At 42.0% G+C, this 144,179-nt stretch overlaps 1 protein-coding gene across 3 annotated transcripts; it reads right to left on the bottom strand.

The window, feature by feature from the left end:
- Positions 1 to 26,751: 26,751 nt before the first annotated feature.
- Positions 26,752 to 117,202, bottom strand: ADGRL4 (adhesion G protein-coupled receptor L4). 3 transcript variants are annotated; one of them, XM_082228086.1, is made up of 17 exons: positions 117,004 to 117,202; positions 116,491 to 116,738; positions 114,720 to 114,884; positions 74,341 to 74,493; positions 67,241 to 67,396; positions 65,499 to 65,572; positions 64,688 to 64,867; positions 64,396 to 64,579; positions 62,403 to 62,519; positions 61,069 to 61,262; positions 56,971 to 57,147; positions 54,248 to 54,451; positions 50,548 to 50,768; positions 48,940 to 49,006; positions 30,689 to 30,780; positions 28,071 to 28,239; positions 26,752 to 27,253 (listed from the first exon to the last, which is right to left on the bottom strand). In XM_082228086.1, exons 2-17 carry the CDS (start codon positions 116,615 to 116,617, stop codon positions 27,191 to 27,193), a joined length of 2,343 nt encoding a protein of 780 aa, XP_082084212.1. In that variant the 5' UTR covers positions 116,618 to 116,738; positions 117,004 to 117,202; the 3' UTR covers positions 26,752 to 27,190. The 3 variants fall into 3 exon arrangements, with proteins under 3 accessions (XP_082084212.1, XP_082084213.1, XP_082084214.1); XM_082228087.1 differs by having other exon boundaries at positions 117,024 to 117,202; XM_082228088.1 differs by having other exon boundaries at positions 65,499 to 65,569; positions 116,491 to 117,202.
- Positions 117,203 to 144,179: the final 26,977 nt, after the last annotated feature.

Here is a 144,179-nt window from a genome sequence, read left to right as displayed (position 1 = left end):
AAAGCATTCAGTTAATAAATTAAAATGCATTGTATTCCACAATGCATTTTAATTTGCACTTCATGCCCAATCCTGTATCAGGCCACAGGGTGTGCTTGCAGTCTGGTGAAGAAGCCCCAGCCTCCACCTTGCTTGTAGGTGAATGGGCACCCTCAAGCACAGCATGCGGTATGTGGCAACATGAGGAGTGGAGCAGCTGAGGGCACATGGGCACAAGCTGTTCCCACCCTTTCTCCTCTTTTCAGTGGTTGCATTGGAGAGAGATAATGTAGGGAGATATTCTGTCTTGCAGCCAAGGACAGCTGTTAGCAGCACAGAGGAGGGAGGGCTGTTTTGATAATATTTCAACAGGCACGCAGGAACTATCACATACGCTGGAATCATTATTGGGTGAAGTATGCAAAGCAATAGCCCCATTCACATCTTAATCACATGTAGGGCACTTTTGAAGTAAAATGGGCTTCCCAAGATTGTGATTCCAGCATGCAATGAGAGGTCAGGAAACAGTCAAAGTCAGGTTAGATGGGTCTGTAATTCAGTGGTAGCAAGGCATGTTATATGTGATTAAGGTAGGAGAATTGGCACAGGGTTCAGTAATGAGAGCAGAGAAGAAGATGTTGTCTATCATGCTACACAGTGCTCATCGGATGTCAACAGTTGCAGGAATCAGAGAAGGTGAATGAAGCATTAAAGGAGCCTGGCAAGTCCCAGAATGGGCAAGCAGGGGCTACTAGGTTTCACGATTTAATGCCAGGAAAGATGTGCATCTTTCTAACATTTTGCTTGGTAACAGCAACAAACAACAACAGCAGGCCCATGTTAGGAAACCAATTAACACCAGGAATAATTTTATAGCTCTGCTCCCTCCCCTGTCCTTTCCACATTAATTGGGAATTCTCCCGCTACAGTAGGCATTAACCTCATTACGGAACAGGTAATCATGAAGAGAGGTTTCTCTAGAGGGCTGTGCTCATGATCAAGAAGGATGGAGCTCTTACTTTCCATCTAAACCTGATTTTATTCAATTTCACAAAAATCTGGCGGTGAGTAATGAAGGAATCATTTTCTATGAGGAGCTATGTGAGAGCTTCATAGTTCTTTACATTCAACAGTACACGAGTGAGCCTTTGGGGCACCTTAAAAAAAAAAGTTTCGAAACACTTGATTTCATTTAGTCTGAATTCAAAGAGTTTAAGCAGAGAAATTGCCTTTACACACATAAAAATGAAGGGTTTTTAAAAGGATCTTTTAGCTAGATGACAGCAAACGTGCATTTTCTAATACCACAGGGGTTCTTTTAATAAGTCGCCGAAAAGTTCCATTTGATGAGGTGAGCCTAGGATTTTCCCCTCTTTCAGACTTATTATAGCCAAGGAGGTGCTAACCTAACACAATGGACAAGGGTGTGTGATTGCAATTCAATAGAGCAGGCTGAGTTAGTACAATGCTAGGAAACGGGGGTACTTAATGCAAGGAGTGAAAGCGACGGTGTCGGTAAAACAAGAAGTGTGCTTTAAAATAAGTGACACCTGGAGCTGCTAGTGAGTAGACACTTAACACAGCTTCACTACAAACTAAAGGCAAAATAGGCTTAACTTTGATAACCAAACACACTAAAATCACAAATGCAATAATGCTAAAATAAATCATAGCAATATTTTGGAGTCTTGTAGCAAAGCAGAAAATTAACAGAGGGTTAATGTACTGTATGTCAAATGCCTCTTCCTTGAATTAGAACATGGATGGAAAACCTCAGATGCAGGGACCAAAGTTGCCCATGCAGGATTCTCTATCTGCTGTGTGGTTCTTTCCCCAGGCTACAGGCCTTGCAAGCCCTGATTTGCACCCAAGCGCTTTGGTCTGCCTGGAATGTGCTCTGGAATTCTGATCATGCTTCTTGCCTGTCTGGATGCAGAGAAGAGTGTGTGAGCTTGCGAAGAAGCTGTGCAAGGGTAACATTTGCATTCACTGCTTTGCCCACTTTTGCCAGTTTCGCCACCTCTGCCTCACCATTGCAGAGTCTCCAACTGCCCCCAAATGGCAGGCCCATCACAAAAGCACTTATACCACTTATGTCATGCAGAAGTGCAAGGGAAGGCAGAGATGGCAGTGGCCTGGCCGCTCACAGTGGTGCAACGGGAAATGCAAGGTGGAGAAGAGGATAGGGCACCAGCTCCTCACTCACGCAGGCACACAAAGGCCCTTCACTGACCATAGAGACTACATTGCTGGTGTGGAATTGCAGCCTTGTAAACATCTGGTGTGGGTGCTTCCTCTGCTGCCGAAGGCTGGCTGATGGACGCTTCATGATTTTGCCATTTATCATCCAAGGCTCCCACATATAACCAAGCCATTTGGTGGCAGAGTATTGTTACATGCTCCTCTTGGTAACAGCCATTGGGGGAGCTCAGCCAGCCCCACCCTTTTCCCCATATTCAATCAACAGTGCGTGTATATAGGGGGCGCAAGCGGGTACTGATGTAGAATAGAATGTCCCCATTTCATCTGAAGAATGTTGGAGGGTATGTCACTGGAATGTGGCCCTCAGAAAGTTTCCCAGAAGGGAATGTGGCCCTTGGGATGAAAAAGTTTTCCACACCTAAACTAGGAAGTCTTAGCTTGGTTAGATATCACCTCCAGTCTGTTAGATGCATGGACATTTGTGTGTTACGGCCTTTGTAATGGGGCATAGAAATAGTCTGCGAAAGGGTGGGTAGCACATATGAGGCCTGTGGATAGAGAAGAATGCCACAGTGTAAGGCATGGACAAATTGAAGTAAAATTAGAGCCATCCTGCTGGCTCTCTTACTGATATTGCATGCTTGGGCTTTCACAGCCAATGACATCTTTGCACTGCATATGGATGACTGTAGAGAAGGCCTTATGCATGAGACGTCAGAGGCAGGTCTGGGCTGAGAATACAGCACAGAGACTTGGTAGCTTCGGTTGTACAGATGCCACATGTCTATTCCAGGGAAGAGACAAATCTGAAACTTACTGTAACTCCACCCTTCTGCAGCACATATTGTTTGGTAGCTTGAAGCAAAATGAGAATGTGCCCTGCTAAAGCATTTAGTTTAATGCAGAGTTGCAGTGGAAGGCATGTGGGCTTTCAGTGAGAAATTTGCTCGGCGTTTGGTCAGAGTCTCTTGTTGCTTTGTTGTTGAACAACTGCTGCTTTGGTTTTGCTGTTTTTTATACGGCCTTGCATATTGTTGGGTTTTATTGTGTTTTTATTGCACCCAACCCTGATCTTGCTTGTTGAAGAAGCTCGGTATAAAAGTATTCACATTTGTAATAATGTAAACTGCCCTGTTATTCTTAGTGGAAGGGCCGTCTAGAAATCAGTCTATCAAACCAACCAACCAACCAACCAACCAACCAACCAACCAACATCTTTCTAGCTATTTCTGGAGCCCATGGGAAAAGTCCATGGCATATTGGGAGATCATTCGCCTTGCATTCAGAAGGTCCCAGATTCAATCTCCAGCAATCTCTGGGTTGGGCTGGGAGCAGGGCTATAGCTAGCAGGTGGTGAGGTGAGCCCCTGCCAGGGATGCCGATGAGGGGGAGGGCCACAAAATCAGCTTTAAAATAGGTCCATAAATATCTCTATAAATAAAAATATTGATTATTGCCTCATAAGAAAATGTTTTAAATAGAGGGTGAATTGAATGGGTGGAGGGCAGGGGTTGGAGGAGAGACAGAAAGAAGAACTAATTTGTCCATTGGTAGGGGGCACAATCTGGCAGGTTCTGCCAGGGGTGCAAGATCACCCAGCTATGGCTCTGGCTGGGAGAGAACCAATGGCTTGGCAGTTTCCTTTATAAAGTAACACAGAAACTCTATGCTAGAAAAGCATGGTATTCATGCTGAAACCTAGAAAGGCTGGCATGTTATTGAGAGACTGAGAAAATGTATTTCTATTTCCCACAAGGTGTCCTGTGGTTACAGGTTCTTGCCATAACATTCAAAACCTGCACTGTGTCAATTTCTGCAGGTAATTCAGGTGAACTAAATTCTGGACATTTTTGCTGACCTGGTTTATGCCGTCCTGCTTAATACATAGCAATGTCCCTTTTGCCAGTCCACATGACAGCCTCCAATGTTCTGCATGAACCCTTGATCTAAGGCAAGTAAAACTGTTGGAAAATGACAAGAAATAAGGCAAGAGGGAAAGGTGGAGGAGAAAGTGAGACGTGTTAAGTGCTAAATTTCACATAGCACTGGGCAAAGTGCACTGCTGAGGGAAAGTAGTGCTTGTTTCTGTTGTACCTGCTGGAATGATATGGTTTGGAAAGAATGGTGTCATTGAGAATACATCTGATAGTCAGGGATGCATCCTGATTTCATTTTAGCATTCACATTGCAAGCTTTTCCTATACCTAGTTAACACCTTTCTGTATCTGTTTAAGTGCACTAAATACAAAACCAAATGTTCCAAAACATCTGCTTGCCAATAATCGTAAAAACAGTTAAGGCTGCCAGTTGATTAAAAAATGCTATAGTTAAATTGACCATTCTACCTTTTTTTTAATGTACCACTTTCCCTTGCTCATCTTTGTGTATGGAGGTCAGCCTCACCAGTGAGTACATGGAAAGAAACAGAGGGATGGGCTGATGATGTAGGAATTCTGTAAAACCCATTATCAGCGAGGCTAGTACCACGTATGCAAGAAAACAACCTGACCACAAAGCTGGTAAAAACCAGTTTAGGAGGAACCCCTAAACAACTCCAGAGAAGATACAAGAAGCACTCTGTATGTATGGTAAAAATGAGCTGAATGAAGTTGCGTTGAAAGGACTGTGATTCAATGAGAGACAGCAGAGCAATGGGATGGCAGAAGGTGGCTGAAAAAAGGATAAAACAGCCAAGACGATGCATTTTGCCTATATAGATTTGCATTTGAATGGAAAGCTTTTACAGACTCTCTGGGCTCTGCCCTGTTACTGAATGAAATCTGACCAATTGGGAGCTTGATGTGATGTGAGAAAGGTTGTAATTCCGCTGGATCACGAAGCATCCTGGCATTCACTCCCATAGATGTTCTAGGATGATGGACTGTAGCTCTCTGCTGCTATCTCCTTGCAATTTTTGTTGAAAGGATTCTGCCAAAGGAAGCAAACAGTTCCTATTACACAGTAGTTTTGAAGTTTTTTTTGCAAGGTCTTTTGCATTAGCAGAAGGGTGAATTTTAATGTTATACAACAGAAGAATCCAGTGCAGCAGTTGCACTGGTGGAAACTTGTTGCAGTAAAATTATCCGAAACCTGCTTATGCATTCTCTTGCACAGCAATGTCACACTGGCTCAAAACAGTTCACCAGTGGAGCAAGTGTACCATTAAATGACTTCAGCATAGGATACAATCCAGTGCTTTATGCAGTAGTTATGAGCAATACACTTGATTATTTTCCCAATGTAAAGTGTGTCCCAAGCACACATGTCTGAGACTGAAATGGCTCTTGCTGTTATTACCCACAGTCAGAGCAATTTTTAAGCAGGTGATTGCTTGATGGAGAATTAACATCATTTTAAATAATGCATGAATGGTGAATCCTTAGCATCAACATGATCACTGACATGATCACCAATAACTCCATTTGCCTCCTGGAGGGCTGCTCATACTCCATCCGTCAATTATTTTCCTGGACTGGAACAAGTGCACATACAATTTTGTATTATGCTCTCTGCTGCTCTTTTGACTTCAGGCAGGAGAGCCTATGGAAATTACAAACCTCATAACATTTCCCATTGTGCTGTACTGTATGAAATCTTCAAACTACAATTTTGCTATAAAAAGAAACCAGCCTGACAGAGAGCGGTACACACAGTGAGATGCCACCACTTCTTTAAGAAGATCTTTGTCCCATGAGCTGTCCCAAATTGAGAGAACAATGTGTATGTGTCATGCTTGACATACTGAAGACTGGTTACTGGATAGATTGACAGATAATAAAAAGAGGTGAAGAAGCTATATACTTTGGCTTCAACCCAGTTGCTTTCTTCATTCATGGAAGGCTCTTTGCTCTAGAGGAGGCTTCTGTAATCAGGGGGAGGAAAGAGAGGTTTGTGCAAATTTCCCCCCCTCTCTTCACCTCCGAAACTGTTCCAAGGGATCCTCCATCCCTCTGGAGCAATGGGGTTTTTTTGGGGGGGGGGAGTGCAAGGGGCTACATAGGAATGGGGGGGGGAAATAAGGGGAACTGCCTTCCTCTCTCCTATTTGGGAAAGCTTCCACTGGATCATCTAAGTAGCCTGTCAGAGCTGATATATACAGTACAGTGGTACCTCTGGTTGCGAACAGGATCCGTTCTGGAAGCCCGTTCACAACATGAATAGAACGCAACCTGCAGCGGCGTATCTGCACATGCACGGGTCATGATTTGCCACTTCTGCGCATGTATGTGACATCATTTTGCGCATGTGTGAGTGGCAAAACCCGGAAGTAACCCTTTCCGGTACTTCTAGGTCACTGTGGGACGCAACCTGAAAAAACGTATCATGAAGCAAACGTAACATGAGGTATGACTGCACCTCAGCAAAAGAGATGGCCTCTTTTGCCTGCAGCTTCCCAAAAGACACACAGTGCACGAGTCTTGAAAGGGAGATGGACGAACTGTAGCAAGAGGCCATGGTATGGTGCTTCCTCAGGTCTCCTTTATAAGCACTTTGGGCTGATCTTAGAGCAAACTGTTTTAGACCACGTGGCAAAACCCTCCTCCTTCTCTGTTCCTACTTCAAGTGGATTTAGTGCTGGAACACCAACATCAGCCATTCCTCAGGCTATGTGCTATTTGGGATGAACATTTGACACCACATACCTTGTATTTTCCCCTTCATGGATCACTGCCTTGTCATGGCGAAGGGGCTTGAATATCTCCAAGAAGCTATGAGCTATGCCATGCAGGACCACCCAAGACGGACAGGTCATAGCCGAGAGTTTAGACTAAATGTGATCCACCTGGAGAAGGAACTGGCAAACCACTCCAAGTATTCTGCCAAGAAAACTCCATGGACATATAAAAGGAGAAGCTTTGAGAAGAAAGTGACAGTTTCCAAGGCATGCTCTGGTTCATGGGGTCACGGAGAGTCGAACATGACTAAGACGAATAAACAACAACAACCTTGAATTTTGGGGAGCAGTAAATAGAAAATACAATATAACAGGTTCTTAATAGCTGGGCAGTTGTATACAAGAGATCCAAAACATAAGCTGAATAAGAACCCTTCTGTTGTTATAATAATGCACTTAAAAATTAAGAGGACAATGCAATATCCTATCCCTGCCAGCAACCATTCTATTACTAAATTGAACTAATTTCATGACCAAAATGCAAGTATAGTAGATATTTTTCGATTTCAGTGCAACCAAAATGGTTAAAATTCTGTTTCTGGTTATTTTAAATGTGCAGCTGTTATTCCTGGTCTGCAGTTATATCTTCACCTCATATTCCCCTTGAACAGCTTTGCACGGAGATAAAAGTAAATGATTTGAATAGGATGCAAAAGAGTAAACAAACCTTTACCCTGCAATTGTTCTGGGCACCATGAAAGAACAAATAATTCTGACAGGGAGACAGAGAACAGGTCAAAGTGGTCTGATGAAAGTTTGCTTAAAAGCAGAGTTTGCCAACATACCATTTTATTTTATTTTAAAGAAATTCAGGGTGACCCAACAGCATTTACAGGTACAAAGCTAAAGCAATCACTGACTTCATTCGCAGACATAATTCCTGGTTTCTCCAGTACAGGTGTCACTTTGCTGAAAGAAGTACTTTCCTTGCATTTTAGAGCAGGTGGACAGAATTCTGTTTACTTCTGCAGCGCATGGCATTTATGGCTGCGCCTTAAAATGTCATCTAAATTCCCTTGAAGTGTCATTGTAATTCCCTGGAACTCCCCTTTATTCCTTTTGTTATGGCAATATTTATATCCCACCTTTCCATAAAGTGCTCAGAACAATTCGCAACAGCCATATAACATAAAACCATATAACCATTAAAAAACACAATTTTCAAAGAAAAGGACTAAAGAGCAGTCAAGAGCAGCCAAATATTAACTCATTGGCTGCCCAAACCAGTCCCAAATCATTTCATAAAAAAAACCACATGAACAGAAATCAGCAATGAAGTAGTCACACCAAATTCTTTGGAGAGAGCATTCCACAGCCTAAGGCTCAGAATCTTTTCCACCCCCAGAATCTGCCTCTGTGCCCCAGAAAGGGATTACAGGGGATTGTTTGGGAATCCCAAAAAGCCCAACTGTTTCCCCCAACCAATTTTTTTGTTATTCTGTTGTTTCTTTCATGCCTGATATCAGAAGGGGGAGAGGTGGAGGAACACCTCTGTACGTGCATGCATACAGCTAAACAGAAAACAGTGAACTATTCTTCCCTAAGGTTTGAATTTAGTGTTTCCTTTTTCCATGACAAAGCTCTTTGTGTGTATGCGTGTTACCATAATAAACACTGATTTCTCTTTGTCATTCTCTCACACATTATGTTACCAGTATTCTAAATGAATATCAAGAAGAAAAATTGTGCTCATGTGTCCTCCCCGTCCTACGCTTGTATTCTCCTAATTCAGGCAAATCCAAATCAGCCATTGTTAACTGTATCCATGAAGGGACTATGGCACAGGACTCATCCCCTCCATCTTGAACATTCCTACAATTGTGTGGGATTCTCCATCATGGAGAGACTGAAGAAATGTTCAACTGAATGTACAGTTGCCCTTCAGGTCTTCTCAAGCAATACAAAAAGGTCAAAGGTAGAGAGGCAGCCCCTCCACAGATATAATTAACTAATGCCTGTGTAGGGATATATTTTTATATTACAACTGAACCAGAAAATTGTGGTCTGAACATGCACTCCACACAGGGTGGAAAACCATGGTTGGAAGCTGGCAAACTACAAGTCCATTCCTGATCCTCCATGCTGTGGTTTCAAAGATCAGAAATGTTGTGTCTGAATTTACTGAAAGCTGGCTTTTTATTTCTCCACACTGATGGATTCCGGGCCTTCTTTTCCCCAAGAGGCACCACTTAAAATAATGCTTTTGTTGAGATATTATTTGATGGAAGGTGCTTAGCTCAGATTCTAAGCTTCTTCTTTTATTGACCTCAGGGGATGCTTTATATGAGAGTCTTTTCTAGAACTCAAGTGTGTTTATTTTCTACTGAAACAGCTGCATTCCCTTTCTGGGCCAGCTTTTCCTTTAAAGCTATGTCAGCTCAATGGCTCCTAAGGCTGGTATGTAAGTGTTTATGACAAAGCACCTTTAATGAAGGTGCAGTCTCCCAAACACATTAATATGACTGCTCAGAAGTAGGCCCCATTGAGTTCAACGGGGCTTACTTCCAAGTACATAGGTATAGGGTAGTTCCTAACACATTCTGAAGCATATACTGGATTCTCTGTCTCGTGTTTGTCTCATAATTCTAATTTGGGTGTATACTTCTTCACCCAGTACACAGTTAAATTGTGGAGCTTGCTCCTGCAGTAGGCAGTGAGGGCCACCAGTTTGGATAGCTCTAACAGACATTTATTTATTTATTTGACAGATTCATGGGGGACAAGGCTATCAATGGCTACTAGTCATGATGGCTGTGTTCTGCCTCCACTGTCAGCTGCATTATGCCTCTGAATACCAGTTGCTGGGAATCACAGGTGGGCAGAGTGCTTTTGAACCCATGTCCAACCCAGTGTGGTGTAGTGGTTAAGAGTGGTAGACTCATAATCTGGTGAACCGGGTTCGCGTCTCCGCTCCTCCACATGCAGCTGCTGGGTGACCTTGGGCCAGTCACACTTCTTTGAAGTCTCTCAGCCCCACTCACCTCACAGAGTGTTTGTTGTGGGGGAGGAAGGGAAAGGAGAATGTTAGCCACTTTGAGACTCCTTCGGGTAGTGATAAAGCGGGATATCAAATCCAAACTCCTCCCCTCCCCCTCCTCCTCCTCCTCCTCCTCCTCTTCTTCTTCTTCTTCTTCTTCTTCTTCTTCTTCTTCTTCTACATGCAGGCTCCCCAAAGGCACCTTGTAGAACATTGCAACAATTGGATTACCTTTTCTGGAGAAAGTCAGCAAGGGGCACTTGCCCCTCTTATATTCACAGATTCTTTTCTAACATTTTTTGCTTCTCTCTCTCCAGCTGGGTCTGAGACTGCAAGAAATACAGCAATGAGGAAAAGCGGCATTGAGGAAGCATTTACAGAGCAGAATTGTTGGGTGCTGGATGGGATAAGAATAGAAATGAGGGAGAAATTTATATCAATTTGCATTTAAAAACAGACATACAGAATTCATGCTTCCTAAAACAGTAAGTACAGGAACTGAAATGCAGCCACCCTTCAAAACTTACACTTTTCTGAATTTTGCAATGCAGTTCTCCAGCCAAGAGTTGTGTACAAAAATGCATATACTAAAATAAAGTGGGCATAAAGGCACATATATTAGTGAAAAGTGTGTGTGTGTTGTGTGTGTGTATAAGCTTTCTGCTAGGGGGAAATTGCTTACAAAAGCGTACAGTATATATTAGACAAAATCCCATTCTATAGATTTAGGAAAAACAACAATTTGTCTTCTCAGGGTCATTTCAAATTTTTGTTATTGTGTTATGAAAGCAGCTATAAAAGACCATTGGTCTTCTCGTATTTAAAGGCAAGACCACCTCCCTGAAAACTGGGGGACAATATTTGGTCCATGTTTGGTTTAGAACTCTTCACCTACAGCCGCTTCTGCTGTTTAGGTTGCTTCACAAGGATTATCCAGCAGATGGCAGTAAAATGATATGGCATGACATCTCGAATGTCACAAGGCTGCAAAGATGGGGAAAAGGTGTACTTGCAAACAAAGGCTCCTTCACTATATGTATTTTAAAGATCTTTCGGTAACTATCTTGAGCTGGCCTTCCTATTCGAAAGAAAAGAAATGCAACAGAGATGGGGAAAGAAGAGAGAAGGTGTGTCATAGGGATGTGTTGAGGTGAGAATAAATGTATGCTTTCTGAAAAGAGTCCTTTGTTATGTCTGGGTGAATGTGATATAAAAGAAAATCTGCATGGAACCAGAAATAAAATAGTATATTTATTAATATCCTCAGGGCAAGAGAATCTCTCTTCCTGAAACAAGGGGAGGAAGGAATTATACACATACTCCATGGCCTATTAGTGTTAATGCAAATTATATGTGCAAATCCCTGAATCTCATGAGATAACTCCTGCCACAGAGGCAAGACAACAAATTCTTCCCAGCGCAAACTCACTTAAACTAATCAGACGAAGAGATCCATTCTTTTCATGAAAAGATTGCCACATGAAGGGCTATGTGAGTGAGGCAGGCCTTCTAAGGATTACATCTGTAGCTGATTTTCTTGATACTTTATGAAGGGGAGAGGAGAATCTGCTTTGCTAACTGCCTGAGGCAGGAAAGTTTTACAGAAAAGTAGAAAGATGAAAATAGACTGAGCTATACAAACATCTGCGTAGCTGACAAGCCTCTTTTGAAGGGAAATAAAAATACCAGTCATGTGACCCAAAATCTCCCTCTGGTCTCCCCCTCTCCATGAATTCACTTCTCTGATGAGAAACCGGAGGGAGTTCTTCCATGAAAAGTGATATCCTTCCTCTTCTTAAATATTCTGGTTGATTCTTGGTCAGATGTTGTAGATTTAATCCCTGGACAACCCTTATTTGCAGGGCTGTGATTGTTAATTACTTAAGTCAGAGTCAGTGCAAGACATTAGGTTACTTAGACAGGCCAAGCAGCTACCATTTCTTCTTCCAACCCTCTTCCTACCACTACCACCTCATCCACTGTCTCCTTCCTCCTTAACTCCCCCCCATTTACTCAATCTCCCCCCCCCCCGCTACTGCCATCTCTGCACTTTGCACATTGCTAGCTTTGCTCAGAAAAAGGGTCTTTGCTCAGAGCAAGGCACTATGGGTGAGGTCACCCTGGGAGCAATGACTTTGCTCCACCTCAAACTACAGCTTAAAAAACACTTTGAACATTCATAGCAATTTCAAAGTTTTAAGGTGATTGCGCTATAAAGTTGTGGTTTACAGATGCAGTGCGGCAGATACTGACTGGGCAACCTCACAATGCCTTTCTCGGCAATGCCAGGAATGTCCGCATCACAGCAGTGAGGGTGCATGGGTGGGCAGGCAAGAAGGGAAGAGTAGCAGCAGTGGGTGGGTAGGAGGGAGGGAACAGACGAGTTGCAGACAAGCAGCAGATAAGTGGCAGGCAGGCGGGTCAGTTGGCTGGCTATATGGCCACAACTTTGTTGATTACAGGTGTCAGGTGGTTTGACACAGACATCTGGTGTGTATCACAATATCAGCCACTCCTGGTTGAGTGTTAAAAAGGCTTGACCAAGGTTAAGAGTCAGCCTATGCGTCACATCTGGCTGACTCACCAAGATCACTGAGGGGGTATTTCCTAAGGCCCATGCACCCCTCAGCTGGATATTTGGACATGAAGCATCCATCCAGGCTTCCTTATTAGGATACGCCATGACAGCAGAGCAGGGTGGCCACACACCCTGCCTGTGTGGCCGAAGAAGAAAAGAGTTTGGATTTGATATTCTGCTTTATCACTACCTGAAGGAGTCTCAAAGCGGCTAACATTCTCCTTTCCCTTCCTCCCCCACAACAAACACTCTGTGAGGTGAGTGGGGCTGAGAGACTCCAAAGAAGTGTTACTAGCCCAAGGTCACCCAGCAGCTGCAGGTGGAGGAGCAGGGAAGCGAACCAGGTTCACCAGATTATGAGTCTACCACTCTTAACCACTACACCACACTGGCCCACCTCAATGCCTTTTCTGCCAAAAAGTTGTGACGATTGCTAAGAGGCAAGCAAAACTCTCAGACAGGAAAATTCCTCCCTGGTCATTCCTCCTAAGTATCAGGTGGCCCATAATCCTGAAATTGAGGGTGGAGCATCCAGTGTAGACTGATGACTGGGCCCTGGCATGGCCGTCTTTATATGGCCAGGGAGCAGGGCAGAGAGAAAAGGTTACCTCTGAGGTCTGCTCCCAAGTCCTGCCATATCACATGCCCACGATTGGCCAAAGGGCCATGCTGGTGTGACTTCTGCAATTGGCACAGCAAGTGGAAGTGCCTTTTCTCACCATGCCAAAGTCCAGCCCCCACCATGGCCATGTCAGAGCCACAACAGCTGCATGTGGCATGGTGCAAAGGGGCATTCTGGTAAGTGGGTGGCTAGCTGCAGTGAGTGATGGTTGAGATGATTGACTCATTCCAACTCATGAAGGGGCCAGCCTGGACAGTTGCAGGTACCCATTGGTTGCTAACAGATGGAAATGAAGTAGCAACCAAGTTAGTTTTGTTCTTCTTATTAGACTTCTTTATGCCTCTTTGTTACTGATCTGTATCTCGTGGCTTCACATCATAAGCAATTCCTCAAGTACTGCATTGCTTTGGCTCTTCCCCCCAAACAACTACCCGCCCCCACTATTCTTCTTGAAGCAGGAACTGAGTCCTGAATCCTAAACACACTTACCTGGAAGTAAGTGCCTTTGAATTCAATGAGATCTACGATTGACTATACATACATAGGATATTTCCCCCTTTTCTGAAGTCCAGATGAAACTTTGAAACAGAATACATTTCTCTTCTTCTTTAAAACACAGTGAAAAGCTGCTGCAGCGTTGCTACAATAATTTGTTTTGCCAAGGGGAACAAGGAATTTGTTGACAGTGGTTGGCAGAAGCTGAAAGCTGGATTCAACAACACAAATGCAACAATTTTATTATTAGAAAATCGTCTTCAGATTGGAAGGCCATTCTATTATATTCTTGTTGGCAGCAACAAGAATACCTTGCTAATTTGACTTGCAGATTTGCCTTGATAGTTCATTGCATTGCAATTTATTTATTTTAAAATGTGTATTCTGCTTTTCATTTAAAGTAAGTCCAGGCACAGATTGGAAGAAAATCCTAAAGCAATAAACAAAACAAAACCAAAAGGAGGGGGGGCAACCCATTCCATTTCCTATTCTATTCATGCTTACTCAAAAAATAAGCCAGTTACCTGGATTCAAACCTTTGACTAGGCTATCTTCCCCCAGTGCAGCAGTCTGCCCACTGCCCTGTCAATTGCATATCACTTTGAGTAGTGATCAAATGGTTGCAGCTGTTGGTATGCAATTACCAGAAATGCAGGTTATTATGCATATAAAAATGTATTTTTTTTAAGGCTGTGTTTTTCAAAAACCTGAGATGGATGAAACAGGCTAATGAATGGACACATGTGAAAGTGGCATGGACCAGAAGTGATCTGTTCATCCATATGTCCTGCACAAGCTACAACAGGAGCTCCCAAATTTATTTAACCAGGGTGCTTACAAAACCAGAGCTAATGTTAGAATAGTGGGGTGCATCTGAACATAAATCAGGTTCAGAAGTGTACCACCACCCATTTGGGATGGATCCAAGCAGTGCTCTTTTTCTAGAAAAAAAGAGGGGCTGGAACTCCCCATTAACACCTCCCTTGTTCTTTTACAATGGCAATGGTGCCCACCCGAGAGGTGCCAGAACTGTGTTCTGATGAGTTCTGGCTGAAAAAAAGCCCTGGATCCAAGTATATATGGGAAGCATGTTGAACTAGTGTCAAAGAAGAATAGTTAGGTAGCCTAGATAATAGGTTTGCTTCTCTTTGTTTTATTATAAGACTACCTGATAGAGCTCTGGACTGCCTGCCTGCTCTCAAATTGTTCCTGTCTAACCCTCCATTGTATCTTATATGACCCAACATCCACCACTTCCATTTCATGTTTCAGTTGACTGTGATCTGATGATAAAGGCACTGGGGAACCAGACAGTGTAAATCTGACGATAAGATAGTGAGGCTGATGCTAGAAAATTGCCACCGATTGACATAAGACAAAAGAGGGGGAGAAACATCAGGAAGCAAAGAACTTTTGAACTCATTTAAACAAATATGTAATAGAGACATATCTTTCTTACAAGAATAGATTTTGCTAGTGCCAAGCCAAAACATCTAAAAGCTAATAACTAAACAGAGGCACCCAGCACTCGTCTGCTGTGAGAATTGATCTTTGAAGCACAACGCCCCTGCCTTTCCCAAAACAATAGACAGGCAGTGTCCTTTCAACTACTGTGGATAAAGACCTGCATCCAGTTTTCTTTTATTGCTCCCGTGGTGCACTCAGAGAGGAGGATCCCATTGTGTCTGTATGCTGGGTTATTGCTACACCAGGCTAATTCAACATAACAATCATGTCCCTATACGCTTCTTCTTTCTTCTTCTTTGGAGATCACTTGCAGCCAAGTAAGATTGTCTTCCATAAATGTGGTTTTAACAGTGAGTCCGTAAGTGACTGTGGAGGCCAATTCTGGATCCATACGTCCTTCCACAGCGGGGCCTCCCGATGGGAGTTGATCATGATAAGAGTTTGCCAAGTGTGCCTTCCTCTTAGCACGTTTTTCCCTTTCATCCTGAGTTTGAGTGTCTGCAAAGTCCATGACACCTTTGGTAAAGGCTGTTCTCCAATTGGAACGCTCGAAGGCCAGTGTTTCCCTGTTGTCAGGGTTTATATTACATTTTTAAAGATTTGCCTTGAGAGAGTCTTTAAAACTGTTTTGTACTTGCCATTTCTATGAGGCTGGGGTTTGGTGTGTCACCTCTTTAGCCAACAGAAAGTGATGGAGAAGGAGGAAGACCACCAGAGAGTTCCTCTAGAGTGAAATGGTGTCTCTTTGGGATCCTAGTTGGTAATGTGACAATCGCCTCTTTTACACTCAAATTGGGTTTAAAATTTAAAGACAAAGTAAAAACCTTATCTCTTTAGCCATCAGGATCCAGATAAATGAGAGTAAGTTACCTGAAATGTCCAGTAATCCTACCTCTTCCTGAGATAGCAACGAAGGGTAAAAATTAACATTCAGCTGAAGCAACACTCCTGGGGAATTTCTAGGCAGGAAAGAGCCTTAAGGCATGATTTCTCAATTTAGAAGGTGATTTTTCCAGAGGAGCACAGGACATTAGGGAGCAAGTTGTGGAGAACAATAGACCTGCCAGGGGTTATTGCTTGAGACGAGATCTGCCTTGAGGTAATGGCAGAGCTGCCTCTCCTCCGCCATTTATTACTGGAATGAAACCTCATTCAGCTGATGCAGGCTACCCTTGTCAAAATTAATCAGAATTCACTTGATTTCATAATAGCGTTCTGAAAACTCAATCATTATTCATCTACCTTTCGGTTTCTTTTGTCTTTGTCACTTTTTGGTGTTTTGACACTTGTGGAAAACATTCCCTTCTAGCAAAGCACTCAGTCACCTATCATCCTTGTGCTCCCTTATGCACTCCTAGTCTAGACTTGGACCCTGCGTGGTGTAGGATTGTGTCATCCATATGCAGGTTGTAGTGACTGCAGTAGTGATCAGTGTGGCAGAATGGGGTGGAGTGGGCTTGTTCACTTGGCTTCCCAATGCAGAGGTCATGGCAAGGCAAGGGGGAGCAAGGCAAGACAGTGGGGAGGTTGGCATGGTGTAGCTGCAGCGCCAGAAGCAACCCAATGCTCCTACCACTGTGATGACACCACACCAACTTCCTTGTAACCTTGTTCCTACCCTCTTGGTTACTAGCAGCCTCCATGTTGGGAAGCCAGGTAAGCAGCACTGCCCCCACCCCCCGCTACAACTGTGTGGCTGTATCTGTTGGATGGTTCTTATGTATACCCTCACTGGAGTACCACGACTGAGTGCACAGTAAATCACAATATTATCCTCTGTTGTGCCTGTGTGGCAGAGAGGGAAGATTTGGGAGAGGTGCAACCAGGGGGGGGGGTCTCCATTGATTTATTTGGAAATATTTTAACATACACTCAGTGGTGTGGCGTGGTGTGGCGGGGCAACAGGGCGGTTGCCCCAGGCACAAAATTTGTTAGGGGCACAAAATTTCAACACCTGGTGTTGCCTCAATACAGCTGCACGTGTCAGTCACCAGGCTCCGTTGTAAATAGCTTCTCCACGCAAACTAGGAAGTGACTGCACCAGACAATGGAATGAATTTTCATTTCTTATCTCTGCAGCTATAATGCCCTGGGTGATGCAGACACCTAAAGCAGTTGAATGTGCATGCGTATTCCATCTGTTTCCCTCCCTCAGAGCTGCCCCAGATGCTGGCAACCCTTACTATGCCACTGCATACACCCACCTGTTTACCATTATGCTGCTATTAGGGGTGGGGCTGACTTCTGAGTAAACTTTCCTCAGCCCTGCCAGTGGTAGACTCCTGTCAGTGCAAAGGTATTGCTACATCAATATTTCCTTTTTGCTGGCTTAGTGTCATGGTCCACTGAAGCCAGAAGGTATATGAAAGATCCTATCCCACCCAAAGATTTTATGATTCAATCATTATGCTTATAATATTTTAGTAAGCCATGATTTTAAAAGCAGAAGCTCGGTGAAGGAAAAGATACGTTACTTGAAATAAAATCCTTCATTTACAGAGGTTCTGATGCAAAGGCTCCCTTCTAGTTAGCTTTATCATCAGCTCTAATAGGACACTTGTCTCCAGAGACTATGGTTACCGTGGTTCCAGATGGCCTTCAGAATTCTCCGAAGATTTGCTGCCGTGATAAATGACAGATGTGGGAGCTGTAATTTGGCTTTTAGGTCCAATAACGTTAGTCATGGTGAAATCCCAGTAAACTAAATTGCTAGTTATCATGAGACAGCGGTAAAGAATTACAAAGTCTTTCTTTTAATACTGAAAAAAGGAACCTCAACAGAATGAAGGAAACCAAATTACCCTTTCCTATAACTTCCTCTGCTTTTAAATCTACTTCAAACTGTTTATAAGAATTTTGCAACAAAATTGACGATCGAGGCAATGCCACAAAACAGATTTGGCAAATGAGGAAAAAATATTATTATGTTATGAGTTTTAAAAACTGGAAAGCAAAAACACCATGACTATATTGTTCTTTATGGAGTTTCATTTTGCATATAGAATTGTGAAGAAATAGCAAGGTGGTTATCAGTTTGGTCGCTATTTCCCCTCGAAAAATTGACAACATAAAGTTTGTCGCTCTCTGTTTTGCATTTAAATTTGAACTGGTGCAGATTGAAATAGTACTAAATACATTATATGAGTGGGTGGTTATCAGGAGCTGCACCTCTACAGCTTTCCCTTAGCTTTATGGCGCAACCGAGGCCCAGATTAAAGCTAGGAGGGCCTGAGCTAGGAGAATTTGGGTAGCCCAAACTTAATACATCTGATCATGAGAAACAAAACCTTGTTCTCTTCTTTACTGTTACTGACCAACTGGGCCTAGATAGTATAACCTGCCTGTTAAAAAAAACCAACAAATTGCAAGAGGCCAAAAACCCCCTCCCCCAAGATTATGAGGCCATGGACTGCAGTTTGCTCAGCCCATATGTAAATCTGGCACTCTCCTAATCCACCCAAATCCCTTGGTGGTGGTGTCTTGTGTTGGCTTGCAACAATAACATCCGAAAACCACAGATCATTTTTGTTATGCCAACTCCAATACCCAAACAACTGGCATGGCAGATAATAGGATCAAGTCTTAAAAATCATGCTAGTTTCTCCACTACAAAGTCACTAGCCATACAGTAGTGAATCCATCTGATATTTATGTCTCAAAGGATGGCATCTCAGACCAACATATTGTTGACAATATTCACAAAGCAGTGGCAAAGGGAATGGGGTCAAAGGTCTCAACTAGAAGATGTGTTGAAGATCTAATTAGTCCAAAGCTTTGCAAAGATGGTGGCTTTGAAGACAGCTTGCTGGAATCTAGGCTCATAGACTTTCCCCATTATTGCAAAACATTTTCATGCTGTGTCTACAAGGCAATTGTGTCCGATTCAGTAGCTTCTAATACCCTCATCTCTCTTGGAAGTGTTGCATACAAATCATCTATTAAAAGGGTAGAATATGTGATATCACTGGAGTTTCTTTTAAACTCCAGTCCTATGCCTTTTCAATTTTGCTTAGCTTCAGGGGAGATATCCCTTCAAACTGCAATCATGTAATGCATCTCTCATTTCCCCAATAATTCATAAATCTGCTTTCCTCCACTAGCACCAGTGCTTTTCTTTTTGTGTTGTCATGTGCAAATAAAGACCATGTGTTTCTAAATGAGATAATTCTGCAGTCTTTGATTTTGGATATAATTCCAGATCCCAGCCCCCTCACCAAGACACTAAGGTAGGTGTGTGTGTGTGTGTGTGTGTGTGTGTGTGTGTGTGTAGGAATTAAAGCTAGTTAGAATGTGACTAAATGAGCCCTTGATTGAGGGAGACATAGTGTTAATATGTTGTATGGAGAAGTGGGACTGTATCCTCTGGCTTTGCTCCTGACCTTGTTCCCATGGCTGGAAAGCTCATCTGCAATGCATGAACTTTGATTGCACAGAGAGAGCCTATGCTTATGCAGTCTTTGAGATCAGCTAGGCAGCCATTGCCTAAGCAAAGTAGCCATCCCTCTTTTCCTTGCACCGATTTGGGTAATGTTCTCTTTTCCACAATACTTTACAGCACAGTCTTAAGCATATCTACTCACAAGTAATTCCTATTGAATTCAGTGAGACTGAGAGGTAAGCAGGGTTAGGTAAAGGGACGCCTGACCATTTGGTCCAGTTGCGGACGACTCTGGGGTTGCGGCGTTCATCTCGCTTTATTGGCCAAGGGAGTGGGCATACGGCTTCCAGGTCATGTGAACCAGAGCAGTGCACAGAAACACCGTTTAGCTTCCTGCCAGAGTAGTACCTATTTATCTACTTGCACTTTGATGTGCTTTCGAACTGCTAGGTTGGCTGGAGCAGGGACCAAGCAACGGGAGCTCACCCCATTGCGGGGATTTGAACCGCCAACCTTCTGATCAGCAAGCCCTAGGCTCTGTGGTTTAGACCACAGCACCGCCTGCGTCCCAAGCAGGGTTAGGATAGCAGAATTTGGGACTCAGCAGTATCCCTAACCTACACTCCCCTACCTGCACTGTAATGTTCAGGAAAGGAGCTACAGTAGTGCCCCGCAAGACGAATGCCTTGCAAAATGAAAAACTTGCTAGACAAAAGGGTTTTTCGGTTTTTGCATTGCTTCGCTAGACGAATTTCCCTATGGGCTTGCTTCGCAAGACGAAAACGTCTTGCAAGTTTGTTCACTTTTTTCTTAAAGCCGCTTGAAGAGGCGCAGTTGCGACGGACCGTGCTTCGCAAGACGAAAAACATCGCAAGACGAAAAGACTCGCGGAACGAATTAATTTCGTCTTGCGAGGCACCACTGTATACCCATGGAGAAGCACCTAGAACAGGGGTTGTCAACCTGGTCCCTACTGCCCACTAGTGGGCATTTCAGGATTCTAGGTGGGCGGTAGGAGGTTCTAGGGCACAAGCTGAATCCTCCTTCCATCGAGCACTGGTGGGCGGTAAGGAAATTTTACCATCAAGAAAGATGTATTAGTGGACGGTAGGTATAAAAAGGTTGACTACCCCTGACTTAGAGTCTAACCATGACTTTTCCTGTGGCCAACAATGTGCCATGCCTTTCTTCTTGGGAAGTGGGACAAAGGGGGCATCGCACAGCATCTGTGGAGGGAAAGGTCAACATTACGTTTTCAAAGCACGATACGACCCAGCAATTCCTGTTAGGTTAGCTTCTTTCTGTGACTTGGAAAATTCAAGTTGCATTGCACTATTAAACTTTGCATCATGGAATTAGCATGCATTTAAACCTCTGTGAATGTTAACAACAGTGTTTAGGGACAGCGGGAGTAGAGAACAGAAGGCAGGGGAAGGAACGGGGATCCATGCAGAGCAAAGGTCCTACACTCTGGCTAAGGGATATTTTCTAGTTTAAAAGCATTTTGCACAGCCTGCCCATGTGGAAGCTAGAAGCTGGTCTTTGAAAAAAAAAAAAAATTTAATTCAGATCATCAGGATTCCATGAGGGATGGCTACCAGAATCTGTGTTGGCATCCTCACTTTAAATTTTGTGATGTGATTGCAAATAAACCTGTGCTTAGCCAAAACCTTTCATCCAATTTCCTAAAAAGTTGTATTCACCCATGAAAGAGGCTTCTATTTTCAACCTCTTTTGAATGATGCTTTAGAATTTCTTTGGACTGAACTTAAGGTATCATTACCAAGTGGCTGTGGATTGGATGAGTGCTTTTCTTACATTGATCCAAAACTTTGCAGCCTCACCAGCTGCTTGGACCTCTTGATTTCAAAAATGCCTCATTTATTGCCTCATCAGACATTTTACCCTGCTATTTAATTGAAGTGTTGGAAGAAAGGGGGTTGGGGACTATTGAGCACCTGAGAGCAGAGCTCCCATTGATTTTGTTTTTAAGGGTAGCTCTTCCTTTTGCCGTAAAAAAATATTTCTGCACTCACTTCTTTAAAAGTAAATGGGCTTCACAAAACATCATAGGAATACAGTCTTACCTTGGGTTGAAGTAGCTTTGGGTTGAGCATTTTCAAGTTACGCTCCACAGTGACCCGGAAGTAACGCTCGCACATGCGCAGATGCTCAAAATGACATCACGTGTATGCGCGGAAGCGGCGAATCATAACCTGTGCACATGCAGACGTGAGTTGTGTTAGCTTCAGGATGCGAGCGGGGCTCCAGAATGGATCCCATTCGCACCCAGAAGTACCACTGTATTACGAAAGGTAGGATATGAATGAATGAATGAAGTATATTTGTCTCTTGAAGAGTAGACATTTAGGGTTTTTAGTATTAGGTATGTTTCATGCATTTTCATTTTTTAAAAAAACACTGGCTATTGAATCATTACTAATAATTTATATTTTCAATCTCTCCCCCAATTTTAGTGCCCAAGGATGGTATTAAGCTTTACTCATTCAAATTAGACCCATTCAAATTAATGCATAGGACCTCAATAGGGCCATTAATTTCAACAGGTCTTTTCTGAGTTAAGCTTGGTTGAATACCACCACAGTACTATATTTCTAGAAAAAGAGGTGCCAGAATCCACCACAAACACCTCCCTTGTTCTCTTATAATGGCATTGGCACCTGCCTGAGAGGTGCCGGAACTGAGTTCTGGTGAATTCTGGCTGGAAAAAAAAGCTTTGTATATTGTACTGTACCCAAAAGCAACCAAGGCAAAACCTGATTTGGCTAATATCAGGAACCCTTGCAGAAAATTTCATTTTACAGGTCTACCTTAGGCTAAGGTTACCAGATGTCCCCGTTTCCCGGGGACAGTCCCGGGTTTTTCAGATCAGTCCCCATACAAAATCCATTGAAGTTGAAAAGTGTCCCTGGATTTATTGAAAAAATCTAGTAACCTTACCTTAGGCCCAGTGCATAAGAAAAGTGAAAAGACCTCCCTTTTGGAAGGAGAGGATCTGGAAGGATCATGTGTGGATGGAAGGAAGTGAAGACCAAAGGAGTTGCATTCTTCTCCAAATTAAAGCAAAGATGAAAAAGAATTTTGTGGCCACTGGGCCCGGCTTGCACTTTAGGTGTGCATTGAAAGTGACATGGGCCATATTTTCATGCCGGGAAAAATCAGTGTTGGCGACATCCCTAATTGATTTCAACAGCTCTTGCCGACTTGGAGGTGCACCTGTTTCCCCCTCGTGCATATTTCTTATTACTCGAAAGCTACGTGAAACATTTCCTTCTCCTAAGAATTATCACTGGATTAGAAGCAGAATGGAGCATACTCTTCTCGAAAGAGATAGCATTGTATTTCACTAGAAAATTGAGTGTGTAACTTTACCACGGCTAAATTGTTTTGTACAAGGTGGATTAGGTGAAGTCTGCTACAGTAAGTGACTAAATAAGACCAGCGTGGCTTATATCCTTTTGGCAGAGAAACATGAAGAAAGCCGAATGTTGCGAACAACTTTATTATGCTGGCATCTGACACTTTAGCCAAGGCTAAATGGAGTGTCAATGTACTGAACATGTTATGCTTCCCCTTCTATTCATTTTGTTTATAAATAGCTTTTCCAGACAGGCCCAGGCTGTGGCTATGTCTTGACTTAACGTAGATCTAATCTAAAAGTCTAGCAGTTGACAGGTTGGTTAACATTTTATCTCCCCCAGATGTGTGCATTTGCAGCTCTTCGTATTTCTTATATGGTATATTCAGGACCTTGTGCAATGCATACATCAGGTGGGACAAGTTCGCATAGGCCACATATATATATTAATTAGGATAGCTGAGAATTAATTAACCACACAGGAACTTTCTGTACAGAACAGGCCATGCCTTCTCAAAGTTCTGTAGGGATTTGGGGCAAGATGTCTACAGTGGTGAGCCTTCCTGAAGCGTGCCAACACTTTGCGACCCCTGTGCATTTTCTTTCTTTCATCCTGCTTGCTCAGGCAAGTCCAAACAGTAGATGAGGCAAGCGGAAGCAGTTCCTCCTTCTCATTACTGTCAATGCTGTCAGGGAATGAAAGCAAAGAGGATAGCACTAGCATTGGATACAACCCACTGATGACTAAGCTAAGTGCCCAAACCAACAGCAACAACAAAAGACAAGCCAAATATCCCATCTCTCCCCAATTTTCACAAGGGATTTCCCTTTGTCCCCAAAATGGTTAAATAACCCCAACTCAGCTGGTGTTATTGGCTCAGAACTGAACCTCTAATCTTTGGGAAATGAACATGTGAGAAGCGGTTGTTATCCTACCTGCCAGACCCTCCATTGTCCTCAGTATGTTGATCCAAGTCTTTACAAGGAGCCTACGTGCATACAAGCTGAAAGCGTATACAGTACTGCAGACTTTGTGTAGCAGGCTGGGCAGAGGTACAGTGGTACCTCGGGTTACATACGCTTCAGGTTACATACGCTTCAGGTTACAGACTCCGCTAACCCAGAAATATTACCTCGGGTTAAGAACTTTGCTTCAGGATGAGAGCAGAAATCGTGCTCCAGCGGCGCAGCAGCAGTGGGAGGCCCCATTAGCTAAAGTGGTGCTTCAGGTTAAGAACAGTTTCAGGTTAAGAACAGACCTCCATAACAAATTAAGTTCTTAACCCGAGGCACCACTGTACAGCGGTTGACTCCCACCCACTCCTTCTGGATTGTTTTGGTTTCTTGCTTAACTGTGTAACAGAATCCCAGGCCCTTGAATATTTCTTTCTGCGGCTTTGAAACCATGAAATCTAGAAGGGATCTCAACCCTTCATCAAGTTAGCAAATTAGCATGTTATATAAAAATAACATACCCTTACATAGAAGGAGGGCCCTGTCAAGGAAGGGCTCTGGACACCTGAAGAGCTCCCCATGCTTTGCCAGGGATGGTGGTGTAGTTTGGGGCTGTGGGAAGGACCATTGTGTGAGGTGCAGTGAAGAAAAAATGCTAAGGTAAAGGTACCCCTGTCTGAAGGCCAGTTGTGTCCGACTCTAGGGTTGTGCGCTCATCTCACTCTAGAGGCTGGGAGCCGGCGCCATCCGAGGACACTTCCGGGTCACGTGGCCAGCGTGACGAAGCTGCATGGAAACACCGTTTACCTTCCCGCTATAAAGCGGTACCTATTTATCTACTTGCACTTAAGGGTGCTTTCGAACTGCTAGGTGGGCAGGAGCTGGGACTGAACGACTGGAGCTCACCCCGCCGTGGGGATTCGAACCGCCGACCATACGATCGGCAAGTCCTAGGCACTGCGGTTTTACCCACAGCGCCACCCGTGTCCCTGAAAAAACGATACATGTGTTTAAAAGAAGATATGGTTCTTGGAATTGGAAAGTAGGAGTGATTACTACAAGGTGAGTAAATAATTAGTATGTCCAGAGGTGTTTGGGGTTTTTTTAAAGCAAAAAACTAAACTAAACAAAACAAAACAAAAAAACATTTGACATTAGTATTACAATATAAATATAATCCTCTGGTTGCCAAGTGGTTTGACTGCTAGAATGGCCACAATGGGAAACGGTTGTTCAGCAGAAAATGGAAGAGTCAAGAAAAAACAGCATTCAGTGTTTAAGGTGCGGTTCTCATTGAGATAGAAAACCTGTGATTAGACTGCACAACTTCACACTGTAGGTGGGGACTGTATGTTGCTCATTAATAATAATCATAAAAATACTGCAACTGTAGGTTTTGCAAAAAAGAGTTCCAGCCTAATTTCCTCACTACATGCTCCCTTTCTATGTGTGGTTTTGTTTGTTTGTTTTTATATTCAGGAGCATTCAATTATGCAATTTTCAGAAGCTGTCCCAGTTTCTGATTTGATCCCAGAATGTCCTGCTTTTCCTTAGGATGTCCTTATTTTCATCGAAGAAATGTTGGATGGGACCCCAAGTCCTCTGAAAGCAGCCCTGTATAGGGAAGGTTTTTTTTAAAAAATGTTTTATACATGTTGGAAGCCGCCCAGAGTGGCTGGGACCACCCAGTCAAATGGGTGTGGTATAAATAGTAAAATTATTATTAATATGGAACAGGATGTCCCTATTTTCATCAGAGAAATGTTGGGGGTATGTTCTTCATATCAGACAGTGGTAACAGGGCGTCTGTTCTGCAACACTACGCTTGCTGCTTGAAATTTCCAGCGTTTTGTTTACGGCAAACATAATTAAATCCTAGTCACCTACATAACTGCAGAGTCTTTGAAAGTCAGTTCCAAATACAGGATGGAATGGTGGACGGGGAGGGGGCAAATGACTTTTAGTAGAGCTAAGTTTTCTTTTCTGAACACTGATCTGTTATCATTATCATCATCAACATTATTAGCAGCCGCTCTGGTATTGCAGCACTCTTATTGACAGATTTAATAGAAGGGATTCATTTCACTGAATAGCGGAGAGTTTAATACTTAAATCTAAGCATTTATGTTCACCTGCCATTTGAATGGTCCTGTAAATTTAGGTTTTTTTTTAACCAAACCCTCTTGGAGGAACCGTGCGCTTCTGAAGGACTCTCTATCTGTAGATCTCAAATAAGTTTTGACTCCTTGAAATCAGTCTATCAGTGATTAAATTGGACATGAAGAGCTCTTATTGGAATCAAATTTGATTGTTTTATGCAAGATACTTTGCTCAGACACAGGAAATTGTGTTACACTGAGTCAGACCATTGGTCCATCAACTTCAGTATTGTCTACACAAACTAGCAGTTATGCTCCAGCATTTCAGAGAAGAAGCCCATCTGTCTCGAGAGTTGATGGAATGTGATTCCGGGACTGAAGGCAAGCAGCTGTGTTAGCAGGACGTAAACCTGGCAGGCAGGGGTTCCCAGACATCAAGACCCCTTCTCAGCCTCGCTGATGTAGTCCAAAGGAAAGCAGAGCAATACATTTGGCACCAGCTTGGCTGCAGGAGTTGCCAGAAGGAGGTTACAAGATTCCATCCAACCATCTTAGGGATTCCTTGGCCTTTTCTTCTACTTAAGATGTTCTGCAAGGCAGTGGAGGTTAAGGATAAGAGTTTTCCTTATCTTAGATGGGCTACATTCACAGGTTGATGAGACCATCTGCCCCACACCTCAGCTTAAGTACAATGTTAATGTGGCATACTACGGGGTACGTATGGATTGTGACTAGCATCTTGTGTACTCAGCTTCAAACAGCAGTGGTGGGAGAGCACTGGAACTGGAATAAATAGGAATGTGTGTACCGCCTTCATGATGCAAGCCCCTTAATTGTTTCCATGTAAATGAGGCATTGATGCACACACAGAACCACACAATTACATCTACAGAAAGAGAGAGAAACCTTATTTTTAATCTAGCTGTTTTCAACAGTGGACACTGAGTTTTGATAAAAGTAAAATCTTTTTATTAACACTCTAATGGAATTTACTCTCTTTAAACAGCAATAAGCTAAATTATTTTCATTTCCAAGTCAGCAGGTATGACATTAATAGCAAAGCCACTCTCAGAAACAGCTTTGCACACTGGGTTTGCTCCCTTCTGAGCTACAACCATTAGCCCTGAAGAGTCCTGAGCTCCTTTAGAAGCCTTATTTGTTACACAATAAACCAGTCTGTCTTGTATAGATATGCTGTTTGTACACAATATAGTGTGCCTGAATGCACATTTAAGTACAATATCTATACTGGAGAGAAAGTAATTGATTTAAGAGAGATGACAGCTCAGTAGCTCATTTCATACTTTCACAATATAGCAATTTTTCTAAAGCCTCTCGTTTTCTCCTTTCTTCCACGGTGCTGCTCATCTTAGTTTTCCATCAATTTACCTTAAGCATCCAAAACAGCAAGGGACGTTTCTGAACAACCTAGAGTATTCATCCTGGATCTGAAATGAAAAGATGGAATGAACACAGTGGCTTATTAACAGGTAAATATATGTATTTTAAGCATCTTCCAGAGAGTGTGGCTTATTCTGTTATAAAGGTTTTTACATAATTTGGCCTCAGAGAGGATTAGGGACGATGCCGAAGGGGTTTTCAGAATGCAGACTGCAGGATCTTACATAAAGGCTTCAATCCAGAATCGGATGACTATAGTTAGTAAACCTCTTTAATTATTTCATAGGATTATTGCTGTACAATCTAAAATGCATTGCTTCTTAAATAGTAGATCTGTGAGACATAAATCAGATTTCAGAGACTTAGGACATGATTGTGAATTATGTATGTGCACGAATTATTTTATTCATCTACGGCTGCAATCCTTAATACACTTACTTGTTAAGTGTGGCCCATTTAAATAAATGGGACTGCCCAGTTAATATGGATAGGACAGTAATGTAAATCTTCTAGCTTCTCTGCCTCTGACAATCTATTACCCTTTTCTCTCTGTTGATGCTTCTCAGACACAGAGCACACCATGCTGCCTTCTGCTAAGGGGCAGCACAATCCCCGAGCTGGGGTAAAAAAGGGGGTCAGCTGAATCACCTTCCCTTTAAATACCCTACCTGGTGAGCTTTCCCATGCATGTACCTTTTGGGATGACTCCTGTGCGAGAGCAATCTCTGAGGTTAAAGGGCGGGGGGCAGAAAACTTCTGAGAGGGATGTTTAAAAAGGAGGGGTCTTTTCAGTTTACAAATTTCAAGGGAGGCTTTGGCACAGGTGTGCCACATGAAGCATTTCTAGGTAGAAGAAGTACTCACTTTTCTTGACAAAACACAAAGAAATATGAAGATGAATAGTCCTTGAAATGCATTGAAGATTGTAAAAAGGTATGCAGTGACCACTGATCCCTGGATGACATGAAGCACGCCAAAGATCCATGTCGCCCCAAGGAGGAAGAGGAGGGAAAGAGCCCCCCGTGCACAAGATCTAGGTAGAAGCAAGAGAGTTAGAATTTTCTCTTTCCTTCCCTCCCTTCCCCACCATATGCAGAAAATGATTTTTGCAGTTGAAAAATCCCTGAATGCTGCATGGCAGTTACATGGTTCCTCCTTTAGGGTGTGCTGCGGTGCTGTTGCCAAAATGATATTCTCTTGCTCTCATAACGAAAGGGGAAAAAAACAACAGCAACAAAAATCGCAGAAGAAAGAGTAAAAAGTGGATGATTTTTTAAAAACACTGCCTGTCTTAATCTTCAAATCTGTTTTCTCTGGTGTATTGCAGAGCCATATGATTTGATTTTAAATCTACTGTTAGTGTAATTCCCCAAGGTAAAACATATGTCTGTTATGAAGTATACCCCCTAAGAAACCTTGGAAAAAATGTATAGTATGCTCTTAGGTCAGCACATGTGCATGACATCAAAGGGATCTTTTGGCTGTTTCTCAGTTTCAGCCTTGGAGATAGTGCTGGCTGTAAAACCAGACTTTCTCTTTATATTAAAAGGATTTCGCTTTTACAATGCAAGGGAACTTTAAATTGTGGCAGGGTCAGAATACTGATGTTCTAATAGCATACAAATCAATTGCCTCTGATTCCCCCACCCTCTTTTTTTGTTAACACACTGTAGTCTAAGTACACCCAACCCTGCTCATGGACTCTGACAAATTACACCATGTTGTCTCACAAATGAGCTCCTTGATTAGTTTTTCTTTTTCATTTTCAGTCCAGCAGTTGCTGGCCTTCCTTTCCACAAGAAAGCCTTTTCTCTCCCCCCTCCTCTTTTTCTTCTTTTTCTTTTTTGGTGCTGCTTCCAGAAAAATGAATAATTTTTTGACTTCATTAGAAGCAGTGCACTGTGTGAAGCTGATAGGGCGAGGAACAGGAGAAAAGTGATCAATCAAACAATTGCTAAATCCTAACTATAAATCTAACGCAGCAAGTTGAAACTGCAGGAGTGTTTCTAAGCAACAAAAACAGTAAGTTGTTTTCAGTGGTCCCTATAGCACACACACACACACACACACACACACACACACTCCAGCCTTGCCAGCACAAACGGTTTTCAAGGTCTCTATAAATCAGTTTTAAAGAAAATGAGTTGATCGGGAAATCATAGCAGCACACAAAATAATAATTAAACAATCCCGAGAGACAGAGGCAGGTTTGTTGAACCCTCCCCCTATTTCCCTCTCCTCCACCAACAGAGTGCATCACCCAGAAAGCAAGGAGATGGAAGAGAAGTGTTTTTTTCAACCCCATTGATTTGAATGGGAGAGTGAAACAAATTCTGAGATCTCCCTTAGTGGAAAAAAATGGGCATCCTGACTACAATCCTATACTCACTTACTGGGGAGTAAGTCTCTGTGAACTCAGTAGAACTTATTTCTGTGTTGGCATGCATAGGATTGCACTGTAAGTTGGGACTATGCCTGGAGTTTGGCTTAGGAGTTTCCCCCCAGCAAAATGTATTGGGGAAAAAGGACATATGGCAACAAGTATAAAGCCTAAAAACTTAATTTGGGGGATAACTTTGCCCTTCAAAAAAAAGCTCAACAACTTTGCCCCCCCCACAAAGGCATCCGTTGGTCAGGGTTGTGGCAATGATGGTCAGGGTTTTGGCTGCTTTGGGGTGACAGGTTGTGTGGGAATCAGCCGCGGCAGCGGTGAGCGGTTGCTGGCAGCCCTGAGGGGGAAGTTCTGCCTGCTTCCCTGCCATGCATATGTGAGGAGGTGTCTTCTCCAGGCACCGAAGAAGTGCCGAGAGCAGTGGTGGTGGGGCAATGGATCACATTGTATGGAAAGGTGAGTTGTGGTGCAGGGTGGCTGAGTAGCCCATCATCCTGTGCCCGGGAGACATCGATCACCCCTGCCAAACCACCCTGCGGAGGCAGCTATGGCCCTGCCCTGCCACAACTGCCGCTCACCCCACCATATGGCAATCCTAATTCATTAACAAGATTTCTATTTCCATTTGAAGCACAGTTTTAAGACCCAGATTCTTAAAACTGCAGAATTTAGAGTCCCCGGAACCTTACCAATCCATCCTTACTGCCAACTATTTTAATAGGGTGCCATCCAACTAAATAGTTTAGCTGGTGCAAGGACTTTAAGCAGCAGGTATTCCTCACCCTCTCCTTTCCCTGTACACACTGTGCACGCCCTGTGAATTCCCAGAAAAGATTTAGGTGTTGTGGGGGTAGAGGAGAAGGTGGGGAAGTTCCGCTACATATCCTGTTGAGTTTTGTGGGGCTTACTCACAGGTAAATGGACACACAAGTACAGTCATAGGCTTTTGTCAGCAAGAAAAAAAGCCTTAATGCAGTGTAAAGTACACTTTCCTTCAGGAGTGATGTTAATATAGAATTACATCAGTGGGTAGCTGTTTTCAAATCAACTGGTTTTAGTTGTTTTAAAAAGAGTCAAAGTTGAAATTTACCTTATATTTTCATAGCAGCTAACTTCTGGCTTTAGCATGGCTGTTTGTCGAAATACTTTATAGATAATGACACCAAAAGCAATCAAATTAACCTGGAAATATATACATATATGTATTCAGTTTAACAAGATGAATGTTGGAATTATATCTGTATTTCATATTTAAAGCAAACAAATCAAACCCCTTCTTTCTGTTGAAAGGAAAGAGCCATTCTGATCCTTTTAATAGAACAAAGAGTACTACAGTAACCTAGGTCAAAGACGAATGTAACTCTATATCCTTTCAAGTGTATAATTAACAGCAGTCTGCAAATGTTTATTGAATTTATTGGCAAATCTCTTTAGGTTCTGGATCAGAATTCTCCCCCAAAGTAGATGTATGAAATATGTATTCTTGGTTAGGCATTATACAGATATTTCATTTGAAAATACAAACCCATTGTTTCCTACTAAGTAACATTAGCAACATCACGGGTGCGTTGAAATCTTTGGGTGTAAAAGATACAAGTGAAAAGTTTTGAATTTCAAAGGTACTTTTGGTAAAAAGGATAACATACTAGGGACTTGGTATTAAGCTTTGCATTTGTTTGACTAAGAAAAAGACAGAAAAATATGGAAACGAGGCATGGAACAAATAACAGTATACCATAAATTAGAAAACCAACCACATACGAGACAACCACAAACAATACTACTGAGCAGTGATGGCTTTGTCTTGGAAATAATCTGAGCTACCACCACAAAAATGAGCAATAGTGTGCTTTATCTCTGGGTCAAAGCCCTCTTTCCCCTAGCCACCCAGTCCTTTGATTCCCCAGTCCTCCTGTCCCATTTTCTGCTAGTGGCAACAGTAGCAGCATATAGTAAGCCCACAACTTACACCTTCCCTTGTCCGGTGCAATATAGAGAGGGCACACCAGGAAAAATGGTGCTGATGGCCCTCAGGTGCAGTACATTTCCCCAAAGCTTCCAGGACCTTTTCTTCTTCTCCAGGCTCTGGAGAAGGTAGGGAGAGACCATACCTTCTTCTCTCTTCCTGTGACTGGAATGTCATTATTGCTGCTGATGCCATTGCTGGCAACTCAGACTTGTAGGTAGAGTCTAAACCAAAGGGAGACAAAGGGTGTTGTGGAACAGGTGGGAAAGGGGGGGGGGGTAAACCAGGAATTCTTCCATGGCTTGGATTTTTAATTAAGCCAGAAGAATTCAGGGCCTGCAATGCTCACATCTTCTTTGACGTGAATGCTGTGAGCCATGAAAAATGTACCTGCGAACCTCACTGATGTTTGTTGAGTGCATATATCACATGGAATAAGAAAAGAAAAGGTCCAAATGTATACAGTACGCAGCATAATGTGATATAGTATCCGATATAATATCTTATACCAATATATCTTAGAGATCAGGTGCTTTTCACTTTGAAAGAAAGCAGCTCTCCCACATAGGAAGTGCTCCTTAGAAAGTAGCAGGGAAGCACTAGGTTAGGTACCTGTGAGGTTTGTTCAATAAAGTTATGCTAGTGTTTGAAGTAAGTGGAAGTGTCTGATCAGCTATTCACAAGCAGCAGTTATTCACCAAAAATATCCATGAGTAACAGCAGATCAATATTAAAAGAATTATATTGCAGAGTCCACCTGCACCTCTATCAATAACAACAGCACATTCCTTGGACAAAGTTTGCCTGAAGAAAGCTTCTGAAGTAGTCTTTGGTGCTTTATAAAAGCTGTACAATACTCCACAAAGTAAAATAGGGACACGTGGATATGTATAATTCTCTCTAGTTGAAGAATCAGTGCCTGAGTATCCCCCGTCCAGTATTTCTATGGTCCTTTGTATGCTATGGTCCTTTGTATGCTTAAAAAGCAGAGACATCACCTTGCCAACAAAGGTCCGTATAGTTAAAGCCATGGTTTTCCCGGTAGTGATGTTATGGAAGTGAGAGCTGGACCATAAAGAAGGCTAAGAATTGATGCTTTTGAATTATGGTGCTGGAGGAGACTCTCGAGAGTCCCATGGCCTGCAAGAAGATCAAACGCATCCATTCTTAAGGAAATTAGCCCTGAGTGCTCACTGGAAGGACAGATCCTGAAGCTGAGGCTCTAATACTTTGGCCACCTCATGAGAAGAGAAGACTTCCTGGGAAAGATGGAGGGCACAAGGAGAAGGGGACGACAGAGGATGAGATGGTTGGATGTTCTCGAAGCTACCAGCATGAGTTTGACCAAACTGTGGGAGGCAGTGGAAGACAGGAGTGCCTGGCATGTTCTGGTCCATGGGTCATGAAGAGTCGGACATGACTAAACATGTCCTAAACTAAATGTGCTACTATGTGCAGAAAGAGGTAAGTGGTCCACCAAGACCCTAAACAACAACAAATTGTATGCACAGGGCTTCACCCCCCTGCCTTGTTTATGTGAAAGATCCTACACCAGGTGTTCCCAGGCTATGGTCCATGGACAATCAGTGGCCATTGACTTTCCTTCAGGTGGTCTCTGACATATCTGTGAAGGACACTTAATATTTTAATTTTATAGAGTTCTATGGTATTCATATTGTAATGCAATTAAATATGATATAACAAATAATAGACACAATAAAAACTACATCTGAAAATCACACAGCATCTAGCCTAGTGTATTTCAAGTGCTACTATATGCAGTAAGAGGTAAGTGGTCCACCAAGACCCTAAGCAAATGGTTGAGGGAGGGGAAGTTGGGGAAACTATGGCCTGCACAATCTAAATGGTATGCAAATAGACTTTGTTTGCTTGATTTGTTTACTTATTCAGGGGCCCACAAGTGTACAGGCAAAGCCCACACAAGTAGAGTTTGTACGTGCCCACAAACTTGTTCACACCTTATTTCCCCAGCATGCATGGAATTGGTTCCTCAGATAAAGAAATCCATCTGGCATAACTGAAGGGCAAGCCAAAAGCTTTTACTTGAGAACTGTCAGCTTTAATGGGAGGTGCTGCTGGTGAAAATGGTGGTGAATAATATCTATTGATATTAACCAGTTGGGACACCTTTTTATCGATAAAACTATTCAATTAGTTTTAAATGTGTTGTTTTCATTTGTTGATGTTGTACACTACATTGAATGCTTTTATAGTGGGAAAGTGGAATAAATATCTTTCCATGAAGTAAGTAACCCCGAGAAAAAAATGTTTTTGAACCACAATAATTAACATAAAACAGGAACTGTTGTAGGCACATGCATCTCCAAGCCTTACCTAGCTGTTTCCTGACTTCCTACCCCACCCTGATTCTCCTTTCCGATGAAAAGCATCATTTGAGTTTAGTCCTACCTGCTTTTTCATTCACCCAACACCACAAACCTCAGTTTACACAATGACCCTAAAGTGGGTTTGTACCAGACCAAAAGTGCAGGTAGGTGGACACACAGAGAGAGCCTGCTGTGGAGCAATGCCTGAGGACTCCTGCTGTTGTGGGCCATTGCTGGTGTCCTACCCCTTCCCCTCATCTTTCCCCTTGGATTTGTGAAATTCTAAAAATATACTGAATGAGCCACATTTCAGCTGGCTAGCTTTTTGCATTCTGTCTGTGAATTCTTGATTGCAATTGTGCCAGTTGGTTCTTATGGATTTGCCTCTGCTGACTGAGTAATATTAATGAAACATCCACTTGTTTCCTCATCTATATGCTTCAAGAGGAGGGGAAAAAAACCCCACTCATATTTAAAACAGCAATTGGAAGCCCAGTGTAGGATCCGTGATGGGAAGCCTAGATGGGAGACTTTGGTGGGGTGGACAATTAAGAATTTGTCTTAACCACAGTCTGGGTTTGATCACACGCACCCCTGTAAAGGCATTATTTTAGAAATACATATGCTTTCTGAACAGAAAATCCTGCATGTAGGTGACCCAGGGCTATGTGTGCCAGCCCTGCCTCCAACATCTCTCTGTGTGCAGACTGTACAATCTCTCTATTCCATACCTTCCTGTGTTGAGCAAGGAAGATCTGATGGGAGCATCTACCTGCATTTTTGGGTTGTATCCACAGTGTAGGGAGGCTAGTTTAGCAGAGCTCATGCTTGTATGGTGATTTCTACTCACCTTCAAATGGATGTGGATAGAATCCCCTTCAGACCTTCTATGTTCAACATCAAAAGGTCTGGGACTAAGTGGGCAGCCATAAGGATGTTTGGAACAGTGACCCCCAACATGGACTGATGTTTCCAATTCAGGCATAATGCCAAAAGAGGGGGCAAAACAGCTCTGTGATGTATTATCATACTTAACAGTTCACAATCCCTTGTGCTTAGTAATAACTACTAGGTAGTTAGTGAGGAAACAGTTAACTACCTGAGATAGTCCATCTTTTCAGGGGCCACATAAAAGACCTGAAGAAAGTCTTGGGGGTGGGGGGCAGGGAAGAAGAGAAGTCCAGGCCAGGAAGTTTATGTCATGCATTTAACACATTTAAAATATTAACTTTGTTAAATACATGTTTGCTAATGTACAATAGATGTGGAGGTCAATATGAATGTGGCAGATAGAAAAATGGGGCTAAGGCCTTTCCCATGCATACTGCATTCCTAACACCAAACCCCGAAGATGCTGTTTGGAGGGAATCTGCTATTAGCACCAATATTTAAAATTCTGATATACATAATACTTCTGAAACCAGCAGTTCTTGAAGTTAATTATACAATTAATTTGACCTTTATAATAATTACACACAGGCTTTTATATAATATACATATTCTGGTGAATAACAGAGGAAATAATTCACTTTATCTCTAGCTGGCATAATGTGAGTTTGGAATGCTCTTATTAAAAGTGGGGCAAAATGCAGTCGGAACACAAAAGGGTAATACTTGGAGGATGCCAGAAGTTTTAGGAAACTAGATAGCTAATGTAAGTGGCATCAGCCTAATCATCTAGTCCACACAATGCTCTCATACTCTTTGACATCAAGGTGGCATCTAAGAGGCAAACTAGGAATTTAATTTCAACTTCATGCGTCTCTGTCCTAATTATGGGTTGGTTTTGGAGTGTAGTTCTGCTCATGGAATGGTCATTCCAGGTTCCCACTCATGGAAGAGAAGAGGTGAATTTCACTGATTCCCTATTTACCCATCACCATGCATCCTCCCATCTACTTTTTAGTGTAAGGATCCCTCCAGCATAGTGTGAAAAGTAGTGCGAGAGGTTACCAGAGGAAATGGGAATCCAGAAAATTGCTTCCCGACTCATGGGTAGGAGCTTCCACAGATGGAAGGGCGCCATTGGATCTAACCCAATGTGCCTCCTGTTGTATGTTTAATTCTTCTTTTCTCCATTTGGCTAAACATACCTGTCATCATCTCCCTTAATTTCCATGCCCTATCCCTCTCTTTCTGTCTTCTGCCATGCATCTTTCTTTGCTTCCCTCTGTTTTGAAAATGTGATTATGTCATTTTAAGTGCTTTCTCAAGATATGTTCCTGTAACAATGGATGCTATCTCTCCGTAGATTTGGAGACATTATTGTAATGCTCACATCCCCCCCCCCCATATTTTGTGCCACACCAAAGTCCTGGTGCTTGAGATACACTATTTATCAAAGTTTCTAAGCTTGTATGGAATTTACAGATGTCCTTTGAAAGTTCTTAAGTGTTTAAGTAACAGTTTTGAATATATTCTTAGAAAGGTGGGTCCCCTTCCCGCCTGTTTTTATTTTGTGGTCTTACACCATCTGCTGTAAGTGGGTGAGTAGTTGAAGTGTACTAGAGGGAGAATTAAACTATCGTCTGAGTTTTAAATACACCAAGAACACTCATAAAAGTAAGAAGTTTCTGGACAAGAGCCAGCTATAATTCCTATTGCTTGACACAAAGGAAAAGCCTTGGACTCCCTGTACGATTAAATAAACAAATACATGTCTTCTCATATACAAAAGAATGTAGCTTTCAACCCAGAACCACCCGCATGACTCTGGCCCTAATGGTGTAATTTTCTGCTTGTGAGAGATTATGTGCTGTTCATGATTAGTACTGTTTAACATTAATGGCTACTAGTATTTGTTTTCTTTTTCATTGGGTGAAATGACATGTCGGGTCCAAATAATGCTGTTAATAATAGGATGATGTTAATAGCGGGAGGTTCAAAGATGCGACCCATGAGGCACAATCCACTGCAAAGATCTCCTTCACAAGTCCCATTGAAACCAATGCGTATTCCTCAAGAACACATTAAATGACAGGTGGAAGATGTGCAAGAGCATGGTCAAATGTGCCCTGCTGTCATTTCGATGTCCTGTATAATAGCTCTCATTACCTCTTTACATCAGTATCTGTGGTAACAAATGTCTAAAATGAGCTGCTGTAAAAAGATAGGCTATGCAGGAGACTGAAATCTGCAATTTTTGCATTCTTACATCAACATGAAAAGGCTTATGCTTTTTCCTCAACAGTAATGTGAATGCAAAATCTAAATGGGCAGCAATGAAATTAGCCCAATTTTTTATGTTTAGGTAGCACAACACTCCACTACATCCCCCCAAATGCACTTCCCCTCCAAAACCACCCCCCTTTGAGTTGGGAGAAAGGATTCAATGAATCTATCACATAAAAATGGTTGGACGAGTCAGATATGTGTGGGTCTCAAAATCAAGTGCAAAACTCTCCACTGCATTTTCTAAAATGGGAAAAACTCAAAACAAAACTATATTGGAAAAAAGGTCACAGAATCAGAGAATCATAGAGCTGGAAGGGACCCAAAGAGTCATCTAGTCCAACTGCCTGCAGTGCAAGAATCTTTTTGCACAACATAGGGATTAAACCCATGACCCTGAGATTAGTAGAGCCTCATGCTCTACAAACTGAGGTCATATGAATCCATCATATGATTAAAAAAAAACAAACAGCAAGGAGAGAGGTAAGAAGAGAGAAGGGTTATGTCATGATAAAGGCTGTGAACACATGACCAGTTTAAAGTGCAACAAGTTTGTCCTTTTTCTCTGTTCCCATGGAAGTTGGTTTGGGGGCAAACACATCAAAATGCAGTGCTTCATAGGAAATGACAAAATAGATGTGGACTGTGGCTAGTGTCACGTGTACACTGCTTCCCAAACCAGTGGTGGGAGCACATTGGATGCAGATTAAATGGGAGTATGTGCATAGCCAAAGAATTAAGGGGAGGGGGTATGGCTGAATATTGTTTAGTAGCTCAACGGGCAATGCTGTGTGATCCTTTTGGGTTAACAAGCTGAGAAGCTTGTCTTGCACAGATATCCATGAGAGACAAGGACACTTATTAAAGTAGGGCTAATCTCAAACAGCAGGGAAACCCATTTTCAGTGTTCAACTGTGAGAATGCTTCCTGGAAAGAGATTCAGAAAGAAAAGGCTTCTGGGCTTTTGAGGGAATGCAGACATAATACGTTAGCCTACAAATCCGCCCCACTTCCCAGTGGGGAGGAGTTACGGTGGACCACGTGGCCATCCACTCCCTTCCAGGAGCAGGAGACGAAGTCCCACATCATCCAGAGATTCCCGGCCACAACATTCACCAGGCAGCCAATCTGCTGGCGGGGGGGGGGCGGGGGCGGCGGGGATGGGCCCCATTTAAGCTGAGGTGTGAACCAGAGAGCTTCCTCTTGGCTTGCTTCCTCGATTGTTAGGCACTGGTTGATCTTATGATGGGCGAGGGCAGGTGTAGCCATCACCTGCCCCTCCAAGCTTAAGGGTATTCCATTAAAGGAATCCGGGGGTGTGGATCTTGTCCAAAGCCCGGGGTAGGGCTAGGGCCATGCCATGACCCCGTTGGGAAACCAGGGGGAGCTCGAGATGGTTTGCATCGACAGGGCTCCCCCTACTGGTGGTTGAACCTTACTGGACTCCCTATGTGATGGGCAGGAGTCAGATATAGTCGGGTCAATTCCAATGTCTATGCCAATCCCGGTCACATTCTGTAACCAATGAAACTGTGGCCTAAATTTACCCAATAACATTAACCTAATATCCATGTTCTTGTGTCTTATTCACCAACAAGGGGGTGGTCTCAGGGTCTCAGCACACAACATTTTTTCTTTCTACTAGCTGTCGTAGAGAGAGATGGACTGGTAGCATTACAGGAACAGTGAATGGACTGAATCGAGATTCTCAAGTTATGAGAACGTGAATCTGGATTATTTCCAGGTACAAAGGATATTGGATCATTCTTGTGGTCCCCAGCTACAGCCAAGCCTGTTGTGGGGTAGCGATTTGTATTTGTTCCTGAAACCATTTCAAACTGCTTGATCCCAAAGGTATCTGACAAGGCATAGCTGCCCATACTGTAGCTTATTTATATTCTTAGCAATATCTGATTCCACAGCTTTCTGTGTAAACAACAAAAAAGTAAAACATCTTTTAAATGAAAAGCTATTGAACACTACAGTATACAAAGAAACCCGCCAATGTACTAACACTATTGTGCCTGTTTACAGATGGAAAAAAACAGCAAGTATGAATCATTGTAATTCTAAGTTCCTTCAGAGAGAATTACAAGACCATATGATATCCTAGCGTGTTAGATTTTGCATTAGGATCCATGACTGAGTTGTAAGACATCCAGACAGCTCCATATTGAGCACACATCTGAGGAATACAAGTTATTTCATCTTCTGTTGGCAGTTTGCTTAAACAGCTGGCTTTGAATGTGTTTCTTGCCTTATGCTGGCATACAGGAAGAAGAGCTGAATTTTGATTTGCCTAGCCATAGACTCTGTTCAGAATTATCCAAAGAAAGGCCACGAGCATCTAATAGTTTTCTAGAGCAATTTTTGGTGTACATATATATGATTGCTTCACTTAGATTTTGTCACCTCAGCTTCAAAGGAAAGTAATTTATCCTGCCTATTCATAGTAAGTTATGGGAAATCTGATGGTGTTGGCAGGAGGAGGGTGAAGCATGTTAAATTGCTGTGAGGAGAGTAATTAAATCCACCAGCTGTAATTTTGTGGTAATGGGTGGCATTTAGCAGAGGAAGACAAATTTTGATGATGGAACCTCAATTTGAAGAATGAGGGAGAAGAAAGGATAGTGTTAGAATAGGCATAATACACTGTCTTGGCTGACTGGTAGTTAAGGATGGCTGAATCAGTCAATTCTGCTTTCTCTCATATTCTCATATTCTCAGTTGAGCATTCCACATTTCCACATCAGTTTCAAATATTTTGAACAAGTTCTCATGAAAATTCGGCAGCATTTTTACTGTGAATTTCTCCTGATAGACATCTTTTAATACACATACTATTGCAAAGCAATATTGCTCTATATAATGCAGTTCTGAATGCTATTTTCACAAACATATGCCTTTCTGTGCAGATTTTATCCTTATATATGCATTTTTTGTATACATTATTTTGCCGGACAACTGTATTGAAAAATTCAGAGAAGTGTGAATTTGAAAAGATGACTGGGTTTTGGTTTACACATTGTTTCAAAAATAGCTTCATCTATAAATGTAGATCAGATTTCTCCCCTGTCCCAATCTGGTGGGCATTGCACTAGGTGAAATGTGGTTTTTAGCAGATAGGCAATGCCCTATATAGTATGACATGGAAATTACAAATGAACTAAGACGGAAGCACTACAATGTTCTGCCTTAGTGGGTTTGTTACGGTTCTTGTGCAGTAACTTTTAAACAATAAAAGAGTTACTGTTAATCTTCTGCAGTCTCTGGCATTCATTAAATTAGGCAGGGATAGTGGAAGCATATACTTACTAATGTTTTTGATCCCCTTCCTTTGTTTTCTCATTCAGCCTGCGTAATAATTGTGAATGTTTGTGATAGAAAATAGTTGTTATTTTTACCTGCCCATAGTCTTTAAGATGGGATATAATTACACTGAAACAAATCAATGGCAGCTTTCTAAAGATATGACTGGGAACAGGATGGGAAACATGACGTGTTCTGCTTTAAGTTACTAACAACCCAACAGAAGCTCATTCAACGAAAGGCAGGTGCATGACATTGCTTTATAGTTTATTTCCTTTAGCAATGACAAAAGGCTTCCAGTTTCTCTCCATTAACCATCACTTTGAGCAGCAGTGAAACTGCAATCAGTAGTGCTGTAATGTCCTAAAAAGACCCAATGGGAATGATGCTATGTCATGATGTAACATTGTTCCCTTGGCCATTGTTGGGAAGAACAATGAGATATTTAAATTCCGACATGACTCACCAAGAACACCATCCTATTCATACCAGAAGTCCACCGGCAAAGTCACTTGGAAGAATGTGTGTAAATTGCATTGGGCCATTCTGTGGGTCATTTCAGTGCCGTGAAGCTGCTGGCTGAAACTCTGACAGTACTTCAACTGGTGGGAAACACTTTGTTTGGTTATGGGAAAGAAACTGGAGAATCTCCTGCTGCCTCTTCTCAAAATGGGTAAGTCTCATTTGCCTCCTCCTAAATTGCCTCACAAAATGGCTTTTCTCCCTGCACACTTTCAAATGCATCTTTACAATACAAATTTCGCAAGGGGAAAACATAGCTTGGAGGATGCAAGGCAGGACTTGGAGCAGGACTATCTTCACACAATGCACAACTTCTCCATTTTTAATTGCCTGCTCTGAAACTGCTTTTTAAAAAGAAAGAAAAAAAAGGGGAAAAATTATATCATGGTTCTAATATGTGCATTTGCACATAATGCACCGTTAACCCAGAAGAAAGCCTTCACTTGTTAAAATGCTAGTCATTGGGATGATAGGTCTTCACAATGTTTTTCACAGAGCAGGAGAATGCCCTGATGTTGTCTTATGAGTACATTTATTAGTCCTTGATATTATGTAAAACAATTCTAGAGTTAGCATAACCAACCATAATTTTTAATTGAGTACTAAGGGTTTTAAAACACACAAAAATCTGTTAATGCATATGCAACAGATCTGTGTTGACTTGGAGTCATAGTCACAGTGGAACCCATCCAATCAATTAATCATAGATTGGGGTGTCCCCCCCCCCCATTCTTCTTCTTCACATAGTAAGAAGAGTGCTTGCTCTTACAAGGTGCTATTGTTCCTGCTGTTTTTCCTTGTGCAGTCCCAACGATTTCAGAAAGGCTACTGTGGGTGGCATGTTTGCAACTGGAGATGTAGGCAGCAATCTCAAATGACTGGTTTGAGGACCTGCAGAAGATGGTGAAGCCACCCCCTGCCCCAGTATGCAATTAGATGTTGCCCAACATTTGCTTGAATTAGCCTGTGATTTTATATTCATTTAACTGGAAGTAAGCCCCACTGAACTCAGTAAGACTTCTGATAGGCATAGGATGTGAGTGGATTATGTATGAATGTAAATATCCCATCGAGACCAAAGGAATTACTTCGACGTCCATTGTTAGGCCAAGTCTTAATTGCTCCTGTCAGTGAGGCAAGCTATAATTTTTTTTGCATCTTTATGCCCTATACGTTTTGCAAATGTTATTATTATTACTACAATTTATACAGATCTTAATTGGCAAAAGCATTCTAATTTTACTCGGCTCCATTCTTACTTTTCCGTAATGCGCAACAACACACTTTTGTACCTGCATGAAAAAATATGAAGCTGAACAGTGCAGAAAGGGGGGGGGAGCATTATAAAAATAATTAAGGTTAAACTGCTTGGGGGCAAGTGCAATCAAAACAATCCTTTACAAACTGTACTTTAGCTGAACAATTCAAAAAGCAACTATTCTGAATATAAGCAAATTCAAAGGGAGGCGATCCCCTTTTGTAACCCCCCCCCCCGACTTCTGATAGAAGACTACTGAAAACTGTCTGGTATCAAAGCATCTCATGGATTAGACCTTCTGCGGCTCTCTGTTTCTACAAAAGAAGAGACAACCCAGGAAAGGGAAAGCTAATTCTAAAGATTTTGACACACTGCTTCTGAGTCTGTTGAGTGCTTCACATTCAAAACTTCAAAAATGAAGCTCCCAAATCATATCTTTTCTACTTTCTCAGGCTCTTGCTCAATAATTGATGAAACCATCTATATGCTGATGTCAAATCTTAGAAAAACGGGGATGGTGGTGGTGGGGAGAGAGATGTCTCCTGCTGCTCTTTTAGTTATATACTTGCTTTAAAAAAATATCATATTAGATATGGCTCCTTCAAAAACGTCTGATGTTCAGGAGCAGCTGCATAGGCATCATTCTCCCCAATGACCCTTATTATCAATGTTAGAATTAACAAGCTTGAATTCTGATGTGCAATCTGGCATGAATGAGGACAGATTTCTGTCTTCTGGCTAACGGATGGGTGAAAATGCTGCTTCGGTGCTGTTCAGTCAGGATGGCAGGGAGTTAAGCTGATAACAATGCAACAGCTTAAGCCGGAAAACGAAAATGTATGCCATATTAATTGCCTGAAATTGCACACAAGCTGGCAGTCAAACAATGAAAGGTATGTCTTGCTGTCTGATTTCTCTCATTATCATCTCCCTGATGAATACACCTGCCCAAATGCTTTAGTTATTTCCTCTAGTTTGACACAGCACTGGAAAATATTTAAGAACAACAACAAGAAGAAATACTGGGAGGGGGAAAGAAAAGAGGGGAGAAGAGATTAAAGGTTCTGTGAAGGGTATGCCTATTTTTTTTTTAAAAAAAAATTATTGTAGAAAAACTGGACACAGATACCAGTAATAAATCCCACTGAACTCAATGGGACTTGCTTTTGAGTAAGACATGCATGTGCTTCAGGGGTCAAAACAGACATGACATTAATTGCATGATTGCAAGTTTAAATAGTTGGCATTCAGCATCAACACTGTGTGCAGGGGAAAGTTTTATGTTTAACCCTTTCCCCTATGTATGGTCCTGATGAAATCCGGTCATCCCACAGTGGAAATTATTTAAGAAACCCACAAATGGGGCATTTTGGGGGGCAGAACTGGATCAGCACCCTTTGCCGCTGTTGCATGATGTCTATGGGCCTGATCCAGGCCTCTTCACCATACCAGCCTTGAAGTCTGTTCAACTTCAAGTGTATTTGTCCCTGCCCCCACTTTCTGCACTGGCGGCGAAAATGGTGATGTCTCTCAAGCCCTGTTGTTACTGGAAAAGGTTTGGGTTAACCCCTAAATAAATATAATAATTATTTCACCCTATCATTTTATAGCACATCTTGTCCATGGATCATAATTATTCTTGCCTACTTATGCTGGCAGCTTTTCTTTATTTCCCAATCTCCTGCACCACCTTCGTTACTCTCTTTTAAAATTAGATAATTGCAAACCCTCCCCCCCATCCTACATGACTTGTGTGCATTGATCTAATCTGAAACACAGCCTTAGATATATTGGTTGCAGTGCTGGAAAGGCTGTTAAGAGAAACAAGTTGGGGGAATTATCTTTAGCTTGCAGCTTGTTTTATGCAGGTTTAAAATACTCCTTTCCCCCTGTAGTTCAATCTATCAAATGTCTGACCCAGTTCTTTTCATGTATACTTACCCAGAGAATAACAATAAAAAAATGCTTGATATGATCAATGAGGCTAATGGCATGCACTTCAGAATTCTAATGGCAGATTGGTATTAATGAGTATGTACGTTAGAGGGGAAAAGGTGTTGTTCATATGCTCAGAGAAGAACAAGTGCTTTTAGAGAAATGCCTAGGTGAACTAGGCTTTTCTATGAAGACATGTCAGATTTGCCTCAAAAGAAGTATCTGAAGTACCCAATGCAATCTACAGTCATGCACTCATTAAGTTATATGCAGCCTTCAAATAATATCACAGCATAGTCTAGCTCACTAAACTCCCCTAACACAGTCCTTTGCAATAGCAAAAAATATGTGTTTAAAATATACGCCTTCTATCCACAGGACTAGTTCTGTCTGCCCAAGAGAACTTTGGACTTGTGTTTCTTCAACGCTTCTCTTTTGCAATGAAAAGATAGTTCAAAAACAGTTGGGTTTTGGCATGGTAAAAAGGTAAAGGGACCATTAGGTCCAGTCGCAAACGACTCTGGGGTTGCGACGCTCATCTCACTTTACTGGCCGAGGGAGCCGGCGTACAGCTTCCAGGTCATGTGGCCAGCCTGACTAAGCCACTTCTGGCAAACCAGAGCAGCGCACGGAAACGTTGTTTCCCTTCCCACCGGAGTGGTACCTAATTATCTACTTGCACTTTGACGTGCTTTCGAACTGCTAGGTTGGCAGGAGCAGGGACCGAGCAAAGGGAGCTCAGTCCGTCGTGGGGATTCAAACTGCCGACCTTCTGATCAGCAAGCCCTAGGCTCTGTGGCTCAGCCTCTAAATGGAGTAAGACAAAAAGTCCCACTAGGCCCATGTCTATTGTCCAAGCCCTTTGGTGCACCCCAATGAGTTCTTTGGATCTTGGCTGTTTTCATGTTTCTAAGAAAGCAGTAAAGCTGTGGCATATTTGTGTGTGCTTTACTTGAGAGCTGAAGTCCAGAAAAGCCTGCTTTGAAAAGGCTATGAAATTGTTGCCATCTACCCGAAACAAAATAATTTCCCCCCCTTCCAGTAGCACTTTAGAGACCAACTAAGTTTGTTCTGGGTATAAGCTTTCGTGTGCATGCATACTTCTTCAGATACACTGAAACAGAAGTCACCAGACCCTTATATATAGTGAGAGAAGAAGAAGAAGAAGAGTTTGGATTTGATATCCCACTTTATCGCTACCTGAAGGAGTCTCAAAGCGGCTAACATTCTCCTTTCCTTTCCTCCCCCACAACAAACACTCTGTGAGGTGAGTGGGGCTGAGAGACTCCAAAGAAGTGTGACTAGCCCAAGGTCACCCAGCAGCTGCATGTGGAGGAGTAGAGACGAAAACCCAGTTCACCAGATTACGAGTCTATCGCTCTTAACCACTACACCACACTGAGTGGGGAGGGTTATTACTCAGAAGGGTGGTGGGAACAGGTGATTGGCTGATAGGTGTGGTAAACCTGTTGACGACTGTTAACGACTGCAATTGGTCTTACAGGGGAAAGCCAGGGGTAAGATGGCTAAAATAGCTTTATCATGTATAATGAGATAAGAATCCAATGTCCCTATTCAGACCAGGTCTCTCCATGGTTTTAAGTTTGGTAAGGTAAAGGTAAAGGTACCCCTGCCCGTACGGGCCAGTCTTGACAGACTCTGGGGTTGTGCGCCCATCTCACTCAAGAGGCCGGGGGCCAGCGCTGGCTGGAGACACTTCCGGGTCACGTGGCCAGCGTGACATCGCTGCTCTGGCGAGCCAGAGCCGCACACGGAAACGCCGTTTACCTTCCCGCTAGTAAGCGGTCCCTATTTATCTACTTGCCCCCGAGGGTGTTTTCGAACTGCTAGGTTGGCAGGCGCTGGGACCAAACAACGGGAGCGCACCCCGCCGCGGGGATTCGAACCGCCGAACTTTCGATCGGCAAGCCCTAGGCGCCGAAGCTTTTACCCACAGCGCCACCCGCGTCCCTTACGTTTGGTAATAAGTTGCATTTCAGCAACTTCTCTTTCCAGTCTATCAACCCATTAGTGCTTGAAAGCCACAACCATGTACAGCTTCATTCTGGCGGTTTCAGTTATTCTTCTAATTCCTGCTCCATAAAACAACACAGTGCCCTATTTCTGAAAACTCCTGCCATCTTGTTCAAAATAGCTTCTTCACTCCATCCAGGCAAAAAATAAAAATAAAAATGGAATGCAGCTTACTGAAACAGAACACTGCAAATATTTATGTTAACAAAATTTGTAATGTTGCCATACGGAATCTATATGCAGGGGTTACCCATAGCTCAATGCCTCTCAATGAATGACAGCTGCCATTATATTTTGGATTGCGTTTCACTTCCTCAACCTGAAATTCTTGTTTGCAATTGGGTACTAAGCCATATTTACTTGTAAATATTTCAAGATGTTTTGATTGTCAGGTTAACATCATTGCTGATGTGTTCAGGAATGTGTGCATGAACTCCGGGCATCTGGGCATGTGTGGGGACTTATGGGTCCCTGGATCAGGAAAAATCAGTTTATCCTTGGGCCACAAATTCCTATAATCTGAAAGAACTTGTATGTACGTTGGTCCTAATGGTGTTCAGCACATTGGTTCACCAAAGTTTCTGTTAGTGGAATAAGGATTTGAATCTTCTTTCCTGATGAAGACCCCACCACAATCCACTCTGAAAGGTTGAAGGAACACATAGGAACAGAGTAGCTGAAGTATGGAGAGGAGATCAGTTAAAAAAAACCTTCCCTTTCCACTAATGGAAGCCTTTGTCAGAAGCCTTCTGTCTGTGTAAGGGATGACATTGGATACAAGAGATGGGTGTGTGAGTTATTTTGCTTGCCTTTTCATGAGAAACTACTTAATTCATACTTCTTGAACCAATACACAAACTGAAACACATATATCTTTGAAAATTCACACTTTTCTAAACTTTGCAGTGCAGTTATCCAACCGTATGTACAAAAATGCATATACTGTGGAAAATATGTGCTTCGACATGCATATATTTGTGAAAATGACAGATTATATTATATGCATTATATTAGGGGGAATTGCTGGGGGAGATATCAGTGATAGTCAAAAACTACACAACATTGTGTTTATTAGGAGAAATTCACACTGAATTGTTGACGGATTTTTAATGAGGGATTTTTATTTATTTTAAAAGTGCAACTTGTGGGTAAATTCAATCATGCTTATGATTATTTATTAGTTGCTTTCCTCACAAAATGCTCAAAGCATCTTACTAAAACAATATTACAGTAAGAAGCAAGTATAGCAACCAACCATGAAAACCTCACAATGCAACTGTACGGATAAAAGACAGGTCTTACAGACCCCACCTCACAAAGCAGGCTACAAATACCTGAAATTCTTCAAATTAAGGCCCCAAAACCAAGGTTAAAAGGAGAAGTTTTTAAAATTGGAAAAATGAGAAAGTGAGAGAAACTGAAACTGAAAGATCCCTATTAGAAACAGCCCTCTATCTATCTATCTATCTATCTATCTATCTATTATCTATCTATCATCTATCTATCTATCTATCTATCTATCTATCTATCTATCTATCTATCTATCATCTATCTATCTATCTATATCTATCTATCTCTATCTATCTATCTATCTATCTATCTATCTATGTATCATCTATCTATCTCTATCATCTATCTATCTATCTATCTATCTATCATCTATCTATCTATCTATCTACCTACCTACCTACCTCCCTCCCTCCCTATCATCTATTTATCTATCTATCATCTATCTATCTACCTACCTATCTACCTATCTATCTATCTATCATCTATCTATCATCTATCTATCTATCTATATCTATCTATCTATCTATCTATCTATCTATCTATCTATCTATCTATCATCTATCTATCATCTATCTATCTATCTATCATCTATCTATCAAACTGCTTTATAGATTGATAGTTGCAGTATTGTGTGCTACTTTAATCACATTTTATTAACAAATAAATAAGGACCAGAAGCTACAGCTTAATTGCCTACTCACAGCATCTGCTCTATCGCTTTGCCTTCTAACATTTCTTACTTGATCTCAATCCATTTTTACATGTGTAACTTAGCGGCACTTTGAAAATATCTTCATGCACTCAAGCGTGTTGTTGTTTTAAAACACACACCATGTTTTTGCTGCTGTTGTTTATAATGGGACACCAAAAGTTTCAGAAAGATCAAACCTGAAAACATTTCCAGTAGGAATTAAAAAGGCTCCTTTTTCCCAGAAGAAATAGAGGCTATCAATTCTTGACTTGCCTGCCCATGTGAAATAGTGGGTTTTTGTCTCTGATGTCGCAATTTTGTTTAAAATAGCCTTGATGATGGCAGGGTACACGCGAATGATAAAATCATAAAGATGACAGCCTAATCTTCAAAGATGACCGATCACAGATAAAAGATTAAGTAACTCAGCATTTGAAATACCAGATTATCTGTCTCCTGGCATAGTGTCTGTGTATCCCTCCTGCTGAGTTCTGCAGAGATATCACTGACATGTAAAGATGCTACATCTTACATACCAGAATTGCTACAGAGAATGCCGTTCCCTCAGGCCGTCAGGTTGAAAGAAACAGGCCCTCAAATGAAATATTAGTTAATCAAACATATGTCTGTGAGACAGGCAAAGTACTTGGGCGCGTAAAAGATAAGCATATTTTAGCGTGGCTATTTAAAAACAGCTAAAATAGTTCATTTTACCATATAATTAGCACTCACAGGTGGGACAGTGATGGGTTAGTGATTATTATACACCTTTTATTATCAATTTTATGTACCCCAATAATAAAAAAGCCATACTTACAAGAATGATTAGACATGCTGGTCCTATAAAACTCCATATAAAGTTGTTCTTTGTGCTGAGCCAACATCTGAAAAGTAAACAGTGCATAATGTTTGCAAATTTGCTTACAGATGAATCACGCCTGTCTTTGGAATCGGGTGTTTCTGAAGACTGGAAATGACTGCTAGTTGTGATGACTATATATTACCTCCAGTATCAGAATCAGTATGCTTCTGGGTACCAGTTGCTGGAGAACATGAATGGAAGTGTGTCATTGAGTTCATGGCCTGCTTGGGGCAGGGCCGGATTTAGGTTTGATGAGGCCCTAAGCTACTGAAGGTAATGGGGCCCTTTATATGTTCAGCTGTCCTTTGTCAACAACAAATTGCAACTGTTTTTGTGTGTGTTGAATATATGCTATAAGGTAATTTATGGACCTAATAGGTATGTAGGTTTTATTTTATTTGTTTTTTATCTTATATTTTGGAAATGTATATGCATTTTTTCCCCTTTAAGTTTTTTAGGGGGCCCCAAGAGAGTGGGGCCCTAAGCTATAGCTTGTTTAGCTTATATGTAAATCCGGCACTGTTTGTGGGCTTCCCATAAGTATCGGGTTGCTCTCTGAGGGAACTAAATGCTGGCTTAGATAGGCTTTGAGTCTACCGGGCTCATTTTGTGTTCTTATGTTATGGCCACTAGATATGTGGTATTCCTCATTGTGGGAAGCCTATTGCTGAGGGAAGCCACAAGCCTGATTGTCTGAATTACCAGACTAGTGACCCTGCATGATATGTTTTTTCACCCAACATATCATGTTAAACCCGAAATAGTAGTCATCATAAAATAATGTTGTACACCACCCCAAACTCTGAGTGTTGCGAGATTCTTTTATCAATGCTGGGAAACCATTTTGTTGTGGTTTCAACAGAAGGAAAAAAGGACCATTCATTTCACGGAAGGGAGCAGTTCTGTACAGACATGATATGCCCACCTCCTTATAGATATGGCAGCTTGGGTTGCACATCTGAGCTACCACAAGCATAAAAACCCATCTGGATCAGGGCATATGCCTTTGCGTCTAGAACTTAACAGTGAAAATTTCCATAAGTATCACGGTATGTATTCCCTGCAACCCAAGAAGCAGATGTGTGCAATCAAGTGTCTATGCATTCATACCCTGGTGGGTATGGCTTTCATGCCCAAACGTGCATCTGTCTGGGGCTAGATTCCTTCATCTAGTACTCAGAACTGCCTCAGAATATCCAGAGACTGGATTGATAGCAGTGTGCACAGCACTGACAAAATGGTAGGGGTGGTGAACATTAGCTTCAATAATCTGTTTGAGGGAAGAGGAGATTGCATACACCTTTCATAGTTGCAGAGAGGTCACGCATCTCTTTCTGAAAAATAACCACCATAGTCGTCAAAGCTGGCTGGGCCAACCGTTCCTTCGATGGGTAGTCGCAGTCCAATATAATGTACACAGGAGTGTGCAGGCAACTCACTGTTATGTGAACATAGTTTCCTGTCAGAAACATGCTTAGGCGATCACATCTCAGTGGGCTGACGCAGGAAGAAGTCATGTCAGAACTATCTATAACTAAAGTCAATATGTAAACAATGAATTACACATCAGTTCTTTCGTAGTATTTCGATCCCAGTGCGGCAGAAATGCCAACCACCACTGCTGGGCTCACGTAGCCAAAGATATAGAAATTCTTGTGTAAGAATCCTTTATTGTAGATTACTCCAACAACTATAAGGTACAGGTGAATGCCTTCGATACACATCCACGCGAAGGCAGCTAAGAGGAAGTAATGGAGTAATCCAGCAGTGATTGAACAGAATAGCTAGAAGGGAAAACAGAAAAAAGCATAAGTGAATAACATAAAAGACTCCATATCTTGCAATGCAGGTTAAAAATGTTGTCATAGTACAGTACCAGCAAAACCTCTTCCACTGGAAATTTGTCTCGATAGGAAAATGGCCCCGGCCCTGTCATTACTTTTCTGTAAGTACACAGGAAACCACCAAACCCATTTCATTTTAAAACTCAGACCTCATTCTCATTTCTTTTTGCCTGTGTGCCTACAATCACATGAAATACACAAACCGATGAAGCAGATGATATATATTTTCCACAGAATGTGTTCAACCTTATATATACCCCCTGCTCCACATGGGCATGTATACAAGCAGCCCCTTTTTACACTGAAACAAGTCCAGGACAACCCCTGTCGAAGTAACCCTCTACCATCACCATCGATCCCCGGCATTGAATGTGTTGGCCTAGTGTGGGGCTCCGAGGAGAGCTTGGCTGTCTGGCAGGTGTACCGGCCACCTAGCGCACCAGCAGCCACCCTGTAAGGCCTATTGGAGGCGGTGGCCGGCTGGGCCTTGGAGTTCCCTAACCTATTGGTATTGGGGGACTTTAACATCCATGCTGATGCCACTCCCTCCTCATAGGCTCTGGACCTGGTGTCTTCCATGGCGACACTAGGGCTCTCCCAGTTTGTTTCGGGCCCCACACATCAAGCAGGCCACACGCTGGATTTGATCTTTGGCGTAGGTATAGATGTGATCATGTCTCCTTCGATGAAGGTGCCATGGTCTGATCACTACGCTCTGAAAGCCAGGATTGACCCCCACCCTGCTTAGGTGGCGAGCCGATTTGGGCTCGCCCGCAGAGGCTGATGGACCCTGATAGATTCCGCCAAGCCTTGCGGGACCTTGCTCCCCCTGGCGACTCATTGACTGATCTTGTTGAGGGCTGGAATACCCAGCTCCTGGCAGCCATCGATGAGATCACACCTAAGCGCCCTCTGCGACCCCGCAGAAACCGGGTTCCCTGGTTTACCGAGGAGCTCTGGAAAATGAAGTGGGACCTCAGACGGCTAGAGCGAGTATGGCGGGGTGCCCGTGACGGAGCCTCAAGAACATCTTATAGGGCTTTTATGAAAACCTATGAGATGGCGGTGAAGGCTGCTAAGAAGTCATACTTCTCGGCCTCCATTGCATCCGCTAGCTCTCGCCCAGCACAATTATTTAGTATAATTAGGTCTTTAACGTCCCTTGAGGGACAGCCAAATTTAAACAACAATTTGACACACAGCTGTGAGGCATTTGCGAGCTTTTTTGCGGAGAAGGTCTTGTTGCTCCGCCATGACCTCCCTGCCAATTTGGATACAATAAAGGAACTGGAGGCCCCTCGACTGTCCTCGGGTCCAGTATTGGACCACTTCGACCGGATATCCCCAGCCGATGTGGACAGACTCCTCCGAGCTGGAAAGCCCACCACCTGTCCTCTCGACCCGTGCCCATCTTGGCTGATTAGAGCGTGTCCAGACAAGGTGCGGGCCCTCCTGGGGGATGTCATCAATTTGTCCCTTGGCACGGGGACATTCCCAGGGGAACTGAAGGAGCCAGTGGTGCGCCTGCTCTTAAAGAAAACATCATTAGATTCTTTAGATCTATCCAATTACCGCCCGGTTTCGAATCTTCCATTCCTGGGTAAGGTGATTGAGAGAGCGGTTGCTGAACAGCTTGGTGGGTTTCTGGATGAAACATCGGCTCTGGATCCATTCCAGTCTGGCTTCCGCGCTGGTCATGGGACCGAGACGGCTCTGGTCGCCCTAACAGATGATCTTCGTAGACAGCTGGATCGAGGTGGGTCGGGGCTGCTGATTCTTCTAGATCTGTCAGCAGCTTTCAACATGGTCGATCGTGAACTTCTGGACCACCGCCTTGCCGACGTGGGGATCCAGGGCACAGTCCTTCAATGGCTGTGCTTGTTTCTCTCTGGCCGGGGACAGAGGGCGGCACTTGGGGGGGAATTGTCATCGCGCCACTCCTTGGTGTGTGGAGTACCTCAGGGTGCAATACTCTCCCCAATGCTTTTCAACATCTTTATGCGCCCCCTTGCCCAGCTTGTTCGGAGTTTTGGGCTGGGTTGCCATCAGTATGCCGATGACACCCAACTCTATCTGCTGATGGATGGCCATCCTGACTCGGCCCCAGACACACTGACCAGATGTTTGGAAGCTGTGGCTGGATGGTTACGTGGGAGCCGGTTGAAGCTAAATCCTTCGAAGACAGAGGTCCTGTGGCTGGGACGGGGCGATGTGGGATTGGGGGGGCAACTCCCATCTCTTGTGGGGGCGTAATTAGTGCCAGCACTGTCCGTTAAGAGTTTGGGTGTAATCTTCGACACCTCCCTTTCCATGGAGGCGCAGATTGCAGCTATAACAAAGGCGGCATTTTTCCATCTCTGCCAAGCTAAGCAGTTGGCTCCTTACCTCTCTCGCCCTGACCTAGCCACTGTGATCCATGCGACGGTCACCTCCAGACTAGATTATTGTAACTCGCTCTACGTGGGGCTGCCCTTGAGACTGACCCAGAAACTCCAGCGGTTGCAGAATGCTGCAGCGAGACTCCTTACGAGGTCTTCGCTGCGAGATCACATTCACCCGGTGCTATACCAGCTGCACTGGCTCCCGGTGGAGTACAGGATCAGGTTTAAGGTGCTGGTTTTAACCTTTAAAGCCCTATATGGCCTAGGACCCTCGTACCTACGGGGCCGCCTCTCCTGGTATGTCCCACAGAAGAACTTACGGTCTGCAAATAAAAACATATTGAAGGTCCCAGGCCACAGAGAAGTTAGGCTGGCCTCAACTAGAGCCAGGGCTTTTTCGGCTGTGGCTCCGATCTGGTGGAACACTCTGTCACAAGAGACCAGGGCCCTGAAATCTTTCCGCAGGGCCTGCAAGACAGAGCTGTTCCACCAGGCCTTTGGCCAGGGCACAGCCTGACTCCCCCCCTTGGCAATCTTCGCGGAGCTCTGGCCCAATGGTTGCCAGTGGCTTGAATTAATTGATTTTATAATGAATGATTTTATAGTGTTGTTTATGCTGTACTTTTGTACTGTTTTATTGTTGTTAGCCGCCCTGAGCCCGGCTTCGACTGGGGAGGGCGGGATATAAATAAAATTTAACATAACATAACATAAATTGGCATTAACACCTTCTGATATTATTGGAACATGGTCAATTTAAACTCAGTTAAAAATCTGCTTCCATTTTGTCTTAGTTAAGGCTCCCATTCTCAGAGTGGACCACTGGCAGAAGACCCTTCCTTCTCTTCAATGAGGCTTACACTTTCTGAATGGGATTCCCTGGAATCCTTAAATGAGTGTTTTATAGCCACAGCTATTTGTGGGTAAAACATTCACGGGGAAACTGGAAAATGCTACTTGCACCTCTGAAAAAGGCACTTTAGAGCACACATTTGCTTTCCTACCCAACATGAAATGGCATGGGGAAAGGTCACATACCTTATTATTGTTCATGTTAATTCCAACAAGAAAAATTAGCTCAGCCAGAAAAAGGCTGCAACAGAGATTTTTGTGAATTGTTGTCCTTGTACTTTGAATTTCACTGAAGAACCAGAAAGTGAAAATGCACATGGAGAGGCAGATCAAGGAGATAATTATTCCAAGCTGAGTAATTCTTGTGAGAATATAATAATTCTTGTCATCCTGGGAGGGGGAAATAATAATATAACATATTGGAGAGAATGGCTAAAGAATAGCTTCTTTAAAACCTCATTTGATACTGGAGTTCTGATTCTATTTCATTTCCCCCCTCCATACTCCTTGTTAAAATACCCAGCCAAGTCATTGGTTGAAATGCTTTACACATTTTTAAATTGATTTTATTAAGGTACTAGTTGGTACAAGGAAGTGTGCAAGGAAAAATCATAGAACTTGGACGATAGGACTTATCTCCTCCTCTGCCTGCGCCTTCTAAATTTGCTCTGGAGGATTGGGGGAAACCCCAGAACAGGTTTGGGGGAGTGCAGTGGGGGTGCAGGCTATCTGTTATCTGGTTTTGCATTGGTATGCCTGGATAAATATAGATATCAATTTCTTCAGGGACTGTAGAGATCATCAGATTGAATTGGCAATTATCTGTCACCAAAAGCCATAGAGCCCAGCATATTTCTTTTCCAAGTAGCTGTCATTAATTTAACTGCCCATTAATACCTTATGACAGAATAATGTAATGGATATCATTTGAAGTGCTTTGAAAATTATCCCACTCAAAGAGATGGAGCATAAACCTGGGGTTTTTTTAATTTTATTTTTAGAAAATGAAAACAATTCACTCTTGACTTGTCTTGTAACTTGTGCCTCACTTGCTTTCAGATTAATATTTTAAACCCAAATTAAGTAAACACCCCGCAGATGCAAAACACACTCTTGTATTTGAGGACTCCTCATGAGCTGCGAAGGAGTCTAAGTATAACTCGAGGGAGGGAGCTTTTTATTTTTGGACAGAGGATTTAGCCGACTTGAGAGTATTAGCACAAACACATTGCATTGACACATGCTGGGCTCTTCATGCTGACAGATTCTGCTTCTTAGTTGCTAAAAGCAACTTACAATTTCAGTTCAAATGTGAGGGGTTTTTTGGGGAAGTGTTTTGACACTCTCTCTCTTTTTCTCTGTGATCACTCAGCCTGTATTTAGAATCCATGTCCATTTTATTGCGATCTTCCTTTAATCTGATCCTCAGCTATGTACTTCTTTTTAAATTTCTTACTGAGAATATTTCAACTGAACAAAATAAAATAGAAATAAAAAAGTGAATAAAAAATCTAAAAGGAGGGGAGAAGGTATGTTATATCACTATATATGCAAATGACTACAATTCCATATATGCTTGTCTAATATTAATGTTATTATACACAGCAGTTGTTTTTGTTGAATGCTAAGTGCTACATATTGGAAATGGGTACACATGGCCATCGCAATAAAGTATTTCCACTTTTTTGTATCATTCTACATTTGCTTTTTCTTTAAATAAAAAGCACTATGGTTTTGAAAAGTCTGAAGTTCTGTTTGTTCATACATTTCTTTTTAGTCAGGTTTACTTCTGAGAAAAATTGGCCTATTGCATATTTTGTGGTCATATCCGCATCTTACATAGTTTATGCCACTTTAACCAACCTAGCTTCCCTGAAACAAGCCTTGGAACTGTAGATTGTTAAAGGTGCTGAGTATTATTAGGAGGCCCCTATTCCCCTCACAATTCCCAGGGTTTCCTGGGAAGATTGATTGTTAAAGTGTTCTGGGAATGGTACCTCTATGAGGGGAATAGGGGTCGCCTAAAAACTCTCAACACCTTTAACAAGCGACAGTGCCTGGGAATCATGGGGGAAACTGTGACTGTTAGTGGCATAAATAGTACTTTTACAGCTGCTCAGTAACCGTGAATGGTCTCTCTGCCCCGTTTTCTGCTTGTAAAATGAAGATAGTAGTGACTTAAGTCTCGAGGTTATTGATAAGCATGAATAATATATGGATAATAAATATTATGGGAGTTGAAAAATGCTCAGTGGCAGTTAAAAACAAATAATAAACGGGGGGAGAGTAGAGTAGTTAGCACCCATATAAGAGATAGCATGTGCATTACATTGTTATAGGGATGTGGGTGGTGCTGTGGGTTAAACCACAGACCTAGGGCTTGCCGATCAGAAGGCTGGTGGTTCGAATCCCCGCAATGGCGTGAGCTCCTGTTGCTCGGCCCCTGCTTCTGCCAACCTAGCAGTTCGAAAGCACAAAGTGCAAGTAGATAAATAGGTACTGCTCCGGCAGGAAGGTAAACGGCGTTTCCGTGCGCTTCTCTGGTTTGCCAGAAGCGGCTTAGTCATGCTGGCCACATGACCCGGAAGCTGTATGCTGACTCCCTCGGCCAGTAAAGTGAGATGAGCACCGCAACCCCAGAGTCGTCCGCGACTGGACCTAATGATCAGGGGTCCCTTTACCTTTACATTGTTATAATGGAATATTCACAGCGTAAAGTTCAGGGACACCCTAACCATGAAAATATCTACTGCTGCTAAAGAATTATCCCGTTGTGTATTTGCTCGGTGAGAATAAAGTGATAGACCAAGTGAGGAAGGAAGTAACAATTTAACGGCAAAGACCAATTGGTTCTACACACAAACTATTTAAAGAAATTAATAAACACTATATTTAAAAAGAGCACTTACAACTTCAGAATTGTTTGAGGACATCAAAACAGCAAAAGGGGTAAGATGATTGCATCTGCATGTGGTATGGGTGCTATTGAAATGTGCTCGTTCACATCCTTCTGTAGACCAGTTTCCTTCCATTGTGTCTTCTGAATAATTCCAAAATGCACACTTAACATCTTTTTTGTCTACAGTCTGGAACAGAAGGAAAAATTTTAATGGATGGCAAGAGGCACAAAGCCACTCAACTAGAAGTATCTGCTACATTAGCAGAGGCAATTCATCACAATGCCTTTATTCCACAAAACCCAGAATCTGAACTGTTCATAATTCAGGTTCAGGAGAAACACAGGAATAAAAACAAAGAAAATCAGAACAGAAAGATGAAACAAGATAGGTAAAAGAAGGTAGACTAAAGAGAGGAAGGAAAACTACATCTGCTTTCTCCTTCTTTTCAAACATTATTCCTGAGTTTTAGAAATCAACAGTCCAAATAATGGATTAAAAAATGTCTGTACAATTAACATGTTTGCTCCTGTCCATTTCTAGTGGCCTTATTTTGACCAGGACTTGCTAATTCTTCTCTTTCCAGAGAGTGTATATGACTGTACTACAGGCCTTGACTTTTTGCACCACCTGACCTTCTAGTCTTTGAAATGGGTTTGTGAGAGGAGAGGTCATTGTTTTGTTGTTTTTGTTTTAACTACTTGCATGTCAAAGCCCCCCCCCCAGGAGAATAAAGACACTAGGACATAGAATTTTGGGTTAATGTTAATGGGCAAAATTTAGGCCACAACTTTATTGGAATGTGAGCCATATTGGTATAGGCATTGGCACCAACAGACTATATCTGATTTCCTGCCCGCCTTGCAGGAAGTCTGTAGGGGTAAACCACCAGTAGGGGGAGCCCGCTGATGTGGATCGACTCGAGCATCCCCTGGGTTCCCGATGGGGCCGTGGCATGGCCCTAGCCCCTCCGCAGACTTCGGATGAGATCCAGACACCTGGGTTCCTTTAACAGAATACCCTTGAGCATGGAGGGGCAGGTGATGGCCGTACCTCCCCCCCCCCATATAGCTATTCCAATGCCTAACTGCCACATGAGCCCAAAGCTCGCTGCCAATATCCTCACACCTGCAACCAAACTCCTATTCCTTTGATAATATCAGCCAACCAGGCGTCATTTCCGCCACTGGAAAGATGAATGCCATCTGCCCAATAGAGGGCCTCATTGTTATAGACAATTCCTGGGTGGCAAATCACATGGCAACCCAGTGCCAACAACTTCCATGTTACAGCATGATCCAAGAGTTTCCTGGCCTTGTTAGTGGAAGCTGGGCAGCGACTGTCGTGCCAAATGTGTCTCTCTATGAGTTGTGACCATAAAATAGCCATTTTGGGGAAGGTTATTGACAAGTCCTCAAAGTCCTTTTTAATGCTTAGTCTCAAGTTGAAGCCCTTCCTGGAGGGCAAGTCGTTCTCGCCCAGCTGCACCACCAGTGCTGAAGGCGGCAGCCCTGGCCTTCACCATCAGCAAAAATTCTTCCCAGGGGTGATTCAGCGATGTGCCGGGGTTTAAATTGCCCCAGCCATGCCCCCTGACCTGCGCAATCGGCCGCTCACTGCCTGGCATGGCCAGGCCCTCTCAGCTTAACGTGAGACACAGTCCCGCCCCAACGCTGAGGTGGGGGTGGGCCTGGTGGCGAGACTGCAAACCGCCCCCACTCAGAAGTGGAAGCGGTTTACTTGTGTTTTTACTTAATATTTTTATCCTGTAAACTGCCTTGAGATCTTGCGATGAAGGGCGGTCTATAACTAATAATAATAATAATAATAATAATAATAATAATAATGCCCCATCTTTCTTGTTTTAGGCCCCATCTGCACCATACGTTAAAATCAGCATCATGCCACTTTAACAATCATAGCTGTAGTTCATTAAGGGAGTGGAGAGTTGGCAGGAGGCCGTTAATTACCTCGCAGAACAACAATTCCCAGAGTTGCTGGGAAGAGGGATTGATTGTTAAACCACTTTGGGAATTGTAGCTCTTTGAGAGGCCTTAGAACTCTCAGCATCTTTAACCAACTATTATAAGGTCAGCCTGGATAGCTCAGTTGGTTAGAGCATGGTACTGAAAGGGGCAAGGTTGCACGTTTGATTCCTGTATGCGACAGCTGTGTATTCCTGTATTCCAGGGATTTGGACTAAGTGATTCTCAGAGTCCCTTTTCCTATTCTACTGTTCTATTATTCTAGGATTCTTCAGGGAAAGTCATGACTGTTTAAAGTGCTATGATACTGCTTGCCTAGTCTGGACTTTCATTGTCCATATTATTGCCCTTATCCTCCTGCAAAACAACATCAAAACCAAAAACCTTTCCTCGGCTTACCTGCTAAAGGTGCATACTGAATCATACCCATTTAATATTCTACTTTTTATTTATTTATTATATTTGGATCTTGACTGCCTTCCCCCAAAAATCATGATGACTTCTTCACAAAAGCCCTGGGAGGTAGACAAGGTCAATACATCGTTACTTCGCCAAGAATACTGAGTGGGATTTATGGATGAGTCAGGATTTAATCACAGGATTTAATGCCATTCTACTTCCTATCAACTTCTGTCTATCATACACTATGTAACATCATGTCTTTTAGCACAGGAGGAAAGAAAGTAATTATATTAATTTCTCTAAATTTTCAGTGAAACTGTTCTTTTTCTGCCCCCCCCCCCCCATTAAAAGACTTTTGAGTCACCTTTCAGGTCCAGTGCCCTCCCAAGAAGAGATACAAGATAGTTAATGAATTACAACCACAATAAAAATAGCAATATAGTACAAGAAACAGCAAATTATGCTCCTGAAAATGATAAGTAACTTCATCATAGAGTGGCTGGGGAAACCCAGCCGGATGGGCGGGGTATATATAATAAAATTAAATAATAATAATAATAATAATAATAATAATAATAATAATAATAATAGAATTGCAGATTTGGAAGGACAATCTGCCATACAGGTATTGAAGTTGCACTCTTGGCATTATCAGTACCAGGCTCTATCCAGGCTTAGCACAGCAGCTAATGAAAAGCAGACTGAAATTAAAGATTTTAAGATTGTTTCTTTTAGAAATTTCTGGTGGTGGGACTATAAATACCTCCTGAGGGAGGATATTCCACAGATGTGAGGCTGCTTCTGAAAGGCCACATCTTTTGAATCTAGCAACCTCTGATCATCAGGCTAGAGAGCAGAGCCCCAGAAGCTTCAAGCTCAAGCATAGAATTGTAGAGTTGGAAGGGACCGTGAGGGCCATTTGGTTGACCCCTGCAGTAAAGGAATCTCTTGCCCAACTTGGGGCTCGAACCCACAACCCTAAGATTAAGAGTCTCATGCTCCACCATCCAAGTTATCCCAATATCCCATTCTCATATTGATGTAGGTAGCCCTTTGGAAAACCTGATTACAAACCATCTAGGGTCATAAATAACACTTCAAATAGGACCCGCAAACAATAGGCAGCCAGTGTGACTGGTACACAATACAGTAGGTGGGATGTGAATCTGATTCTTTGTCCCCCTCAGGCATTCATACTGCCACATGCTGTACCAGCTGAAGTTTCCAAATAGCCTTTAATGGCAGCCCACACACAGCAGATTACAGCAATCTACTGCTGATTGCCCACCATGTCACCTGTTTGTGCGATGCAGCACCAGCACCATTAACTTCAGTGCCCTGCTAAATTTTGCTCATCTGCTTTTGCCTCTCTAGGCAAACGTGGCAAATGCAACAGATGCACAGCTTGTAAATGGAGGATGTTGAGAGGTGAGGAGGAGATTCGTATGACACTAACCAATTATTGACAATTGTGTAGTAGAACCAACATGCAGTTATTAGTCTTGTCAATTCCTATCAACACTTTGCAGCGCTAACACACTCCCTCCCTGGCACTTGCTGAGCGGAAATCAGAATTGTAATTTCCCCTCTAATCATATTATATGCACATATCAGCAAATGACATAGGTGTGAGTGAACAACCAAATGAAAACAGAGTAGCTCCTTGTTACAACATAATTGTAGGCTTACTTTTAATCAGGTGCTCATTAGAAAGAAAACCTACCTGTGCATGTTTTAAAGTCAATGTTATTTTCTCTACTGGGTACAGCATAGGTGGCGTGGAGTGAATTGCGACAGCTATAACTGATGACCCTACTGTCTCTCCATGCTCTGAATTTTCCTCCAGTGAGAAGTTCTGCGATGATGAGAAGAGAGAGCCAATATTGCTGTACCGCAGAAACACAACTGCAACGGTGCCTATCAATCAAACAAACTGTGCTTAGTGGGTTGTAGCTTGTTTCCTAACAACCCTGAAGATAATAAGGAAATGACAAATAATAGATATCTGTATTTATTTTGCATGAAATATGCATAACATATTTTTTTTTTGCCACACAGTTATTGAAAAGGTTAAGAGACAGTGAAGAATGTCTGCCTCTCAAGACAATATAACCCACCAGTATTAAAAATGAGTGTTTGTGATGCAAAATTAAGCGGATGGGTCCAAACTTTCCCTATTGTGACTAGAAGGGCTCCTTCGATTCAGAGAAGGCATTGAAGTCCAGCAGAGGCTCCTGCTGAAATGAGGAGGAATATTTTGTTGTTGCTGTTGGCAATTTCCTCCATTGCTCCTGCAGCTCCCAGTGCCACCTCCCACACTGTTCTCCCCCCCAAACTTCCAGAGCAGATATTCAGGGGGAACAGGAAGCTGCAGGGAGGAGGAAACTAGCAAAACCTGCCCCTCCTTTCCTCTGATGTCATAGAATCGTTGAGTTGGAAGTGACCATGAGGAACATCTATTCCAACCTTCTTCAATGCAGGAATCTTTTCGTCCAATGTAAGGCTTGAACCCACAACCATTAGATTGAGAGTCTCATGCTCTACTGACTGAGCTACCATGTTTCTGCCTTTGAGAAGAAATCTGCTCATGTGAACTCTGGATCCAACCCAGTGCCAGTGAAAATCTGTTCTGAAGTGTTTGGGAGAAGTTTGCCGTCTAGAAAAAAAAGTGGCTTGGGAGATGGTGGGAGAAGGAGGAAATGAGTGGAAATCACCTCCCCACTTTTCCCAGCAGGGAACACCTGCTGGGCCTTGGCTCCTTCTGTGTACAGGTCCATTCATGGAAGTTAACTGGATCTATTCCAGAGGTTTGTTTCGTTGTTGCTTTGCAATTATGCTTTGAATATTTTCAAGAGCAGGTATTTGATCCTTGCCAAGGGTGCATTTCTAGTGAAATACCTTTGAGAAATAATTGAAATTGCCTCATTGGGATTGGCTATCCCAAACCCTCCTGAAGGATTTACTTTCCTGAATTTTGCATAGGAGGAGGCTTCTGGAAAACCCTACTGAACTTCACTTCTATAGCCTTATTCCTTGAGTCACATTTCTCTCCCTAACCTTTAGAAGTAGTTGCTTCCTTTTTCTTTGCAGAGACCTTTATAATCTCTCCTCCCAACTGCACATGCTGGTGAATGTGCTCCATGCGCTGTATATCAAAGGCAAGAACTTTGAAAGCTGCAAAAGAAAAGAAGAAAGGGGAAAAACTCCTTTGGAACTCACAATTACATCCCAGCCTACTAAACCTCACACTTCTGCAATTAGGTTTACACTCAGCTGAACATTTATTACAGATGTCAGCACAAAGTCCAGCCAGGTAATTTAAGAGTGAAGACGCATGCACACATACGCACACACGCACCATTGTGTGGTTCATATTTGTTCGGGAGTACGTTAATTCTAGTAGGCACAAATCTTTTATTTCCATTTTTGTACCTTTCCTTGGAAAAATGCAGCCCCTAATTTGCTTTGCGTTCAATGCATTTCCTAAAGAATAATGGGAACTACTTTCAAAGGAACAACCTTTTTATTAAGAATGCATTTCTGAAATGGAATATCAATTGCCATCTTTAAAAGCATAGTACCATTGAACAGTTTTTATTTTATAATATTTGGAGGTAGAAATGGATATTTTATTATTACTACACAAAGATGCACTGTGCTTTAATGATGTCTGTTGCTGAAACCAAAGAAAGCAATCTAATATGAACCACCCTGGACAAAGAAAATGACATTAGAGGGCATAGAGTCCTTTTTGTTGCTTTGCTCTGATCAATGTAGTGCTTCAGTCACCCATAAGGCAGCATAAAGGTCAATCAGACAGTTAAAAGCAAAGCAAAACAAGCATTTGACTAATGGGGTGGAATTACTTGGCTGGACTGTCTGCTACTTATAGCACAGAAAGCACACACACTTGTGATCTGAAGTTTCCAGCAAACTAAATATCAGCAAATGTTTGGTCCTCTTGCCAAGGGTGTCCAGCACAGCTGGCTTATATACATCACGGGTCGGCCAGGCATGAAAGCAGACAATGCCTGGCCAACCATAAGGGTCTCTGATTGGACTGGCCCATTTAAACTTCAGGTTTGGGTAGGCAATCAGTGACCGGCCAACCAGAGAAATTCCCAGGTAGGCAGCTGGCAACATGAACTCTGACCGCCCAGGGATGGCAGCTAGGACGGGGGGGGGGCGTTTCAAAACCCTCACCCACCTGGGAAAAGGTGTGTAGCCATTTCAGAGCCTAAAAAGTAATTCCTGTTAGGGTTGCCTGCAGCTTATGCACTTCTATGTTGAAGTGTTGCAGTTTTATGATGAAGTTTTGAGATGAAGAGCTGGGTGATGTATGCTAATAGGACGCAGGTGGCACAGTAGTCTAAACCACTGAGCTTCTTGGGCTTGCTGATCGCATGATCGGCAATTCGAATCCACACAATGGGGTGAGCTCCCGTTGCTCTATTCCAGCTCCCATCAACCTAACAGTTCGAAAGCATACCAGCGTGGGTAGATAAATAGGCTTCATGGTGTCCCATTGCACCAGAAGCGGTTTAGTCATGCTGGCCACATGACCTGAAGAGCTGTCTGTGGACAAACACCGGCTCCCTCAGCCTGAAAGTGGAGATGAGCACCACACCTCATAGTCAAATTCGACTGGGCTTAGCCATCCAGGGGTCCTTAACCTTAATCTGTATGCTATTAGACTGAGTTCTGCAATGGCATGGCACAGCTGTGGTTACTACTCACTAACTAGCATGAGCCACTGCAAACTCTCTGTCTCAGTTTTGTGTCTGATGCTGACCTATCTCATATGAGTTCCTGTGATGCCATGGATGCAGCTCCTGGAAGACACATGCAGAAGGCACAGTGAAGAGACCCTTTAGATTTCCAAACACAGAGAGAGCTGGGCAGAAGAGTAGTGTGAAGACAGATGTCTTAATTGAGACTCTACAACAACAGCCTCTGCAAGGCATTCACACAACATTGCTTTCAATATCAACAGTCTGTCCTGGAAGGAAAATGGGAACAGTTTTCAAATCATTTGCTCCCTTTTGCATACCTAAATCACTGGCATTAACCTCCACTTCTGTTGTCTTTTGAAAGCTCTGTGACATGAGTGCCGTGGTTTCTTCTGCAGCATGCAGCAGTTTAGTGAGGCTTCTTCTTCTGTTAACTTCCGGGATAGCTTCCCACGCTGCAGTTTTATCCTTCTGAACGAAATTGTTCACAGTATTAATGAATTCCTGTTAGATTAATAGTAAAAAAGTACTTTAGGTTATGTACTATATCTTATAACTGCTCCCCACCCTGCAAAAATGGATCAAATCTGCTGCACGGCTCGATTCACTTACATTAAGAGTTAGATTATAGAGCATTTCATTGTCAGAAATCGTGTTATTCACGATGGTTAGCAAGGGAGAAGATACAGATAATGCTTCTATGTAGGAAATCACATCCACAGGTGAAATTTGCCCTACAGTGTTTTGATTGATTTCTTGTAATACAGCCAGGGGTTCTTTTATTTTTCTAATCTGAAAGAAAGTTGAAATCATTAGGCATGACATTCCTAACATTTACAGTTAAATTCATATACATTCATATTCATTTATCAACATTAGTTAACAAGATGAGCCGACATGAGAGAGTGAATAGAATATTGGATGTCGACTTGGAAGGCTCAAGTCTCAATCTATTCATGGCTTACTGCAGGGGTAGGAAATCTCTGATCCTCCTGTTGTCATTGGATTCCAGCTCCTAGCAGACCCAATCAGTATGGCCAAGGAATGATGAGAGCTGTAGTTGAATAATATCTGGAAGCACACAGGTTCCCCAGACCTGGCTCACTGGGTAGCCTTGTGTAGGTACCCATCTTTCCATATTGACTGTACCATATAGGGTAGCTGTAAAAATAAATCTGGAAAACCCAGTGTACAAGCAGGTGTGTCTAATATAGGCTGTTCTAGATACAGGACTGGTCCAAGACATTTTGGCACCTGAGACGAATGACAAAATGGTGCCTCTCTCCACCAGAAAAGAAGAGGTAAGTGAAGAGCTGCCATCTTCTTAAGATTGTAGTACCAGAAATATTATCAGTATCATTTCAGGACAGAGGGAAAGTAAAAATAAGATTTGACAATAGATAAATATGCTAGTCTTACTTACTTTGGCTAAGGTTCTGTTAATATTTTCAGCTATGCAGTCATAGTTTAGTTCACACTTTGGCGCTGGGATTGCTGCTGAAATCAAAAGGGAATATTAAGGTCTTGGCATACAGTCATTTCAGTCTGGCTGATAACTAAAGCTCCAGACTTCCCCATTCGGTCTGTTTTAAAAGCCAGAGATACTTTTTTTTTTTTGTTAAATTTGGTTGGATTTGCATGCGGCATTGTGAATGGCTCGACATATATTCATTCATAGCTAACTGTGAGGTGCAGGATTGAACATGGGGTAATCTCTTTGGGGAGAGATATGTACCAAACCACATATGCTCAGCATGTATACAAAATTGAATTGGACACAAAATAGACGAATATCACCCACTCCTATTTTAAATGCATTTACAAAGCCATGGATAGCAGCTACCTTCTCAGAAGTTGCATTTCTCCTCCTTTCACACACAGGGCAGAATGCCCTTTCTAAGCTGCTGCTACTGCTGTGACTTTTACGAACTTTTTGTTTTTATTTTTAAGAATGCTCTTATATATTCAGGAATGTTTTATGAAAGTTAAGATTTATGTAGCTATAATAATAGATGGGCTCCTGCCAACCTAGCAGTTCGAAAGCACATCAAAAGTGCAAGTAGATAAATAGGTACTGCTCTGGCGGGAAGGTAAACGGCGTTTCTGTGTGCTGCTCTGGTTCTCCAGAAGCAGCTTAGTCATGCTGGCCGCATGACCCGGAAGCTGTACGCCGGCTCCCTCAGCCAATAAAGCGAGATGAGCGCCGCAACCCAGAGTTGGTCACGACTGGACCTAATGGTCATGGGTCCCTTTACCTTTAATAATAGATGGGAGCTCATCTGATTAATCATGAAGCTTCTTTAAAAAATCAGTGACGTGCCTGGCTTTGTTCTTTCTCTTTTGTGGTTTTGTAAATTTGATTGTATGGTGTCTTGAACCTTTTAGGGATAGATGTTGAATGGTCAAAACCGACAAGTGTGGCTACCCTATGAGGTAACAGCACTGTAACTCCATGCTATCCATGCTGTGGCATCACAACATTCTGCATTTCTCTGCCCCAATCAGTGGCAGCCAATTTTGTGGAGTGAGGGTGAGGAAAACATGGTATATCATGGTGATGCCACAGCATGAGGTAAGCAATACTGCATGTTATGGCAGGTGCAGTTAAATGTGTGATGGCCACATACTCACTGTAATGCATTGATACTTGTCAATGCATTTTTAAATTTTTATTTTAAAAGCCACTTGTATTTAAACTGACTTGGACGAAAAATTCAATCTGAACCAAAAAGACACGTGCATGAAAGCATTAAGCAAAGGTGATTTCATTGTACCAAGTTAGCATTCCTGTTTACATGTTTTGCCCAATCTTTACTCAAGTGTAGCACAACTCTGGAATATCTCTAAGGCTCTATTGATAATAGCAAAGCTACAGTCATATAGTGTATTTGACCCCTTAACGGTTAATGGACTTTGGTTGGTAAGTAATAGACGAAAATCAGTTCTGTATTTTATAATATATGACAGGCTACTTCTATTTTTCAGCAAACACACCTATCAGTCTTTTCTCCCTCTTTTAAAAAGCACAATAATAATGCAGGTATTCACATCTTGCCACTTTTTTATATCCAGCTGATTAATCTAACTGAAGATAAAGAGTTACCGGTGGGCCTCTCAGAAGATATAGTTTTATAATAACACATAAAGCTCTATAATATCATTTACCTTGGCAGGAAGTGCCATCATTTGGCTTAAACTGTAATTTTCCTGTGGATGGTTGATAACCTTCCTTACAGGAGCAGTTATATCCTCCATACACATTTTCACATTTCGCATGATCTCCACAGGCAGCAGTTACTGGTTCAGCGCACTCATCTATATCTGCAAATATTGTGAGAAATTGAATTTTAAAAAAGGTTTTACATACTAACACCTTGCCGCTTTGTTGGTAGTAGCCTGATGTGCTGCAAGCAATTACATATTGAAATTTCACATCTACATCTTTTTTTTTAAAAAAAAGCAGCAGCAGCAGAAAGCTAAGCTATTGATCAAATGGAACAGAAACACGTGTGGCAATTAGGCAATTATAGTGCCTTGTAGGATAAAAGTCAAGGGAATGAGAGCAGGGCTAAATCTCAAAAAATGGAGATATTAGTGTGGCTCAAGTGAGACTGAAAAGTAGACCCACATATATAATGTATACATATAAGCTATACATATACATACATAATGTATACATATAAGCTAAACAAGCTATAGCTTAGGGCCCCACTCTCTTGGGCCCCCCCAAAAAAATTAAAGGACAAAAAAAACTGGATGTAAAATTCCAAAATATAAGATAAAAAAACAAAATAAACACAGTGTTTTGTGTTGTGTAGGCCCCTATGATGTAAGAAATGGGCCCCGCCTGCTAGCCTGCTCCCTAAGATATCACTGGTTTGCTCATGCCTACATTCTGCTATTTATAATTATTAGTAGTTTGCATCATATATTTACACCTATTATTATTTCATGTTATAGCAAATTTCTAGAGACTAGATTATGAGTCTTTGTAAACTGTGTTTCTAAAGGAACTTTTGTTATTGCCAAATGCCAATGTGTTTGCATTACAGTGGTACCTCTGGTTGCGAACGGCATCTGTTCCAGAGGCCCGTTCACAACCTGAAAAGAACACAACCCGCGTCTGTGTACATTCGGGTTACGATTCGCCGCTTCTGCACATGCGAGTGACATCATTTTGTGCTCAGGCGTGAACGGTGAAACCCGGAAGTAACCCTTTCCGGTACTTCTGGGTCACCGCGGGACACAACCTGAAAATGCTCAGCCTGAAGCAAACGTAACATGAGGTATGACTGTATTAAGTTTGTTATGAATAAAAATTCATTTTAAGTTAGAGCTTAATAATTATTTCACTGTTAATATACTTCTTCTTAATTGTATTTCAGTCCAGCAATTACTTTGATAAAATACATACTTTGTTATGTGCAAATGGCTTTAGATACCTATTAGGTCCATAAATTACCATATAGCATATATTCAACACAAAAAACAGCAACAATTTGTTGTTGACAAAGGACAGCTGGACGCATAAAGGGCACCATTACCTTCAGTAGCTTAGGGCCTCATCAAACTTAAATCCAGCCCTGGACCTACCTGGACCTGACAGGAAATCTTGGCCCCTAATCTGCGAGAACTAGCTGTGGTTTCCCTGTGTGACAGAAATGCACTATGCTGATGTTAGGGGGTGTGTGTGTACTTTTGTATGTTTTATTTATTGCAGTGGTGTAGCGTGGTATGCTGGTGCACAGGGAACACTGAATGATCCCAGCCTCGCAAAGTGGCTCAGGGCTGGCAGGGCGGCGTGAGAAGGATTCAAAGCTCTTCAATCCCAGCCTTGCCCTCACTTGAAATCCTGATCTCCAGCCAGCACTCTTTACCTATCCCAGGATAGGGGGCACAATATAAAGCTCAATGTCTTTCCATTTATCATGCTGCATGGAATATCATTGCTAAAATTTCCCACAGGCAGCATCACCCTTTCCTCTCTTGACATGATAAAAGAATAGGCTCCACGTAACCTCTGCATAGTAGGAAACTGTAAACAAGACTAGTTTGATAAGCAGGATAATGCAGAACACACTGCTACAACATAGATTCACTTGTCAAAAAATGCAAGTGTCAAGTACAAGGAAACCGTGGCAAAACATCCCTTTTCATAATGGTTGAATAGATCAGTCGGAGATCAGTTTATTATTACAAGGGTTTTTCTCTTCATGTCAGCTGCAAAAAAAAAAAAAAAAAAAGGGGAGCTGGATTCCTAAATACAAATAAATGGCTTTCTACCAAGGGACAGACAAACTTGGAACAGCCCGCAATGCCTTTTAAGCTGAGTGACAAAATAATATACTGCATATCGATCAGGTTTAGAAGTGCACTTATAAATAGAGTATTAAAAATTAATGCATAAATTAATACGAACAGCACTTTCTCCCCAAATGCGATAAACACTGTGCAAAGATAGTTATACATAATTCAGCGTAGTTCAAAATTATAAGCACAAAAGGAAGAAGTTAATCACCACCATAAATCATTTATTATAAGTTCCTTCCCCACCCCAACATATAATTCGTAATTTTAATAAACTCAAGGTGTAGTTCAAGAACTGCTTACACAAGGACTGGCCAGTTGAGGCCAATCAGAAAATGCATCGGATTGTCTTTGGAAATCTAAGGCGAGCTTCAAGGATGCCCAAGCATGCTGGCCATCTCCCAAAATGCCCATCATCCAGCAGGGGGAGCACTGTCATGAACCTCCTGGATCTACCCTTTGTCTTCACCATTGGATCCTGTTTGTTTATCTGCTCCTCACTCCAGCCCATACGATATAGGGGAGAAAAGGAAGGGCAGTAGATCCCATGCCCTGCTTGCTCTGTCTGACAAGCAACCAGAAAGTGATAGCCAGAGGATGAGGAGGAGCAGCAGCAGCTGATAACTGGGGCGGTGATGAGATAAAGCTACTGTGGCAGGCCAGGGATATTGCAGTTAGCCCAGTGCTGTTTAAGGTGAAATAGAAAGTTGCCAGGTTGCACAATAATCTCTTCTCTCTCAACCCGGTGGCTACCACTGACAGCTCTGATCATCTTTTGCAGGGTGGAAGTGGAGAAGATGGGTTTTAAGCAAGCATGCTCACATTTCCACACCCTTAACCAATTAAATGCTGCCATGCCTGATGGTCAAAGATTACAAGATCAATGTAGGATCTGAAACGGCAACCTTAAACAGAGTAATCCCCATTGAACACAATGGGATTAACGATACACAGGATTGTGCTGCCAGTGTCCATTTTGTCTGCCACTGATATTATGCTACTTCTCAAAAGCGAGATGGGCGCCACAACCCCATAGTCGCCTTTGATTGGACTTAACCATCCAGGGGTCCTTTACCTTTTACCTTTACTTCTCAAAACTGCTATTTTTTTGTTGAGTCCAGAGATATATTCTTGTTAAATGTGTTTGTGGGAAGGGGAATTATTGGGTTGTTTTTGTTTGTTTTATTATGTATTTTGTATTCTCATTTTGTATTTCATGTTTTGAACTGCCCTGGGAATTTTGGCCGACAACAACAACCGCTCCTCACATCAAATGGGGGGGGGGCTCTTTTTGGGTGGTCGCACACAGCCCCTCCTGATCCTACGTGAACCATGGAAATACTGCCTGGCTTTGCCCCCCCCCCCAAGCTGGATACCTGGAGGTTCCCATCTAACCTCAGACAGTTAACCAATCCCAGCTGGGGAGGCGTTGTCAGGGGAGCTGGTCTGCCCTACTCACACAATAGAGGGTGGAACTTACCCAGGAGTCCTCAATTGACTCCAGAGCTTCTCCCACCCTGCCCTCCCTCAGTTATGCTTTCTTTTGCAGGTTAACCTCTTCTTCACAGGTGTGTGAGCGCTGCTACATCATTGGTCGCTGTTAAAGGACTGGGAAGGAATTTCCCTGTAGCCTTCCCCGTAGCAAAACTTCACAACTTTGGCGGTTTCAGGCCTTGGGCGGAATCCTTTAGTCTATCTTCCCTAAATGGGGGGGGGCATGAAGCGGTGACCCATGCCCCCTCCACAGTGGCGATCCCAGGGTTCCCCGTTAAAGGGGTTGTTTTGAGGGGAGTCATGGGCCATACACCAATAGGTTGTCAGTTCTCTCCCCTGTGTTGCAGCGAAATGGGGGGTGCACACTCTGCTTAAACATACATTTTCCAGAGCCAGCCCAATCCCTACACTTTAGGATAACCCTGATGTTCCCCAGATCCCCGACTGGGCACTGGGAGGGATAAACACCCAATGCCTAAGCCAAGATCTCCCTACATCTGAATCTTTTAATAAAGTTGTGGCCAATTTCAATCCCATAGCACATGAGTCATTATTTCATCCAGGTGTCACCTGGGGTTGGGGGGGTCTCCACTTGTCCACACAACAACAACAACAACAACTAATAACAACAACAATAATAATGACCACTTTCTCTGTGTGATCTCCTATCAAGCCATGAATCCCATTTATGGACAACAGGGTCTCACATTCTCAAAATCAAGAACAAAATACTTATGGCATTGGGGTCAACAGTGTTAATAAAAAAGAGTTTCACAGAAGTATGAAGCAATCTTTAAAAAAAAAAAAGGTAAACAGTCACCTCCATAGGCATTTATCTTATATTGGGTGTACATTGAGAAGAATTAATTAACCAGTACGAGAAAGTGTGAGAGATGTATCTCAAACAAGCTGCAATCAACACAGGCATAATATACTTGCCAAGAGAATGTGGATTTATTGATGTTTTCCCTAGTCCCAGAGGGGGCAGCCCAGCATCATGAGAAAAAATGCCAGAAGAAGAAAAAAACAACACAATATATATAGTTCTTCCAGAAAAGAGGAATCCATTGGGTCTATAAAAAGGTTAACGTATACATTTTTCTAGTAGATTTTTATTCAATATATATCCTAAATATATTCTGTTTCAGATATGTAAATTCCAAAGAGTACGTAACATATTGTAGAAGGGTAGACTACAGTATATTATGTTTATTTTACTTGTTAACTGTGGTTTGAGCTTGATAGGATATTGAATAGACAAATGGGGTTCATGGCAAGCTTTTCCATTTACTATAATTTAAGGTAGCAGATATCCATGTCTGTAATGAATAAGAGCACAGAGCTGTTCCTGATACAGTAGTGAGTGGGGAGTTCTTTGAAACACCATAGCCATAGCTCAGTGTTAAGCACTTGCTTTGCATGCACTACTGTGGGTTCCAGGTTCACTCCTCAGCCTCCCAAGGTAAGGCTTGGAGAGAACCTCACCCCAAACCCTGGAGAGCCACACCCAGTCAGTGTAGACAATCCTGATATGCATGGACCAATTGTTTGACTTGGTATAAGGCAGCTCCTCATATTCCTGTTTCAATGCACTTCTCCTGGGCTCCTGGATCCTTCAGCTAGTGAGAAGATGAATATGAAGACGTATGAAGTTAACTTGGTGAACATAGTTCTTCTGAGAAGCTTGGACTGGGAGGACCATTTCCAAAGGCTCATCTCTCAGGAATGGGCCTTGCTGCTACACCCACTGCTATGTCTGAATCCCGGGTATGGGGCAATGTAAGCGATATTACCCTGCAACCTTATCAGATACCCGAACACTACTTTTTCCTTCTCTTTGCTAGAGCTCCAATTCCAGCAGGACAGGGTATGTCAATGATGGGTGACTATGAAACCTCCATTTAACTTCCTCAGAACATCAGCTATGGGGTTGGCCTCCCCTTTCCCCAATTCATGGTAGGAAATGTGAGGTTGAAATCCTTCTATTAAAAAAAAATAAATTTTAATAACCGGCCAATCAAATCAAATTAAATCACTTCACATAAATTCCAAATTACAAAGCCGAATTTTAAATTTTGTTGGGGGGGCCCATATTTCAAGATCCGAAGGGGGATTCTGATCATCTTCTTGCTACTGCATTAATGTCCAAATCAGACCAAATCAGTCCAAACAGGGTTCATAATTCTATCCAGTCTTATCTTGCTGTTTCCACATCACATCTTGTTCATATATTTTCTCTTTTTTCTTTATGATCTCTTTTGATAGTCTCCTTAAGCCGATAAACACCAATATTACTCCTGTGTGAATTTTTCCGTTCTTCCAATCCTCAAATCGAGATGGTTTCCATATATCATCGCCTTCATAGATAACATCGCTCTTTCCATCATTTATCTCGCAAAACTGTCGCTCTTAAGTCCCTCTGAGGAGTTTCACACACAATATAAAAGCAGCTCTATTTCTCTATTTCTCCTCCCAGACTCAAGACCTCCGACAGAACTTCCCAATATGGCGACGGCATTTTTAACTGCGTCATTCCAAAGCTCTTATACATTCCATGCTCTTCTTAAAACATGCTTTGGTTCGAAAGTTTATCTCCACACAGCCTTAAATCCATAGCTTAAGTCCTTAAAACGACATTTCTGACTCGTGAGGGGAGGGGATTCTTGTTTAATCACATAAGGAAAGAAAGGAAAGTTTTTCCCTCCTCCCCCATCAGTCATTCGCCATACCGTATCTTGGTGTATCTTCTCATGATTTATTCTTGTCTTGTTTTATCAGAGATCTCTTCTGTTAGCAGTCTTTACTCCCCCTCCTTCCTTGAAATATGTGCATTCCTTCATCCAAATTGTTTCTTTTGAAGTTCTTGCAGCTAGTGGTGCGGATCAGGGACGGTGTCCGGGAGTGCCGGAATCCCACAGGAGGGCTTTGTGCCTAGTGCCCCCATCCCCACAAATTCGGGGGTGGTATAGGGCACAGCAGGCAAGGGCAGTCCCCCCCCACCATCCGGGGGGGGGGGTTTGGAGGCTAATTACTCCCATCAGAGCCTCCAAATTACCTCGTGTGGGTCAGCCACCTCGTAATGTCAGCCATCTTCCGATGCGCCCCCTAGTGGCCCCCAGAGGTTGAAATCCTTCTTATTACTTATCCAGTCAAGTGGATAGTAGACAAAAAAGGATAAGGCAGAAAAAACTATTTATGGAACTATTATGCTTGAAATGTCCTGTGTTCTTTGTGGGATGACTGAAAAAGGTTAGCTGAGGCTAACTGAATCATGTTTATGGGAGGATATAAGAATTTACAAGTTTATGATTCAGAAGCTGAATGAAAATAGAGTGGAATATTTAAGTAGAAGTTTCATGACTGGCAACAAGAGACTCAAGCTCTACAGTTCCATACAATTTTTGGTGGTTTATATTGAACCAGAGAAAACACGCAACAAAAGAAGCATAATCCTGGTATCTTACCTACACAAGAAGTCCCATCATTGGTCACAAAGGTGGTATTACGATTACTTGACCGGAATCCAGGTACGCACATGCAGTAGTAACTTCCTACTGTATTTGTGCAGTTGGCATTTTCTCCACAAAGTTGTGTGACATTTGTACATTCATTGTCATCTGCAAAGAAACAAAAGCAAATCATTCCCAAGCTCTATATTCAAATCTCTCTCCCCTTCTGCAGAATTCCAGGAAATTATATCTGTCTTCTGTCTTCTACTAATGGAAATGCTTGAAGAAAGGATGAATCCATTTCCAAACAACAGATTCAATATTTATCCAGACTAGAATCCTTCAATAAACATTGATTTGCTTGTGAGTTTATGACAAATACTCATTACTTGTAATTTTTTATTACAGCTGCTCTATAGCCATCAGTGAGAATGGAGAACCCACACAGTGGCTTTTTAAGAAAGAATCATAGAATTGTATAGTTGGAAGGGATCCTGAGGGTCATCTAGTCCAACCTCCTGCAACCCAACGCAATGCAGGAATCACAACTAGCTCATACATGGCTATCCAACCTCTGCTCAAAAACCTCCAAGGAACAAGTCCCCCACCTTCTTTTAAAAATAAAATAGAATTGAAATGTTCACATTTGCAGAGGTCTCTAAATCCTAAGCTATATAATTTGAACCCACATTATGTCAATATATATAATTTTCCTCCCTTTTCCATATTCAGATCTTTGCATTGCAATCCTACACGTCTCCAAAGAAGTAAGCCCTGTTGTGTTCAGGGGAACTTAGTCTCACTGACACGCGTATGGGACTGCAACCTTCATTTGCTTGCCATTACTCATTGGGTTTTTTGTGGGGGGTTTTGGTAAATGATTCATTGGTTTTTATAACAGGTTTTAAGAAAATAATGTAGTTCACATTTCTTTTGATGGAATAATTGAATTATCAGGAAAATTATAAATTCAAAATCTGGAAATCTCTGAACGTGTTCAGAGAGCAGGACTATGCAAGGTACAGAAAGCAGGTATTTGCTAGTTGAGTATGGTGAGATACCCCTTCATGGATCACTGCCTTGTCGTGGCAAAGGGGCTTAAATAACTCCAAGAAGCTATGAGTTATGCCGTGCAGGGCCACCCGAGATGGACAGGTCATAGCCGAGGGTTTAGGCTAAATGTGATTCACCTGGAGAAGGAACTGGCAAACCACTCCAGTATTTTGCTGAGAAAACTCCATGGACATAAAAAAAGGAGAAGCTTTGAGAAGAAAGTGACAGTTTCCAAGGCATGCTCTGGTTCATGGGGTCACGGAGAGTTGAACATGACTAAGACGACTAAACAACAACATGGTGAGATAGCAAGAGGACAATGAATGAAAGTATATAGCTTTTTTGTAGGAACATACATATGTTTCTAGCAATTGGTGGCTGGACCTTATTGGTGCATGTTTAGCTATTTAGTGTACGCATTTCCCAACGGGCTGCTCCAGATGAGTTACACCCCCTTAGCCCCTCACTAAAGAGTTTGTATATTTCAGCAATCTGCTGATATTCTTATTGGCCTTGTTTGCCTTCATTTGTGTACCTCAGATTGCAATCAAAGAACATGGTGGGAGTTTTGGGGTACCATAAGTTTTTTTTTGGCAGGGGGGAAGCACACCTTTGAATATTAGTCCAGAAACTTAAAGTGTTGCCCAAGGGACAATTAATCAACAACATTCATAGCAGCTTGCTTATTCAAGGCTGCTTGCATATACAGAAGCATTGAAGTGCCTACAGAACATGCATGCCGGGTTTTCCCCATTTACTGTCATGTTACAGACAGTTTCTGTCAGCCTATTCAAGCAAGGAACCATTCCTGGCACTGTGCTGACTGAAGGGAGAAGCATTCAGTCACTCACTGAATGTGAGAGGTTTATCAAACAGTAGAAGATAGAATCTTAATCGTTCTTTATGTGAAGGACAATTGACATTTTGTTTAAGAAAACGATGGGCTTCAATTCTTAAGTGAATGAGCAAGAACACTGCAAATGTGAGCCTTTATTTCATTTCAAGAATACATGGCTGCTTTCAACCCTCTGCTTATTATTGTATCCACCTCCTCCAAACCCTCTCCTCTGCTAAGATTCAAGTATAAAAGTTGCAACATGCTTTCCCCCCACCTTCAACTTCAGATATAAGTGGCACAGTGTAGAAAACATGCTTTTATTACAACCCTCAAGGGGTGCAAGGAAAACTCCCAAGTGGTATAAATTGTCTCGTATGGTGTTCACTATTAAAAACTTTTACAGTTTTGGCTAATTAACTTTATCATGGTGTTGGCATTACTCCCTCAACTAGATGCTTGTAAAGATTTTACTGGAGACTCATATACAGTGGTCACACTCCTGTTCACAAATTCGTTTTAGACCAGTGCTGCCATTTCCCTCCATTTTCTAAAAGGAAACAAGCTCCTTTTATTGTTTCCTTACAAGGCTGGCTTGTGTTTAGTCACTGGGCCTGACTGACTAAATTCCTGTGGAATTAAGTTGCACTCAATGACCATCTGCAGGAATGACGGACTTAAATGGACATGCTCTAAGAGGCGCCTTCTTATTTAATACTAGGAAGCCAATGAAGTTGCGCCAGCAATATTACTCTTGATTTATTTCAGCGTCAGCCTCAGGCCCTGTGTAAATAGGGTAGAAAAGGATTTCTGTAATCAAGTGCCTGGAAAAAGTTAAAGCAGTTCCCCCCTTAAAACTATGCTTTATCATGATCTCTTCCTTTTAGTTTAATTTACATTCACATTTGTATAGTGCTCAAAGTGCTTCATATATATTGAACCTGTAAGGTGGATTAGTATTATTATGCCCATTTTCTATATACTCTAATGCAGTATCATTTCTACTAAACTATTCTGGTGTTAATAACAAACATTGTCAAGCTGCCATTTATTTCAACTCTACCACCCCTTGAAATGGCAGCAATTTTAGGTTGAGCAAAATGTAGTCCTCTGCTGCTTTGTCAATCATAGTAAGCTCTCTGCCCCCTCCTCAAAATATTAGAATTCACCCACCTTCCCCCCAGTCTCCAAATATCCATTTATTTTCACAGGAAATAAGTGGGTCTATAAAAATGGCGTGTGTGGAAATTTTTAGTTTGGTTTACATTTTGATATATACCTCTGCTATTTGCACTTCCTGAAATAATACATAACCCTAAATGTAGGTATCCTTGAAATCCACACTTATCCAAATTTTGTGAGGCAGCTGTCTAGAAGAAGAAGAGTTTGGATTTGATATCCCGCCTTTCACTCCCTTTTAAGGAGTCTCAAAGCGGCTAACATTCTCCTTTCCCTTCCTCCCCCACAACAAACACTCTGTGAGGTGAGTGGGGCTGAGAGACTTCAGAGAAGTGTGACTGGCCCAAGGTCACCCAGCAGCTGCAGGTGGAGGAGCGGAGACGCGAACCCGGTTCCCCAGATTACGAGACTACCGCTCTTAACCACTACACCACACTGGCTCTCTAACCAATAATGCGTACAAAAATGAGTAAATTGGTAAAAGTGTGCATTAATAATAATAAGGGCATAAATTAGTGAAATTATCATACACAGTTGCATTACGTTAGGAGAAATTGCTTGCCAAAAAATGACTGTCACATTTGCATGTCTAAAGCATTGATTGAATTGACATAGAAACAACTAGTAGCTAGTGATGTTCAGAAGGAGCTGGTAGACCTTTTCCCTCTCATCTGGAGGGCCATCCCACAGGTAGGAGAATAGACTAGGCTTTGCCTACTCTTATTTGGATATTACTGGTTATTGTAAGCAACTCTGGGAATTATTTAAGGCTAAAGACTGGGGCAAAATGCTAATCCTAACCCTAAAAATTATTCTTTAATGAAATCATTTATTTTTCTGCCAGATGTACATTATGCAAAAGAAAAACTTATTGTCACATATGGTATGTGTACATAGGATTAAACCTCTATGGAATCAAGGTATGACACTTTTCAGTGTAGTTAGATGGCAAACAATTGTACTCTTGTGCTTGTTAAGTGTCTCTTGTTTCTTTACAAACAAGAAGAAGGATAGGGTGAGAAACAGAAGATGTAGAGGCCACAAGCAAGTTTCCCTGGCCTAGAAATAGCTGTGACAGCAGGAAAGCCTTCTTAAGTAAGGCAAAACACTTTAGGTACTAAGTACTTATACAACTATACTGTTTAAGTGTGCATTGTTTCTTTTTCGAAGGAGGAGAATGGGAAGCTCTCATGCACTGCCCATGTGAGTACCACTCATGTGACTTCCTAGGCACTGCCTCTAGGCTTAGCATCCACCAGCCATGTGTGAATGGTTGTACTGAAGTCAGGAGGAGTGGGTTGTAGCCACTGAAGTAATCCCATTTGAACAAGGACTTCTGCTTGTGCAATGAAACTGCCTGTTCCTCTACTTTCCTCTCTAAATATACCCTGGCTTTTCCTCCAATCTAGAGAAAATGTGGGGTGCATGAGAGGACAGAGAGGAAATGTTTCATTGTGCAAGCAGAAGTCATTCCGTGAATGGGATGTGTAAGCATATATATTTTTAACATTACCCTTATAACCATTGTTGTTATTGGCATAAGGAAATCTTTCTAAGCCAAATTTATTTTTTTAAAAAGGATGAAAAAATTATATAAGGACAGTGAATATCTATCCTAAAATAGTCCTCTTCACTTCGTACAATATATTCAAAACATATTAATCAACAACATGCTTCTTAATAAATCAAAGTCTTGAAACGCATAACACAAATCAATTCTGGGACCCAAGGGCTTAAATTTATTCTTCCATTTTTTTATCATAATTTACAATGCTATTGAATGCTGCATGGTTTGAGGGAAGCAGCAAACTGCAGGGTTTATAGATCGGGAATTTTGGAACCTTTGTAAACAAGTTTGTTTTTCTCATCTTGGCCAGAGTAGATATTCTTGAAAGCAATCAGGCATTCATTCTGTGGTTGCATTACTACCTGGGTTAATTATGCCCAACCAAAGAACCACTGGCAAAGATACCTTGCAAGCATTGCAAAACAACGTTTGGGGAATGCACTGGAAATTTGTGAAAGGTCCAGATATAACTGAAATGCTGTTGTTATTACTATTATTTTAAATAGGGGGAAAAAGAAAACTTTACTGGACAAGCAATGATCGGTAAATATTGACTTGCTAGTGAAAAAAGCTATGTTCAAATCAGTTCTACATTTTTGTTCTTTCAGGAGTTCTGTGCTGCTCAGATGCCTTGCCTGAGACACATGAAAAGGCATGAACACATTGATTGGCTCCCTCCATTCAAAGGGATGGTAAAGTCATTACAGTCAAATGCCATTGGGCTTAAGGCGTCAATGGGACTAATGGAATTCAGATACAATTTTAACAGTGTACAGCAAATTATTAACATCGTATTTTTATTTGATGGCAATGGTGTATTGTTTGCATCCTCCTTGTTCCCATTAAATGTCTCAATGCCAGGAAATCATGAATCATCCATATGGATTAATACAAATACAGTTTTCTACATGATGTCAGAAGTTATCAAGGAATGGCTTGGGCACTTGCTACCTATCATGGATAGAGCTTTTTCATCATTTGAAGAACTCCCTATTAAATAATGTGTTTGCCATCATATGGCATATCACTGAATATCTATTTTTCATTCACTTAATATACAGGTTAAGTGAATGAAAAATAGATATTCAGCGGTATGCCATATGATGACAAACACATTATTTAATAGGGAGTTCTTCAAATGATGAAAAAGTAGACTAAAAGCCTAAATCTGTGCCAAGGCAGTCAAGTCCATTGGTTTCGTCATGGTTAGTGCACAGGTTGCCCTTAAGGGCGACATATGTATAGATTTATAAGAATTATTCTTCTAAATGTGTGTGGAAGCCAACAAAATTGATTGAGTGGCCATGAGTGGTTAAACAAAAGCCAAAATGTCAAGGGCAAGTGTTTAAACGGTGCAATAATCTGATGGTTTGATCCAAAGGGTTAAATGATCATAAGATGAGTTATGCATACCCTAGAGATGTTTGAAAAAGTCAATATTTGTGAATTCCAATATGGCCCAAAGTTATCTGTGCACTCTGGACTAACGTGCTGATTGCAACTATATAGCATTGCTCAGTGGAACTCTGCCTTCCTCTCCTCTCTCCTGCAGCCCCTTACATATATTCAACACCTACTTCATAGATTTGGGAAACCTTCCAGAGCAGAGTTTGGGGGCATGCATAAAGAGGATAAGGGGAAGTCATTTTATGCAAGCAGAACGCTACTCATGTAGCATTGGCTACAAACCATAGTTATGCATTAGGTTTTGCAGTTCCAAATGTTGCAGAGCAATCCTCAACTCAAACTCCGCCTCCAGCATTTTTGAAAGAGAATAAAATTTACAGTGCAATTCTATAAATATCCACTCACTTCTGAGTGGATATTGAGTAATGAGTAAGTCCCCTTGATTTCGTTGGTGTTGGGAAGCCAGGTAAGCAATGCTGCCCTGCCAGACTCTACTGGCTTTCCCCCCACATGTGAGTGCCATTCCATGAGCTCCCCACATGGGTGGGGCAAATCTTGCCACTGATAAAGGCAGCGTTGTTGTTGTTTATGTTGTTAGTAGTACACACTGAGATTCTGTGGCTACTTACTAAAAATGAGTACAAGTTAACATAGTGGGACTTACAGCTACACAAATATGCTAAGAAATCCTAGCTACATGAATCTAAAAATAGATTAATTTGCGTAATATTGTAAACCTATTTCTTGTATTCTAGCCGAAATTGTTTAAAACAAATTGTTGGCTTTGTACCCTTAATGATAATTGAAAATGAATGTGCTCATGGTCAGTATTCTACACAGAGCAGGTATTTTGTATGTACTTACTTACATAGTAAGTTTTAAGATGTATAGTAAAACATGATCTAACCCGGCTGAGATAAGAGGAAATATTTTCATGGAAGTCATTTTTTCATTAAAACAGTCTGTCTCAGCTATTATTCTGAGTGGTCAGCAATACAATCAAGGACATAGCCTTGGTTACTCTTAGCTCTACAAGAGATGACTTGAGTCTTCTTTCTCACCAGTGTTCCTTGCTCAGTCGCCAGACCCACCTCTTTTGCAATTCCTACTCTCATGCCATCACGGCACTGGCCTGTTGTTGCCACTGCCATCCTGGGAAGGATAGGGATACATGGTCCATAACTGCTGTTGAGGAGGTATGGGGATGAGGATGGACTGCTGGCTTCTAGTCACCCACAACACAGCCTGTATCTACTGTTAGGCTGCTGCTGAGACGGCCCAATCTTTCATTTGTCACCCCTTACGGCCAAGTTATCAGCTAACAGGTAATAAACATTACACTCATTTTACTGAATGCCCACATTCACTTAACTGGAGCTTCTACTGGAGTAGTTCTTGATAGACTCTGTCCAAAGTTTCTATAGTCAGTTTTCCTCCACTACCACAAGAGAGACGGTTCAGGCAAAAGGATGAAATTCAGCCTGATTCCGTCCAGAATAAACCTGGACACCAGGTCCCCTGTGGCCAAAACCTGTCGGGGGCGAATTTGACAGCTTCAGGCTGGAGGCCACTGAGGGGCCATCACAGCATGAAACTGGACAGCCCTGCCTCGGAAGTAAGCAGAGCCAAGGCAGCTGGGGAATACATTGATTCATTGCATCCTGCTGTTCTCCTCTGACAGCGGCTCTCTGCTGGCATAGCCTCTGGGGAAAACTGGAGCTGCCTTTACGTACTGTAACCCCCAAAGGGAAGCAGTGGTTGAAGTGGCTCACTTAACCCCTCCAAAGCAAGGAAATGAAGGCTTCCTGTAAAACAAATCCCAGCGACATTCACCCTGCTGTGCTCAGCTTGTGTAGAGGTCTCAGCACAGTAGGCAGTCTGACATATATTACCCCTTGTGCTGCTGTGCTGAGTCTCCAGTTATACAGAAGACAAAACAAGTTCATGGCCGCAGTGCCCGGATTAATCCTCACCTTGCCTTTCTTTCAGGTGGTGCCTTGGATAAAAGTTTTAAATCTATATGGATAAGAGTGAGGTTAACTCTTTAAAAAAAAAGTAGAAGACCAGAATAATCATTTGTATCAGGACATGAATATTCACATGAATATGGACATGTTTACTCAAATTGTGAAGCATGGGAACATTGTATTGAAAATTCACTTGGAAATAAATTCCTTGTTGCTCACAGAATCCTTTTATATTTGAAAAGGATCCTTTAACACATCAAATACCTGGAGAGGAAAAATCAGACTGTTATGAGCTTAACCATACACAAAATCACTGCGGTTAGTCTGAACTATGCTTTACTTGAGCAATCCAATTTCAAAGCATGGTTTAGGAACTTGTTTTAACAAACCAAAGTTAAAATCAACCACAGCTCCCTTTTTGATGGCAACATTACTGCTGATTTACTTTTGGTGTGGGAACTGGGCATGGAGGCTATGAGGTGGAGGCTGCATAGGTGTACTGGTGGACACACATTTATATTGCGTCAGCCCATGCGTTTGCGCAGCACTGACCTTGCCACTGCCTCTCCCCACACCGTCCAAGGAAGCAGCACCTATGCTCTCTGCCAGCTGCTCCTATAAAGACATTTCCAATTTTGATTGGAAAGAAGATACATGCTGATACATAATTTGCCCAGTTCCCTCCTGTCTCATGGATTCATGCCTATAATTTCTCATTATCTAACTTGATTAATCTAGCTCCTCATCTTCTTTATTTTTGAGTTTTCCTTGATATCTGGCCGACTGAATACTTTACTCGCAGCTGAGCTGAGCTTTAATGTGTTTTGCTCTTTTTATGTTGTACAAATGAAAGATTACAAATGAAAGATTTTCTTCTGATGATACTTCCTAAGCAAGGCTGAATTGTTCTTTGTGGCTAACCAAATTGTTTCCCTCCTTAGAAATACTTAGAAATGATTGAGATATCATGCTATTTCTTTTGTGAAGCCTGATCTTAAAATTTAGAAATGGGGTTTTGGGGAATGGGTTACTGGTTGGGGTGTGAAAACTGAAATTGCATGCCCAGCCACAGAGTCCACCACCCAGCACACCCAACCGCTAAAGGGGGTGAAATAACTGGACAATGCAACTGACTGGGGTTTAAAATGGCCAAAACTTTATTGATTTCAGATGTAGGAAGCCTTGGCATAGGATTTGGGCATGGTTAAAGCAGCAAACAACTTAAATGAAGGTTGGGGAAAGGGTGGGTGATGCTCCCGGCTGACTGGATGAGGAGGGCAGGGTAGGCTTTATTGTTGGCAAGTGGACCTGAATGAAACCTGCCTCCCTCAGGTCCATTCACCAAGCCACACCTCCAGAGGCCATTGCAAATTAGCGCATTTGAATCGGCGAGTTTGGCGGGAACCCTTGAGCCTCTGCAGTGGCCAAGGGGTGTGTGATATGCACAGGTAATGACATGCAAGTGTGAATGAGCTAGTCAAGATCTCAAACATCAATGATAACAGTTTCACATAGCAAGCCCAATTCTTTTCCTGGGGAGTCAGTTCACAAGTTCATCTTCCCGTGACCAACTGTTGACGAATCAAGGATCAAGCTCCAAAGTTTGTCTAAGTCTCACAGAGTGCCGAGTGCCTTTGCTACTAACAACTCCTCATTCATTTCAGTCATACGTCTAAGAGTAATTTGAAGTATGTGTCGATTACAGAATCCATTTCATGGATTCAGGATAAAGCAGAAGCATTTTCTGTACGCTACAAGAAGTGACGGCTCTCCCCCAGAAAAAAACATGTTGCGCAAGACCTCACAATGGGATGTCACATTTGAGATGTTCCCCTACCAAATGTTCCCAACTCAGGAAGCCACAATAATCATGAAATCAACATTGTTCTGAGCCCTAACCAGTCAGAGAAACAAAGAAACAAATCATTGGAGGAATACAAACGTTAATGCGGCTGACATTTAAAATAGCTGATAAGCTTATCCAGTGGTATTTAATACAATGAATATATAATTAGAAAATATAATAACTTAAGGGAGGCATTTCTTTATACTCTTTATCTTTCATTCATTTTTCTTAAGTAATAATTTTTTTGAGGGGTGGGGGAGAACTTAAGGGGGCTTGTGTTTAGCAAAATGGGTTTAGACATCCAGCTGGGGAGCCTTATATGGAGGGCTTATGTGCATTCAGCTTATTATAAGTAAGGAAGCCTCTCTCTCTTCAGATAGAGGTCTTTCCTCAACATGTGCATATCACATGTGACACTGTATGTGAAATTGGAGGTGGGGCCAGCAGGAAAGGGCTTGCATCCCCTCCACACACTGAACCCTCTAACTGTATGAGAATTACGGGCATATTGCCCCCTGCCCCCCTGCAGCACGCAAACCGTACACATTTTAGAGGCCTCTACAAGTCTAAGGGTAAAGGTCTGAAGTGAGAAGCCCCCTCTATTCATGCGGGCTCCCAACGTGATATTAGAACCTGGTACTATCACAATAACTACATGTGAAATTTTCACACATCTAGAGAATACAGTAAATTCTCTTAATCATTTGCCTGCCTGTGCATAAGAGGCATGGTTATGTTACTTGGTTAAGTCTCTAGAAAACTGTTTCAGGGAGACTTTTCTATATGATCCCCATAGAAATCCCATTTACACTGCTACATATTGCACACAGCTGTTCCTGCTCTGCAGTTACCAATAAAAAGGACTCGGAGAGCCCCAGAGAACGCAGCAAAGAAAGGCACATAAAAGGCTACAAAGAAAGCACAATTTAATTGTTTCATAGGACATATTTTTCCAGATTTAATAGGAAAAATACAGATATTTGTCTGAACTGAAATTCTGTCAGTAAATATAGGAAATGTACTTGTTGCACTTTGCTCACAAGCCCTCCATTTTTTGTGCAGTTCTGCAAAACATCAGAAACAGAATAACAATCCTCTTGATATAGGCCAGCCATGGCTGCATGGATTCCTTCTGCATCTGTGAAGCAACTCTTGCGCTGCTTCTAACAACCCTTCAGCTGGTCTTTGGTTGGCTATTGGCTTGCTTGCTAAGACTCATTCAGAACAGATCATTTCCTAGACACGGCAGTGTAAATTCTTGTAGATGGATCAAGTTGTCTTTGGACTTAAAATCTCAGAACATCATCACTAAAGCAAATGTATAACCATTTTGACTAGTATCTATTGGTCAGATTTAAACAGGCGACATATATTTTAGATTAACACATTTTAAAGATGTTATTTGACACATATTTTTAAATACAGTGTCACCTACATTTCTTTTCCCTTTACCACCTCATTATTTGATATAGAGCAGCAGCAAAAGATTTCTAGTTATTATGTGAAATGTAGAGTGGGTTCTCATGAATTAATCTCTTGACCCAGAAGAGCAGATCAAAAAGCTCCATGCTCTGCTGTGATATGGTAAAACTTACTTTCTACCTTCAGGAAAGCAGGACAATCCAAAGGCCAAAGCTATACTTAGTTGTAGGCCTTATTCATAACCCACAAGATAATCATTCTTCTTCTGTACATTTCTCCTACGCGCCGTTCAAAGCCTACTGCGACTGGAGCCTTCGTCATTGTGCACTTTCGCATTTAAATCTCTTCCTCTGTGAAAGGGTACTGACAGTATTCCAGGTTTCTCATCTGTATTTCAGACACTACTTAGATCAAAGCAAGGAAAAGGTCAACGCATGAACCCTAGAATTAAGTTGTTTACGCTCCCACATGCGACACACAGGAGCTACAGAGCAAGGACACCCAAGGCAGCGTAAACAAATCGAATACCTTTTCCTTCATTGTTCCCTGAAAAGTACTGTTCTCGGTTCCTAATCAGACTGTTGCAGTATATTTTCCAGCCAAAAAGATTCTTTCAAATTCTTTTGTCCATCAATCACAACAGAGAAGTGCTAGTTGCAAGATAATTGCAAGTTGCCAGACCCACCAAGGGCATCCTCAAGTTCCCAGCTTCTTTGCCTAGACAGTGGCTGGCCATGACAAGCATTTTATTAGCAGATGTGTTGTTGTCCTCATCAGATAAAATTATATTGTGTCCCCCCCCCCCACTTTGCTTTTACAGCTCTGGGCTTTTCTGTTACTGGACCAGAACTATCAACAACGTAATTGGGAATGGATGCAGGAACAGTTTATGTGGTTTGCAGGCAATGACAACCAGTGTAATAATCATACTTTTATTTGAGAAAAATGGCACATGGTTTATGTTGCAGTTTCTTCCTGTCAAGACATAATTGTAGAGTCATTTTGTTTGTCTGTGTTCCTTTCCCAAGGGTGGGGTGGGGTGGAGGAAGTAGATAAAGAGAGGGAGAGAGAAGGAGGGAGAGAGTTCCTTCAGAGAAAACATTTAATTGAGAAACGCAAGCCACTTTTTAAAAACCCAATTCTAAAAACCAATCCAGTTTTTATATATATATAAAAATGCAGTTGCAGAGATAGGCAACAACTAGCTTCTACATTCATTGTTCTTCACAATGAATTATTCACCTTTCACAAGTATGTATCTTATTTCCACATGCCTGGCTAGATCGTATAAAAACTGAAAGCTAATAAAGAAAACCATTTCTGCGGTATGAAACAACTAGTGTAATAATAATAGTATGAAAGCCCATTTAATTTTCCATTGAAATTCTGTTCTGACATGGTGGATACCTCCTGAATTCCAAAACAGTCAATTTATTACTGTTCTATCTGTATCTTACTACAATATCACCTTGGAAATAAATTGATAAGCTCAGCACTTTTTTTGTTTAATCTCATGCTTGCAAACACTGGCTGGGGATGTATTGTCATACAAGCTTCCATGTCAGTATCATGGAGGAATCACATTTAGAAATGGGTTACGATTCTTTCGGTGGAGTGTGGAATGGACTGACAAGAATTCAGGTGATGTCAAAGCATCCATGTCACTCACCCTGAACTAATATTAATAGGGATTTGTTTGCTTTGTGCAACGGATAAGGAATCTCTGAAAGCCAGGCCAACAGCACCTATGCAGAGGTCACAATAAGTTCTAAAGATCCATAGCAGGGAATTTCTTCCTCTTTTGCACAAATATGCTAATTTTCTACACGTGCAATGATTAGGAGCAGCCGCCTTATACTAAATTGGTTGGTATTTGTCTGTCTCAGGAGATGATGGAAGAGTGAGCCTTCAGGGGTTAAGTCAAACTGTAGGAGAGTTACAGTGCCTGCTGTGGCTGTAGACACCAATATGGGAGAGGCGTATTTTGTTGCAGCTGGGGCAGAAGAAGGCATCCGTTGTGCAGATGCAGGTTTACCACATTATTTTCCCCTCTAAATTATCTAGTCCAGATTACAGTGACTTTGCAAGGTATCAGTCAAAGGCCTTTCCTTCATCTGGTACATGAGATTCCAAGGGAACTAACCAAGGCTCCAGCAATGTGTTCTACTGCTGAGCTACACCATTTTCCAATGGGCTGATCTCTCTTTGTGTACATAGTATTCTTCTTACTCATAGGAAAGAATATGGATCTGTCCACAAGCAGTGCTAAAGACCAATTTAAATGTTATCGATACCACATTAAGATCACAAGTGGAGCTCACTGTGGTGTGGATGACACTCATCATGGACCCAAATGTGTGTGATCTTTTCTCCACACTATTGCTGTTGGTTGTTAGGGATAGATACACACTTCTGTCAGGAAGAGACTAATATATTGGAATGATTCATGAAGTGAAAAGCTTTTGTTTTCTTTCAGGTAATTCTGGTTAAAGTCAAGATGACGAGACATTGCAGTATATATGGTTAAACCCTCCTGTACCACTATCGCCTGCGGTGTGGATGAGGAATAAAATGTTTGAAAGCTACCACATGGAAAAAAAGCAACTCAATCCATTCCTGCCTGTGGAAAGCTAGCATATCAGGAAGAACTGTTTTCACATAGTTTTTTACCCTGACATACTAGCTTGTCAGATGCAGGAAGTGAGCAACGCGTATTTTTATCTGCATTCTGAAATCCAGATGAACTGAACTGACTGCATGATTGCATTCCCAAGAGCACAATTGCATTAGTTTTCCATGCTCCCATTTTGAAGTTTGAGGGCTAGGTGGAGAAAATAACATGACGTCCCTCTATGAGCGGGGATTATGTGGTACTTTGGGACATAGTATAACTCACTAAAACAATGCAGAGGATCTTGATGTGTTAAGTCATATTTCCCCAAGGAATATGGCCTCAAACAATGGGGAAATCAGGAGTCTGTCACTAAGAAAAGATAAATCTGAACAACACAAACATAGTGAACACAAAAGTCTATGTAGGAGATGTTTACAGTTACTAATTGTACAATTACTGAGAAATCTCTTGCTGATAATATAAACAGATGATCTTAATTAATTGAACAGCTTAATTCCAGTGGGTGGAAGTGACAACATCAACACTTTTGATTATCTGCTTCCCATAGGAAACATTGTCTTCTTTTTCTTTTTAAAAATGTAAGGCATCTATCGCTAGAAGAAACAGGGTCCTCCTGTGTGAGCTCATGTTTTGTTCCAGGACCTAGAACAGGATTTATATAACGTGATCAAATTGCCCTTTCACGTCAACCATATTTTTCGACATCACTGTTTCCACAGGCACTTCTATGCAAAGTAAAACCTGTTGCTGCTGCCTCTCTTATGGTGCATGTAATCCAGAAACTAAAGCTAGAAACTAAAGAAAAGAGAGCATTCAGGATGAGGAAGGGGGAGGAAAGTTAAGATAGTGTATTTTCAACATGTTTCCTTAAAAAAAAAAGGGGGGGGGGGAGAAAAATTGGTTGACATGCTGAAGTTAGTACTGAGCAAGCCAATGTTTGGATTCCAATTCTGCATGGTATCTCCTGTAGTTAAACCACTCCAAACACACACATTTATCCCCCGCAAGAAAGTTTGAGGCCTGCTAGAAACATGCTCATAAGCCCCTAGGACATTGCAAGAGTTGCTACCATTGTTTATCAGAAAAGGTTCCTGTGTACCTAAAAGTTACATACAGGTAGTTGCATGAAATGTGACAAGTTCAACTTGGCCATCTCTGGATATCTATGCTGCATTCAAATGTGTGTGTGTGTGTGTGTGCAACTTCACAAAATGTAGACCTGATTCAGGAGAAGGGGAAGGAGTATTAGACAATGACAAATGTAGTGGTATGAACGGTTGTCAGAAGTGGACACAAATAAAGTATGATTACTTGCTAAGCTTGCCATTGCTTCCCATTCTCATGCGGTTTTATGACCAGTCTACAGAGATTGACCTTTTTTTACACAACTGCAATTTTCTGCTTAAAGTCCTCCAAATATTGTATCTGTAAACCACTCCCTAATTCACATAATGTGGATTCAGAATGTGCTGAAGTGGGTCATTGAATGTGTCACTCAGTTGTTAGTTCTCAATTCAACACAAAGTTGATCATACCGTTGTATTAAGTAAACTTGAGATTGCTCTTAATCTCTCTCGATCTCTCTCTTCTTGAAGCCCCCCCCCCCCACAAAGGCTTAGAGCAACAAAAGAACTCCAGAAAAATGTCACCAAGCAAACTACATCATGTCAGAGATTCCACCCATCACTGACAGCCTGGATCTTAAAAGCCCTCTCCAACGATAGATCTCACAACACTTCCTAAAGTTGATTTTACTTTTATTCAGGTCAATCTTCAATCAAGACAGTTCCATAACAGAGAAGAAGCAAGCCAATAAATTTCAAGATCCCTCCACAATGAAAGACAGAGTCAGGAATAAATACGCTCATTGATGACCTGGGAAGAGACCAGCTTTCTCCAAGATGGTTCCCTCCAGGTGTTTTGGACTTCAATTCCTATTAGCCCCAGCCAATGGCTGGGGAATTTGTAGTCAAAAACGTCCGGAGGGCACCAGCTTGGAGAAGGCTGAAACAGACTAATTTGTCCATTCGGAACACAATGTAAGAAGTGCAAACACTTAAAATATTTCCTGCCTCTCTCAGCTCCCTGTTTCCTGGAACATTTTCTCATGCTAAGCAGTAATTTCTTTATTCTCACGTAACAAACATTACAGTTAGCCTGGAGTGCTGCTGAAAAATGGCTCCCCTCTGATAAATGACCTCTGCCTCAGCCTAAACTTATAGAACTGCATCCCATGTGGGATCTCAGCTATTTCAAGGCCCCTGATAACAACAGCCACTAGAGGCTCAAAACACGATTGCAGGAATCCAAATGCTAAGTAGTTGTACACATGGTGATCAGCATGTGAGGCCATTTCAATGCTTGTTGTGTGCGCTGCAGCGTTTTCAGAAAAAAGTTGCCTTTTGAGCTCTTGACTCTATTTTCTTCTATTTCTTTGTCAGAGAAACAGGTTGCACAATATGCAGAAGGATGAGTTTGCAAGGAAAATACGTTTTGCTTCATAAAGCTCTTTCAGTGCATCCACTTCCAGTGAATAGATTGCCCTTTGCCCACTGCCCTGACTTTCAGATTTTTAGAATACATGGCAATGCTACTGAATCTGAAGGAAATGCAAATAGCAGTCTTCTGTGGCAGAGACCCAAATCTCCCCTGTGTTGTTGTCATTTGGGGCCCTTCCAGGCTGTCATGATTTTCTGGTGGTACTGAATCACATACCAGCAAATCCAGGCTATACAATTATAGCTGTTTCGGAGATATCTGGCAACAAACCCATTCTTGGGCAAGGTGATTGAGCGAGTGGTTGCTGAACAACTCCAGGCACGCCTGGAAGAAGCGGACTCATCATGGGACTGAAACTGCCTTGGTCATACTGGTTGATGATCTCTGGCGGGCTAGGGACAAAGGTGAGAGCTGTTTCCTAGTTCTGCTGGATCTCTCAGCGGCGTTTGATACCATCAACCATAACATCCTTCTGGACCATCTTGAGGGGCTGGGAGCTGGGGCCACTGTCATACAGTGGTTCCGCTCCTTCCTCCTGGGTCGTGTTCAGAAAGTGGTGGTGGGGGATGAGTGTTCAGACCCCTGGGCTCTCACTTGTGGGGTGCCTCAGGGTTCTGTCCTCTCCCCCATGCTTTTCAACATTTACATGCAGCCACTGGGAGAGATCATCAGGAGCTGGGTATTCATCAGTATGCAGATGATACCCAGCTCTACCTCTCTTTTAAATCAGAACCAGTGAAGGTGGTGAAGGTCCTGTGTGAGTGCCTGGAGGCGGTTGAAGGATGGATGGCGGCTAACAGATTGAGGTTGAATCCTGACAAGACAGAAGTACTGTTTTTGGGGGACAGGAGGCGGGCAGGTGTGGAGGATTCCCTGGTCCTGAATGGGGTAACTGTGCCCCTGAAGGACCAGGTGCGCAGCCTGGGAGTCATTTTGGACTCACAGCTGTCCATGGAGGCACAGGTCAAATCTGTGTCCAGGGCAGCTGTTTACCAGCTCCATCTGGTATGTAGGCTGAGACCCTATCTGCCTGCGGACTGTCTCGCCAGAGTGGTGCATGCTCTGGTTATCTCCCGCTTGGACTACTGCAATGCACTCTAAGTGGGGCTACCTTTAAAGGTGACCCGGAAACTACAACTAATCCAGAATGTGGCAGCTAGACTGGTGACGGCCGCCGAGACCATATAACACCGGTCTTGAAAGACCTACATTGGCTCCCAGTACGTTTCCGAGCATAATTCAAAGTGTTGGTGCTGACCTTTAAAGCCCTAAACAGCCTTGGTCCACTATACCTGAAGGAGCCTCTCCACCCCCATCGTTCTGCCCGGACGCTGAGGTCCAGCACTGAGGGCCTTCTGGCGGTTCCCTCATTGCGAGAAGCAAAGCTACAGGGAACCAGGCAGAAGGCCTTCTCGGTAGTGGCGCCCGCCCTGTGGAACACCCTCCCACGAGATGTCAAAGCAATAAACAACTACCTGGCATTCAGAAGAAATCTTAAGGCAGCCCTGTTCAGGGAAGTTTTTAACTTGTGATATTTTAGTGCATTTTTTGTTTCTATGGAAGCCACCCAGAGTGGCTGGGGAGGCCCAGCCAGATGGGTGGGCTATAAATAATAAATTATTATTATTATTATTATTATTATTATTATTATTATTATTATTATTATTATTATTCTTCCCCCCAAAGATTGGACTATATAAGGAAAGTGTCGATAAAATGCACCAGAAGGTGTGGAATAATTCTTGCTTTGATGCAATGTCAGCAAAATATTTGCAAACAAATCAAAATGAATGTCTAGAAGCATGCTTAGTAAAATCAAATAAAATCCTGTTGTCTTCTTAAAATGACTGCAAGTAATCTAAGGCCCCATCTGCACTAGACATTTAAAGCCACATCATGCCACTGTAAACAGTCATGTCTCCCCCCCCCCAAAAAAAAAGAATAGGGGAACTGTAGTTTGTTGGGTGTGCTGGGAGTTGTTATAAGATCCTTATTGCCCTCAGAGAGCTACAATTCCCAGAGCTCCCTAGGAAGAGGAATTGGTTGTTAAACCACTCTGGGAATTGCAGCTCTGTGGGGGTGGAAATTTACTTCTTAAGAAAGACAGCTAAAAATTCAGAAAGGCTGCTGAAATATCTCTGAGGAGCCAAAGGCCCCTAAGGGAGTTGCTGTGAATACAGTCCTATTCTGAAGATGAGTATACGCAAGAAATTCAGGACGACTATCACAGCTACTATATGCCAGCCCCAGACAAGTTGTCCCCATGATTGAGGGGGCCCGGCACATGTTGTGTGTGTGTGTGTGTGTCATATTGTCCGGAGGAGGTCAAGTACTCTGGAGGAGCTGGCCACCAAAGCTGTGCCACAACTCAGCTCTTGGCCTCCTTCACCCCCTCAACATTGAGGGGACTGGCCCCTTTCCAACAAATATGGATGGGCCAAAGACACCTTGACCCCCTAGAGTTGGCACACATGGCCCTAGACACCTACTTTACACAGCAGTTATGCACATGAATGATTCACTCGAGGATACTGAAAAGGCCCATAATGACACACACATATAAAGGAGTACTTTCCTGAACACACATTGATCACTCCTTTTAAATTTAAGATCACAGTATCATTCTAAAGAGAGGGATATGTCCAACTTTTTCAAAAGTGTGCCTATGATTGGCCTAGGAATCAGAGGATAGTTTCTTAAGGCTAGAATAAAAGAAAGTGGTCTTGGGTATGAAGCAATAAATCCCCCTCAAAGTGCACAGTTTATCGTATTTTTGCAATTTAGCTGAATGGACAATGAATTTAATAAAGTTTATTCTTTAGCTACTATGGATAATATATATCCTTTTCTCTTAATAATCAAATTGCATTAAGGTAGAGGCTATTTACCAGATACGGATTGTAACTGAACAACAGGGAGACTATTTTAAAATAAGTACTAAAAAAAAAAAAAAGTAACACCACCAAAACAGTATAGATGAATAATACTGGAATGATGATATTTAGAACAATGTTTTGGATTCTCTTTACTGCTTCCATTTTAATAGCAAGTTTCATGTATATTTTAACCACCAAAGAAATGAACCTCTGCAGCAAAGGCAGACATAGAAACTGTTTAAGCACTGTGCTGCTCAAAATAAGAAAAAGCTCCATGGGTATTGCAACCAATAAAACCAGCCATAATGCTTTTCTTCTCCCTTCACTGATGTTAAACACTGCAATAAGATAATGTCCTTACGATTTCCTAAATCTCCTCAATAAGGAGGATATTACCTACTTATTTAATTATTGAATCTCCTGTGACAGAGGAAGCTTTACTAGTAGCAGATCTAAGTCTACTGAATTATTTTCCCTTTCTCATTAAAGTGCTTTTGCTTAATAATAGCTGTAAGACCCACTTGGCAATAGAAAAGCAATGGCAAATACTGGCAGAAAGTTGGGATTGATAAGGGGCAGGTGTTATGTGGTATTTATTTAGCACCAGAACTACACAATTTGTGGTCTAGTATTAGTTTGAGATTTTGTGCAGTCCTTGGATCACAAGACACCCTTACTGGACCCCTCCCCTGAGTACAGCCATCTCCTTTCTACTGGACACTGCACTTTCATGTGGTCTCCCTCTGAGTCAAGCCCACACCATTGCCAAGAAGTAGAAGGTAAGGCAAGTGGGTGGCTCCTGCCTGCTGCCTGCTGCTTCTCATTTGAGATTTTCCCCTACAATCAAGCAGTATACGCCTCACACCATGCCAAAAAACATGGGGCACCTTTGTCTGGCAGTGCTGAGGCCCATATTTGGGGACAGCAAAATACCGGGGAAGGTTATATGTGGGGGCACTGGTGGAGCCAATCCACCAGCAGCACACCTCCCTCCATGCTGCTCCACCCCTCATGGAAAACCACTGCCAGGAAGCTATGGTTGTGGTTCCACTCCACCAGATCAGCGTCTTCTAGTTTGGCTCACCTAAAGGTGGGGAGATGTAGAGAAAGAAACAGCGCAGAAGCAGACCCAGAAGGCTCTTGGGGGAGGTCATTAGTGGTCCATTGATGGAATGTGAGCTTTGGCAGATACACCAAGCCCAAGATAGTTCTCCAGGCATGTAAAATATCTCGGTAGAGTCTCTGGTTTGTGGAGGGCAGGGCTGCTAAACCTGTGGGCAGGGCAGCTGTCATGCACTTCATGGACCAATCTACATGACTGATAAGCTTTGTTTGCCTTGGTCTGATTTATAGATTTATTTACATTTCTGCCACTTTATTCCCAAAGGCAGGTCAGAATACATGCCAAAAGAGGACATAATCTCTTCTGCACGCACACTTGGAATGACAATATGAATCTGCCAGGGCAATGTAAGCACAAGGCATGCTTGCATGAGCCAACTACCTGTTTATACAATAGGATGTACTCGATGTTCAGCTAATGAGACTTTCCTTTACGCTATGCAGCTGTATAAATAGTGTCAGTTTACATGTTCCACCCCCTTCATATCTATTTCCTAGACTGGGCACACAGAGACCCCCCAGTCAGGATATGGCTTTTGTAACCCTTTTGTAGTCCTATGCTAAACATCTATCATGCTACGAAGACTGAACTCTTTGTAAAAATATTGCACAATTGTTTGGCTCTGCTTTGAAAAAGCTGGGGTGGAGTTCACTGTGGGAGGCCAGTTCTTACTACCGGCAAACTTATCATAATAAGAAATCAGGTCAATTAAAACTATTTCACAATTACTGCCCAAAATCTCTCCAAGCTCAACTTGATGTCCACTTTAGAAAGAAATAGATCTGAGCTTCCTTTTCACTTAACAGCTACTGCCTGGGTTCCTGCCTCCGACTACTCTAGATGGAAAGTCATATTAACTTTGAAAAGTGTTCCTGTGAATAGACTTTCAAGTCAATACACATTTGAAGCTATTTGTTTTCCTATTTTCACTGTGGTTGTTATGGAAATAAGATTCTTTCTGCATGCACTATGAACTGCTTATGCAATAAGACTGCAGAACCGATATCACGTATTTGACTAAATTTTATATTAAACATTTATACCACATTGCTCCTGCCTCTGCAATAAGGATAAATATCTGAGCATGACTCTAGCAAACATGTAATGAACATCTGCACTGTAAGATGGATCACAATGAAATTTCCCTCATCTGAATGTCTCCCCAGTTGTTAGGATTCTGAATGATCTGAAATTATTTTTTGAAGTTGTTTCCCATGCATTAGCAGGTTTTGTTCAGGTCTTTTGCGCATGCAAGCTTTGTGGCAGTTTTTGGTTATGTCTTTTTCTCCCTTGCTTGTGGTTGATGTGCAGAAGCCCATCTGGGCCTCGGTTAACGCACTGCAGAAAGAGGAATACTGATGTAATCATTCCATCACATTGAAGATTTCTTTTGTGCACTGGTTTGCAATCAGGGTGCATTGGTAGTTGTGCACATTGGTATAATAAGTAACAGGAAAAGGATGCGAACTGAAAACTATGAGAGGCTGTTCATGTGCAAGCACTGAAATTTATTTTAAGAAATTGTCCAAGATATACCAGAAAGAGGAAACGCTGAATGTAGGGCATCTAATATTTGTGGAAAGTGGGTTATAAGATGTTTTTGGTTTTGTTTTATTACCGGTATGTATTTTGTTTTCACATTTTTGTATTTTCATGTTGTGAACGTCAGATGAAGGGCAGGATATAAATGTAGTAAATAATAATAAATGAAATCAATCTAGAATGAATCTATGGAAAAATAATGGAATTGAAAGAGGGAAGGGTATATCTGCTCGTACCTAGACTGTAGCTTTCTGTATCCCAAGTTCAGTACTAAATAAAAATGTCCCTGGAAAGTACATTTGGCATGATGAATATACAGTGGTACCTCAGGTTAAGTACTTAATTTGTTCCGTAGGTCCATACTTAATCTGAAACTGTTCTTAACCTGAAGCACCACTTTAGCTAATGGGGCCTCCTGTTACTGCCACGCTGCCGGAGCCCGATTTCTGTTCTCATCCCAAAGCAAAGTTCTTAACCTGAAGCACTATTTCTGGGTTAGCAGAGTCTTTAACCTGAAGCGTATGTAACCTGAAGCGTATGTAACCTGAGGTGCCACTGTAAAGCTAAATATGCATAGCCAGTGTTGATCACTCAGTTATTCCCATCAGAATAATGGAGAGATGGATACCAATTTCAATTCAAGACCTCTTTCGTGAGATGTGTGAGGATTGTCCTAGAATAATGAGATCATTAGTTGTCTATGGTGACATTATATGCATTGCCTCTCTAGCTTTTCTTCACGTAGATACTTAAAGGATCACTTCAGCATGTCATCCTACAAACACCAAAGACTGCATCTGAATGAACCTTGACAGCAAGGAAACAACATCACTATTAGTTAAATTTTATTTGTTAAGAATATTTGTATCCTATCTTTCCAGTGGAATGATGTTCAAGGCTGCTGGCAATAAAAATAAAAATCATCAGTGTGACAAAATTTTTAAAAATACACAATAATCCATTTTTTTTAAAAAAAAATATACCAGCAATATCACTCACCAAACAAATAAACAGCCCTAAAAATGCAGACAAAACTCTAAGCAGAAGAACACAAAACCTGCAAGCCAAGCTGGCCAAGCTAGTCAAAACAGAAGAGTTTTTTTGAAGGATGGCTGTGTTTTGGTTCACATATTGTTCCAGAATGTCTGAATTGGATAGGTTCAGCTTTAAATGTACACTGAATCTCTAGTCATGGTCCAGATGTTACCATAGCCAAAGTGTCCAGTGCTTAGCAGTAAAGAAATCGGGACCTTTGACATAACATAGGAAGCTGTCTAATGCTGGGGTCAGGCCATTCGTCCATCTATCTCAATATTGTCTATACTGACTTGTAGTAGCACTACAGATTTCAGACAGGGCTTTCTCTCAGCTCTATCTGGATATTTCGGCGGGTTGATACTGGAACCTGTGTTCATAGCAGATGTTCTACCACTGAGACGCAGCTCTCCCTCCAAAGCTGCAAAACACTGCACATTAAAAAGTACCATGAATATCATTAGTAATAGAAGTGAATTGAAGGAGCTATAGGTAATCAGAGGTTACATTACCTAGGCTATATTATTCTGTTTTGGTGAACTCCTTTTTGAATAGATCAATGTCAGCACAATTGTCCTTTTTGTATGAGTGTTATGTGCCAGGGCCAGTGGAATAGCAAAGCATCTGTTCTTCCACTTAAGTGTCCAGGATGTGATTTCAGAAATAATCTTCCCCTTGCTACTTTTTTGAGCGAGCAACAATGTGACCTTGCTGTCTGAGTCATTCCTCTTCCCTTCTCTGAGCAAAGCTGGTATGAGACACATTTTCTTTCCAAAGAAATCTAGGCTCTTTGCAAGAAACATATATTAAATAAAGATATATGCTAGTCACTGCTGAAGCTTATGTCCACTCTCAAAATAACTTGTTTAGATGGCTGGCCATGTGAACAGCCTTCATTATGAATAAAGCATCAAAACCGCTGCATAGCCACTCGAGCTATTCTTTCAAATTGCAGCACCCATTACATGGCTGCCTTTAAAATAAGCAAAGATTGGATTCAACTGTTTGGGAGAAAATAGCCATTTATTGTGGTGTGTGTTTTGGGGGCAAGTTTCATTTTCCTTCTTGCAAAAACAAGATCTTTGTGTCTAGGTAACAAATGTGCAACATTAAATCATAACAAAAAGAATTGAGTTCTCACTTTGGCTTGTACAAAAATGTTCTGTACATGTGGATTTAAGCTTGAGTTTCATTGTTTTTAACAGGCTGTTCAAAGACTGACCGTATGTATCTTGCAATGGATATAGTTCTGTAGAGAAGGCTAAAGTCCTGATGCAATCAATGAGTGGATGGGGCTTGGGATAGCGTGCTCCATCCTTGACCTCCATGAACTACTTGTGTACAAATTTTTGTGTGTGTGCAAGCTGTGTGTATGCTGTCTTTATGTGATCTATGCCCTACACCAAATGCAGACAACATTACACCCACTCCAACCATAAAAAGAAAAGAACCCATTAATCATCTCTGCAGTGGTGAAACGACACACATGGAGGAGGCAAAGGTGTTTTTAAAACCATATAATTAATTAAAACCGTGCGTAAATCAAACAAGCCACTGTTTGCATCTCTTTCCAGAAGTCTGCAGGGATCTACAGTGGCTATCAAAAAGAGTCACTAAAGTACTCAAAAAAATGAGAGGATCAAACAAGTTACAGCCAATTATTCTCTTGCTATTGCCATACAGCGGGGGTGGGGGTAAAATGTGACCAAACTGAAAGCAGCATGGCCACAATAAACCTTATTCATGACAGTTAGTCTTCCCGAGGAGGAAACTATAGCCAGGATAAACCGAATTTAAGGACAGAGCTAAGCCAGGGTGGATGAGGACAGATGAGATGGAGGACAGGTGATAGACCTGCTGCCCTTTCACAATGAAAAGATGAGGTAGTTTTTAGACCCTTTTAACTCAATGGTGGCATGACTCAATCCATTAAGAAATATAAAGCATTCTGGATGCAGTAGAGGGTTGTGTATTTTCGTTAATATCAATATAAGGAAATCTGTACTGAACCTATTGAAAATAAATACAGCCCTGAGTTTCTGTTCTTCTATGTTTATCGTAAGTGATGACATGAATACTCCAAACTCTTACATAGGCTATCATGCAACTGAAGTAATTCCCATAAGATCCCACTTTTCAACAACGAAGGCAGATTATTAAGTTTCCTCATCCTCCAAGCAAAACAAAACCAGCAATTTCCTTCCCACACTATGAGAAGAGTTCAAGGTGAAAGAACAAATTTGTTCCAAACATCTATTGTTTCCTTTGACCTTCCAATATACATAGAAGCCATTATTGCAGCTACCATTGCCACAGAATCAGTTTGCATTAGACACTGTCTACTCCACAAGTTTTGTACTGTCTTTTCAAACCGTAGGCTATAATTCTCCAAAGTTCTGATAGGTGGCATGTTCAAGCTGTGGTGGGATATGGCTAGAGGACGTGGCAGAGAAAGGGGTTTGGAAATGAGCTTTTGGAAGAAGAATCTATGCATAAACGCAAATCAAGCCCCATCTCAAAACAAGAAAAAGGAGTGCCATTAAGTGGATTAGTTAGGAAAAGTTTTGGGCAAACTCCAATTACCTCATTTATAGGCTGTGCTTTTTTTTGGGGGGGGGGGAAATGGTGTGCTGGTACACATACCTTGATAAATGTAATGTGGAGCCAGCACAAAATGACTGCCATGAGCATCAAAGAAAGAGGTGGTGGTACTATGTACAGTAGCCCAATAACACTGCGTTAGATAATTGTTTAAAGCATAAGAACCTAGTGCATCCAAGTTTGAAAAATGCCTTCAGGTGGTATAGTGTGGAATACAGCTAGCTAAGAAATTTACCGTATTTTTTGCTCTATAAGACTCACTTTTCCCCTCCTAAAAAGTAAGGGGAAATGTGTGTGCGTCTTATGGAGCGAATTCAGGCTGTGCAGCTATCCCAGAAGCCAGAACAGCAGGAGGGATTGCTTCTTTCACAGCGCAGTGATCCCTCTTGCTGTTCTGGCTTCTGAGATTCAGAATATTTTTTTTCTTGTTTTCCTCCTCCAAAAACTAGGTGCGTCTTGTGGTCTGGTGCGTCTTATAGCGCACAAAATACGGTATATTCTCCTTTTGAAACTGGCAGTCATATTTCAAAATCAAAAGTTGCTTTATGACAAAGAAGTGGCACCTTCAAGAATATGTTTCAGAGTGGGACAGTGCTCCTGTTCAGGGTTCCAGACAAGCACACACTTTTCTGAGAATACTCAATTCCATTCCTTGTGCCCCTCAGTTTTCCCCTTTCTGTGCCTGACAAACAGTTAGCAATCTGTACCCACTCAGCATTCTTAGTCATCATTAGGATTTGGGTTTTTTTTTAAATGCGCCCCCCATATTTTTTTCCCTCCTCAATTTTTATTTTATTTATTTTGCATTTCCATCAGGGTTCCCCTGAGCATGCTGATGCCTTCTCTTTGTCTGTGGATGGTTAGGCTTGCCATACATCAGGAAAATTCCTGACATGCCCTGGTTTTCAGGTGTAAAAATGGCATCGGGGTGAATTTTAACATTTTGGCTGCAGCAGGAGACAGGCATTTGGAGAATGAGTTCATTGCTCATAGATATTTTGAAAACTGAATTCTTGCACATACAGTCAAATAAGCATGCACAACACCTTCTGCTTACACATCCATTGACTTCATTTCAGATCTGGAAACTAGATCAGTACTTGCTGCGTACGGACATTGAAATGGCTCTTCTTTACACTGCTATTTGTCAATGGAACAATATATTTCTCAGGTAGGTACAAGATAAACCGGAGGTTCGGTTAATACATTTATGATTTCTTAAGCAAATCCTAGAACATCCTCTTTAAACTTAATCTGATTGACTCAAGAAGTAGAAAACAGACACTTCCCTTCGGAAATGGAACAACAATTGGCAAAAGGTTAAAGATGCTGAATTACAGAGATGTGCCTGAATCTATACGAATAGCAGAACGATTATAGAAAATTGTGGGTTCTTTTCAAAGAAACAGGAACTGGCTTTTCTGTATCATGTCTTGTTATACAATTTAGAATGCTCCTATGGCAGCAGAATAATGAGCAGAGCATCCCTGTGTTTTGAAGTCCTACCGTGTTCGATATGACTCACTTCTTAGTTCAGGGGAAGTCAGCACTGATGCCTTTCAGAATCCAGTTGTTGTTGTTCAGAAATTCTGGTCATTGAACATGTTGACTGGTGTTGATGGGAATTGGAGTCCAAAAACATCTGAAGTAGCTATCCCTGTCCTAGTTAATGTATTTAGGACCGCAGCTTAAAAGGGCAAATTTAGGGAAGCCTCTTTTTCAACTTCACTCTATACTCAAACTGAAAAAGCAGTTGTAACTGAAGAATGCTTTACCAACACTAGTTTCTCCTGTAGGTGGATGAACTGTGCCAATCCTACATGACTAACAGGATTCACATGGCATTGTCAATGTGCAATCCTTCATGTGGCAATGTAACTACGTTAAGTTAAATTGAAGAAAGCAGAAATATTTGTAGTAATTGGCAAGGGGTAGGTGTGAAGAACGAAGACATCTGAAAATTAACATTCAAAAACAACATTTAATTTCTACAGTGAGGATGTAGTGAAAAGTATCTATTTCGCCATCCCTGGATTCCCTAAAGTCATTCATTTTTTTGAAGTCAAATCTAAAACTATTTTATTTAATGGTGGCTACTGAGTCTAAATTGCAACCTGTACTCAGACATTGCTTATCATTTAGGCAGTGGTAGTTAGCTTCCATTGGGACTGGTAGGGTAGGAGGCAGAAAGGCCAACAGTAGGTGGAGCCATAGCCAAAAATAAGCAGATCCAACCATTTTTAGCATTGTTCCTTCTTAGTTCAACAGAAGGAACACATTTTCAAGAAAAAGCTGCAGTATTGAATAAGGAATACGGAAAGATTTTTTCAGCCTGAGGGCCACCTTCTCATATGGAAAACCTTTCACAGGCCACATGCCAGAAGTGTGTGGGGCAGAGACAAAAGTGGTAGAATCATAAATCCACATGATACCTTTTATTCAGTAGACTAGTTTCTACATGGACTGTCATCTATCCGGAAGCAAGAGGCCTTATTAGAGTTGTGTGTCAAGGCCCCCAAGCCACCCCCCCCAGGAGAATAAAGACACAAGGACACAGAATTTTAAGTTATTATTAATGCGTGAGGCCAAAAGGGAAGCCTCAGAGTCACGCCACATCTTAAATCAGCCCCGACTACACCCCCGAAGCAACCTGATTGGCCACCTGGCTACATGGTGTGGCTGGGGTCTCCCACAGCATGACGCAGGATGCCGTCCCGCCCGCTGAGTGGGGTGGCCAGGAGGCCTGACTGCAACCCAGCCCCACAAAAAAGTGGAGCCAATTTCAAGGACACATTCCAGCCAAGCAGAAACATTCAAAGAGGGTGTGAAGCCAGGCCAGTAGAAGAAGTGACTGGGAAGGGAGTGTGGTCTGAGGCAAATACGCCAGGTCAGATGGAGAGGCTTGGGGGGCTACATTCAGCTCCCAGGCCTGAGGTTCCCTACTCACATACCTTGTTTTTCCTTTGTGTTGCAAGGCTAATGAACCAACTTTCACTGTATAGTTATCATTTGCTTCTAATTTCCTGCAAGCTTCCCTTCATAAATAATGTGAGCGCAAAAAATAAACTTGACTTTTTCAGCCTATCTAGTTTCCTATGAGGGAAACTGGATTGGTCTACCTATTCTGCCAAAGTAAACATCACCCAAATTCTTAAACCTGAAGGGGTACTCCTGTGCTCTTTTTAGGGATAAGTGGCCCTGTCAATTATGATTCCTCTCTGTTCACCACATTTCCACATCAGTTTGTGCGATTTGTTTTAAAAAGTTGTCATGAAAATCCACCAGCATTTTAGTGCAAATCTCTCCAAATATACACAATTTTGTATGCAATTTTGCTTAACGTACATTTTCACTAAGCTGTTTTTTCATGATACAAAAATGCATTGTATGTTCTTACCATATATATATATATGATATGCATTTTAATGCAATCTTCACTCTAGTATATGTGTTTATGCAAACTGAATTGAATTTCTTCCCCATCTCTAGGCCTCGTCTTGAAAACATTTCCTGGGTCAAGAACTATGAGAACTAGAAGAACTTGGGACAAAGTAACTCGCTCCAAACCATAAGAATTTGCTTTTGCGTGGACAGGCGGAGTCCCCAGATCCTGAGCAGTCCCCCCCGTCATGTGGAATAACGACTCAAGACAACGTGCTATGGGATTAAATTGGCCACAACTTTATTAAATTTCAAATGTGGGTAGACCTTGGCTCAGGCATTGGGTGTTCTCCCTCCCCAGTCCCCAGCCGGGGACCTAGGGAGCTTCAGGGTTATCCAGTGTGTGTGGGGGGGATGGGCCGGCTCTGGAGAACATATGTTCAAGCAGAGATAGCCGCCCCTGTTACGCCGCCGCAGCAGGGGAGAGCAATGATGACCTTTCGGCGTACGGTCAAAGCCTCCCTTCAGAAACCCCTTTAACGGGAAACCCTGGTATCGCCCCCGCAAAGAGGAAGATCGACTAAAGGATTCCACCCAAGGCCTGATACCGCCAAAGTTGTGACGTTTTGCTACGGGAAAGGCGAAACCTGCCAATGCAGGGAAATTCCTTTCCGGCCCTTTAACAGTGACCTTATCGTAGCAGTGCCCACATACCTGTGAAGAAAAGTTAACCTGCAAAACCTATGAAGAAAAGTTAACCTGCAAAGGAAGACATTAACTAAGGGTGGGTAGGGTGGGAGAAGCTCTGGAGCCAAGTGAGGATTCCCAGGTAAGAACCTCCCTCTATTGTGTGGGCAGGTAATCCCTCCCCTACCTGGCCTGGTCTCCTTGGCAACGCTTCCCCCAGGTGGGATTGGACAACTGACTGAGGTAGGCGGAGACCTCCAGGTATCCCACCTGAGGGAAGGCAAAGTCAAGCCTATGCTGATGGGGCCACTCCAGATCTAGGGCTGCGCGCGTCCACGCAAAGGCCGCCCCCCGTTTTAAGCGGGGAGCGGTCATTCTGAAACTCAGAGTTATGGCTTAGCCAGGCTGTTTAATTAAGTGAAAGAGAGTGGGACCGACTATTGCACTTTGGCAATTTGGAAGTCCTGTGTTTTATTATGATAAAAATCATAAGAGGCCTTTACGTAGTTCAGGACTCTGTTTTTATTTCAATGTTATCTAAAAGAACCATTTCTACTAAACTTCCTGAAGATGTGGTTTTTAAAAAGTAAAATAAACACAGAGAGAGAAAGAGAGAGAGAAAAAGAAAGAAAGAAAGAAAGAAAGAAAGAAAGAAAGAAAGGGGAGAGTCAGTCTTTGGTCTTTGTATCACTTGGTTATCTTGAAGGACTTATTGCCTCATATTCAATAAACCAGTTTGCTGTGTGTTGGCTTAACTGGTAAGCAGTTATTGAGTTAAAATCAGAAGACTGCTATAAAATCAAACTGTCCCCTTTTTGTGTTCCAAGAAGGGAATGTTCTAATTGACCTATTGAGGGCCGCCTTCTCAACTGCAACTCTTTTTGTAGATGCTGATAAAATTCCAAGCATGCAGGGAACCCTTACAAGAGTCTTGTCTGAACTCAGGCTGAGAAGAGAATTAGTGTGAAGAGCCTCCATAATCACTAGCTTTCGGAATGCTTTTGCAGTTCCATGCTGTGGAGCTATGCCTCGGGCCAGACTTGGCAAGAACCAGCTTGTAACCTCAGGCTAAGGTGATGTGAGCTAGGTTAGACATTCAGCCCACATGTTTCTCACAAGAGAAAGACCAGACATATCATAGAAAGAAGATATTAAGAGCTGCTTGATACTGAGTCACACCAGTGTGGTCCTTCTACCTTAGCATCATCTATACGGATTGGTAGAGGCTCTCCCAGGGAAGTCATGCAGAGAGAGAATGCTTTCCCAGCTTACAATCTTTAGATCCTTCAAGATCTTAGAACATATTCTTTATGTGCTCCAAGAAAATATACTTTGTGTGTATATCACCGAGTTCTGGTTACACATACAAATTAAAGAACAAAAATATTCAAATCCTACTATTTTCTATCATAACTAGTCAACTTATTGAAATACAGTGGTACCTCAGGTTACATACGCTTCAGGTTACAGACTCCGCTAACCCAGAAATAGTACCTTGGGTTAAGAACTTTGCTTCAGGATGAGAACAGAAATCGTGTTCCGGTGGTGCGGCGGCAGCAGCAGGAGGCCCCATTAGCTAAAGTAGTGCTTCAGGTTAATAACAGTTTCAAGTTAAGAATGGCCCTCCAGAACAAATTAAGTACTTAACCCGAGGTACCACTGTACTTATTTTTTTATTGATTCAGTTGCATCCTAATACTCAAAATAGTTATGCCAGGGACAAAAGCAAAGTATCTGCTTGAATTTATTGGGTCTCTTTCCTGGGTATGTGTTGTCCCCCCCCCCTCAGCTTCTTCCATTCTCCATTTTGTTGCAGTCTAAGCTTGTTCAGCATTGCAGACCTTGTCTGCAAAGCTACACTAGCCATCACCAACAAGCACACACTGACTTCTCAAGTTTCAGCTTCCTTCTGTGAGAGCTCTGCTGCTCCTGTTTCCAGTGATGAGTCACCAGCTAGCTTAATTCAGATCAGCTTCTGCCAGAGTGAAACTTTTTAAAGGTAACCTCTTTAGAGCATTCCAAATACAATGAATTCAAACATACATTTTATGTACATTAAATGTATAACTTTGACATAGATCACATGCATGCAATACATGGCATGCCCCCAAAGAATTCTGTAAACTATAGTTTGCCCCACAACTCTCAGCACACTTAATAGACTACAGTTCCCAGGACTGTTTGGGGGAAGCCGGGTGCTTAAAATATATGGTGTCTATGTGATCATAGTGTTGGGTGGGGTCTTGTAGGCCATCCTCCTTAATGCAGACTGCCCCCAACAGTTGGCTATCCATCTCTGTTTGAAGATCTAAGCTAGGGCAAAGAGATCCAGCTTTTTGAAGTTCCAGCTACGGCAAAGCCATCACCCCTACAACTAATTGGTTACACTGTAGTGTAAACTGTCAATAAATTTATCCTAATGCTCAATTGAAATCGACCTTCCTGTAAATTAGGGCCCATTATATATAGCCCTACCTTCTGGAGCAGGAGAGAACAAGTCCTTGCCTTTTTACAAGGCAACAGTCCTTCAGGAATTTGAAGAGCACTATCTTAATACCTGCTGAAAACACATTGTCTTCCAGTGGAATCAGTTAACACTTTAAGTTTTACAGGGGCGGACTTTGGTAATATGGCATGTGAGTGAGGACAAAATTTTGTGGCTCCCCTCTTAAATATTTCTTATGTTCACAATAATTCCTTTGGGTGCAGTTGCTTTTTAATGGATCTTTTCAGTAGGTACCTGTATAAATATTATTATTATTCCTACTACTTTTGTGCTTCCATGGCTAGGCACCCTGTACGTGGGAACTGCCTACACTGCCCTAAACCCAACACTGAGTTTTGAGAGATCTTAAAGTTAGATAAACTGACTTGATTGGTATGTGGGAGGGGGGGGGGTTCTGAGTTTTCATGTATTATGTGCAGCCTGTGCTTTTCAAAATATCTTTGCTGTGTCTGGGAAATCATTGTAGCAGGACAGCTGTAGTTACATATACACAGGCTGTACAATTACTTCAAAAACTCTGGCAAATATAATTGCTGTTCAGTTGGAAAGGAGAGACATGATGGCCTTTCAGAGCCCCAACTTTATATGGCACTATAGCTGGATGAGCTGCTAGTGTGGAGATTGATTCATCTCTCAGAGTGTAAATTGCGACTGACGTTTACAAGGGATTCTTGTGGCTATTGTCTCTTCCCCTTCCTGCCTGCCAGCCTGTGCAGAACAAACAGCTCAGCTTCATTGTCCTGCCATATTTTAGAAAGTTAAAGTAAACACTGTGATCACGCTGTTTACTTCAATATTGTGCCAGCGAAACAGCAAATTGGCAGTCAGCAGTCATCAGGCAGCCAGCAGTAAAACTATACAACAGTACCGGAAAGCTGCAAGTATGTCAGCCCTTTTTATCCCCAATATAGGAGGGGAAATTCCCAAACATTGCATTTCTTTGTCACCTACTGTTATTCAGTCGAGTCTGAATTATTTTTCTGGATCTGGGTTATCTGCTGCACGGAAGTTCCATTCTCTGTAATTTAGATGTGGTTTATATTCATTCCTAAAGCTGTAATTGCAATTTAAAGAAGCAGCTCAGTCCTCTAATCTGAATTTGTCACCTGACTCCTTACCATCCTCTTTCACATCCAACATCACCATCAGCTTCCTTCATGATTTTAGCAAACGCACGAACACACACATTATCCACAGCAATCCTCCTAAAAATCTGCACCTATGAGATTTGGGTGGCCTTGTTTCCCCCACTATGTATGACGGATGGGGAACCTGTGGCCCTCCAGATTATGTTGGACTCCGAATCCCATAAACCCCAGTCAGCACAGCCAGTGGCAAGGGATGATGAGAGTTGTAGTCCAACAACATCTGGAAGGACAAAGGTTTTCCACCCCTGATTTATCCCAATATTGTGAGCAGTGTTGGCCTTCTAGAGCATTGAACAGGAGTCTTTCCATCCTGAAAACTGAACCATAGTTGCCTGGTGCATTTGGCAACTTTAGCAACTACCACTTGAAAAGAATAACGATAAGATTAGGATATATTTATTCATGGCTCATCTTACAACATTTGTTTAAATGTGACCTTTTATATTTTTGATAACTGCCTTTTTAAAAATTCTTTTTAAAAATTTACAGCATGATGTTGCAGAACTTGCACAATAATTTTTAAAATAAAATTTTCTATTAGCTGCAAAAATGTTGAGATCTGTTCTTAAGATCGAAAAAATGAGAATCTCAGAGAAACAAAAAAGACAGATCCTTCCATCTCTACTCAGAGGAGACTCATTGCAATGAATGGGCCCCATGTTAGTCATGCCCTTTCATTTCACTGAGTCTGCTCTGAATGATATTAACATGGAACACAGCACATTGATCTTTAGATCCCATTCCCTACTTGAATTATCCTACTCGACAAAGTTCCTTTCATGGACAATCTGGAGAAGACAGATTGCGTTATTGAATCACTGTCTCTTTAAAGAGTAAAAACCAGTTTCATAGCAGTATACACATTAAATGAATTAAACTGACAACTGTCAGTTCAACCTCTTTTTGCTTTCAAGAAAATCATACAGATCCTTTGTTTAAAAAAGGTTGAATGTTACTTCTGAAACCAATAGCTACTACAGCTTCCTTGATTATATCAACACAAAGCTCCAGAGTTAAGAGTGGAGAAGGGAGGTATTTAAATAACATCATTAAGGATATCATTAAAAGCCAGCTATTACTGAACAGGTGCAAAATTGTTAAATTGCTGCTAATGACAGCAACAGTGAGCGTTGCCACCTATCTAACTAACATGCTTGCACTGTGTGTGTCATTTGGCGAGCTGCGGCTTATATGAAAAGAGACATGAAAGAGAATCTGCATTGATGATAACAGAAGGACTGTTGTACTAGCAAGCAAACATTATAAATTGAAGAGTAACAGGCATTTATCTCCAGAAGCCCTTCCTAGGAAAAAAGTAGAGGAGAAACACTCACACTCCAAGATCTAACATATCATTAAGTCACAGCATTGCTCCACTTATGTTAGCTTCAAGCTAATAACCAACCTGACTATCTTTTAATCCTTTTAAGATCTTATCCAATTAAAAGCAGATGGCAAATATGTTCTTAGAAGATTAGCTGAGTTGTGCGATCCACTGCCTTTAAAAAAATGCCCTTTTTTTGCTTCCCAATAATATTTCCTGCACCACCAATGAAAACCAACGAATGAATAGATAAATAACCCATCCACATGATGCTGACACAAAATACACATACACTATGCAAAAAGTGGAAATAACATTACCCCCTTCTTTCCTCCGCCTCTCCCTCCACAAATTCACAATGCCCACGATAACAATGTCTCACACCAAATGTAACCAACCTGTAGAAAGGACTATGAATTGAAAACAGATATGCTATATGTAGCTTTGTTATTCCTGAAAATTTTTCAGTAAAAACCATTTAAAGAAATTTCCTACTATCTTACCCACCTTCACCCAGAAAGCTTGGGCAACTGCTGGGGCTCATGAACTCTGCCAGGGACCACCATTGATGTGGGCCCTGGGAGCCACCAACCTATATAACTCACTATGGGGTACTGTGGGGAAATTTAAAATGGTGTCCTGGAGTTCTCTAATGCAAGAGACACTTCACCTTGCCAAAGCCAGTGAAGATGTTCTTGACCATAAACCACAATAAAACAGTGACCAAACAACAAAAAACACAGTATATCCAAAATAAAAGAGACAAAGGCTAGGCAAACAGAAACAGTTCAACGGGATTTACTCCCAGTTAAGTGCACATAATTCATCCTTTAAAGTAGTGTGAGAAGAATGAAATAATCTCTAACTAGCACCTAAAAACAAGTAACCTTGGGAAAGTACCCACAGCCACCACTGAAAGGGCTTTGTCTCCAGTCACTACCTACTATCAGAGCAATCCCAACCTCCGCCATGCCATGCTTGGGCAGGGCAGATGGTTTGAAATGACCAGAGGTGTCCATTTGCCCAGAGGCAGCAAATTTCAAAGGCCAGATTTTGTATGCTTAAATTTTAAACTAGCAGTGTGTGTGTGTGTGTGTGTGTGTGCACGTGCGCACGTGCGTGCAGTGCTTTTTTCTGGGGGGTATGCATTTTGTGAATCTTTGTACTTTTGTTCATTTACTGTATTTATTTCCCCCGATTTGAACTATAAAATGTTGATTTTCTTGAATCAAAATGACGGTACCCCTAAATATTTTTTTAAGGAAAAACACACACACACACTCTCTCTCTGTGTAATGTATCACATTTGTTAATGTTAGTTTAAAACTTCCCACAATCCAGGAGCTTCAGATTTCAATGCTCTACAACTCCCATAATCTCTGACCATTGGCCATGCTGACGGGAGGGGCACAGCTCAGTCATTCCTGGTTTCATGGAATAATTAAGCATGTATTTGGCTCGCATTAGTTCTTTTGCTGTGTGACAGAAGACCCCCCCCTTCCCTTTCACACAGTGGTGAATATAAGGGATTTGGAGTAGTAACAAATTCATGTGATCACATGAAAATTAAAGGCTCATCACTTGATAAACACGTTTCTCAATGACAGGAACATGATAGGAAAAATTGCTTTCAGGGTAACTCCATTCCAATAAAATCCATTCCAGTCAGCCATGTAGGCTACCACACGAATATAGTAATTGTCCTCTCCTTTTCCGTTATAAACAGAGATTAGACTGACTATGACAGTATTTCACCTTCTAGAAACAGCGCCATTTTGTGTAATATTTTCCCCCCACATACCTTTGTCACTATCAGATTTCTAGAAGCTATGAATACACAGGCAACCTAAAACTCATTTATCTTTCCATAATTTTTATTCCATGTGTTTGTGTGTATGCCTGTTGGCTAAACTTGGCCCAAGGGGATGGATTAATACAGTTAGATGATTTACTGTTCTGTCCTTGATCCTGTCATGTCTGGATAGCTCAGTTGGTTAGAATATAGCCCTGACTGCAGGTTTGATCCCTGTACAGGACAGCTGCCTATTCCTGCGTTGCAGGGGGTTGGAATAGATGATCCTCAGGGTCCCTTCTAACTCTACAATTCTATGATTCAATGTGTTTTGGGAGGGCCATTTCGTCCACCTTGGGGCTCTTTTCTTTTGTCCACACAAAAGTCTGTTTAGGAATGCATAGTTGAGAGGACTTCCGGGTTGGCGCCATCGCCGAATGGCGGACTCCCTCTGAGCTCCGGAGGGAGTCTGCTCGGCAGGGGCTGGGTCCTACCGCGCCGGCGACGCGGGGACCCTTAAAAACCATGGGCACGGAGCCCGTGGACATGGGGACTCGGCTGGTACCGTCAGCGCCCTCCCGACTCGTGAAGGAGCCTTTTTAAAGGCTACGGATCGGGTGCCGGGGAGCGGTGTGGTACTGTGAGTCTATCGCTTCCCCTGCCGAGCGCAGCCGCATGCCATTCGTCGGAGAGCGCTGGCTTCTTCCATTTGAAATTCGGACATTTAACAACAACCCGTGAGTAATTGGGTAATCGGGTATAAAAGGAGGAAAAAAAGGAATTTTTTTTCGGATTCGGCACGAGCGGGGGGGATCTAAAAAGGAAGTCAGTCCCCTCCCTGATTGTAAACATGCTAAAACAAGGACTGAGAAACCAAGATCGATTCAGAAGTTTATTGCTGACAAAAATATCAACTCCACGATGGGATACTACAAGAATTGTGCTGGAGGAGAAAAGTCGAGGGTGAGAGGGAAAAGGCAACCCCCCTCCTGGGAACCGGGGCGATTCGGAGAACCTGGCGGAGAGAGATGGAGAGTTTGACAGCTGTCAAAGTAGCTGTCAAATCTTGAGAATACAAAGAGGACTTTGTTACAAGTATTTTGCTGGTTAATTTTGATACAATTGGACATAAATATGGATACAAAATGTCGGGGGGGGAAAAGAAACAACAACTTGACTTTTGGATTAGAGGACACAAAGTTACTGCAACCCCCCTAGAGGGGCTTTGGGACATTACAAGTGGCGTATGTGGAAAACTACTCTGGGATGTGTACTGGTCTTAGCTTCTGGGAAAGTAGCAAAACTGAAATATTGTTTTGTCTACAGAGGTGACAACACAATAGAATCTTTCTATTGAAGCAAGGTAGGAACTGGACGTAAGTTTCTGTTCCTGAATAACAAACCTCTGTAGAGATACTAGATTTCAGAATAAGAATGGTTTTGCAGCTGAACAAGATAGAAACCTGAGAAAGTGAGAAACAAAAGAACAAAGGACCAACTACGCCACGGAAAGAACAATGGGAGGAGCAAAAATGACCAAGGGAAATTAAAGGCCTCTATTAGACTGGATTTTTGAAATTAAACATTATCAAAACAAGCAAATTTAAAGAAAACCGGCAAGATGGATTGAGAAAAATTTGGCTGTGGACTTGAGACCTCCAGGCCGACAACATACAGACTGATGGACATGGGGAATCCAAACCGGGGAAGGGAGGGGGAATTCTAGAATCCAAAGGCTATGTAACCAACTTTTGGAATCTTCTTCTATCTTCTATCTTTTATCTTTCTATATAACTTTGGTATTTTGATTTGACATGTTTTGGAAAAAAAGGGGGAATTCGTGGAAGGAAACGGGGTAGATCTTGGGGGAAAAATCTTTGTTCTATTTTGTTAAAGATGAGGAGTGATGTTAAGGTTGTAATTTAAACCGGCTAATAGGTACAACATATTAGGTTTAAATTGGGAACGAGAACTTGTGGAACCAACGTAGGGAAAGGGGAATACAGTCGGGAGGGGAAGGAGGGAGTCCCAGAAAGAAGGTTACGAAAATAAGGGTTTAAAATTGGTCTTTCTTTTTCTTTCTTTTCTCTATCTTTTCTATCTTTTCTATTCTGTTATTATTGAAAATTTTAATAAATATGATTATAAAAAAAAGGAATGCATAGTTGACTATTAGTATTCACGGAAAATGAAAATTATTTCAGTATTTATGGATAAGGAATGGGTGTAGGGGCAACATGCTCTATCCCAACCAATGCACATTAATTTGAATTTCTGGAATGGATCCCTGTAGCTCCCCATATATTTATTATTCACAGATACTGAAGAACTAAAACATCGGACATTTTAAAACAAATAGGTCAATATGGTTTCGGGAGTCATGGACAGAAAAGCTGGGCACTTTTCTGGGAGCAGGCCTTATTGAACAAGGTGTGACTTTTGTCTGAGTAAGAAAGAATAGGCTTGCTCTGGCAGGGAAACAACAGTGGAGCAAGTATGAATGGAACCCCCCACGGAGGACTTTCTCATCATTTTTCACTTTCCATTTTTATTTAGGTGAAATCCAGTGAGAACCTGGTGGGACCCCTCTAAGAAAGTGAGCTACTTTCATCCATTGCATTTGATCTTCCTGTGAAATCCCCTCAGGTATTCTACATGAAGGCAAACTCTCAAAAATTAATGCTTTAAGTGAGGGGAAAGAGAGTGGGATCAACACCAACAGTCGGAGACCAACCTGACTTCCTAACCTGAATCCTCCTATCCGGGGCTCTATTCGAAAGAAGCAAAGAAAGAGGAGATGCATCAAAATGATGCTAACAATCAAACTTCATCAAATAAGAGAGTCATTATAGAAGACTGAAAAAGCCCCACGTTTCTTTTGAGAGATGTTGGCTCGGTAGGATATCCGAAGCAATCTTCAACTGAAATAAATCAAGCCTTTCAGTATTTTGTACAAAATACAGTCATACCTTGGATCCCGAACACCTTGGCACTCAGACGTTTCGGCTCCCAAATGCCGCAAACCCAGAAATGAGTGTTCTGTTTTGTGAACTTTTTTGGGAGCCCAAACGTCCAACGGGGCTTCCATGGCTTCCGATTGGCTGCAGGAGCTTCCTGCAGCCAATCAGAAGCTGCATGTTGGTTTCTGAATGTTTTGGACTTCCGGGACAGATTCTGTTAGACTTCCAATGTATGACTGTATATAGAACCAGAGTTGGAAGAGACCACAAGGGCCACACGCTGCAATGCAGAAATCTTTTACCCAGTGTGGGGCTTGAACCCATGACTCTGGGGTGAAAAGTCTCATGCTCTACCAACTGAGCGATCCCAGGCTTCATTTGTTAAAGTTTTTTAAAGCAGTTTTGAGGCTGTACAGCCCTCTCCCCCACACTTTCTTCTTCTCATGACTTTTGGTGCTACCTCCCCATTTAGCCTCAGGGATCCAGCCACTTAGCCAGAGCCCACACCAGAATACTCTATTCCATTCCCAATCCATCTTTTCTGCTTTTCCTTTCCAAGTGACTCTACCCCCCCCCCCATGGCCACTGCGCATGCTAATTCCTCACTGATTTGTTTGGGTGTATATGTGTGTGAACATTAATCTCTTAATTATATTTTAAAATATTTGTCATACTCTGCAAACCCTAGGGTTTTCCAGAGCATGCTCATTCCACCCTCACTTTTTTCTTTCACAGGTCCCCCCCTGGGTCCCAATCCTGTCAGCGCTCACTACCTGAGCTCACTAGCAAAGTGACAAATTTGGTGACGAATTTAGTTTCCCATAAGTCATTCAAAAATGCAGGAATTCCAGGAACAAAGTCTAAAATAATCATGTGACCTTCCTGTGTCTACATCTACAAATCATGCTGGAATGACAAGGTTGTCAGAAGAAGAGATTGCTAAAGATAACCCAATAAAATAAAATAAATAATGATTTGTAAGAAACACCATGAATATTAGCTTGCTTACCATAACATCCATTTCTGTCTGGTTTCTCTATGCCGGGCCCACTGAATCCTGGGCTACAAAAACAGCCTTGGCGTCCATTACGAACTTCACATTTTGCACGCTCATCACATGGGATGGTACAGTTCTGGGAGGAGTAGCTACTGTCCAGCAGTGTGGACATGAACACTAAATGGAATTTAAAAGAAATGTGAGTTTGGCCTTTGTAGTTGTTGAGTTCTGAAATCAGTTTTAGGCAAACACATTTGGGACAAAATAAAATTGGCATTAAGCTGAAAAATCTTATTGCTAAAGAGTCCTGTTGAACAAGGCTCGAAAACAAAATTATAACTGCTGAATGAATGATTTAAGCTCAAATATCTAGGCTTTCAAGTATGTGGATTTGTCTTGAAAAGCATCTGCCTTCAAGTGCGCTCAGTAAACACAAAAATACTGCACATCAAACAAAGCTCCACAGTATTTTTGAATAAACTATAAGTGTTAAATTCTACCATGTTTCCATGCACAGGGCAAAAGTGGCAAATAGTTCTTAGTCCAAAGAACACAACAGAGGAGACAAAAAACATTGTGCATCTGCAGGACACCTCCCCTCCCTGCAACAAGCATTTTAGCATTACTTTTTAATAGCACTAGTCCAACAATGTAACTTCATGGAATATTACATTTACACACAATAGCAGTATCATTTCAGAACACTTTCCCCATTTTTCAAGGCTACAGTATGACTATCTGAGCTATTTGCTTCATCTTGTGTGTGATAATGGAGCCCAGGCCGATTTTCAAATTCTCCTTACATCTGGTGATTGCAACGAGTTTCAGCATTATGAAAGTTTGCTTTTGAAAACATTAAGTATAAATTCATTTCCCCGTAATGGCAACCTTTATTACTATTTCACATAAGCCACTCTGAGCTTCCCTTTCTCCCCCTGAAGAGTGGCAAATCTATTTTCTGAATAAATAAATAAATGCATTAACACAAAGGAAAAGGAAACAGAATGCAAACAGCACAGACCAAGCCATTTACTCAGACGAAATCCCTGTAACTTCAGGGGAGCTTACTATCTTTTAAGGGTGCTTAGGATTGCAGCCTAAACTTCATAAAGTAAGCAGTTGTTGGACAATATTCTCCTAACCCTAATATTACTTTCTAATATTTGAATCGCCATCTTAGTGCTTTATGTCCAATATTAATTACTGGAGGAAAAACAAGAAGTAGCTTTCTATGAATAATAATGTCCAAAAACATTTTAAAGGTCATGATTATACAACTTTGTAAATATATAATTCTGTTCCCTTCCTCTATTACATTATGCATTATTTATGTGCTTCTTCCCTACAGAAAACCTCTTATTATTATTTCCGAATCTGGCCATCTGTGAGATGTGGCCTTGGTTTAACAAACTGGATAATATTCACATTCACCACTGCCGCCGCCAATGCAATAGCATTTCTGTCTTCTCAAGGTCAGAATTCATTTGAGCTCACGGGATTATTGTCGTCAACTTCTATGCATGCCAGTCTTCTGCAGTCATTAGAGTTTCTTTGCCAAGGTGGTTTTGACAAATCTAGCAACTTCCAAAGCTGGACCTGAGAAACTACTTGAGATTCAGACCATTGGTCCATCCCAGTCCTACTAGAAGGTGCCGGGGACACTCTATTACTGTGCTTTGGCTGCCCCACATCTCCCAAACTTTCTCTTCCCTATTTCCACACTATGCCCACCAGTTTTGTCTCTTACATCCAGCTTAACCATTCATGAAATAAAATTACCTACCTAGGACCAGTAGAAGTTTCATGGGTGGTGCTTCTAAGAAGTGCTCAGTCTTGAATCCCTTTGTAACAAAATATCTGGTCCTGCTGCAAAATGTATGATCGTGGGCTAAAGGGTTGCACATGCCCATTAGAAGAGGGGATCACGGCGAAACGCCAAAGCTCTTTATTCTGCCATTTGCCTGTCCGTATGCTTCTTCAAATATTTAGAGGGAGGGATGAAGTGAGCTAAAATGCTGAACAGCAAATCAGCTGGAGAGCAAAGGAAAGGAACTGTGTAGAAAGTTTGATCAAACAGATGAATGAATATGAGTGAGGATAGGCGCAGGAGACAGGCATGAGTACAGAGTTTGAGGAGATGGAGTGTTAGGGACCAACAGGAAGATTTAAGAAAGATACAGGGATAGAACCAAAGACTGAGGATAGCACAGTGGATGGAGATCACAATGGACTTGGAAAGCTGTGGGGAGTAGACCGGGAATAAAAAATGAGCAGTAAGAAATGGTGAGGCAGTTACCAGGATCCCACCAGCCTTGCCTGAAGTAGGTTGAGCAAATCAGAATTCTAGCACCCCAAAAGAGTTGGTGAAATCTGTAGTTTGCTTCCTTGTCGACTGCTTTCCTTGGCTATGCAGAGATGTCCAATTGCAGGCTGAAATTCGGTCACTTTAAGAGCAGCAGCATGAGAAGGAGGCACAGGAAATCCACTGAGATTTCTTTTGTGTGGAAAACAAAGATATAAAGCCATGGGAGGAAGGAGGCAGGAAGCCAAATGTGCAGCAAGGAATTTCAGGACCAGCAGGGAGGCTCAAAGCAGGGAGGTACGTGTTAAGGCCCTAAAGGGGTGATGTAATGATAATTAGAGGATAAGTGGCAAAGAATATTGGGGGTGGGGAGAAGATGAATTTTGCTACACCTAACAGAAAAGGGGAGGGGTATGGCAACATAATGCAGGCAAGAACACGTCTCTTTCACTTGGATATATTTTGCTTCCTGCTATACACCTCTTTCAAATTTTGTATTCTGTTATTACTATCATTGAAAATATATTTCTATCCCACTTGTTTATGGTGGGAAAAGGACCTTGCTGCTGCTGCTATCTTATAGTATTATCTCTGGACCTTTGATTTTACTGGAACTCAGCTGCAAAAACTCAGCTGTTCAAGGTAAGAAGATGTGCGGAAAAGAAATGCTTAGAACTTTTAGAATTACTTGAGTGTCTCAATCTATTGAAATATATATATACCGTATTTTTTGCACCATAACACTCACTTTTTTCCTCCTAAAAAGTAAGGGGAAATGTCTGTGCACGTTATGGAGGGAATGCCTACAGGTGGCATGCCTACGGATTTTCCTCCTCTAGAAACTACGTGCGTGTTATGGTTGGGTGCGTGTTATAGAGCGGTATACACACACACACACACACACACACACACACTATTTTTTCCTACATGCAGAATTTTTCTGTATTGTGTTGGATTTTTTAAAAAAACCAAAGTGAAAATAGTGTATGAAGTCAATAAATGATATTATCAGGAAGTGCACAGTTCCCAAGAATAGAACCACACAACTTTTTCTTTTGAGGATAGGCAGCAACTGGGTGTGGTGCTAGGTGTGGACCAGCTTCACAGTCATGGGTGACTTTGCATTGTGAAAACCACACTAGTTATAACTCCAGAAGAACTGCTGGAAGCTCCCATCCTGATGGCAGGCCAGGCTTTAGACTTTGGAGGCCTTCAGCACTGTTTACCGGACCTCATCTCCCATTGCACCTGAAGGCAGGAGGCTAGCTTATGGGGCATCTATGGGTTACATGGTACATACAGCTCTGTCTTCTAACAGCTTGCCAGTGCTATCTGCACCTCAGGCAGCAGAATGTGAGGTGTGGTAGGCAGACCCTGAAATATCACACCTGTGCTCTCTTCACCTAACAGCTTGTCTTGGTAAGCTTGGCTCCATCGGCTGGGTCACTTTCTCCTGGAACATCCACAGCTTATGCTCCTAAACCTGACTTATCCCTAGTTAGTTTTCCCTGCTGAGGTGAAAGAGTACTTCCTTCTGGATCTCTGAGAGCCATATCCATCTGGTGACCACAGAATTCAGGCCTCTGATATCCATCTACATGACCTTCTCTCCTACGTTTATGGAAGACAGGAGCCCATTTGGGAGGGCACTACTGTTTTTCTGGAAAAAGATGTTCTGAAAGGCTATACGAGACAAAACACATCTCACAACTGCAGCCATTCTGTCACTACACATGGAAGTTTGCCAACTCTGTAACAGCAGGCAAGAGCCACAGTGACAGGAAATCTCTCTGTGCAAGAGAAAATTTGAAAGTAATATGAAAACAGTGTTTCCTCTTTCCACACCTAGAGGCCGCAAGCACATTTCCCTCCATTTTTAAATTCCGCTTTCTTTCTATGAAGGCGAAACTCTCATTGCCTGCATCAGACTACAGTGTAGTCTGCAGGCATAGAGCGGAGAGAAGCCATTTCTACTTCCATTTGCTGAGGTTGCAACACCTGCCATGTTACCCAGGGTTGAATTATTTAGCCAGATGATGGGACAGCTTCTGCTGGTGGCACACTGTTGTCCCCCTGCACCACAGCACACAACTGAGCAGGTGCTGGGCATGCTGTCATGCACTTAATTCTCTTCCACTACCCCCCTCAAGGCACTAATGTGTCCTCACATCATGCAACAGGGAACTGTTCTTATTTTCCCAAGAACCAGAAAGGTTGTTGTTGGGAGTTATTATGGCAATAGTGTAAAGTATTGTGTAAAATATCTTCCCAACCATAATATCCCAACTGTACGTGGGTGTGGTTATGGAGGATGCTGAAAACAGCAACTTCACATCTCACCTTCCCTTTCCCCTCTCATAACATAAACCTTGAGACATTATAAATTTCTCACCATGGTGGGGACCTCTAAAGTTGGGAGCCTTTCTGCTTGTGTAAGCTCCCTCCACATTTTAGAACCACAATCTTCCATGATCCTAAATTGAAAAGGGAACCTACACAGGTAAGCAGCCTCCCAACTACAGAACATAACCCCCCCCCAACACACCTCAGAATGGGTGATGAAGACAGCCTGGGAGGCTGAAGTTAGCATACTCATCCCAACTCTTCCTCATCAAGTGAGGGATCTAGGATGGGACTATAGTGACTCATGTGACATGACATCATTCTGCACCAAGTTTTCCCGTCTCGGCTTTCCTTGATTGTCTGGAACTTGCAGAAGCAAATAAATGTGAAGTGAAATGACTCAACTTTACCAGGAAGTTTAGAGAACATAAAGTTGTTCTTTGTTAGAAGTTCTACTTCTGGGATGAAAGCTATTGTAGCCCTGTGCAGCCAGCCACAGCAGAGCTCAATGGAGGGAGAAGCCAGCCAACCAGTCGAGTCTCAGGGGGTATTCACCTGGAGACAGAGTCTGTATACAACAGGCATAGGCAAACTCAGACCTCCAGATGTTTTGGGACTATAACTCCCATCGTCCCTAGCTAACAGGACCCGTGGTCAGGGAAGATGGGAATTGTAGTTTCAAAACATTTGGAGGGCTGACTTTTCCTACACCTGGGATACAAGGTTCAGTCCAGTCCTAAGGTCAGGAATATCTCAGTTCATGTAGCCAGACAATCCGGGGGTCAAAAAAAGCTGAAGAGCCAAGATCACGAGAAGCGAGAAGCAGCAAGGTCTGACCTGGAATGACAAATGTTGTTTCCAGCAACTGACTGAGGTTGGAAACCCTGCTTAAAAAAGCTGGAGCCAGCTGGTTCTCATCAAGAGCAAGAAGACTGATTAGCAGCAACTGGAGGCTTCAATTTCTGCTTCTTCAGGCTGCTGCTCAGCAGGTAAAGCCAACTGCTGGCCCATGACAAAAGCACTTTCTGATAGGTGCTTCCTGTCTGGGTGGGTGTTGCCCTAATATCCAATCTACATGCAGCTCCACTATCACTAGCCTGATGTGCCATTTCAATAGACTATATCAATTTTGACCCTACTTGTTCCGAGCCTTCTAAGAATTGGGTTTAAGAACTGGCTTGTGTCTCTCCACAAAAAGATTTCCCCAAGGAATCACGTTGTATTCTTGTGCTCCATGACAGACATATTTCTAATCTCTTTTGCAATGGGAAACTTACCATATTGGTTAGATATACACATGCACAAGAACTGTTCTCTGTGTATTTTCAGTAGTATTTCAACAGTATTTTTTGAGGACAGACAAAGAGGAGGAAAGCACATAAGAAGCTCATAGGTGAAAAGGAGAAAAAAAAGAGAGAAGATCTTGATGAGGAGCTTAGATGAGCTGAGAAGGTAGGAATGAAAGGTGAAAAGCAGAGAGGAGCAGGAAAGGGGTCAGCTCATAAAACCATTAAGGATAATATGAGAAGCTTACATCAGATGTTAGCAGGCAATGGGGAGCCAGCAGAGATGACAATTTTGGGAATGTCAGAGCACTATCTTAATGGAGGATTATTTTCACAACAGATTAGTGGTAAAACTGAATGTTGAGGGTATCAGCTGGAGCCTGAAGAAAATGAGGTCGCAGTAATCAAGGATGAAGAGGATGATGGACTTGACAAGTTTTATATTTTTTGTGGTGAGAATGAAGAGGAAATGGAAGATTTTAGAGACATTTGGGAGATAAAACCACCTGGATTTAGTGATAATATCTACCAGTATATAGGGATAAAGAGTGGAGTGACACATGAGAAGGAACAGTAGACCATGTGAGAAAATGCCTTCGAAATCTGCAATGTTGCCAAGACTTTCTTATTGCTGTGAAATCTCAGTAGCCGCTGATTGGGGGAAGGGGGAATCCCTGATGCAGTCAGAATCTGCAAAACTTTAGAGATGGGTATATAGAGAAAGAAAGAGAGTTATTTCCAAGAGTTGTGTAATTTTTTGCAAAAATGGTCTCAAGGTTAATTATATATTAGGAAATGCAAGGGACAACTGTATTGCCAGAGACAGTAGAAATTCTGTGAAAAACAAAAGTAACATCTATTCACATTAGTCTCTTGCCCACTTCATTGCTATCTTTAGTTTGAGACTCTGTATAGATTCTTCAGAAAGTAAGGCCAGCTCAGAGAAAATGTTTGATGGTGATTGTCCAATAAGCCCAGGCTTCACTAAACTAAATTTCAGAATCTCAAGGGAGAGTTTATATCCCATTTATCAAACAACGAGAGATACTCACTTAGCTCACAACACATGCAGAATCTGGCCTTTGCAAATTCCGATATGAAATTACCTGATTTACACATCTCAGAATAATGTGTCAATTGGCACTTAGCTAATTGAGCTAATGTTGAAAAACAGTTGTCAGCAGTCTAAATGTATCAAAAGATGAATTTAAAACTTTATTTTGAGAGAAAACACACATTTGAATATAGATTTGGAAAGAATTCACACTTCACAATTCATTTGGGTTTCAAAGTACTTTGAGGGTTTTTAATGCAGATTAATCTGGAAGTAGCAAATAATGGAATCATGAGTAAAATATAGACCAGAAAAAGAGCTGTTCATCCCTCTATGTAGCATAGCAATCTGTTTTGGGTTGTCATCAGTTACTGTTGTTGTTAATGTTATTGCTTGTAGTGCATTCAATTATGCTTTCTATTGATTTATATGTTTATTTCAGGGGGTGCCAACCTTTTTGGACCTGGGGGTACATTGTGAGAAAGGGAGTCAGTCACAAAAAGGCTGTCATGGAGGCATGATAGGGTTGCCATATTTCAAGAAGTAAATCGTGTCGTCCCTCAAAGAGGGCATGTATTGCAGTAAGACCTGGAGACTGACCTCCTGTGTTGTGGGTGAGTAAGATTGGTCAGCCACAACACCCGATTGGTAGGTTCCTCGATGTTGGGTTCAATCTGGCCAATTGGGGCGCAGTCCAAACGGATCGAGGGATCTATATAAACCCATGCACGTGACCCAGAGCTTCCTCTTTCAGCGTGTGCATTCGGAACACCCGCCAACCTTTCCCTACTTTTAGGGCTTTTGCACTTGACCTTGCTATGCTGTCGTATGTTGTCTGTCATTGGGACAGGGGCACGGCAGGAATTTTCCCCACTTGGCTAATTGGCTGTTGCCATTTGGGTTTCGCCTGCCACGTAGCAAATCGTCACAACTTGTAAGGTTCCGGATAGGCTCTGTTTCAGGTGACAGGATGGGAGAACGGTCTCACCATCCCTATGTGAAGGGTATTCCGTTAAAGGAATCCAGGACTCAAATGGTTTGGTCAACCCCTGAGAGGAGGTTGTGCCCGTTCCTGAGTCCAGGGGGACATGTGGGTGGCAGACATAGTCTGTTCCCGGCTTTCTGCCTATCCGGGTGTTCACCCTTGGCTGACCTATGATAGAGCTTTGGCTCTGCGCTACCTGCAAGGGTGCAGGGAGCTAGTTGAACCAGAGCCTATGCAACCACTCACTTTCTGTAATCAATAAAGTTGTGGCCTAAATTCTGCCAAAAACCAAACTAGAATTTGAGTCAAGTGTCAATTTATTTAGGGGGCAGGTCTCTGGGTCTGAACATGCAAAAATCCAGACAGTTGTTGAACCCCTAACTTGTTGAAATTTTTTTGCGTGATCACCCGCCCACGTCAGACCACGATATGGAGCCAGAGCTTGAACCCAGGTTGCCCTCCCACAACGCCCCCCCCCCGCCACAACTGGAGCCACCAGAGCCCAATATAGAGCCCAAGCCCAAGCCTAAACCCGAGACGCTGGTGCCCAAAAAAGTAAAAAGCCAAAAAAACCCCCCCAGAGCCAATTGCACCAGAGCCTGATACAGAGTCAGAGCCCAGCCACTGTTGTCAAGCCCAAGCTGCCTGCACACATTTTTAAAAACAAACAAACAAACAAACAAACAAACCCCTTTTGGTTAAAAATGAAAAAAATCCCTTGAGTAGCCAAGTTGCCCTCCCTAAACAGGCCATGTCCAGGATTTCCCTGACATATGGCAACCCCAGCATGACATAACAAAATGGCTGCCAGGGATAATTTGTCACCCGCTGCCCCCAAACAACTTTATATTTACCATGATAGGTTAGCTATGTCCTGGTGGTCCTGATTTTGGAAATATAGCTTTTAAAGGCACAAAAGCCTTGTTTTCCCTAATACCAATCCTAAAAAGAAGAATAAGCTTCTATCCTATACCTACTTATTAATAGCCCTATTAATCACAAAGAGGCTTACTACTGAAAACTGTACAGCAAATTCTTAATGAGTGCCTGGACATTTGAATAAAGTTAGTCCCTACTGATTGATTTTATTCAAGGGGGAATTACACATCACTTTTACAGCAGGTACTGTTAAATACCAATTAAACATGAATTTGCAATGGCATTTGTACATCCATAATTTTGTTCACACAGGAATGAACATTGGTAGCTGTTGTTGTTAGCTTTGCAATGTAGGAAACTGCATATTAAATGAACCAAATTTCAACAACACGTTACTGAGCAAAGCGACTCATACTAAAAATAAGAGAAATAAGTATTTATTGGATAAGGCACAGTTAGTACTGCTAAATTATAGAAATTGAAACTGCAGGCTAGATAACATTTTTCATGGATATACATCTATAGAAGAACAACCAGGAAATTCTATGTGCAGTGTCTGTGTTTATTTTGGGCAAAGCAGTATAAGAGATCTTAGTTTAAAGACTGTACTGGATTTAATGTCACTTGCCTCTGAGAAGAACCTTTGATGAAATCATTTTTAAATAGAGGGTTGCAGGGGTGAACGGGAATTGCTGAAAATTGCCTGCCATACTTTCCCATTGACTGTTGCCTTCTATTGATAGGGCGAAGCCAATTGGACACAACTCATAATGGATTTCTGTGATCCATAATTATAACATCTACAAACATATCCTATTATTACAACATATCCTATTATTACATCTACAAACATATCCTATTTGGCATTTTTACCAGAGAAACATGACTCTTGTATCTTTCATAGTACTTTAGTAGCATAATCCTACATATGTTTGCTCAGAAGTAAATATAAGTTGTTTTGATGGGCTTAGTCTTGAAGCAAGTGTACATAAGGATGTAGCATAAAAGTGGTGGTACTTAGTTATTAACAATAAGCTTCTACTATTTGATGTATTAGCTTTTTTGTGTACAAGATGTTGGCAAGGGACTGATTTTTGACAAGAGCCCTCCCCACAGTATATCCAGTCGTGTTGAGACTATACACATGCAAGTCAGCTTGCTTGGGTCACATACCTTTAAATTTAGACAACCACAATCAAACTTGGTACTGGATTTGCAGTTTGCACAGCTGCAAATTTGTACAGTGATGCTATACCTTTTGTATTTCTTTTCTTTTCTAATAGTTTGTCATATTCCATTTGCCATATAGACTTCTACAGCTTATTGAGCTGATGTTTTCTGTGAACTATCCAAGAGGCCTCAGTATTTTTTTGCACTTCTTAAAAGTCCGTTTTGTGTTTTATTGCTCCTTGCCCACATAAAGAGCCTCTCAACAAACATACTGCTTTTCTATTTAAAGCATCATTTACCTCACTATTTTCCCCTCACTGATTAGATGAATAGGTGTCAGGAATATTTACCTTTACCCCTATTAACTGTGCCATTCTGACCTCTCAAACCGCACAACAATTACCCACAATTTTGGCATTGTTGCGCCTGCCATCATTTCCAGAAGAAACTCCAGGTTTCAGAAAGTTATAATTCAAGTTGTAAAATCTTGTAGACATTCAGCTATAAGATCTGTTTTAAATTAAATAAGCATCTATTTATGAAAAAAAAGTTGTGATTTTAATAATTTCTTTTTCATGCCTGTTGCTATAGCTCCCAACAAAAGAACACAGGAAATGTCAAACAGACGTACAGAACCATGTAGAAATAGTGTTAGGTGCTATTAAATTTTACTTATTAAATAATGTATCCTCTCGAGAGACAGACCTGAAGAATATGCAGCAAAAGCTTACTCCCAAGTAGCACTGCATAGGATTGTAACTTAAAGCCTATAGTCACTCAAGGGGTAGTCTGTTATTGACTGGATTCAATCTTGCACTGCTGTTTATAAAGATCCTGATGAATACATATTTTGATTTTACAGTTCCTGAAGTCTTGCCCTGATAGCTATTTGCACTCTGATACTACATCTGAATATGTTGTTGCCATTGGTATTTATTAACAGTGACAACGACTCTTATTTGTATAGCGTACTAAATTCTTCATCAGCCATCACACTTTAAAATGGTGTGGCAAACAATTTTATGTGGAATGCGATTTCTCCAGATACTCCAATTTCCTTCCCTTTGCTTTAAGGGAAAACAAGATGGTTCCAGTCCAACTGTAGCCAAGGATGGAAAACTGCTGCCCAAACTTGCAGGTGTGCATTGTGGCAGGACTTTCAGGGCAGAGGTATGGAGCACCGCACACGAGAATTAGCAGGAGGGCTGTCAAATGCAGCTGGGCTGGATTTCCACATTTTGAAGTACGTGAAGTAATGCAAGTAATTATCTGAGAACATCTCCACCCCCATGAGACCATTAAGTCCGGAGACTGTTATTACCTAACTGCACCACTGCCTCCAAAATTATGTTCATCTAGATTTGTCCTGGCTGATAAGAGTTGAGTTTTCCATTTCTGAATTTAGTACTGAGCACTGTTCATGCTGCTTTAATTTATTCCTGCCTCTTCCCGTTTCAGCCATTTAAGAGGCCTCTTTGTGATATCAAGTAACTCCAGTGAGGACCAAGTGTCAAGTTCCCATATTCTTTAAAGTATCACAAATGCTAACTTGCAAGGAAGGCATTATAAATGCAATTATATCATATTTTAGTAGTAATGATATTATTATTAGCTGGACTATCCAAGTGCTTAAGATTTGGGATGAGCAATCTGTCAGTTTTCATTTCCCTCAGCTTCTCATTTTTCCAATCTTAAATTCAGATCTCCACACTTCCATGTCAGTTTGTAACTTATTTTACTTATTTATTTTACAAAAAGCAAAAAGCTTAATGGAAATTCATCAGTGACTTTATGCAATTTTTCCTAATATAAACATTTTTGTAAAGCAATTTCCCCCTAATGCAATGCATTTTCTTATGTTTTTTTCATGAACGTTTGCCCTTGTTTATGCATTTCTGTAAACATTACTTTGATGGAGAACCACATTGCAAAATTCGGAGAAGTGCAGATTTCTAAGGCCTGCTGTACTTCGGTTCATCTGTTTCAGAAAGTGTGACTTGGATAGGTTTGTCTTTAAACATGAACCAAATCAATTTTTTTTTTATATGCCTGTCGTCTTTGTCCATGGAGTTTTCTTGGCAGGAATACTGGAGTGGCTTACTGGTTCCTGCTCCAGGTGGATCACGTTTGGTCAAAACTCTCCACTATGACCTGTCCATCTTGGGTGGCCCTGCACGGCATAGCTCATAGCTTCTCTGAGTTATTGAAGCCCCTTCGCCACGGCAAGGCAGTGATCCATGAAGGGGTGAGAGCTCCATGGAAGTGAGAGCTGGACCATAAAGAAGGCTGATCGCTGAAGAATTGATGCTTTTGAATTATGGTGCTGGAGGAGACTCTTGAGAGTCCCATGGACTGCAAGAAGATCAAACGTATCCATTCTTAAGGAAATTAGCCCTGAGTGCTCACTGGAAGGACAGATCATGAAGCTGAGGCTCCGATACTTTGGCCACCTCATGAGAAGAGAAGACTCCCTGGAAAATCCCTGGATGCAGCCAACACTGAGCCAGATGGAACAATAGTCTGACTCTCCTGTGTGGGTGTCTGAGGGCCCTGCTCCTTCCTGCCACTCACCACCTGGCCCAGGGCAGGGCCTGACAGGCCTCACAGGGACGGTTGCTATCACTGCTGCTGTGGCCCAGGGGGATCCGGAGGGGCGCAGAGTTCTTTTTAAAATGTTTTAAAATGTTCCTTTTCCTTTTCCTTTTATTTTCTGTATATGCTGGGACGGGGATGGGGGTGGGATGGATGTTTAGTTGGGAATTTGTTTGATTTTAATGGATTTGTAATTTTTATAGTTTTTCATTTGTATTGTTTTTTGTTTTCTGGGTTTTTTTATTGTTTTAAGGTCTTATTTTGTTCTTAAGGGGAAGGGTCAGGGCTGCCGGGGAGTGGGTCCCAGCCAACAAAATGGCTGGGGTATGTTCCACAGAGGGGGATGCGCTGGGACAACCGATCTCAGTGATCACGGGTAGGAGGAGGAGTTACGCTAAGACCAGACCATGTCATTACAGAGGAGGCAGGTTTAGTCATTGTCTGAGGACTATCCCTGCCTCCGGGTCTGGTCCTGTCCAGACGGATACTAGAATCAGCAAGGGATACCCACATAGCCTGAAGGTGCTGCTGTGCAATGCCAGGTCAATGATTCATAAGACCACTGCCATCCATGACTTGATCATGGATGGAGGATTTGACCTGGCTTGTGTAACAGAGACTTGGTTGGGTGAAGCAGATGGGCCTGTTCTTGCCGCTGCTTGTCCACCAGGTTTCTCTTACGCACAGCAACCCAGGCCTTGTGGGCGGGGAGGGGGGGTTGCAGTGATTTTTAGGAAGTCATTAGTTTGCACCAGGCGTCCTATTGGGAAGACCCAGTTCTCTGAGTGCATGTTCTGGAAGTTGGGCAATAGGGGCAGTACAGGATTCCTTTTGGTGTACTGACCTCCCCGCTGCACCAAGGATTCCCTGCCCGAGCTGCTTCAGGTCGTGGCGGATGTTCTCCTGGAGACACCTAGTTTGGTTGTCCTAGGGGATTTTAATATCCATGCCGACACGACCTTACAAGGGGCCGCTTGGGACTTCGTGGAAAGCATGGCCTCCATGGGGCTGTCCCTGAATAAGTTTGGCCCAACCCATAGCCGCAGACATGCCTTGGACCTGGTGTTTACCTCCACGGATGTTGGTGTTCTGACACTAAGAAAAAGCGAAACAAAAGAAGTGCCATGGTCAGACCACTTCCTGGTGCAACTTGACTTCTCCGCGACCCTTCCCCTCTGCAGGGAGGTGGGACCGATTCGGATGGTCCGCCCCCGCCACTTAATGGATCCAAATGGTTTCCAGAGAGCGGTAGGGGATGCTTTATCCCATGTTGATGGCCTTTCAGCTGATTCCCTGGTGGCCCGCTGGAATGTGGAGTTAACCAGGGCTACTGACTGTTTGGCTCCGAAGCGCCCTCTCCGATTGCATGGAGCCCGGACAGCCCCATGGTTTTCCACGGATCTGAGGGCAATGAAACAATTGTTGAGACGGCTAGAGTGCCAGTGGCGGATGACCCATTCTGAAGCTGACCGGACACAGGTTAGAGCTCAGTGTCGAGCCTACCAAGTGGCGGTAGCGACGGCGAAGAAGGCTTTCTTCGCCGCCTCTATTGCATCTGCAGAAAACAGCACCAGGAGACTTTTTCAGGTGGTCTGCAATTTAGCGGAACCACCTGTTACATTGGGGCCCAGTATGGGCCACATGATCTCCTGCAATGATTTTGCAAAGTTTTTTGCAGATAAAGTCGCTCAGATTCGGGAAGAGGTAGACGCCACCGTGGGAGCAGGGCCAGGGCGGGAGAGTGCTAGAGTCCTGTCTAGTCAAATTGCGTGGGATCAATTCCAATCTGTTTCCTCTGAGGATGTGGATAGGCTGCTTGGACGAGTGAAACCAACCACCTGTCTCCTTGATCCTTGCCCATCCTGGCTTATAAAAGCTAGCCGGGAAGGGCTGGGCGATGGGTTTCGTGGGGTGGTGAATGCTTCCCTCTGTGAGGGAGCCTTCCCAGACCCGCTGAAAGAGGCGGTTATTAAACCGCTTCTTAAAAAACCATCTTTAGATGCGGCCACGATGGCCAACTATCGCCCAGTCTCAAATCTTCCATTCTTGGGCAAGGTGATTGAGCGAGTGGTTGCTGAACAACTCCAGGCATGCCTGGAAGAAGCGGACCATTTGGATCCCTTCCAATTGGGATTCTGGCCTCATCACGGGCCGGAAACTGCCTTGGTCGCACTGGTTGATGATCTCCGGCGGGCTAGGGACAAAGGTGAGAGCTGTTTCCTAGTTCTGCTGGATCTCTCAGTGGCATTTGATACCATCGACCATAACATCCTTCTGGACCGTCTTGAGGGGCTGGGAGCTGGGGGCACTGTCATACAGTGGTTCCGCTCCTTCCTCCTGGGCCGTGTTCAGAAAGTGGTGGTGGGGGATGAGTTTGAGGTCCTCATTCAGCCTTCCCCAACTGGCTCCCCTGGGCATTATTGGACTACACCTTCTACCATCCCCGGCCAGCCTAGCCAATGTTTAGAGATGATGAGAGCTCTGGTCCAACAATGCCTTGGGGGAAAAGGGACCAAGGTTAGGGAAAGCTGCCCTCATTATAACCAATGCATAAACACTGGTTAGGCACAGACATCTCAATTTCTGATTTATTTATTTTTTTATAATAATTTTTATTACATTTTTTCCAAATTACAGAAAAAACAAAAGGAAAGGCAGAATAGAAGAAAAAAAGAAAAAAGAACAGAAAATCACGACCATTTCGACAACTTATTTCAAATTTCCATTGGACTTCCCCACATCTCCCACATAATGCATTCTTGATAATAAAGTTATCAGCAAATTATACCCTTATTTCGTGTGTTTCTTTATATTTTCAGTTGCAATTTAAGTTTAAATCTCTTATTCTCCATTTACTCTAAAGATATAACATAATGTCCTTTTTACCCATTTAAACTTTGATTCTTTCATGAGTGTTATCAATTTCATAAATAATTAAATTTCATTGCTGGGGCTAACGTTCCAAATCATACGGCGTCTTATGTTTCATACAACTTATAATACTTTTGCAAATAGTCTTTAAATTTTTTCCAGTCCTCCTCCATTGCCTCTTCTCCCAAGTCTCGGATCCTTGCAGTCATCTCGGCCAGTTCCATGTAGTTCATCAATTGCGTCTGCCAATCCTCCAGTGTGGGCAAATCTTGGGTCTTCCAATGCTTAGCGATAAGAATTCTTGCTGCTGTTGTAGCATACATAAAAAAAGTTCTATCCTTTTTTAACACCTTCTGGCCGACAATGCCCAGAAGGAAGGCCTCTGGTTTCTTGGGGAAGGTGTACTTGAACACCTTTTTTAACTCGTTATAGATCATTTCCCAAAAGGCCTTCAATCTTGGACAAGTCCACCAGAGGTGAAAGAATGTCCCTTCAGCCTCCTTGCATTTCCAACATTTATTGTCAGACAAATGGTATATCTTAGCGAGCTTGACTGGGGTCATGTACCACCTGTATACCATTTTCATAATGTTTTCTTTCAAGGCATTACATGCCGTAAATTTCACACCGGTGGTCCATAACCTTTCCCAGTCCTCAGACATAATATTGTAACCAATGTCTTGAGCCCATTTTATCATGGCTGACTTAACTGTCTCATCCTGAGTATTCCATTTAAGCAGCAAGTTGTACATTCTCGATAATACCTTGGTCTTTGGTTCTAACAACTCTGTCTCAAGTTTCGATTTTTCCACCTGGAATCCTATTTTTTTATCTAACTTAAAAACCTCATTAATTTGGGCATAGTGTAGCCAATTTTGCACCTTATCCTTTAATTTTTCAAAGCTCTGCAACCTCCAATTACCTCCAATGTTTTCTATTATTTCCCAATATTTCGGCCAATATGCCTCCATATTGGATGTTTTCCGAGCTTTGGCCTCTACTGGTGAAATCCACCTCGGAGTTTTACTTTCCAATAAGTCTTTGTATTTTTTCCAGACCATGTATATTGCTTTCCTGACAATATGGTTTTTGAACATTCCATGTGTTTTCCCCTTGTCATACCACAAATACGCATGCCAACCTAACGAATTGTTGAAGCCTTCCAGATCTAGGACATCAGTGTTTTCCAATAAGATCCAATCTTTCATCCAGCAGAAGGCCGCAGCTTCATAATATAACCTTAAGTCCGGCAGGGCAAACCCCCCTCTCTCCTTTGCATCAGTTAGTATTTTGAACTTTATTCGGGGCTTTTTGCCCTGCCAGACAAACCTAGAGATATCCCTCTGCCACTTTCCAAAACATTCCACTCTGTCCACGACCTGCAAGGCTTGAAACAAAAACAACATTTTTGGCAAAACGTTCATTTTTATAGCTGCAATTCGGCCTAACAAGGATAATTTCAATCTTGACCAAATTTCTAGATCTTTTTTAACTTCTGACCAACATTTTTCATAGTTATCTTTAAATAGATTCAAATTCTTAGAAGACAGATTGACCCCCAGGTATTTCACTTTTTTAACAATGTTTAGTTCTGTTTCCTTCTGAAACCCCTCTGTTTCAGTAACCGTCAAGTTTTTCCCTAACACCTTAGTTTTTTGTTTGTTCAGCTTAAAACCCGCCACCCGACCAAATTTCTGAATCAATTCCAAAACTCTTTTTGTACTAGGCTCTGGCTCCTGTAATGTTAAAACCAAGTCATCTGCAAATGCTTTCAGTTTATATTGTTTCGCTCCGACCCGTATTCCTTGTACCTGCCGATCCTCCCTTATCATATTCAGCAAAACCTCCAGGACTGAAATAAACAACAGAGGGGATAGGGGGCACCCCTGGCGTGTTCCTTTTTCAATATGAAGTTCTTCTGTCACCACATTGTTCACTATCAACTTAGCTTTTTGTTCTGAATAGATTGCCTCTATTCCATTCTCAAACCCCCTTCCCACTCCCATCCCTTCCAAGTTTTTCTTCATAAATTTCCAAGAAATGTTGTCAAAGGCCTTCTCCGCATCAATAAAAATTAACACTGCTTTGGTGTTAATATTTGTTTGTAAAAGTTCCAAAATGTCGATAATATTCCTGGTGTTATCAAACAAATGTCTACCTGGGAGAAAGCCTGCTTGGTCCTTATGGATTACTTCATTTAGTACTTTTTTAAATCTGTTAGCCAAAACATCCGCAAATATTTTGTAATCCACGTTTAGGAGTGAGATGGGGCGGTAGTTCTTAAGTTGAGTCTTTTCAGTTTCCACTTTAGGTATCAGTGTGATGAGTGCTTCTTTCCACGTATCTGGTGCCCTCCCTCCCCCCATAATCTGGTTGCAAACCTCCATTAATGGTTGTATCAAGTAGTCTTTTAACATCCTGTAATACTTGGAGGTGAGTCCATCAGGGCCTGGAGATTTGCCTAGTTGCATATTCTGAATGGCATCCTCGATTTCCTGTTGTGTTATTTTACAATTCAAGATTGATCTCTTCTCTTGAGATAATTTTGGTAGGCCGTTGTCTTTCAAGAATTGTTCTATCTCAGTTGCTTCCTCGGATTCTTGTGTGTAGAGTTTTTTAAAATATTTCTGGAAACACTTTCTAATTTCTCCCGGTTTCTGAATGTTTTTCCCTTCAACTTCTAAGTTGGTGACATAATTTAATCTTTGTCTCTTTTTCAACTGCCAAGCTAGCAGTTTCCCACATTTGTTCGCAGATTCAAAAGATCTTTGTTTCATTTGTTTGATTTTCCATTCCACTTCTTGGTTAATCAATTTCGCATATTGTGACTGGTGAAATTTGATTTCTCTTAAAGTCTCTTTTGATTTTGGATTCACTCTTAATTTTTTCTCTCCATCTCTTACCTTCTCCAATATCTTATCTTTTTTACCATTCCAAAGTTTTTTCTTGATCGTATTCTGTTGTATCAGAAACCCTCTCATGACAGCTTTGCTTGCGTCCCAGATTATTCTTTTTTCCACCGAGGTATTCAAGTTAATTTCAAAATAATCCTTTAAAGCTTTTTGGGCCTTCTTTACAATCTCTTGATCTCTTAGCAGGTTGTCATTCATTTTCCATCTGAAGGAATCGGCAGTAGTAAATCTCATTTCCATTTTCAAGGCGTTATGGTCGGAGCAAGTCTTTGGGCAGATTTCTATTTTTGTAGTCTTAGGTGCCAGCCCTCTAGTTGCCCAGATTTGGTCGATTCTTGTCCATGACAGGTGGGCCTCAGAAAAGAAAGTTCCTTCTTTACCTAGGGGGTTTCTCGTCCTCCATAAATCAATTAGGTCCATATTATCAGTTAGTTCAAAGAAAGTTTTTGGTAGTCTTCCATCTTTAGTCAGATTCTGATTCTGTGACTTATCCATAAAGGTAGAGACGACCCCATTCATATCTCCCATCATAATGATGTTGGAATAGTCCAGATAGTCCAGTAGTGTCTCATGCAGTTTCTTATAAAATTCTGATTTCCCCTCATTTGGTGCATAGATTCCTAATATCAAAACTTTCTCTCCTTGAGTCGAAATTTCAATAGCCAGGATTCTTCCTTGTTCATCTTTAAACAAAAATTTTGGTGATAAATTCTCCTTGGCGTAGATCACCACGCCTCTCTTCTTAACTCTATCTGATGAGGTAAATTCTTGGCCTAATCTTTTATTTATTAGCACCTTCCTGTGTAACCTGGTCACATGGGTTTCTTGCAAACAAATTATGTCCAAATTCTCTTTCTTTAGAATATGGAAGATCCTTTTGCGTTTTTCTGGGGAATTCGCGCCATTAATGTTCCAACTATACAGCTGCAGAGACATCCTGTATCAATCTGTTGTTACTCTTGTTGGGCGTCTTCTTTTTTGTCCAAATCCGAGGGTGGTAACTCTTTTCCAGACTCTGGTGGTGGCCAAATAGCTGCCACTCCTTTCTGCAAGTCTTCTCCGTGGTCGTGTAGGAACTTCTGGCTGTCCTCTTTCGTTTTGATTTTTGTCTTCTTTCCTTTGTATTTGAATGAGAGGCCTTGTGGGAACTCCCACCTGTATGGTATTCCGTTACCTCTCAAAAGTCCAGCTAGGTCAGTGTAGTTAGATCTGAGATCCAGTAATTGTTTAGGAATATCCTTGTAGATTTGTGCTCTTCTGTCCTGGATCTCAAGTGCTTTGTTAAAATGTAGGTCGAGTAGCTTGTCTCTCTCCTGCTTAGTCCTTAAGATAATCAAACAGTCTCTAGATCTGTCCTTCCCAGCAGCCCTTCCCAATCTGAATGCAGTTGTTATTTTAAAGTCTGTATCTTCGTTTATACCCCAGAATTTAGAAAATTCTGCTGTTAAGAAGCCAATCAAGTCCTCTTTCTCAATCTCTGGGATAGAGCGTAATCTCAAATTATTTTCCCTGTTTCGCAGTTCCACCAAAGACAGATAGGCCTGCTGGTCAGTAATATGTTTATGGAGCGGCCTTACCTCTCCTTTCAATTCCTCCACTTCTTTAGTTGCTGCTTCTGCTTTTTCATTCGCAGCCTCGGCCAATTTTCGATTTTCAGATACAACGTCCTTTAGATTTCCAATATCTTGTGAATGCTTAGCCACCTGTTCAGAGAGTTTGGTAATTGAAGATGTGGCTAAGTCAATTTTTGCAGTTTGATCATCCACTTTTTTGTTCAGAATTGCAAATTGTTGTAACATTTCCTCTAGGAGAATGTTAGATCCCCCAGCTGCCATATCTTCACTTGTTAATTGTTCAGGTTCTTCAGCTGGGGTTGTTGGTGATGGTACAGCCTGTAAAACCGCAGGGACTGAAGATCTGCGAGCCTGGGAAACCAAAGTTGTTTGTACCAATTTGCCTTTCCCTGCTTTCGACGCAGCTCTTGTTTTTGGTTTACCACTCATTCCACACTCATTCCACACCTGTCTTTGGATTCAAGGTCAAGCTGTCAAAAGTTCCATGGGAAAGACAGGCCTCAGAGTGAGTAACCAGACCACAGAGAGACAAAACAAAGTCAGTTCTCAGGAAATTGTAAATCCCAAACTCCACTAGAGGGAGTATTGTTCAGTTCGTGAAAGAAGAAACAAAGTTTCAGTCGCCATTAAAGTTCCTGCAGTTAAATAAATTAACCATAGTCTTTAGAGAAGACCTTTTCCCTCTGGCAGAGCCCTCTCAATTTTGCCACAATAGTTTCTTAAAAGGTGCAAAATACAGTTGCTTAAATGTATCCACCAGCAATGCCTCTAAGTATCCGTTTCAGTTTTGTAAGTGTATCCGCAAAAAAGCCTTTTGCCCACTGCAAGTCCGGGATTAGGGGTTTTCAAGTCTTAAAAGTTTTTAAAAGTCTAGCAGAGGAGAAAAACCCCAAACAGAGTAAACACAATAGCGATAAAATAAAGATAGCTTGCCTTTCCCTTCAGATTCCAACTTCTCCAGACGTATGCTGTCTCTCATTTAAAAGCCCTTTTGTACTGCTTCCAGCTTGTCAGTTCCTTTGCCTTTGATCACTAAGCACCACCGGGAGACGGACTTCCTTTTTCTCGTCTCCCGCTTTCAGCCGAATTCACAAATTTGTAATCCAATCTCAAATAAATCTTACTCACGAGTAGTTAATTTGTAATCCAATGTAAAGGAAGAAAGGTCGGCGCTCATCCGTAACAGCCGCGCGGCTTCACTCCCGCAGAAAGAGCGATGAATCCACAGCACCGCTTCCCCTCCGCGCTTCCGGAGCCCCTTACGGGGTCCCTTCTTCGTTTTGGGGGTCGCTCTGGGTGCCCGCCGGATCCCACGGCCACGAGCTCGCTCTGCTCGTGGTTTAACTTAGTGGGTCGTCGCTTTGCCGTAGCGAACGACCCTTTTCTGCGGAGCCCCTCTTCGCTGCGCAAAGAGGACTGCCATTACTCGTTTCGCGCCGCCTCCGGAAGTCTCCTCAATTTCTGATTTAAAAAAATATATATATCTCTGAACATTTCTTCATTGAGTTTGGTGGGTTTTCCAAGTGATTAAAAGCAATCAGCAGAAGTTAAAAAAAATTTTTTTTTAAAGCAAAGTGAAAGATAGAGGCTGCTGTTCACATCATCATCTTGGCTCCTCCTCAGAAGCCATCATAAAAGCAGTTGCAGCTAAGAAGTCTCAGTATTAGCAATTCAAGAGGGGGGGGAGTAAGAAATGTGGCACTCAAGCCCAAAGATGCCTGCGTTGTAGTCACCAATACCACCGGCTCTCAGAGTGCAGGGAAAGCGACAACCTGAGACAGCCCAGCTGTTGGTCACCATTGCTCAGCACAACCTGGAACATGTAGTCCCCATTGGTGAGCATGGGAGGCAAATCCAAGGTGGGGATGTAGAAGGTGGAGGAAGGCAAGTTGTAAGAACCCTGAAAGGAGAAAACACACACAAAAATCTGTCAGCCCATATCAGCCAACACTTTCTGCTCCCTCCATCAGGTATACTAACAGTGCCAATAGGTAACACTCAATAAGCAGATTTTTTACAGTATGAAATCAAGGAGAAATTACAGGTTGATAGGTATGGCCACTGAAATATTTCAGCCCCTCACTGGGAGCCAGCAGGCTCACCCAGTTTGCACAACTGAAAACATACAAACCAATGCACTCAAGCCTGTCAAAATCTAGAAGATGCTCTTTTCTAGAAGAATGAATGGGTTAGCTGGAGTCAGCAGCTTCTGACTACTCCATCCCCTGGTCCTGAATGGGGTAACCGTGCCCCTGAAGGACCAGGTGCGCAGCCTGGGAGTCATTTTGGACTCACAGCTGTCCATGGAGGCACAGGTTAAATCCGTGTCCAGGGCAGCTGTGTACCAGCTCCATCTGGTACGTAGGCTGAGACCCTATCTGCCCGCGGACTGCCTCACCAGAGTGGTGCATGCTCTGGTTATCTCCCCCTTGGACTACTGCAATGCGCTCTACGTGGGGCTACCTTTGAAGGTGACCCGGAAACTACAGCTAATCCAGAATGCAGCAGCCAGACTGGTGACTAGGAACGGCCACCGAGACCATATAACACCGGTCTTGAAAGACCTACATTGGCTCCCAGTACGTTTCCGAGCACAATTCAAAGTGTTGGTGCTGACCTTTAAAGCCCTAAACGGCCTCGGTCCAGTATACCTGAAGGAGCGTCTCCACCTCCATCGTTCTACCCGGACACTGAGGTCCAGCACCAAGGGCCTTCTGGCGGTTCCCTCACTGTGAGAAGCCAAGTTACAGGGAACCAGACAGAGGGCCTTCTCGGTAGTGGCGCCCTCCCTGTGGAACGCCCTCCCACCAGATGTCAGAGAGAACAACAACTACCAGACTTTTAGAAGACATCTGAAGGCAGCCCTGTTTAGGGAAGCTTTTAATGTTTGATGTATCATAGTATTTTAATATTCTTTTGGAAGCCGCCCAGAGTGGCTGGGGAAACCCAGCCAGATGGGCGGGGTATAAATAATAAATTATTATTATTATTATTATTATTATTATTATTATTATTATTAAAGACCCTGATGTTGGGAAAGATTGAGGGCACAAGAAGAAGGGGACGGCAGAGGACGAGATAGTTGGACAGTGTTCTCGAAGCTACAAATATGAGTCTGACCAACCTGCAGGAGGCAATGGAAGACAGGAGGGCCTGGCGTGCTCTAGTCCATGGGGTCACGAAGAGTCGGACACGACTAAACGACTAAACAACAACAAAATCAAATTTCCCTTCTATCCTTATTTAAGAGCCTTCTTGATAGCTTGGTGGCATTTGGAGAGCATATTGTCAGACTCACTTTCTCAAATTGTTTGCATTTCTGTGATCTGTTTAGTTCATATTTGAAAGATTCTCTCATACTCCTCAAGCTTCTCTTACTGGAGACTTAGGGCTATGCCCAAAAGCTGGTTAGAGTGATAAAGCTTTCCTAAGTTGAGCTGATTTGTGCCTGTTGAAAAGAGGGTGCCATCTTTCCCCTCATGACATTGCAAGGATCTTCCCTTTCTGAAACTTGTAAAAAGAAGTCTAGACAGAATGTTGTTGTAGGACACATTCATCTGTGTTTATCATGTATTTGGGAAAGTTGCAATTAATTTTTATTCACTGGTGATAACTTTCTGTAGAAAGACTGGAAAGGTTGATGGGTACGTTGCAGATTTAAGTGATGTGCCTTGTTTATGCTGCTTCCTTGTGGGCCATTACTGTAGGATTTGAGTGGAACCATATGATTATAGTCTTAGGTTGTCATGCAAATAGACTAATTTTGTTCCATTTCCCCTTCCCTTCCCTGTCCTTGTCAATAGGATGGATAAATCTCACACCTTATTCTGTTTCTGATAGACTTGTAAGGCTGTCATCAGAGTGGATTAATCTTGTGCCTGTGTTATCACAAAATTCTTTCTCCTAAGAATGACTTATCATTGAATTTAAAGCCCAATATACTTTATACGCAATCTGCAGCCTTAGGCTAGTGACAAAAATGTAATAAGAGCTAAAAATGGCACACAACTAATCCATTCTTATCAGGATATTTAAATTATAATTTCATGGTCTTCCCTCAATGCCTCATATAATCAAGGAAGAATAGGGAGAAAAATAATGTATTAGAAACTTCAGCTTCAAATGTCATTCTAAGGGGACTATTCACACACCTGGTGGATTGATATTGTCAATGGGCACAATTTATCAAGCTCCATTACTAACAGTGGAAATTTCCCTCTTGGCTCCAATGGAAGGTGGAGTGATAAAGTTTTTATCTGGTGAAATCAGTTCAGGTAAACACTCTGCATTTGGCTGGACACCTTTCCACCCCTTTATTACATAGGGCAAAGGTAAAGGACCCCCAGAAAGCTAGGTCCAATCAAAATGACTATGGAGTGTGGCGCTCATCTCTCTTTTCAGGCCAAGGGAGTCAGTGTTTGTCCACAGACAGCTTTCCAGGTCATGAGGCCAGCATGACTAAACCGCTTCTGGTGCAGTGGAAACCAGAGCACATGGAAACACTGTTTACCTTCCCACCGCAGTGGTACCTATTTATCTACTTGCACTGGCGTGCTTTCAAACTGCTAGGTTGGATCACGTAGGAGAGTGGGTTGGCCAGATCATACCCCATGAACACAAGCTGTGATTTGACCTTTGACACAAGATAATGACAAATCATGGCATGTGATTAACAGTTTAAACATGACCCTATCAATGGTTTCTGAGACCCTACGCATTGAAACTGGGAGAAAATTGTTTGCAAAATGCAAGTTTTGTCAGTGTAGCTGAAATGGGGAATATTTCTTAATTTTCCACAAGTGCTGCCCAAGCAATTCGTTGTGTAAAAATTGCCATCTAGAAAGGCTGTTATTCTTTACCACATGCATATACAATAATGTTAAAATAATGGGAATTATTTGGATTAAACCCCAAAGAAGAAGAAATGAAAGTTACTGGGGTTTTTTTATCCCCTTGACATGGATCTTTGTGCAAAGTTATAAAATGGCTTGGAAATGAGAGGTTCTGTGTCATCATAATTTAAATTGTCTTAAGTGTTTGGACATGCTGCTGCAAACCTTTGAGGAAAACAAGCTCTAAATATAGATTTGAAATAAATTATTATGCTATGGGTATCTCTTGCCAGACAAAACAACATCTCTTCAAAATTCTAAATGAAATGGTTTAAAAAAACTATCCCAAAGAGTTTTGCCAAGCTATTACACCCCCCCCCCATTTTGCCAGTGTGGATGCTGGCAGCAGTCTTGCCCCCAGTAGCAGCCTGCAGTTGGGCAGGGACACAGATTTGCCCTCCCAACACCAGCATTGTTACATGATGACTCAGGGCAGCACTGTGGTGAAGCTGATGCCCCTCTGTGGAGCCAATATAGTCCACACAGCTAAACTGGCCTTTAATCATAGAATCATATGATTTTGTGGACAAAGATTTGTGGCGATAGATGAGGGGGCTTCTTTTGTGGCAAGGAAGGAAGTGGAGGAGACATCCTGCTTTCAGCCCCGCAGTCAGCTTGGCATGAATCTTTTTCTCTGCAGAAAATCTCTCCCATTTTGGCTTCTTAATCACCTCTGTTGTGGTTGTTTTGTGAATTATTTTGTCCTTTTTACATCTTCCTGCCTTCCTTGTTTGTCTTGTCATCCCCCTCTTCCTTCATTTAAATAATAACATTTTTTAAAAAAGCTAGGTGCACACCCTAATGAGATGTGCTGTTCACACCTATGGTAAGGGGAAGGTAAAATGACCCCTGGATGGTTAAGTCCAGTCAAAGGCGACTATAGGGTTGTGGAAATCATCTCGCTTCCAGGCCAATGGAACCGTCGTTTGTCTGCAGACAACTTTCTGGGTCATGTGGCCAGCATGACTAAACCGCTTCTGGTGCAATGGAACACTGTGATGGAAGCCACAGTGCACAGAAGCACTGTTTATCTCCCCACCACAGTGGTACCTATCTATCTACTTGCACTGGTATGTTTTTGAACTGCTAGGTTGGCTGGAGCGGGAACAGAGCAACAGGAGCTCACTCCATCGTGGGGATTCGAACCCCCAAACTTCCGATCAGCAATCCCAAGTGGCTCAGTGGTTTGGACCACAGTGCTACAACACCTATGACAACTGGCTCTTAACCATTGTTCGTTCTTCGCTTTTGTAGAATATGAAATCAGATGGAATAATTGCATTGAAGAAAGAGTCTGCTTTGTTTCCAGAGACCTGAAAATATACTAATAACTTTTTCATTTTACTTTTAGGCCACTGAAGTTTGCACACATTTAAGAAGAATGACACAAACATAAAAAGTCCTTAAGATTACCAAAGAAGCTTGCAAGATGCCTGCTGTACTCCATAAAGTAATGAAACTTGCACCTAAGCAGCCTAAGGATAGTCAGAAGAATACACTACCAATCAGGCTTCTCTAAGAGTGTGACAGGAAGTGCTTTCTATAATGGATGTTGAGCACAAGCACTGCCCACTGAATGGTGCTTTGAGGTTTAACAGACAACATTTATTGGTTTTTAAGAGTGTAACTGATATACTCTTAAGAAATATTTGACTGGTATGACAACTTTATTAATAGACACATGGCACTTAGGCTGTGCTGGAGACATAGCACAAATAGGCAGTATTTAATTTTATATGCAAATGATAGGCCATATGGTGCTTTTTTCTTTTTCTTTTTAAGCTTGCCATCAGTAGAACAAAAAAGATTTTAAGAGCTATGCAGTGGCTATTCTGGGAATCCCACACGTTATACTGTATGTATGGAATAGCTCTATGAAGCAGACATTTTTTTAAACAAAGGAAGGGTGGTACATAAAGCTCATAAGTCTAAAATGTCAAGAATTAGAGCTCCTCAGTGTGCCTGTGAGCAGACAAGGAAAAACAAAGCCTTGTGACATAGCATAGTAGAATTGGGTTTAATTCCAGGGTAATATTTTTGATACCTACCTTCACAAATCACCCGCATAACACAGGGACAAGGGCTGTAAAATGGGTTTCCATAGTAGCAAGGACTGTACAGCTTAAATAAATACATAAATTGTGTGGTCATTACCAGTAAGGAAACCTATTTAAAGGCCCTTGTCCCTATGCTACATGGCTGATCAGTGCAGGGCAGGTATTGAAAATGTTACCCTGGCATATAGATGATCTATTTTTATACATTTTAGCAAGTTTTTCTGGAATTTGGAGATGTCATAGAGAAACTGGGTCTTACTTGCATATGTGGTGGAATAGCACAGATATCTGTGTATTTTGGAATATTATATATGAAGAACTTAAAAAAATATATTTAAATTTACATTCAAAAAAAGGCCAGAAACATTTCTATTAAGCATATTGCCAAAAGAAATAGGGAAGTCGAAACGAACATTGTTCATGTATGGGATAACTGTGGCCAGAATTGTAGTAGCAAGAAATTGGAACAATACAACAACACCTAACACGGCAGATTGGCAAATCCTAATGGTAGAATACCTGCAGGTAGCAAAGGCAACAGGAAGGATAAGAGGCCAAACAAAACAAATAGTCTATAAGAAATGGAGAATTTTTAAAGAATACTTTAAAAACTATGGTATAAAAGGAAACCTCTTGGCAGAACTAGACTGACCCTTGTACTGTATAAATATAAGTTCGCAGAGATGTAAAAAGAAATTATATAAGAAATAAGTAACTGCGGTATAAGGTAATCAATAGATAAAGTACAGTGAGACTAATTGGAAGTCACTTTTAATTTTTTCTTCTTCACAAGTTTCATAATTATTTGCATTGTTGGGAGTATAAATGATGTTTGTTATATTAATTTTGCTGTTTTTTATATTATTATTGTTGTTGTTTGTTTGTTTTCTATTCTTTGTTTGCTTGTTTGTATGTATGTTTTTTTCTTTTTCCCTTCTATAAATGTATTTATTTTAAAACAATAAAGACATATTATCGAAAATGTTACCCTGGGATTCAACCAAAGGAGGCATACATACAATCAACAAATCTAAAAGATGTGACACAAAAGGAACACGGGATTTCAGATAAGACATGAGGGAAAGCACTAAGCTTTGGCATGCTTGGTGGGATGAGGCAATTTGTTGGGATTTGCTACAGAGGCAGGGAGAGCTCTGAGGGGGAAAAAGGCCAGGGCGACCCTAAGACCAAAACTTCAGCTAGGTGGCCTGCTTCAATCCTTTCTTAAAGACCAACCAGATCCATTATCTTGTTATAAGGCCAGTTGCTTCCTAGGGAGAATGTGAGAAAAAGAGAATATCTGTACTCCTTCAGCACCACTTAAGGTAAAGATAAAGGTACCCCTGACCATTAGGTCCAGTCGTGGACGACTCTGGGGTTGCGCGTTCATCTCACTCTATAGGCTGAGGGAGCCGCTGTTTGTCCATAGACAGCTTCCAGGTCATGTGGCCAACATAACAAAGCTGCTTCTGGTGAACCAGAGCAGCACACGGAAACACTGTTTACCTTCCCTCCGGAGTAGTACCTATTTATCTACTTGCACTTGACGTGCTTTTGAACTGCTAGGTGGGCAGGAGCTGGGAACGAACAACGGGCGATCACCCCGTTGCAGGGATTCAAACTGCTGACCTTCCGATCGGCAAGCCCTAGGCTCTGTGGTTTAGACCACAGTGCCACCTGTGTCCCTCAGAACCTCTTACCTTCCAATAAAAGTACTTCCCTTGCAAACTCACCTGTGGAGATGGAATCCTTTGATGTAGACTTGTTCCTCCGCACACCAGGAATAATATATTCACAAATCCCAAATTAACTCTCTGTTGTTGTTGTTGTTGTTGTTGTTGTTGTTGTTTTGGGGAGGCAATCTCTTTTGTGAACTAAGACCTTTTACCGGATCCCACCACATGAGGAAAAGAAGGGCTGCCCTGCTTTTTTGCATGTAGAAACACACACAGAATGCCACTGCATGAATGTCTTAGATACATTTCATGGAAACAGGCAGGGTGAATTTTCAGTTCTTTTCCACACTGAGAAATAAAATGGACACCGTTGTATTGTATGGATATCACTGTTGTATGTGTATATCTCATTGCACAGGTGGATCTGTATAACTACGTGCATCTTAATGCAGATGCAAATGTGTGTCCATATCAAAATACCACACATGGCCATAGACATCTGGCATGCCCTTTCATGCAGAGGTATTTCCAGATTGAGCCCTTTATCTACTAAAAGCAGAGGTTGCTGGCACTTAACATTGTCCTTATATTTATTCATTTCTTAAGGCTTATGCTTCTTCTACCATTTAACATTTATATTGCACACACAGGCACACACACTCTCACACACAAGTGCTAATATGTCCTATCTTGGCAAGAATTACAGCAAACAAACGCTTCCTTTAAAAGTTGTTATCTTTGTCAGACATGAGGTAACCAAGTGCATGGGATTTGAAATGGTGAGAAATGAAATGAAGTGATATGAGGTAAAAATATTTAAAAAGTGGCTAAGTCTTCAGCCTTTTCTCAACACTCACTTTATGTATTCTTTCCATGCTA

Source organism: Podarcis vaucheri (assembly GCF_965113315.1).
Source record: "Podarcis vaucheri genome assembly, chromosome: 6".
Lineage (NCBI taxonomy): Eukaryota > Metazoa > Chordata > Lepidosauria > Squamata > Lacertidae > Podarcis > Podarcis vaucheri.
Note: the sequence above shows the minus strand (reverse complement) of the source record. Positions and strands in the feature narration are given on the sequence as shown.

Excerpts from the sequence above, each read along its gene's own strand:
- ADGRL4 (XM_082228086.1), bottom strand. The coding sequence starts at position 116,617 with ATGGGCATGTGCAACCCTTTAGCCCACGATCATACATTTTGCAGCAGG. Across the intron at positions 64,868-65,498 it reads TTAACAGAACCTTAGCCAAA|ATTAGAAAAATAAAAGAACC; the intron begins GTAAGTAAGACT and ends ACTTTCTTTCAG. Across the intron at positions 49,007-50,547 it reads TACTACGAAAGAACTGATGT|ATGTTGGCTCAGCACAAAGA; the intron begins GTAATTCATTGT and ends TTTACTTTTCAG.